Raw genomic sequence first — 144,179 nt, 5'->3', positions numbered from 1 at the left:
ACCTCCCCTTCAAAGAGGATTCGATAACTTTATAGTCATTAATAAAATCTGCAGCTATGCATGTTGTGATGATACGGGTAATTAAATCTGAAGCTTCTGGGAATCAAGCTGATAGCCTGAAAAGGTCAAAAAGAAAACTCTTGTACTTAATCACGTGAATAACTTTGCAAGCTGGATAGGTGCATTAATTGTCTAATACTGACCACTGCTTGACACACAACCCCACATGAAGTGAGCCTCCAGAAAGACCCAGCTTGACTCTCCAGGAACATGGCTGTGATTTCATGTTGGATGCACCTAGAGTGTCCTACAGTCCTCTTGGGCCTGCCTGAAACCAGTTCCTGCGTAGTTTCAGACAAAAGCACTATCAGTTGTTCTGAGACATTCAGCAGGGTGTTGGCAATATCATCTCATGAAAACCATTTACTCTCATCTCTGGGAGACTGGAACTGAGCTCAGTGCCTTGATGACAAGGCAAGAAGTTTTTATCCTTGTATTATCTTTCCTAAGAGAGAAGCGAATCTTTACAACGTCCTCACGAGCTGGGGTAATATCCTCCAAGAGAAGTGAGCCGCAGCAACATGCTACCTGGCTCAAGGTCACCTGTGATAAAGAAGAGAACAGAACGTGGCTCTTCTGATCCCTACACTTGTGCCCTGAATACCAGGGCACAGTGCTGCTGCCGCCACCTGTGGGGACGGCCTTTCAGCCTTCAAGGCTGTCAAAACCCAGCAGCTTTTATAAGCACTGAAATTCACTTTAAATAAACTTCAGCTTGAAAAAAAAAAAGTTACGGGAGAACAAGTGGACTCCTGCGACACCAGAATTCTTCAACGCACAAAGCATCTTTCATCTCACTGTTCTACACGGCACCTTTAAATATTCTTCCACATAAAAGCATGATATGCAAGAGCAAAAGAATAACTGAGAAACAGTAATCCCTAACAGATCAACTGTGCTTTATCTACACAGATTCCGCTTCCATAAAAGCGCAGAGGAAAGAAGGGGGGAAGGAAAGAAGAGTACATTCGTATTGTTTTCTGAAGCTTAAAATAACCACAAAGTGAGAAAAATCAAAGCTGTTCCATAGAACAACTAGAGGGAAGAAAAAAAAAAGTCTAACTGAGCATTTGAGAAAGACAGCAAATGGCAGAAGGTGGAATTAGAGATTTTGAGAGTGCTATGGTCACCGTGCTCAGATCCTAAATTTGGTCTGTGCTGAAACCAGTGTGGTTTAAACGGGAAGCATCTGCTAGAATGTATGCGTCCCATATATAATTATAGCTGTCATTGGCAGCAAAGGCTACAGTTATGGCTACCATTACATACTCCCTTCTCACTTGCTAACTTCCCTGAAAACTTTCTTTCTTCAAATATCATGCAACAGAATACATGCAGCTTCTGGAGGAACCTTATTAACTGAGAGACACAGTAAGCAAAGGGGTGGGGAGAACGAGACAGAAATCATACAGAAGGCAGGCAGGGTTGCCATCAATTTATTGTTGTAGTTGATTGATCATGGAGTTTCTCATTTTGCAGAAATAAGCAGAAAATGTTTAATCGGCTGTAGTTTGTGAACCAAGCAACAGTTATGCTCAGTCCAAACCCAGGGTCCAGCCTGACGCCAGGGGAAGTAGCATGGAAGTGGTGAAAATCTATCTAGCAGATTAAACCTTCACTGACTCTTCACATTCCCTCCTCTGCTCCCCAAAAAGCTACCTGCCACAGTACTGCTTCTTTCCTACAACCATTTCCACAAGCACTTTCTTGGAGGTGAACCCAGCTCCCTACCTCTTCACACACCCAGTCTCAAGGTATCCGCTTGCCCCGTTCCAAACAGGTCAGGCACCCACCAGCTCACACAAGAGCTCAAAAGGCATCAGCTCAGAGCAGAGTTCACTTGCCTTCAAAGCTGCTTCCATGCTGTTGCACAGCGATAACATGATGAACAGAAACAGCTGAAGAATTATTCCAGCCCTGACTTTCATTGTTTCTAGACATGTCTTTCTGTTTCTCTCTCTCCATGCTACAACCCATAAAGATCAGGGAAGAGTCTATAACTCACCATGCCAATTTCCAGAGGTTTCCTTTATTTATATTTAAATATTTTTATGTAAACAGACACGCAATGTATTTTAAACCTAAACTATACGGTGTCTGTTCACCTCATTCCATTCACTGCCACCACTCAAAACAAGAGATGCTGGAAAAAAACCAAACCCAGTATTCTCAGAGCTCCACACACGTGTGTAATTCAGGCATGAATTAAAGCTCAGGTGGTTACTGATTAAAAAAAGTCATAACAATTTCTGCTACAATTCTACCCTCCTCTATTGCCAGCTGTGGTACACATGATTATAGACTGGATCAATGGGCCAAGGTTAACTGCATGAGTTTCAGTAGGGCCGAGTGCCGGGTCCTGCATTTTGGTCACAACGACTCCAGGCAACCCTACAGGCTCGGGGAGGAGTGGCTGGAAAGCTGCCTGATGGAAAGGGACCTTGGTGTGCAGATGGGCAGTCGGCTGAGTAGGAGCCAGCAGTGTGCCCAGTGGCCAAGAAGGCCAATGGCATCCTGGCTTGGAGCAGGAATGGAGTGGTGAGCAGGACTGGGGAAGTGATCCTGCCCTGTACTCAGCATTGGTGAGGCCTCCCCTCCAGTGCTGTGTTCAGTTTTGGGCACTCAGGACAGAAAGGACACTGAGGTGCTGGAGCAGGTGCAAAGAGGGGCAACAAGGCTGGTGAAGGGCTTGGAGAATACGGCCTGTGAGGAGGGACTGAAGGAACTGGGGCTGTTCAGTCTGGGGAAAAGGAGGCTGAGGGGAGGCATTACTGCTCTCTTCCAATACCTGAAAGGTGCTTACAGCAGAGCGGGGCTGGTCTCTTCTCACTGGTGACAGGTGACAGGACGAGGGGAATGGCCTCAAGTTGTGCCAGGGTAAGTTTAGGCTGGATATCAGGAAACACTTCTTTACAGAAAGGGTTGTGAAGCCCTGCAATGGGCTGCCCAGGGAGGTGGTTGAGTCACCGTCCCTGGCTGTGTTTAAAATCTGTTTGGATGTGGTGCTCAGGGACATGATTTAGAGGAGGGCTGTTAGATTTAGGGTAGGATGGTTAGGTTGTGGTTAAACTCAATGATCTTTAAGGACTTTTCCAACTTGAGTGATTCTATGGTTCTATGATGAGGCAGAGGCCTCCCAAACATGCTTCAGGAGGCACAGTTTGGTCATCACAGGTGGGAACCTCACCATCCCCCTTCTGACCTGCTGCCTTCAGCAAAGGGCTGCTGCAACACAAATTGCTTGGCTGATTTCTAACAAATAAAAATTCAGAAAGGCCCTTGAGATGATTGACTGTGTGCTGGTTATACCAACAAAAGGTAATGCCAGCACTAAGTTGCTCTTTTAATTTAACCTGCAGTTTTAAGAACAGGAAAAGAAAAAAGGATTCTTAATGCATTATTTGGAATCTGATTTTGAGCTTTTAGATGGCCTTCCCTAAATGCACCTACGTTGCTCAAATGTAAATTCAATCCACACAGAGGTATATACACCAAAATCCAGAGGGGAATTCACATGAAGTCATTCGTGGAATCACAGAAGAGCCTGGGTTAAAAAGGAGCACAACGCTCATCCAGTTCCAACCCCTGCTGTGTGCAGGTCACCAACCAGCAGACCAGGCTGCCCAGAGCCACATCCAGCCTGGCCTTGAATGCCTGCAGGGATGGGGCATCCACAGCCTCCTTGGGCAACCTGTGCCACTGCCTCACCACCCTCTGGGGGAAAAACTTCCTCCTAACATCCAACCTAAACCTCCCCTGTCTCAGTTTAAAACCATTCCCCCTTGTCCTATCACCATCCACCCTCACAAACAGCCGTTCCCCCTCCTGTTTCTATGCTCCCTTCAAGTGCTGGAAGGCCACAATGAGGTCTCCTTGGAGCCTTCTCTTCTCCAAGCTAAACAAGCCTGGTTCCCTCACCCTTTGCTCATAGGAGAGCTGCTCCAGCCCTCTGCTCATCTCAGTGCCCTCCTCTGGACCCACTCCAAGAGCCCTGTGCCTTTCTTGCACTGGTGGCCCCAGGCGTGCACGCAGTGCTGCAGATGGGCCCTCACAAGAGACGAGGGCTATTGCTATGAAGGCTTTCAGGCCTCTCAGGCTCATCTCACCCTTCTGCACTGAGCTGCAACTGTAATATCTTCTCATCTAAGAACTGAAAGTTTGGAAACAAGTTACTCAACACAAGAATTCAAGCTTGGAAAATTGGACCTCCACCAGAGGACTGGAGGATACATAAATCAACACATCAGTCCTAAAATATAAAAGCTACTGTTTAATGCAACATGCCAAAAATAAAATGTGAGTTCCTCTAGACAGTCTGCAACAAGCAATTATCTAAAAAACAATTTTTCACAAAGTTCTGCACATTCTTGCTGACTAACAATTCTACTGCCAAGCACAGGAGACAGTAGGATGATTATTTTTTTTTTCTTAAACTTTTTACAGTTCTATATTCTAAGAATTCTAAGAATATATATATATATATAGAATATATATATATTCTAAGAGTTCTAAGAATATTATCCAAAATACCGGTTTATATAAGGGGGTACTTTTAACTTCCATTTTTTAAGCAAACCTTTATGATTCTTTACATCCAGTTGATAATGTATTGCAGACTTATCAGTTACATCAAAGTCTGTCTCTGTCTGCACAAGGATGCCATCTCTTAAGCCGGTTGAACCTCACACTTGAGCCTAGCCAACCGCTGTAAAGAGCTAGATTCCCATAACTGAGTTAGTCACATAATTGAAAGAACTCCTGGAAGGCTTTCCACTGTTCCAGCAGTAAGATGCTGCAAGATTCTCTAGAGAAGAAAACCAATCAGCAGCCTCTGAGACTGCTTGGAGACCATGAATTTATCCAACCCTTCTCTACTTTCCACTTTTCTTAACCCTTTTTGGAATGCAAATTCTCTCATTGCAGCAGCTATGAACTATCTGCCATCAAAAAGAACAGAAGTTCCTACATGCACTTTGTATTAAGAACAGCAAAGCAGCGAGCTTGGTGCATACCATGTCACACTGCACACACTGTGACAGCAGCTAAGATAACACCCATTTGGAAACCTCACAAAACTCTTTTAAGATCTTAGCAAGCAAATGGAGTGAGAGAAGTTATGGCCCAATATTACCTATGCCTCAAACTCGGGACTCCTTGCTCTAGAAAATTACATTATATTGTATTAGTATAACCTCCTCCCCTGTTACTTTATGGTAACATCAAGGTGCTTTTATTGCTACTCCTACAGAACCAGGAGAACAAGCATAGTGAAGTCAGAAATCCTTTTCTATGTCAACACTGTCTCCTGTGCAGTATAACCGTGTCAGCAGAAGCTGTCCTTCCCCTCCATCAGCACAGCTGACCGTATAAAGCCAGCCAGCCCAACAACCTGAGCCCAGAATTTGAAGACAACACTGTCACCTTGTCCCCACTTGGTGGACTGTGCTGTACATAACAAGTTCTATCAAAGCCCTGTGTAGCAAACTGCCTCCAGAAGTTTAAGGAGGCTGTGCTTTTTCCCTTCAGGGTCGATACCTGGATCACTGGAAGAGTTTAAGGCTGGTGAGAGCTGGTTGATTCCCTGCAGCTCACACCACGGACTTGTGACAACTGAACCATTTAAGGATGTGAAAAAGAGAAATGGAAGTGAGATAACTTTGACAGTTCGGAGTCTTTTAAAGTCTTTCTTTAGAAGCCAAATCAGAAAGTAAAACATCTTAGCAACTTTCTCAGTGTCCTCACAGTCAGAGTTAGCATTTGCTTTTCTCTAAGCTCTAGGTCCTAGAGTCAAATAATAGAGCAAAAGAAAAGCTGAGAAATGAAAAGTGAATAAATGTATCTCACAGCCTTAATACAGAATCAACTCCTTCCCTACAGTAAATCATGATTTAATATCTTTTTTTCTTTTGTATGTTAAGGATGTAAACAACAAACACCAGTTAGTTTCAAATGACTCCTCATGCCTCGTACATGCTAAAGTGGGACTTAGGAATTTAACTGTCTTGGCCACAAATGAACAAACCAAAAATACCAACCTGGGTAGGTATGGAGTCTGCTAACCCGTGAAGTGGAGTTTGGAGCCACTCTTAGCTACGACAGGCTGATCAGTCAAGAAGCTGCACGTGGCCTCGCTGAGAAGAGCAGACCAGCAGACGGGCTGCAGAAAGCAGGTTGGGCAAAGTAGGCTCAGAGAGAAAACTCAGACCAGAGAGAGATGTGGGCAGGGCAGAAATAGGACATCTAATGGCCTGAACTTTGTCAGCCGTGAGACATGAAGCTGAAGCCATGAGCAGGTTCTGCCTGCAGTATCAAATCCCCTTCAGCTGCAGGGAACGGGCTGAGTTTCTGCAAGCAGCACTGTTACGGTAATCAGAGATCGGATACCAGGCTGGTCTGACCATCAGTCTGACCCAGCAAGGATATAATGTTCTTAAATGGCCTGGGCACAATTTATGTACAGCCATTCCATGAGGCAGAGCACGTGAATGTATTATAAAACACGTTACAGCAGAACAGCCTCAGCTCTATGTCTGCAAGGAGAAAACTGACACCGTAAGTCAACATCCGGTTGGCTGAGGAAGAGAAGGGATGACACATGCATACATATAAATGGATTAGATCACAGCCTTATGGCTGCTCTAAAGCAATCGAGCAAGATTTACTTCTAATATTCTTAAAATGTTTTTATTTTTGAAATATAAGACATGAAAGTGCCCCATTTTTCACCAGCTGAAGTCAAACATGAAATAACAGAACAGTCTAAGTAGTTAACAGACTACAATGCTCACCGTGATTTCCAGTCAGGCTTACAGAGGCTTGCAGAGTAACACTGTGTACCCATTAACTCCAAGTCCACAATTTGGCCAGAATTTGTTTTGCTGCATTACAGCCAAATCACTTTTTGTGTCTGTCTTCCTCCTACGTGGGATTGCCTTAGCAGAACAGGATGCCAATGCTGAAAGCACTGACTGTCTCCGACTTTACCATCTTTGATTAAGAAGGCCCTTTTATTGCAGGATCACTTTGACTCACAGATAACTACTGCTGCATTGAGATGAAGCCACTGGCAGGAAAAGCCTACATCAACTCAGGGAAGAGCAACCAGAATATTAAACCTCTGCAAACGAGCTATTTCAAAACTCCAGCACGGCTAGAAATTACTTGCTTCTCATTCATTTGTTGCTGAAATTTAGCTCGACCACTTCTTGTAGTCCTTACAGTAAACACAGAAAACAAACTCCTTGCAGCAAACCGTCAGACAGGGTTTGAACATCTCTTGACAAGTTATTAAGGGTCTCACTTCAAATCCCTTCACCCCTTCCTTTCATTGCAACAATCCTCCCTCAACTCACATCACCTCCCCATCTTTTTAGTGCAGTATATTCAGCTTCTACCCTATCCTCACTTCCAGTTTTTTTCTCACCCCATTCTCATCCCACTTCTGCTTGCCTGTCCACCTAAGCAAGGGAAAGCATGTGCTACAGCTGGCCAAGGACCGTGCCCCCGCTGACTGATTAACAGCAGCCAAAGATTGCTAATCTGTTACTCCCATGGCCACATTTTTGAGGGATGAGCTCTGTAACACCACCAGCAATCAGGTGTTTCACAGAAACTGGAAAGAAACTCCTCTTCTATCCAAGCTGGCACACATCTTAAAGGATATCCTTTGTGCTTCATTTTACACCTGGTACTCCTTGTGTTATGGATAAGGTAAATAGCACTAATCAATTCACTTCTCTTTACCATTCAATATTTCTGTTCTGCCTCACATCACCTTTTTTTCTAAATGAATGCCCTAATATGCATAGACCAGCTCAGTACATCCCATCGGCCAGCAACTCACTTTGTATTCAGACATGTGCCCAGTTTTTGGGGGAAGATAAGAGAATTAAAATCTAATTCAAGACATGGAAGTGAAGTACCCAAGGATGCAGCAACAGATGTTTCCAGTTGATCCTAAAACCAGACATACTACTGCTTCCTCCTACCACTTCTACAGAACCAAACAGCAACAGCACTTTGGACTCGTGTAGTTTTTTCCACCAGAAACAGCAAATATTTTCTAACTTATTAAACAAAGCTTAACATGTAAGGAATGCCTGGTAAGGGTATCATTCTTTTCACTTCCAGCTGTAGTCACCTGAACGACGGAAGGTATTTATCACAGCATCACCAACAGCAGCAGATGAACAACCTGACAATGCAGAACTCAGGCGAAACTGAGTGACACGATGTTGTGACCTCACTTTTCTCTTTGATTTACAGTACAGCCAACTGAACAACAGAATGCAGCTAAATCAACACGGGAAGGCATTTTAAGGTGGTACCAAAGGAGAAAAGTGCATTTAGAGGAATGTATTTTTGCCAAAGAAAAAGCAAGGCCCTGCTCTGCAGCTTCAAACACAGAGCTGGTCCTTCAGCAGAGTATGAGTGCTGCTCTGGAAGAAGCATCAGAGCAGGCCTGGTGCTACAGAGGAAGAAGGGAAGGCTTTGGGAGCTTCGAACTGCTGTCTTTCTTCCTAGCCATGAATTTTATGCAGTGCCTGAAGAAGCAGTGCAATAAGCAAACAGTTAATTACCAAAGGAATTAAGGTGCTCTTTAGAACTGAGACCAAACTGTCATCATAACATCAATTTTAATGAAATAAGTATAATAGAATCTCTCATCTATTCTCATTTCATCTTCATTATAATTGCTCTCAGGCTTCAATAATAAGTCTTCTGACTTAGGGACAGAACACAGAAGTGTGAAAGCCTTCTGTTTTCAGTCACAGAGAGGACTAAGCTGCGTTTGCTTGCATCCTTCACCTTGTGAACATCAACAGTGACCAAAGCACTTGAGCTTCTCGCAGAATCTCACAGAATGGCCTGGGTTGCAAAGGCCCACAGTGCTCATCCAGTTCCAACCCCCTGCTGTGTGCAGGTCACCAACCAGCAGACCAGGCTGCCCAGAGCCACATCCAGCCTGGCCTTGAATGCCTGCAGGGATGGGGCATCCACAGCCTCCTTGGGCAACCTGTGCCAGTGCCTCACCACCCTCTGGGGGAAAAACTTCCTCCTAAGATCCAACCTAAACCTCCCCTGTCTCAGTTTAAAACCATTCCCCCTTGTCCTATCACTGCCCACGCTCACAAACAGCCGTTCCCCCTCCTGTTTCTACGCTCCCTTCAAGTGCTGGAAGGCCACCATGAGGTCTCCCTGGAGCCTTCTCTTCTCCAAGCTAAACAAGCCCAGTTCCCTCAGCCTTTCTTCATAGGAGAGGTGCTCCAGCCCTCTGCTCATCCTATTGCCCCTCCTCTGGACCCATTCCAAAAGCTCTGTGCCTTTCTTGTGCTGGGGGCCCCAGGCCCCCCCAGTGGACACAACTCTACATTATAAACAAAACAAACCCAACCCACAACAGCAAAAATAGAAAAGATCAAATCCTTCAGAGTGGGGAAAAAAAGAAGAAATTCAGTCTGTATTCCATGCTTAAAGCCAACTTCACACATCTTTCACCTCAGTTACCAAACTAGATTGCATTCGCCAATAAAAAATGCTCTGAAAATACCTGTATCCATATTGGACAGATTTCAGAAGGAAAGACAAAGCTGTTTTTGATTTGCTTTCTGAATTCTCTTCTTTCAGAGGTCTCTTAACATTTTGAGCTCCGATGCATCAGCTTAATGCAGCGTTGTTTAAAGTTGCATGTAAAATATTTAGCAGATAGCACTGATGTGGAGCAAGGGAAGCAAATGAGGCTCCTTAACTGGTGAAAGGTGCAGCACAAACACCGGGAGCAGAGCCACCACTGCTCAGACACCTTTGCCTGCTTTTGCACGTAAGCAGCATTTTGTTCAGTGCAGTTTATTCATCTAATTCATTTCAATGACTTTTCCACTGAAAAGCTGAAAAAACAACTGGGAGTGGGGAAAAAAAAATAAAAAAAATCCAGCAAGAAAGCTTGTTTTCTCCTCTTCTAATCTGTGATAAAACCGAGGTAAGAGAATAAAGATCTGCCAACTTTGAAACCTTGAAGGACACAGTATCCAGAAACAGCTCAGTTCATTAACTGCAGATAATGCTTTCTTTGTTTAACGAATCAATTTTAAAACATAAAACATTTTTAAGATGCTTTCCTCTGTTTTGTTTTTAACTGGCATTTTAAGGCAGCTACATTTAAACACAAATTGCAGAGCAGTGAGCTTTGGTTTTTCACTTTCAGCGCAATCCTTATCTACACAGAGCTTGTTTGCCATTTCTGGAAAATAAAAGCATTAGGAACTTAAATAAGGATTTGTTCAATTTGTTCCTGCCTAAAGACACGTTCCTGCCCTACTTACCCTGCTAGTCAAGCATTCCCCCTCCTGCCCAAAGCAAAAAATTAAGAAATTAACTTAAGAGCTCTGCTTGTTTGCAAATAAACACGCCTCAAATAGTTACCAGCCAATGAAAATCAACCTGTCTTTAGAAAAATAATGCAAGTACAATCCCAAAACAAGATTAAAATCAATGATTTAAATCAAAGCTCCCTCTTGCAGATGTAAATCAGTGATTTAAATCACCAGTTTTGATCAATTCACTCATTTGCATAACCTTGATCGTTTATCCCTTAAAACACCATCTTGGAGCCAAAGCCAGTTGGATGCTTCTTCAAATCTCAATTCACTCAGCATTAATAAGGGTGGCTTTTTGGTTGTTTTTATTAAAATATATATATATATATATATATATATATATATATATATATATATAAAATTTGCTGTCAACAAATTCATCTCATTACTGATGTCTAATCACACTGGAAATGCTCAAGTGGTGTAAACGACAAATAAAGGCACATCCTGCAGCCATCCCAAGTAAAACCAGAAATACGTTTGCAGCTGACAGTGGCTCTGTAGCTATCCTTACTGTCAAACACATAAGCAAACCTGCTGATGGGACAAACAAGTGTTTACAAGATCCCCTTAGCCCATCAATTATCTTTAATACAGTTGGGTAGCTAGGGGCTATCGATCTACAGTGGTAAATTTTCACAGCATGCTGTTTTCCTGCATTGATCACTGGAGCAAAGCATGGATTAACATAGCGTAGGCTCCGCTTCATTAAAGAAAAACTGCCTTTTCTAAAGGCAACTGAAACATTAGCCAGCACCTCCCAGTCCCTGTGCTCATGGAAAAAGGTTTCACCCTCCAGTTCAACCTGACTTTAGTTCAGCACTGCCTATACAAAGTACTTCTGATGTCACAGGATATCCTGAGATAGAAGAGACCCTCAAGGATCACTGAGTCCAACTGCTGGCTGCACACAGGACTGCCCAAAAATCAGTCTATGTCCGAGAGCTTTGTCCAAAATGCTCATAGATCACCGCCAGCTGCAGTCATTTGGCCTGGTTTCCCCATCCCCCAGTCTATGTGAACTTGGAGGTGATTCTGATACTGCCCAAATTCTCTTGCAAACAGCCCTTCAGAATACCTCCATTCCATGCTTTTGCCTTCTTCCTGCATCCTCTCATTCAGGAAAAGGAAACGTTGGAGAAACTGTTAGGAAATGAGTACATTAAGGGAACTTGGATCTCATGATCCAACTTCTTTACCTTGAGAGTGGTGAGGTGCTGGAACAGCTGCCCAGAGAGGCCGTGGATGCCCCGTCCATCCCTGGAGGTGTTCAGGTTGGATGGGGCCCTGGGCAGCCTGGGCTGCTATGAAATGTGGAGGTTGGTGGTCCTGCATGGCACAGGGGGGTTGGAGCTTCGTGATCTTTGAGGTCCCTTCCAACCTGGGCCAATCTGTGATTCTGTGATCATACAAATTCTGTTTAAAACTGATCAAGTACGCTGGGACAGCAGAGCAATCTGCAACCAAGAATTCAGAAGATGTTGTGCATGTGTAACGCTTCACACCACACATCTCTCAAAAATGAAGAGTAAACACTGAGCGCTTTTACCTTCTCACGTGTATGCAGAAAAACAAGATAATCTTTGGAGTATAAAGATTATTATTTTAAACCACAAACATTTTGAAGCCCAAAGCTAATACCTAGCGTGGTCATTTTGATCTGATTTCACTCTATGTCAGCTTAAAACATCACAGTACTTCAAAGATGGAACTTTGTAGTGAAGTACTACAACTTCTCTGCATCTGAGAATGCAAGGCCCCAGCTGGGCTCTCCCACTCAGCAGTCAGAGTGGATTTAGCAGGATTACCAGCACACTGAAGTGTTCTGGGGATCACTGCTCAAGTGATATCCCCAATACATATTCACTAACAGAGTTTTCCCTATATCTGTGTGCCCTCAAATCCCTGTAGATAGCAGACTACCATTTTTCTCCCTGAGCATTGCAAGAAGCAGACAAACCTTAATCATTTTAGGATGGAAAACAGTCCAGACACAGGAGTAGGAAAAGTTAATATTTTAAAAGGAGATAAAACGAAACTCTTATGGCACATAGACATTTCCTGCTGCAAGATTTCAGAACTTCATCTTCAATACACTCAGAAACTGAGAGCCGCCACAAACAGATACCTGCATTTGTTTCCCAACTTTGTTTTTTTTCCCCCCATTCCTCCCAATTTATTTTTAACTTCTGCACAGAAGTTGCATCTGTTAAGAATGCTTATTTTGCAAACTGAGCTCCTGCTCCAGCAATTGCAGGGCGACTTTCCTATCCTGCCTGCAGCGGAGCTCAAACCATTTCTTATTCTGTGCACTCGTTCCAATTTTAGCACTTCCTTGCTGCAGCTCCACCATCCACTCAAGACCCACTGCTTTGTCAGTAAAAGGATATACTGCTGCCATCTTAAATAGCCCACAAGAGTTAGAAAGAAGGAGTCAGTAGGAGGAGATGCTTTATGTTTACCTTGCATTTAAAGCCTTTAGAAGTTAAAGGAGTACTATGAATGATGCCAGGGCAAGCATTATCTGAAAAGATAAACAAGCTGAAAATAGCAGGCAGAGAAGAGAGCCCCCCTCCACGGCCAGCATCCTGCCCTGAACCTTCCACAGAGGCAAGTTAAGCCTTCCCTGAGACTCATCCTTATAATGTGCAGGGTAGGCACAAGAGAAGAAAACAAACAAAATTCTATCATTTAAGCAGCCTAAGGACTTCACACAGACGTTATCTTTAGAGCACGCTCCTCAGTGTGTTGCTTGCGGTGAGCTCTTTTATGCATCAACTTTCAGGACATAAATGTGAACTCTTGGGTGCAGTGCTTTCCCCAAAGCCCTGACAATGCCACAAAACAGGCGATGTATCCATCATGGAAACCCAGAACAGAGAATCACACAGAATCACAGAATGGCCAGGCTGAAAGGGAGCTCAAGGATCACCAAACTCCAACCCCCTGCCGCAGGCAGGGCCACCAACCTCCACATTTCATACCAGACCTGGCTGCCCAGAGCCCCATCCAACCTGGCCTTGAACACCTCCAGGGATGGACGGGGCATCCACAGTCTGAGTCAGAAGGGACTTCAAATCCAGCCCCTGCTGTGGGCAGGAACGGCTCCCCCAGCCCAGAGCCCATCCATGGCCTCGGGCACTGCTGACAATGGGGCACCCACGTTCTCCAGGTAGCTTCAGTCAGTGCCTCACTGCCCTCATAATTAACGGCTGCTTCTTAATAGCCAGTCTAAACCCAGCCTCAAAGCCGTCACCCCTTGTCCCAGACACCAGTGTCCCTCATGAAGATTCTCTCCCATGGATGCACAGCACTACGTGACCAAGGAGACCAATATTAAATACATCAACAAAGCGAGTAAGACAGATATTTTTGAAACATTTTACAAAGGAAAAGGAATATCAAGCCAGTGAACTGGTGGAAGTCACTTGGTAAGCACCAGAACTAGTGTTTGATTGAATGCCAGCCCATCTTTCAAGCAGTATCCTTGCCTGCAAGTACAAAAGAACAAACATTTTCTTTTTAACTTTGCTTATTTAACTCAGTTCAATGAGTACAGATTTCAAAGTTGAGATACCAGTTGGGAATTCAAAAAGCAGGAAAAACAGTTTCTCGTTTTATTTTTATTCCTCATTTAAAAGCAAGTTGATGAGCTCCACTAGTTCTACGTTTCTGAAGGGCAAGGTAACGAGAAATTAAGCGAAATTTACCTTTCAGTCAAAACTCACTGCATTTAATAAGTTTATTTTAAAAGAAAATCTGTACTTCGACACAACTGTAACAGCCATAAAGCCAAGTAAAACTGCACTGTCAGTTGAATCCCAATTTCCATCCAAATGTAACTTGACGTGATTTCGACATAAAAGCCAGCTGGGAAATATGACCAAACTAACTATTTTCTAATTCAGCATGTAATGTGTATGGGAAGTAATGCAATTGGGTAGGTTTCTGTAACACCTGTCAGGGAACTGAAAGATATCAACACAACTCTACTTTTCTTTTACAATAAGTAAGAAATACATGTGCAAAACTAAGTTCAGTTATTCAACCCAAAGTTTCCAGCCTGCTACTTAAGCCACTTTGATTTAAATCAATCCCTGTGCCACAGTGCTAACTCTGACAATTGACACGCTGATACACACAGCATACTTCAAAGCCATCCTTGGGTTAATACACACCTGTGTGACACACTTATGGGGCAGGAGAATGGCTGGGAGGTACCTAACGGATCAGACAAGCATGTTATGAATATTTACACCTACACACAACAGGTCTGCCACAATTAACTCTCCAGGCATTCCCACACAAACGCACTGCCTGCCTTATCTAGCGGCAATTCACAGAATCACAGAACGATTGGGTTAGAAGGGACCTCAAGGATCATGAAGCTCCAACCCCCTGCCACATGCAGGGCCACCAACCTCCCCATTTCATAGCAGCCAAGGCTGCCCAGGGCCCCATCCAACCTGGCCTTGAACACCTCCAGGGATGGACGGGGCATCCACAGCCTCTCTGGGCAGCTGTTCCAGCACCTCACCACTCTCATAGGAAAGAGCTTCCCCCTGACATCCAACCTAAATCTTCCCTCCTTAAAACCATTTTCCCTTGCCCCCTTGTCTCTTTCTACGATACTAAGAAGGGGGAAAAAAAATAATCACCTTAATTACCTGAAATTCAAACAAACAAAAGCACTCACCCTTTATGAAGGAACAAACAACGACGACACAAATACAGACTACATTCTTGTATTACACGGGTCATGGAGGAAATGCTCAGACAGTTCTAGTAAGTTGTTTCTAAGAATTAAACCAGGCTTTGATCAGGCAAAGTTGATTACTGCCATTCTAGGAAGCTGCAAATGCAGCATCAATAGTTTGAGGGAAACATTTACTCGGTGACGGGAAGTTTTAGCCTGAATAAGGAATGAGAAGGCAATTGATGGTATTTCATATCAGACCTTGAGCCCATTCAAGACACCGAGATAAGCCATCAACACCACTATGAGCCAATGTAGAGCATCAAAGCTATCGAGCACCCACATGGTCACACAGAGCAGGTGAATAACTTGAACTCTGGCCAATCAAAGAGCCACTTCCCTGAGTTTAGTTTAAAACAAATGACCAGTGATGTGCAACATCTTCATCCAGATCTGAATCCAGATCCATAGGAACCCACAGTTCCTGTGAGCTTACGTGACCACTGCTGTTCCACCACCCAAGCATCCAAGAGCACAGCAGCACAGCACGGGCTTCGCTACGCAAAGCCACACACGTGCACACTGCTCCACTGTTCTCCATTGGCCTTGTCTGCACCAATTAGAAGGATTAGATCAAACCTCAGAGAAATGTACGTAAATCTGCACAAGCTCAGTGTCACTCCACACATGCCTCACCCTGTTTCATCTGAAGTTGCTTCCCCACCAACTCAAACTTGTCTCTCCCCGTGCAGGAGCTCCCATGCACAGCGAGGTGCCACCCATGACCTGACCTCCAGCCACTACCATGCATATAAATAAGAGTGATTTACACCTGCCTGTAATTTTATACGTTGTAAGTTACCTATGTAGACAAGTATAAATCGTAAGTAGATGTAAATGCATTTGTATATGTAAATTTGAATATTTATATGCACAAATCACCAATTGTGCTCCACATCTAAAAGCTTCTCCCAGCCATTCAATAAACCTTGCAGCCAGAACCAGACACACTTTGTTTTTATAAAGTCTGCAACCAAACCTTAAAATAAATAATAAAAAGGTCATAATTCATCATCCTGACATCAAATCAGCAGATTGCTATTTCAGTATAACAGAGTGATGGATACAGACTTCTTTTAAGTACAGTTTAGTCTGCATTATTACCAGAGCATTTATTGTTGCCTTTAAGACAGTTTCTTTAAAATGCCACACATGATAAGAGAAACACTAACTGTTCCCCCTGCTGCCTGGAGCTGTGAGCCCCCTGTTCAGCAAAAAATATAGAAAAAGAAAAAAACTGTACCCCCAAAGTCATGACTGGGAAAGCAACAAGACAGTAGACGCTGGAAAAGCAGCTTTTTCCTTCTTACTTATCTTCCCTTGCTTACCAGTTGATCTCATAACCGCCTTTTATTGACCAGGAGTTAAATCCCTCTCAGCAGCCAAATTGTTCTGAACAAAGCCCCAAGCATTACCAAACAACTCCACCCACTGCTCCTCACCTTGCCATTCACTTCACCACATTCACTTCTGATGGGGTGAGATAAAAAAAGAAGCTATCTGTTTCCCTAAATGCAAGCTCTGATCTGGTATCAAACACTTTTCAATAAATGAACACACATTCTCAGCTATAAGTCACACATACATTATTCTAAGCAATAGAGCCCAGGGAAAGCTATCAATTCTCATTACAGCCCCACGTGGTGGCAAAACCCATCCCTTACAGATGGAGCTACCAAGGCAGTGGGCTGCACCCAGCGAGGTCTGCCAGCTGCCTATGAAGTGTTATAAAACCTGCCTGCTATCCACAGCCTTTCCTTTTGCCTGAAAAGGTTTAAGTTCATATTTCTTAACTCTAAGAAAAAAAAAAACAATCCAGCTTTCTCAGAGCAAACCCATGGGCCACCTTGTAGCCTGCTACCACTTGCATGAATTTGTGTTAGAGTAAAAAAGCCATTAACTCTTTCAGTAAAACTTATTCTTAATTCAAAATATTGATTAAGAAGAGCCGTACTTCTTCAGCTTCTAAGACGAGGCTGGGAAACACTGAAAGCAGTCAAGAACTAGCTCATATCCAGAGTCCAGAACATTTGATTTTGCTTAAACAAGGTTCCTTGGCTCCTGGGTTCTTTGTCTTTCTTCTGATAGCCCAGCTAGCCTGCACAGGAACAGAGAAGACCCCCAGCAGAGAGGGAAGATGAGGATGAGCAGCTGGTAGGAAATACTAGTGAAGCCCTTGCCAGGGGATTGACCTGCCTTAGGAAGTGCCCCTTCTTTACTCTATTCCTTGCCCATCCTCCAGGTTACCCACACAAGTTCTTTGGTTACTGCAAAAACTGAAGTTGTGCATACAAGCAGCAGCCCTCAGGCATAGCAGTATACACTCTAGCCAATGCTAGCCAGATAGGTAACTGCATCAACCCCAGGAAGGGACTTTGTCCTTTCTGTGAGAATACTACTGCATATTCTTCAGAATATTTACATGTAGGACTGTTCTTATCATCTACACAGGCCCGTGAGTTCCTGTCACTCTTTCGCTCAGCACGGAAGCTCATATGCAAGAGTAGAAGTTTGTAAATACACACACAGATGTGTAGAAACAGAGTAATAGATAAACAATTGTACCGTATAAGGCCATAATTCCACCCATCAGGAAAGAATGGGAGTAACTCCAGGTAATGAAACTGTTCATACATATTCACACAAATAACCTCAGCCTCCGTCCTGACATTAACACAAGAACAGACTTATGCAGCTTGAAATCTTCCCCTGGAGAAACAACATCGCAAGAGCAGAATGAAAGGAAACAATGCGTAGAAAAGAATGATTGTAGCCCTGCCTGCTATTTAAGCCAGGCTGATTAATCTTTAAGATCTAGCAGCTTTTCAGATTTTTGCCTCTCCTCCCTCCCCTTTCTTTTTATCAGTGGTTTAAAGTAACAGCATACTGGGCTCAACTACACCCAGGACGTACACACACAAATCCCACAGTCCAAAGGCAACAGAGCGCATAAAAACCAGCCCACCAGGGCATATTCAGAGTGGAATAAAACTTAAGGGAAAAGTGGCACGAATGGATCTCAAAGGGATACCTCAAGACGAGCAAGCACAGCCCTGCAGAAGCCATGGGACAGCAAGGAATTTTGCTGTTATTGAACCAGAGCAGTCGAGGTTCATGCCTACAGGCTTTTCTCTGCAAAAGTAAGATCTGTGTCCTGGCAAGGTGGGAAAGGAAGGGAAGGAAAACAACATATTATCCAATGACAGTTTGCTTTCTTTCATGTGCTCTGAAGTATGTGTGGCAAGGTGGGAAAGGAAGGCAAGAGGAAGTTATTCAGTGAAGAAATATGAATGAACAGAAGGCCCTTATCAGGATTGCTCCTGTAATACCTAGAGCAGGGCTGCTTTGTTCTCAGCAATGAGCAAACACACAGAGACAGACCATCCCCTTCCTGGAAACAGCCTCCAGCCTGAAGCCCCAACTACAAGGCTGGTTAGAATAGCCTCGGCCATGTTCTCAGGCCTAGCTGTAAGCACACAGCAGTGCTCCAGCAGACCAGTGGGACCCCATTTATGTGGAACACACACAGCAGAACCATGCAAAAAACCACCCCAAACTAAGCAAGAAATACGGATCACAGTGCTGAAGATTTCACTTAGGGAAGACAAAAGAGAAGCAGACCACCACCAGTGACTGGGATACAACCCCACACCTCAGCTCAAACACAACCTGAAGGCTGTCTGCCTCTGCTAGGAGAACAACACCTACATAAGACAAATTGGTGCCATGCACACGTTCCACAAAACCCCAGCTTACACAGTAAAGAGAACATATATTCGCTTTGATCTCAAGCTGCCCCATGAATTTTTAATACCACAGGTGTAAAGCAGAAATCTTTGGAGAGAAATCAGCAGAAGCAGTGGAACTCGAGCATGCTACTCATTTTGGGTTAAGAAATCCATTTCCAATACATTCCTGTTAGAACCATTAGCAGTTTCACACAAGGAGGAATGCAAATGTCATTCACAGCAGTGTAGCTGCAGATTATTCTCCTCAGCCCACCCCTCTCCCTTGCTCTCTCCAAAACAGAGCAAGTAAGGAACCATTCAATCTATTTTGCTGCCTTTTGCTCCTATTAGCAGAGATGACGCTCAGTTCAGATGCTGCTGTCCTCTCATTTTGCTTTTTGTTGGAAATAAGTCTCAATTTTTCTTCTCTTCCTCTCCCAGGAAGAACTTTAAACCAAAAGTGCTACAGAAAATAGGTCTCTACTAGGTACCACAAATAGGTTACAGTTTCAAGTGCAAAGGGACAAGGAAACCGAAATGTTTTTACATGCCTACATCAAAATAAAATCAGTAAAGATAAACATGTAGTAAAAGGTACTATAACCCTTGTGCTTCAAATGATGCAACTAATGGAAACAACATTGCAGTGATGTTTCTGGTTCCTTTTCCCTCAGTTTAAGAATTAGCACTGCTGTACCGCGTTAGAAATGGTGTTTGCACATATCCTGTACAAAAGTAATGCTTTAGGTAGACTGAGAGGCAGCCATGCTCCAAAACTCTGAGGCTGTCAAATACATGGGGGGGAGGGGGAGGTTGGGAAAAGAAAGGTGAGTGTCCTTACTGAAGACTGGAAACTCTCTTAGAGAGATCTCTGTAGCCACAAAAACAAGCTCACGTTGTGGCATTTTCATAGAAAAATGGGCATCAGAAAATACAGTATTGTGACAGAGAGCATGATCCAGTATGAGGGGACAGGAAAGAAGACATGATTGCAGTGCTAATGTGACGAGCAAGAGAACGGAAAGCCTACTGGGATCTAAAGGTGTCTAACTTATAAGGGAGGGAAATGACAAACAGCACTCACACCACACCAAAAAGCTACCAACAGCTCAGAAAACAAACTCAGTTTTCTAAAGGACAGCAGACTCAGTTCTTATGTACAAAGAGTACACAGAACAGGAGTTAAACAGTAACTGAGAGTCCTATAGATGTTTGCAGATAACCTAAAATGCAGACTTGCTGCTGTCGTTCTGTAACGCTACTTTGAACACAGAGATGCAGTTTGCCAGACTTGCACGTGTCAGTGAAAAGCTGGGCTGTGCACACCTGCCCACTGCCATCACCCCCCGGGAGGCCCTGCAGCCCAGGCAGCAGCTTGTGTGAGTGCTGCCCACCCACTGTAGGCAGAAACTGCCTGGGCCAGACCAGATGTGAAGCTGTGCACAGGTCTGTATTATCCCAGCCAACTTCGTGTGAGCCGAGTGTGCGACTGAACACGGACATCAGTGAGGATGGCAACTTCAGGAGGGGGGAATGGGGGAGAGACTGCTTACTGTCCAACAGAGGTGACTTAAATGACAGTATTTGTTCACACCTTAAGTGGTGGTATGAAACAGGACTGAATGGTGCTATCAGAAAGAAAAGAAAAAGAAAAAAAGTGACTTAAAGGCACTAAGAACTGAACTATGAACATCTCACTCCGCAAAGGGTACCCAGCCTCCAGGTATGCAACACTGAATAGGTGAACACTGCAATGGTCACAGCTGGGAACGGCAGCTTGTTTAGACAAAGGCTCTATTAAGGATTTAACTTGCATAGACCCCTCTTTGACTGGAATAGATGGGATACAAAAGCTATACTGAAAGCCTGAACCAGGCTGTGTGGATATCTTCAAGTACATACTGGTATCAGTGTTCACCCCGTTCTTAGAATCATTCCTCAGCATCCACAGCTGCACTGTGCTTTAGAGAAGGCAAACTTCTGACCTGCCCAGCACTGCCTTTCATTTATTAAACCTGATTTTAACACAACTTGAACTCCACATTGTGATGTGCACCTCTGAAGTAAATCTTACTAAGCTCATCTACCTATATTCAGCGAAGCGCTGTTGTTACTGTAGATCAGGGTCTTGCTTAAAGCTGTGTTTTCAAGACATGCACATACCCTTATTTGTAGGCACATTCACCAATGCAGCAAAGCAGGAACCTCGCTTAATTCACAGAAATCTGCCACATAAAACTCGTTAAACAACTGCCTTCTAACTCTCCCCTGTGCCAGTCACAGACAGCATTAAGTCCAGCAGAACAAATCCATCCCAAAGCTACTATCAAAGACTTTAGAAGGCCCACCTTTCAAAAACAGGAAAAGGGAAAGAATAAGGGACAGGATGAAAAATGCCAGGGTTTATCTATACAAAACAATTATTGCAGTTTCTCCATTTTACTGAGTTTCCCAACACACCACCGAATTGCTCAGGTTGCACTGCACCTCATTCCCTGACAATGCAATAAATAAATGTGCAAGCACACGATCCACACGGATCTTGTTGGTACTGGTGCAACACATGGACTACAAAGATATTTCTTCCCCTAAGAAGATGACCTTTCTAAGGACTGAGAGGCAAGCATTTTGATCTAGTGGCTTCAGGAACCTGAGAACATCACTAAATCAATTTTGTGGCTGACGAAAGCTTGAGTTAAAATGGGTTTTAAGCTTTGCCTGTAACTGGAAACTAACTGCAAAAACATAGGAACAAGTGTGAAAAAGATTATCCATAGGTGTTGAGAGAAGGAGTAAGAAAGAATCAAGATGCAATGGGAGAAGTATTAATTTCAGCTTAACTGGATTCTGTGAACACCAGGCATGGACAAGACTCCCAGTGCTCTGAATGCACACAGCTCAGCCTCAGCACATCCAAAGCAATGCAGAAGGGCTCAGGACTGCCCAAATCACATCTCCAACAATTGTACCTCAGAATTCACAGCTCCTCTCTTTAACATTTAAAAACTAAATTACATTTGCAGCCACGATGTGCTGATAACACTGCAGAGACAGCCCGGCCCTGAGCCTGCCGTCTTTTTTCAGAAGTAATTCTGAACAGAAGCCTGAAGGACCATTCTGTTCATACAGTTGTTTGCAGACATTTAACACATGCTGTTAATAAGAAGATCCATGCTACAGACTTGGATTTCTGGAGTGGGCAAGGAGGAAAAAACAGCATTTCAATTCCTGCACTGTGCAGTTTTCTATACCCAAGAGATAGCAACCATGGGAAGCAGCACCCAAGAGGGCACCAGAAGCAGATTTCCAAGCAGACTTTACTATGAAGGGCAGGGGGGAAGGCTGAAAAGTAAATTGTTTCATCAAATAATTGCAGGAAGAGCCAGTGTCTCCTTTGGAAAGTGAACAGTAAGCCCGTCAAAAGCAAAAAAACAATGGAGAATTAATTACGATTAAGTATGAAAGGTCTTAGAGCTCTGTGATCACTTGTTAATTAAAAAAGGAAATTTCCTTAATAGAGTTCCAGTTTAGTTGTTGCAAAACCCAGAGAGAACTTCCACTACCTGTAACATTTGTTATATCTTGTTTTAAAGGCTCACACACAAAAAAGCACTGAAGCTTCATGGAAATTAAAGATATTCTGCTCTAGTTTTATTCCACACTTAGATATCTGAACTCACATAGAACACAAGAGAGCCTTCCTCAACTCGTGTTGTTTTCACAGGTTTGACAAATCACAGAACAGTAAATGGCTTACTATCTAACCTTTGTTAGTGTAAAGGAGCTCCTTGAAGGAAGCTTTGGAGGGGCTCAAAGAGGAAGGTTTTGTTTTGTTACCCATTGGGTAAGAGGCAAGACACAGTTCTGATGTGCGAGAGGTACAAGCAGCAAGAGTACAGGCAGTCCCCCTTCATCTGCTGCTCCTCCCTTTCTGTGAAAATGTCGACATTGGAAACAGTAAACGCACCTTGAGCTCCATTTCTGCTCCCTCCTAACTGGTACATTCCGTGAGGGACAGAAGAAAATGAGGGCTTGCCCTGCCTACCTTTCCCACGCTGTTCTGCAAAACAGGGGATAGGAAAACCTTCCAGAAAAATGTGGATTTGTAGCACCCTATCATGGCTGGAAGATCCACGTCCTTTCAGAAAAAGTTTTCCTCACAGTGTGTACAAGCCACTGATAAAGGAATCCACAAAAACAGCATTTTGGACAGAGAACCATTTAAAGTAGAATAAATGAAAGATAAAGGAGACTTAAAGGCTTTAAATCCACCTTTCCACTGAAGTGGGGCATCCTTCTGTGGGCCTGAAAGTAGGCAGCTCCATCATATCACTGCTTTAAGGCTTATAACACCTTTGCTGGAGTGAGGTTCCAGGCAGCAAGTCCTTTAGGAACAGGAGAAGCCGAGAAGGCAGCCACAACTGCTTCACAGCCACAACTCCAAATCACAAGGCATATCTAAATAATCTGAGGCTTGAATCTGCCTCAAAGACACGCAGAGCTCCTGCATGCCCTATCCCATCCAAGATGCCATTTGTAGCAAAGCTTCTGGTCTTAAAACTCGCATTTTACACTGAATTGAAAAAGTTGGAGAGAACTTCATGTTGCAGCAACTGAAAATGGAGTAGCTGCACTATGGCTGGCACCCTCAGACATCAGCCACGTTGTCTAGAAAACAATTTTAAAACGTCACCCTTGTGTACTGAGTTTTAATAATTTTGAATGATACCTCGTATGCTAGATGCATAAAAAGGTTAAAGAAACACGGTTTGCATTTTAAAATGCTTTAGTGAAACCACATGAATTATCTTTATTAAATGAACTGAACCTTGTTGTGTCCTCTACTGAAAGATTTTTGTATTAATCAACCTCATTCCGCATTTTTTTCCACCTTATGTTATGAGAGGGAAACAAGCATTTTTGCATTTATAGCTCCTAAATGGTTTCTCAGTATGGAATGAAACAGCCTGTGATCTCAACTATCTGAATATGAAAACGAAGAAAATATTCTCTACGCACATGCAAGATAGCTACTACTGTCAAAAGGTGGCTTAGTCCTTCATCAGATTCTGGTTCCACGCGCTCAGCCAACAGGGATTCCCATCACTCCACTGCCTTCACTTCATCTCAAATAGCCAAAGTAAGACTACACTGCCTAGATGCTGTTCAAATCCACTGCAAGAAACAGAGGCATTACATTAGATGTCAATAATACATGTGGTTAAGAAAAGGTATTTAAATACATACGTATATCTTTTCTTTTTTAATTAAAAAGACAATTTTGAATCCAGGTTGTGAACACAAGTCTGTAAGAAAGCAAGCAAAATTACAGAGCGGAGATGCTGGGTTTTTTTTAGCTAACTGCAGTTCTATTAGCTAACTTAACCAACAACCTACTTTCATTCTTATCAAAGATACTTGCATCCACTGCTAGTAAATGGATCTGCTGTCTGCAAACTAGACAGTTTCAGCCTCCTGATAAGCAGTGAATTCGGCCCTTCAGGATCATGAAGTGTCCGAGCACTGGAATTTTAACACCTCCTTGGAGCAATATTTAAACCGATCATCAGTGTAAGCAAAGGCAATCTAAATGGAGTGCCTTGATGGGCACTAAGTCTTTACCTCCAGAGCTATCTCCTGTCTGCATACTTGTACAGTGCTTAGCACCTCAGGGCCCAGCTCCAGTAATGCTCTCAAACCGCAATCACGTCACTCTAATCTTCATCTTAAGTATTTTATCAGCAATTTATGAGCAAGCTTAACCCACCTAAGCAATCAAGTATGAAGACCAAAAAAAGAACTGGATCCCAGCTTTCCAGTTATACAAGCCTCAGAGCAGGGAAGATGGCACCTAGCAAGTTCCACATTCCAAAAACAAAATTCTGTGGAAGAAGGGGAGGTTGGAAAGAGAAAAAAAGAGGGATGAGCTTCTCATAGCACTGCAATGCCACAGGAAAGCGCCACGTTTAATGTAATCAAGCTCTACATTGCAGCCATATGGAAACAATTTCAGTCAATAAACAACTCCTGCAAGAAGACAGAGGAACAGAAAAATCAGATACCGAGCTAGTGAGGAGGCAGGAAAGCCGCTGTAAGAAATGTTTATGTCCCACAAAACACCACACGTTTCTGAGTCTCTCTTACTTGTCTTAAAAAACATCACTGGGCCGCACCTCAGACTTCAAGCAGTAAAACAGCACAGCTCTTTTAAAGTACCTTTTCCAGCCTCCAAACCGTGCCTCAGTCCGCCTCTCTTTTGTGCCCCCTTCCAAACCTTTTTTCAAAGCCTATCTCTCTGGCAGCTTTCCCACCAATCACCAGAGAGGAAGCAGACATCCCAAACTTCAGATATGCGCCCGACCCCTCTGCATTTTAGCTGACTGGACTGCAGGTTTCAAAACAGATGCTTTTCAATGGAGCAAGTCCTTTCACATACCTTTAAAGAAAAGGAAAAAAAAGAAAAAGGAAAGCCAACAACAACAAAGCTACCTACATCATTTCTTACTGACAATGGTAATGATTTAAACGGCATTTAAATCAGGTTTGGTTTCAGGATCCCCTATGATACACCGTCCTAAAAAGCAACAACATAAATACTGCCTCTCTACCAGAAAGAGACATTCAGTGCAGTACTGATTACAGCTGCAACACGGAGGGAGTAAAGGCTACATCAGTTTGGCATAGGAAGAGGCAATTCAAAGGAACAGCCAAGTGAAGGCAGCTGCGTTTTTAACAAAAAGTAACCAGGCACACTGCTACGAATAGAACAGAATTGACTTGAGTGTGACAAGGTGACACCAATATTTACCAGAATACTGCCTATGGAATGAACTGAGGGCTAACTCACAAGTGTCTCCCAACGTAGGTACCTGTAAGGGTTAGGAAGTTCTCTTCTCCCACCCAGCTGTGCAACCTGCCAGATGCACCATGGCATCCCCAAGAGCACTGTGCTTTTGTACTTGTGGACATTCAGGAATAAAACACCACAGCACGTTCCTCATAGCAATCAAATGTTTTTTAAATGAGGGACTCTCTGGAACCCACCATTCAGGATGGCTGCTCATGCTAAAGCTCAAAAAGGGGATGGAGCAAACCCAGAGCGCTGTGCAGTGGCCAGCAGCATGCCAGCCCAGGCAAGCCAACAGAGAAAAGATTATCCCACTAAGGAATTAAAGAACAGGGACAGCAGTAATGCCAGTCAGCATGTACTCGTGGAAAAAATGCCTTGATAAAAGGCTAACTTCACTCCTTGAGATTACAAATGTAGTCAAACAGAATGAATTATGCGCACAGAGTGTACTTGGGTTCCAGTGGAGATCCACATCAGCTGCTCCATATTGACTGGTGCTTTCTGAGAGCTGCCTGTTAGCGTTCTTCATGTGCTCTGGTACTGCACCATGTCAATTCTTTTTTGTCACTAAATTTCAAGTCTGATGCAGTTCAACGTTTTGCACTGCAGATAGAAATCTGTGACGGTCACCACGCCTGTGGGAGCAGTACATCACTGTGAGGAAAGGACAGCCAAAGAAAGAGGTCCGAATATCTGCTTCAACCGTGCCCAGAAAAGCAAAACGTATCTGAAAACAAAGGCAAATTCGTAAACTAAGAAATGCAAAATAAAACTGGTAAGTGGCAGACTTTATTAGGGAGAACCTCAGGGTCACAGCAGGATTTCCCTATGCAAAAGGGGTCCTACAAACCTTATAAACAGCTGCATAGTATAAAGGGTCACTGCACCTTGATAGTCTGCGTGGATAAGAGGCAGACTGGAACACTTACCATGTTTGGTTTCCACTATGTTAAAAATAAATGGAGACCATGAAGAATCACCGGATGATCTGAGTGCTGGAGAAAATGCCTCAGAGTGAGACTTAAAAGCTCAACTCTGTTTCCTTATCAATTGACTAACGTGATTACAGAGTGTAAGTACCTTCATGGCAAGAAAGCACTGGATACTAAAGGGCTCTAATCTTGTCAGGAAAGTCATAACAAGAACCAGCGGCAGAAGTTAGACAAATTCAAATTAGAAATCAGCCACTTACTTGCAGCAGTGAGATGGCACACACTACCAGAAGCGAGGAGTCAGAAATTACTGGAGATGGACATTCAAGGCTGGAAAGCTATCCAAGCTTTTTTTCTTTGGCAAACGTTGGTTACTGGTCTCAGTTTCAGAGTAAATGATTAAAATTTAAAGACTTGTGATATAAAACATATAAAACATATCAGACAAGGCAATTTAATTGTCTGTTCTCACCTTAACTTTTATGAATCTCCAATACGTTAACATCATTCTACTTCTACGGGTAGGGAAATTAAGGAGGGAGGGTAAGTTTCAAGTTCAATAAGTTCCTTCTTTTTCGGATCGTTGTCCATATCACTACACAGCACTGCTCCATCAAGCAGATGGAGCCCCTGTGAACGCAGTCAGAGCAAAAACCACCATGAGGTCTGAAAACAACGCACAACACAACTGGGCCGAGCAAACCGGTGATGAACTGCTTACCTCTCCCATCTGTGGCATGAAAAAAATCAGTATTAGCTTCAATAACTACTTCTTATTCTGTGTAAATACACTTATGTCATTCATGTTTATGTTACTGAGAGCAGCACGCACCACTACCCAGCCAAGAATCCTCAAATACTTTAGGAACATGCAAACATCTCAACAGCCCTGAAAGGATTGTATTCATACTACATGCCGGTACACAGGCGAGTCAAGAAGTTTGCCCTGGGTCATAAAGCAAGACTTACGGCAGAGCCTAGAAACGAGGGAGCCTGCTGACATCTCCCTGCCAGAAGAACTTTCCTTTTCAACCTTTGAGTACTACTACATGTCAGAGCTGTGCACACCCAGCTCCAACTCCAAAGCCCCGCCAGTGAAATCACAAAGGGACTTCTAGTGAAAGCTGACATTGTAACCAGAGAATCTGATCATGGCAGAGAAAGTGTCCAAAATAAAGGTCAGAATAAATACCCAAGTAGAAACAGCGCTTGTATTTTATGAACTAACTAAATGCTTTCTGCTTCCATCAGTATTGCAGTACTGCTGGAAGAACAAAAAGCAGATTCAGGGCTTGCTTCAGAGCGCATAAGAAATGGGCAGTTCTAAATGCAGGAAATGACTATATGCTACACTTCCTAATTGATACGACATAGCTTATCAGAAGAACAAAACCAGCTGCTCACAATGCTCACTGAAAGCACAGCCCACAGTATTGTTTCAGTGGGAGTTGTTTTATTGACAAACTTCAGAAAGTGAAAAGGAAAGAAGGTTTCTGAACTACTAAGTTCAAAAGGGAAGAGGAAACCAAAGCCAGGAATTCAAGGCAAGAGAGACTGAGATGGGGGCATTCAGAACCAAACATAATTAATATATTTTGCATGCCTGGCTCGCAAATTACTTCCTTACTCCAATATTAATACCTCATCTACAACCACAGCAGTGAATGGGATTTCTATAAATTTAATCTAACCTCCATAGATTCCTTACACGTACGGAGAACAAAAGAAGGCCCCTCCATCCATGGAGCACATAATAAAATCTGTTTTCCTCCGGCTGCAAAAAAACTCTTCCACAGATCTGAAAACAACACCCAACTCACAAGGCAAACAGCAGCTGGAAGAAAGCATTGCCAACATGCTGCAGACACACACACAAAGCCAGGTCCCTGTCCAGCCAGACTACAGAAGTCCTTTTGGTATATATATGTATATAAAACCTGATTAGCTACACCTGCTGATACGTTTCAGGACAGTAACTGCACTAAAACCACCATGAAACGAAATAAACGTTCCCATGGAAATTCTGTAGGAGAAAGAGTTAACTGACCTTTCATACACTGGGGCTGCATGGAAAGACGAAGCAGAATTCACTCTGTCACAAGCACTCCACTACAGCAGTTCCCCGTTTTAAGAGCAGTTTTTAACTTCAAACTCTGCACGCAGCTTTGATTAAAAACTGGGAAAATGAAATCTGCACACAGATGAGAAGAGTAACCAGTCCTACATTATTTAGTACATAAAGAAGCACATCAAACCAGCAACTGCTCAATATTTTGGTGTCCAGGTTAACACAGCGCTGAATCAAAACTGTAATAATCATGCATGTGCATTCTTAAAGATCTCAAGTCCAACACTGAAAAATTCCTATTAAGCAAATAAGAAAAGCAACACAAGAAAAAGGTGCATCCCTTATGGTCTTATAAGAAGACTTATCCCAGTGCTTCTTTTGGTCTGATAGAAAGGGAAAAAAAAAAATACCTAACATCTTTAAAAGCAATAAAATTAAGAGAATAAATGAGGAAGACAAGTGTCAAACCACAGAAGTCAATGGAAGACGGGAAATTCTCCCATTGCTGTAAAATAAATAAATAAACCTCATTGACTCGGGCATTTGTGCTGAGTGCATTACAAGATTAGCCAAGAAATGCCATGTATTGACAGCATATTAGTGTATCACAGGTGTAAATGTGCGGCAGCTGGGGAACTGAGGCAGCTGTGTACAACTGTCACGGACTCAACGTGTGGCTCTGAGTCACTCAGCCTCAGTTTCTCTACCTTTAAAATACCGAGAGCTTCATGAAGTACGTAAAGATTCGCAGGCAAAGGTACAAAGTATTGCTTTATCAGGGAGCAGTAAAGGAGGACAGTGGCTCAGCCATAATGAATCAAATCTGAACCATCAGAGTCCTGCTCCAGCAGTGCACCACACAAGTGGTGGCCATAAATCGATCACTTCTGATTAGGTTAGGCTTTACGACGCAGTAATTGTGATAGCAGCAGTTTCATAACTGTGAAACGAGCACTTTGCTCAGCAGCACATTATGCAGGAAGCCCGCATGAACAACGACCTCTTTGGTCAACCTGACTGCACCAGCACAGAACAGAAGCATCCCAAACACAATATATGATTTTTAAGGTTCTCTACCATAAAAGCTCCTCCGTTTGCTTTCACGGCTGCAGGCTAACCCAGTCGAGTGGGAGGAGAGGGGAAGGAAATCAAACAATGCAATTCTTAAGAAAGACCAGAATTCAAGCATTTCTATCTCTCTGCAGCAGGCACAGCACAGAAATAAACGCATTTCTCACAGTGGCAAGATGAAATTTTCACTTGGCCGGCAACTGCAGAGCCCATTCCCTGCTCTTCTCTGCGGACCACATGACCGCCTCAATGCATAAGAACATTTTTTGTGCCAGCTTGCAAAGAAGACCACATAGTTAATAGTTTGCAACCTCCTTTCCCCCAGAAGATCTTCAGTGTTGAGTAACAAAATTCCTCACATGATTTCAATGAGAGGGTTCACTTGTCAGAGGCTGCTCCGAGATAGTATCAGATGTCAGGGAGGTGCTGTTTAGACGAAGCTTTCCAACCCTTTCCTTGCAAGGCTCAACTGAAAAAGAAAAAAAACTTCAGGCTATACTGTTTGAAACTGGAAGAAAGGAAAGTAATCTCTAGACGTTATTTTTAAAACGTGGAAGTAAGCCAATTAACAAGGGGAGGAAGAAACACTGCAATTAAAACCTTGACAAACTGGAGATCGAGGACTGATTGCTGCCACAGACTCCATGCAGGACCCTGAGCATCTTAATCCCTCTACACCCTGGTTTGTCACCTGCGAAACCAAAAATAACACTTTCTTTTCATACCTTGTTATTCCTGCTTGCTCTGTTCCCCAATTTATAAGCACTTGTCCAAACATTCATCTTTAGCATGAACACTGGAAACGGCATTCACAGCTAACATACAATCAGTCTGCATGACTGACTGCTCAAATGTGAACTCTTAGTATACTTGGCTGCCCAGCTGCCCTCATCTCTGTACATGTCAGAAAGCAGTATTACTCAACTGAGGAACACTAGAATGCTAAAATACAATTTATTAATAACCTAATATATGAAAACAGCTCTCGGGATGGGAGTTGACCAAAAAAAATTCCATTTCTCCTATTACCTCCTAAAATCATGCCATTGGTCTCACTCCATTGATAATACACAAGATAATATTATCAGCATAGGTATAATTAAAGGGGCAATCCCACAAGGGCTTACACACAGATCCAACGCCTGCTCCATTAAAATCAGCATCAAGTGAAATCGACTTCAGCGACTTGAGAAATGTCAAAGCTGCAGAAAGGAAGGGGAGAAAGGATGATACGCTCCTCTGCAGCAGGAATCTCAAGTTGGCAGCAGCCCTTCAAGAGCTCCATTTCAAACCCTAAACTTTGCATGAGATGAGAACTGCTCGCCACAGATCCCAGTGCTGGAACGTGTGTTTCTGTAGCGCCCTTAAAAGCTCAGCACAGAAATCACAGTAAAACACAAGTTGCTTTTTTCAGATTCAATTGCGCAATTTGTTTGATGGAATCTGTTCATGTCCTCCTGCATACCACCAAACATCTTCAGAGGTGCCTTTATGAAGCGGACGGGGCCGGGTTTTTTTACTGCTCGTGCTTCTGTTTCATTCATTCTTCCAACTCCTCTCCCAAACACCGTATCCTAAACGCCCAAATCCCATCTCTGCCTCACTGACGTTCAACAAAGTGCAGTCCCAAACGTTAGTGACAGAAAACATCCGGAAATTCATGCTCAATGGAAATTAATTTTATTAAAAATAAAAACCATGTTCAAAACCAATGTCAGAAGCCCCCATTTTCCCAGCTCCAGACACCGAGGAAAACACACATCAAACACTTCCATGAACCACGGATCATCACTGTAAAGTAAACGCTTCATAATAAATTCAATTTACAAACACTGGACAGCTGTGAACTTCTAATATCGCCTTGAAAGAGACCCATAAGGCTCACACAGAAACTGCTCAGAAGTAGCAGTAAGCTTTCTGCAGCAGACACTGGCTCCTAGTTCTGTGGAATTACCGTATCACAGTACTGAAGGGATGCATATTTTCTAGAAAGGTCAACAAAACATAAAAGAATTGCTCAAGACCGCTTAGTGAAGTAGTTGTAGAGAGAAACAGGCCTCATTCACACAGTATTTCCTTGAAGATTTCCTTACCATTCTTTAAATACCCTGCAATTTCACCTCTGGTAGCATTCCTGTAACACAGCTGGCAGTCTGCATACCACAATGTCGTCTAGACCTGCTCTGAACAGAGTTGGATGACACAGGAGTAAAAATGCTGATGCCTGTTCGGGTGCCTGCGCTGTGCTGAAGGAACGATAGGAGGAAGAAGAGGCAGAGCTGAACGAGACACAAGTTCCTTGTTCCTCATCTCACGCCCAGGCTCGTCAGACAATCCCGTCAACCATACAGAAAAGTTGTGGCTGTCATGGGGCTAAGGAATAATCTTCACAGAAGGGAAAAAAGCATTCCCAAAGCACTGTTAGCTGATGCAGCATCAAGCACCGCTCTTTCACAGAGGTCTCACAATATGCAGCTAACAAACACATCCCTACACTGCTGTATCCCATCCATTTCTCACTTCTTTCCTACTTCCCACCCCCACCTGCGCCTCAGAAATGTTTTCTTAGCAATTTGGAAGAGAAATGGCAAAAAGGAAGATGCAAAACACAGAAATAAATTAAGTTTGTTCCCCGCTGCTGAACGATTTGGCCGTACCATGACAAGAGGAAAAAAAAAATGTTGAGAGTGATAAATCCATATATACCTACTCCAAACTACACCCGACATCCCGAGGGACCCGATGTAATGGTAAATAAATATAGATGCAGCTCCTACTAATGAGGTAGGGTACAGCAAGGCCAAAGCAAATGCAATCATCTCGGGGAAAAGAACTGCACAGGACTCCTCCTCTCCCATCCATGGAGGAAATCAAATACCAGCCGCACCATCCCAGGAAGAAAGCAGTGTACCTGATGAGCCCTGCAGCAACCAGGAGCTGCACGGGATGCAAGCAGGTACTTCAGGGCTCTGGGAGCCCACAGACCGTCTGCACAGCACCGAGCCTTTCTCCACCAGTTTTCCCTTCTCCAATACAGTGTCTTTTACATGCTGTCTTACAAGCAGATTGTAGTTTTTCCCCCAGTTTCCTTCCCCTCCATACCTATATAGTTGAATGGGGGGGGTGGGGGTGCACGCAGCTGGGGTCCATCAGATCGGCTCCCACGTTGCCAAGCCCTGGCCATCAGGTTAACACTTTCCTCCCTACAAAGTTTAAACCTTCCCAGCTTCAGCTCACGTGCGTTCTGTACTTAAAGCCACTTATCTGTAGTCCCAATGAGCACAAGAAGAAATTAAGATACAGCCGGCTCCGCAGCCGGCGTGCTTACAGTCTTTATTTTCCTCTTCCTTCTTCCCTCCCCATCCCCAAAAAAACATTTTGTCCCCTGCACAAGGGGGAACAACACTATGCATCCACAGCTATTTCCAGACCCACTGGAAAGAAAGGGGAATAAATAAATAACCATTCCAAAGAAGTACTCTGCAAAACAACCGAAAAACCCACCAGAGGTGGAAGAACTCAGCCCAACCCGCCTCGAATTTGCGATCTGAGTCGAAAAAACACAAGCAGAACAGTACAGAAGTCGGGTTGGCTGAGCCCGGGAGCGGGGCAGGTTGGGTGGGCAGCATCCCCTGTCCTTTCCCCGGCCACGCTGGGCTCAGGGCTCTGCTCAGCCCCGAACGAAGCCGGGCACCCACAACGCAGCACCGCAGCTGCTCTCCCCGAGAAGTAAGGAATAAACAAGCGGCTGACACCCCGCCCAAACCCTCCGCACGCGTTTTTAAGAACGATTTCTCGCCGGCTCCTTCTCCCCATCCCGCACAAACGAATCCATTCGGGTCGACGCCTTCGCCCTTCCCGAAGCCCTCCCGCAAAGCCCCGGCAGCGGTGTGCCCTTCCCCCCTCCCTCCCCCCCCCATATATCAGTAGGAAAGCAGCGGGGTTCACCCAGAATGGGTGATGGGTCCGTCGGGGGTCGGATCCCGAAAAGGAAAGAGGGGAAAAAGGGCTGAGAGAGAGAAAAGAGAGATGAAGGAGAGGGCCCCCCAGCCTCGCTCGGGGTTCGCAACCCCTCAGGCGGCCCCAGCCCGAAGTCGGCAGCCAACAACACCAAAACAAGCCGAAAAAAAAAAACCAACAAGAATAAAGAAATAAATGAAGGAGCCAGCACCCACCCAGCCTGAGGGGAGTCCGCCGCCGCGAGTTCGTCCTCCCCACGCCCGGGAGCGGAGATGGGGGGGGGGGGGGTTGGGGATATGGGGGGGGTGTTGGGGGGGTGAAACAAAACAGAATAAAAAGACGAAGCAGCAGCAGCGAGCTCCCGGAAAGCCGGGGGCACCTTCCTGCCCACCCCGCGCCGTCAGGAGCGGCGGAGCCGCGCGGCTGCAACTCGGAGCGCCCAGGGGGCTGCGCCCACCCCCGGCCCGCGTCCCCCTCCTCACGCACCCTCGGCTCTCCTCACGCCGCGAATCTCTCAGGCGGAGGGTGAGGAGGAGGAGGAGGAGGAGGAGAAGAGAACGGGGGGGCCCTTCCCCCTCCCACCCTCCCTCCTCGCAGCCCACCCACCCGCCCGCCCTCTCCCCTCGCTCAGCCGCCCCCCCCCCCCTTTTCCCCCCCGCACCCACACTCACCTCCGGGTGCCGGCGGCTCCTCCGCTTCACCATTGAACGGCCGCCCCCGGCGGGGAGCCCCCCCGGCGTGAGGGGAGATTAATGGGGGCGCAGCGGGAGGAGAACAATAGTGGGGCGGAAAGCTCTCGGCTGCCGGAGCCCCCCCCGAGGACGGGAACCCCCCTCCCCGTCTCGCTTTCCCTTCCTCTCTGTTGGGTGTTGTTGGGTTTTTTTTGTTGTTTTTTTTTTTTTTTTTTTTGGCTCGCTCACACCAGCCTGACTGTCTTTGTCTGTCTGACAAGCGCCATGTTGATATCAACATCCGAGCTCCCACCTGCTGCAGCTGTGAGACCCTGGGACTTGTAGTTCCCCCCTCCCCAGGGTGACGGGGAGCGCCGCCGATCGTGGACTTCAACTCCCAGCATGCCCGGCGGCGCGGCACGCCACGGGAGAGCGGGGAGAAGCGGGGCGCGGACTACGGCTCCCATCATGCCTCGGGAGGAGCAAGGTGAAACGGAGGGAGGGAGGGCCCGACCATGACGTCATCGCGGGCCGGGGGACTACGAATCCCGTGATGCTCCGGGGCGGGAAGGGGGAACGGGCAGGCAGGAAGGCGGGGGCAGGGTTGTCCCCGTAAATAGAGCCGGGTGAAGCATGAAGCTGGTGAGTGGTGGGAGCTGCTGAGCGCTGATCTCTGCGCTGATCTCTGCGCTGATCTCTGCGCTGATCTCTGCGCTGATCTCTGCTCTGGGTTCGCCCTCGGGCTGCGGTACCCGTGGGGTGAGGGCGCTTCCCGCCGAGTTAACGGCGCGCTGGGGGGGCGGTTGAACCGATCAGAACCGTCCTCCCGCCCCTCCTGGGGTTGGGTGAGGGGCAGGCGGGGGGGTTGGCACCTGGAGGTGTTTCTACGGCAGTACGCCGTCCTGCGAGCGTGGGGCTTCTGTGGGGCTGCCCCAGAGCCGCGTCGCCACGGAAGTTGTGCTGCTTTCCTGTGAACGGGATAGCTGAGGAGACGAGCAGCGTTTGCTGTGACATCAAGCGTCCGATGCGTTTAACCTGATGTTAAACATAACGTTGTGGGTTTGAGGCTAAGGAAGCTTTATGGAAGTGAACTTGGCTTCCGGGCTTGTTTTGAGACTTAAAGTTCATCGCGTTTGTGGTTTAATTGTAAAATTAGTTCAGCAGGTGGCAGAAAAGCTTGATCCCACGTGATGTGGGAGATGGAAGTCTGTGTGTGTGGATGAAGGTCCTGGAGCGTGTCCAGAGAAGAGCAAAAAGCTGATGGGTCAGCCTGGGGCAGGGGAGGCTCAGGGGAGAGAGACATCATCGCTCTATGCTGCACCCTGAGAGGAGGTTGCGGTGAGCTGGGGGCCAGCCTCTGTTCCAGCTCACAGCGATGAGATGAGAGGTGTCGGCCTCAAGTTGTGCCAGGAGAGATTCAGGTTGGGTATTAGGGAACATTTCCTCTCAGAAAGAGTGACCCTGTGCTGGCACAACCCGGGGAGGTGTTGTGGTCACTGTCCATGGAGGTGTTCCAGAACCGTGGGGATGTGGCACTGAGGGACGCAGTGGGCATGGTGGGGTGGGTTGGACTTGGAGACCTCAGAGGTCTTTTCCAACCGTAATGATTTAATGAATGCTTGTGGTTGGAGAAACTGGGAAAGCGTTTGTGGGCATGGCTGTGGAAGCTGATGTTGTAGTGTAGGGGGAAAAGCCAACTGAGAAATCTTTAAATGAAGACCAGTGGGAATGTGGGATTCCTTGTTGTTTGTAGAGTCTTGTACAAGGGTAGATTGAGGGGAAGGTTTGGTGGGGGATTACAGGCTGTCTGCCATCATTTCAGTGTTGTTTTTTTTTTTTTTTTTAGGCCTGTGTCCCACATTTGGGGACTGGTGATTGTAAGAGCAGATTCTTCACTTTGTATTTGGTCTGGAGATAGGACTGAATCAGGGGGTTGCAGAGAAAGGGAATTGAATGCTTTCATCCTCCATTCATGTACATTTGCTTTGAATTTGGAAGAACAAGGCAGAGGTAACAGCCTGCAGGCCTGACTCAGAATCCAGTGAAAAACTCAAACTTCAAATTCAGTGTGCTTGGGTCCGGGCAAATCCAGTTGAGAGAACTGGATCCATGGGTAACACCGGAACAAAGCGCTGCAGTATTTGTTGGCTTCAGTTCAACTTAAAAAACTTGGAATGTTTTGGAGCTGCTAGCTTGAGATGTCATCTCTTCTTTTTCTCTGTCACTTTGCCATATATGAGCTCACCAGCGACGTTCCAAGCTGGCGAGCCCTCAGCCTGAGCCAGATGTCTGCTGAGAGCCAGGCTGTGTGAGGGCTTCAGCCCCTCGCCTTCATCTCTGTGCCCTGCTCTGCCAAACTGCCATCCAGTTTAGAGAGCAAGTCAAGGGAGCTGTGCACTGAGATGGGCACGCTCATAGTCCTTTATGTTTTGTGTCACTCACAGAGTGACAGCCAACCAAATTCCTTGTTTTACATTCACTGTTTCACCAGCTTGGTTTATCAAGCTTTCTTAAACTTTGGTAAGAGCAGACAAAATGTAATGTTGCTGCTTAATAATTAAGACTTTGTGAACTTAAAACAGAGGACTGTGATGCTGTTAATTTAATATTTGAACGTTAGTGGGCTTTAATATTTAAATATAATTTAAAACAGCTTTCTGATGAATGTATGTAAACAGTCTCCTTGGGAGTCGTTAATTCAAACAGTTGCAGTCCTGTGTTAACATACTGTGAGTGGAGGCAGAGAAGGAAATGATTGATCTACCTTCTTTTCACTTGTGGAAAGCAAGCATAAGGAATAAATGCCTTAGAAAATGACAGTGTTTAGTGCAGTGCATGAACAACAAGTTGACTTGTCATCTTAATTGACCAAACCTCGAGTTTAAAAGCTGTTTGACCAGCTGAGAGTAGTTGTGCTAGGGGATGCCGGGACTTTGAGATGCAACATCTCTTATTCCTGTGGTCTTTGAAGAACCATTGAGTACCTATTGGTTGCTGTGCTGTACTCAGACATCTGTTTCTAATCTCACGTTTTAAAGGTAGCATTTTTATTCATCTCTCTTCTTATTCAAAGCTTCAGCTGCTCCTGTGCCTTGTTAAATGCTTGCCACTCTCTGTACTGGAGATGGCTGCATCTCAATGATGCTGAAGTGCCCAGCACATAACCTGCTTACTGGCTCATTAACCCTGCAAAGCGCTGGGGATTTCTCAGTACACAAACTGTTCCATTCAGGTATGGTGGTCCATTCCCTAGTGTTTCCTGCTTGAGTTTAGCAAGACAAAAAGCAGGTGAGAGCATGCCCTCGAGCTGCTGCACTGCACACTGCAGCTTCCTCGGCGTGCTCTGCACCTTGCTTCTTTGTTAATTCCTTAAGGAAATATGACTTGTGCTCCTACAGCAATTCTCTGTTTCCACGCCAAGTAATTCTCGAATTTGCACACCGATTTCAGCCGAGTTTTGCCAGTAGGACCGAGTTGTAAAGATTGTCCAGGATCTTTGTGAAAATGGGTGCTCATGGAAGAAAGGTTCTGTATGTGTCATAAATTAGAGAGAGCTGCTACTCTATCCGTTTGTCCTTTGTGAGCAGAAAACCTTGTGGGAAGAAAATCTGCATCTTAATACCCTGGCGTGGGGAAATTCCAACGAATGTCTAGTTTTGAGACAATAATTCAGGTGAAACCAAGAGTTTCATTCTGGCATGCATGAAACTGTGTGCTTAAAAATGAGGGAGGAAAAGTCCATTTTCAGGGGATTCGGTCTATTGGTAAAGGCCTTGAGGAACTCATTTCATATTCTACTTTCAGTACTGCCTGTCGGGACATCCCACCTTACCATGCAACGTGCTCAAGTTCAAGTCCACCACCATCATGCTGGACTGTGGACTGGATATGACATCTACCCTCAATTTCCTGCCGTTGCCGCTGGTTCAGAGGTATGTTCTGCAGCCTGTGAGCACTTAGTTTGTGTCTTCTTGGGTTGCAGTTTGAGTGCTCTGCATGAAATGGTATATTGGAAGGAGAGAGGGGATGAGTACAAATGAACTGCATCATCTGATATCATAAATAGACTTTGTTCACTTAAAAATTCTCTTTATCAAAATAACGTCCTTTGGCTCAGTAGACGGAAGACATTTTATGGATTTATTGATTGGTTTTTCTAGATAATTTATTCTAAGCTTCAGTAAGGTATTGCTGCAACTGCTCAGCACAAGTGAGGTCACATATCTGTCATCTTTCTGGCTTCTTCATGCAAGATGAGATAAATGGGTAACTGAGATGGAGTGCAGGGAGCCCGGCAAGTACTGTTTAACCACCATCTTCTCAGGCTTTTTGTCAGAGCGTGGGCTAATGCAAAGAAAAATAGCACTTAACCATCCTCCTTAGTTGACTTCATGGCATAATTGTTCCCTTTTAAAATTTAAATAAATAAAAGTGCAGTGCACACTGGAATGAAGCAGCAGCAAAGCAGAAGTAGTTCAGGAAGAGAATCCTGAGATCAAAACTCCTCCTTCCGTGCTCTGGCTCACAGGTAGTCTTTTCCTGGATTTGTGAATGGATTTGATGTTCAGAGTGATGCATGTCTTGCATTAAGTGGAACAGATTACAGTCCCACTGTTTGGGAAGGTGGGAATGAGCAGATCCTGGTGGTGTGAAGCTAGCAGGAGTTTTCATAAAAGGCTCTTAGTGACTTTGATCCATAAGGAAAGAAGTGAGATGCGTTCTGGGTTCAGGGGAGGCTGGGTTGAAAGGGCCAGATTGTGACAGGGAAGGGAGTTTTGTAAGTGACCTAATGAGGTTAAAGCAGATGATCAGCACTTTGTACAATTTGCTGTTTCTTGGAGAAGGGAAGCATAGACAACACAGGCATTATTCTGAAAGGACATGGAGTTCCAGGCTCTGTACAGTGAGCAACAGATGCCTAAAGGCAGATCTATGTGATAGTTTATTTTTGCTAACTTTAATATTCAGGAGCAGTAGTAAATTTAGGAATAATAAGAAAAAGAAAGGGTGAATCCAGCTGCAGACAATTCAGTTCAATGCAATTGCCTTGCATTAGCTTCTCCCCACTCCTGAAAGAAGAAAGAAATTGAAAGGGGAGCAAGTAGCAAAATTAGGTGATTGGACAAAGGCTTAGGAGGTTCTTAGAACTTCAGGCATCAGTGCTCCTCTGGGATATGCCAGCTTTGTCTCCTGATAGCAGACCCTGGGAATGAACAGCCAAATTGCAGGTCCCAACCTGGAATTCCCCAAGTACCTCCAGAATGTCTGCACTAAAATGACTCAAACTCAATAAGAAAGGATGTCAGATTTGACCCCTGATGGCCCAGAGGAATCCAAGCAAACAGTTGGATTTAAATCCAATCAATCATGTCGGTAAGGTGATTGAACACCCCCTACAGCAAGGATTGTCCTAAGTACATGGACTTGGGCAAGTAATTGATCTCTTCAGTATTCTGCAAAGCAGGTGTCCTGCAGGGAGCTGTGGAAACGAGCTGGAAACATCATATATCTGGTCTCTGTTACCAGGATGTCTAAATACCTCTGCAACTGAAATGTGTATTACCAACATAGTGTGGGTAGGTGATAGAAGCTGACATTGCCATCATTTTCCAGGTGACAGACTAAAAGAAGGCCTGACTGAGGTCCTTCATGATGCTTGTAGCAGAGCAAGAATTTGAAATATGTCTCAGACTTCAGGTTATTACCAGCTGTATTTCCTCTCATAATTAGGAGCGCTTCTTGCAACTAGGCTGAGACAGACCCACACAAAACCATGACCAGAGGGGAGCTACGCCTCTCTCTGCTGTCTTGAAGCCAGAGTAGGATCCGTGCATCTGTGGAAGTAGGATCCATGAACCACTTGGGCCCTGCAAGTGCTTGTATGCAATCTGCAACAGTGCCCTAATAGTTACCTCTGGTATTACAGCAGGTCTTTGCTATGCAGCTAGAGCCGCTGTCCTGCCTCACACAGGACCCTCCTTGAGCAAACATTTTGAGAGCCTGTCCTTTCATCTGTGAGAAAGGAAAGTGCTGTAGTGTTTGTCTCTTTAAAAGAACTGGACACTTTTTAGAATTCTTTGGTCTTCAGCCCATCAAAAGATATGTAATTGCACCCTGGAAATGGCAGTCCTTGTTCCCATCAGCGCATGGAGCGTGCACAAAGTGCAGCGGTTGCCAAACACTCCAAGCCAGTTCCTGTACTTTAAAGGAAGTTTGTCAACTGGAATTTTCTCCCCTGTACCAAAGTCAAATGCAAAACTGCAAGGTGAACATGTGGGAAGCTCTTAACCTTTCCTGTCTAGCCATGACACACTTGCTCATGTTATTTATGTGACAGTTCTAGCTATTTTGGATTAATCAATCACTCTATTACAATGTCAGAACTATGTCGGTAGGAATTGTGTTTCTTCTTGGCTTCAAGGTAAAAGTCCTTTCTGTCCTGCGTTGCATATTCCACTTTTCCTCCCCCCCCTCAGGAGCCATCTACTAATTTTGCCTCTCTTAACAACATTGTATTCTCTTCAGTGGATGCCAGGTTTAGTACTCACTCATTAATAAGGCAAAGCCACGTACAAGGCTAACTTAGGAGAGGCATGGCCAGCACATCAAGAGGAGTTTATTCCTCTTGGCTTCATGCTGGAGAAAGCACACATTGATCCCAGTTTGGACTCCCAGCTGAAGGAGGGTGCTGAGAGACTTGAGAGGGTCTTCCAAGGGGTCTGAGATGATTGGGGTTCAGAGCCCACGACTATACTGAGAGGTTGAAGAATTGATCTTATTTGATTCAGCAGATGGGAGGTTGAAGGAGGAGCTAATAGCACTCTGCATCTACCTGGAAGAACCATAGGAAGAATGGTTAAACTCTTCTCAGGTGACAGCGGTGGGGGGGCAAGTAGTCATGGATTGCTACTTGAGAGCCTCAGATTGGACATTAGCATCTCAATGATGAAGTTTCTCCTAGTTTCACACTTCTAACCATTCCCAGACTCTCTGGAATCTCATCCTTCAGGCATTTGCAAGTTGCAGTAAAAGAAAGCTGTGACTGACCCGGGTTGGCTCTGAGGGTGTACTACAGACCTGCCGACCTGCCCTTCCAACCAACGTTTTGGTCCTTTCCTCCTCCCCTCCTTCACCTGCTACATTTGCTGCTTAGCAGGGTGCTTTGTTGTTGCTCTTTCCCAGCTTTTCCCTTTACATCATCTGCTCTCCCTACAATTTTCCCCACCCATCTCTGAAATACAGTACTCAATCTGTGCTTTTGAGCACGTCCATTGGGAGTACACCTCCCAGTAGAGGAGACACCTCCTCTTTTATATCATTAGGCTTCTTCAGAATTGCTCTGTATCCTCAGAAGAGGGTCACGCTTCTCTGGTTTAGTTTCTCCTGCTGCTTCTTTATGACACCCTTCTGCTCTCACCTTCTGCCTTGAATCTTTATTTCCCCTTTTTTCTTGTGCCTTACCACAGTACCAGTTAGGATCAGTTCTTTTATACTGATCCTAGCTTAACCACAAGATTCCTCTGAGCCACTGAGTCACTTCCTATTTTCAAGAACTTAAATTCAAAAGCCCTTATAGTGCATAAGCATTCTTCTCTTCAGAGTTCAGTACTGACATGTTTCACTGCAACCAGGTTGTCAAGTTCTGTATCCGAATCTGAGGTCTTTACAGGCCTTGTTCCAGGCAGGTTTTAGTATCTCATTCTCTCAGCTTTTCTGGATTTCTGTACAGGTACTTGAATCTGGGTCAGCAGTAGTTTCAGAACTAAGTTATAGGCTCACACAAAAATCAGGTGTAACTGTGAAGCAGAGGTGCATGAAATGCTGAGGCAATTCGGACTGTAAGCTCAGGATTACACCTTGAAGTTACCTTATTAGCATTTAAAACAAAAAATATTAAACAAACAAACAAAAAGGTGGGGGGCAGGGACTGCTGTTGCTGTCTGGTTCCAGACCTGCCAACGTAAAGTGTGCAGTTACAGCAAAGTCTGCTTGCTCCCCTCCTTCCAACACAGCTGCATGCTGTACAGATGTTGGTGTGGGTCTTCAGGGCATGAAAGCGTGGTTTACAGGGCTATGAAATCACACCCTCTGTGTCCATCAGTGACTGAGGCCTCAGTGTCCATCTTTGCCTTGCATTGCTAGGGTGACTATTTGTCATCTTCTGCCCTGAAGCAGATTCAGTTTTACAGTGCTTTTGTGTTGTTTCAGACATAAAGTTTTCTGCTGCCTTAATCTTTCTTCCATTTACACAGCCATTTCACCTAAGGCAACTTAAATAGCACTGAGCCTTTTTGAAATTCTCATCGTAAAGGACTAAAATCAAACTCCCTGCATGTGTTGTCCTCTTTATTTTTTTAATGTGCAAGTGTCATAATGATGATTTGTGAAAGTCATTTCAGTGAACACTTAAAACACTGTGAAACTGTCCATTTTATTGAGATTGTTAGTTCCCCGAAACTGAGAAGGTGTTCTTTTCCTGTCTGACAACAAACAGAAGATCTGTGCTCAATGAGTGACAATGAAAGTATTCATATTTCAATATATTTTTTTCTCTCCTTCTGCAGCCCCAGGCTGTCCAAACTTCCTGGATTAGTTTTGAAAGATGGAAGCACATTTCTGGACAAGGTACTGTACTGATAGTTAGAATTTTCTTGCCATGCAAAAAGCCACCAGACAGATCAGGGGCTTGCACTACAGGAGCAATATTATCATGCTGACTCATCGCCAAGGTTTCTGTGTGTGCTGTTACCAGCCATGATGTAGAGCAGAACATTCTCAAACAAAATGTTAGCTGCAACTCTGAGGCTTTCAGTCTTCAGAAGTAGCCTGCTTTTTTAAAGTACCCTTTTAAAATGCAGAAATCATCAGTTTGCATGTTTTCCTGTTTCACTGAGCTACATAAATAACAGTACTTTAACTTGTAGAGTGTCTTTTAGTCAACAGCCTCGCTTTTATGACAGTAAAGCTCCATAGCTAACTTGTAAATGAGGTTGTTATCATCCCCCTTTCTTAGACAGGAAAACTACAGGTGAATGGTTTGGCCATGGGAGGTCTCTCATGGGAGGTCACAGAGGAAGAGCTTTGGCTTCACCTGCGTTCTGCCATTGGACATAGAAGGGAGGATTTCATCTCCAGCCTCCTAATTCTAAGACACAGGATCGACTCAAATATGAGAGATGGTTTTTTCCTTTTTTTTTCCTCCTCCTTTTCATGGCAGCAGTTTTATAATGAGAATTTTTCTGGGCTTCAACCGAAACTAGGCACTGCTGCATCCAGCTGGATCTGCCATAGGGGAACAATGAACACAAAAATATGTCAGATGCTGGTAAAATAGGCAGGCGCTTTTCATATGTGTGCAGCAATAGAGATTGGTAGAGAAAATACTGTTTTAATAGATTGTTCTCCAACTGCATGAACATTAAAGGAAAATGGTAATAATAGCCCCTTTTGTAGGGGACTTCTGGGCTGATCTGATTCCTGCAGGTGAGAAAGCTGAAGATCATAGATTTAAGACCTGAGTTTTCTTCTCATGGGAGACAAAAGAAACTATATAGGCAGTGCTTCTGTAAGTGAAACAGTATTAGCTCTCTTCAGAGCATATGCTGACTGAGAATCACAGTTATAGATGCTCTGTGGTGGGAATGGAGTTACCCACTTCAGATTTGCTTCTCCTAAACTCCATAGTCTCGGAGCCTTTGGGTTCTGTTCTGTCTGAAGGCTGTCAGTATATTTTGTAAGTGAGGTATTTACATTTCTTTGGTGCTCCTGCAGTGTGTGCTCTGGAGAATCAAACTTGCACAGTGTCAGTGGAAAACATGTGTTTAAAAATTCAAAGGCAGCATCTCTTACCTTCACCTTGACCATCGTAACTGCTTGGAATGGTAAATACTTTGACCCATGCTGGAAAAAGGCAAGGGAAGGAGTCAAAGGAGGATGTTTTATCATGTCAGGTGGACGTTCTGTTATAGCACTCTCCGGATGACAGTTATAAAACTTACGTCCTGGAGAGGCATTGAAATTTGCTGCGATCTAGTTTTAATCATTTTGAACTCCCTTGAGATGAGGTTAGGAGACTTCTGCCACTAGATGTAATTGCTCATTCGTTATTAGTTGGCAGGTGCACTGTAATTATTAAGAATTGGATTCAATTTTTAATTCTCTCAGTCTGGAGCTGGCTTAGACCACTAGCAGTGGGACGAGCAGAAGAAGCATCAGTGAGACAAAGAACAGTGTGGAAGGTTGCCTACCCCATGAGGGAGGCTGGGATTAGAGTTGAGAATGTTTCTGTTTGCTCTTTTCCATGTATAATGCTGAAGAATGTCACTTTTCGTTTGACAAAAGCTTCCCATGTCACCTCTGGAAAAAGAGAAAATAGAGGACTAGAGATCCAATAGAGATAAAGAGAACAGAAGTGCCATGTGAAACCTGGATCCCTGGTAGGTGGTTCATCAAGTGCCCTAAACAGGGATTCATCTTCCACAAAACCAACTGGAGAAGACTTGCTTACAAAGGATGATGTCTGGAAGGGGAACAAATACAGTGTAGGAAAGGGTTGGAAATTGCCTATGATAAAGAAAAGGTTTTGAAAGTGCAAAATTCACTGTACTAGAGTAACACTGTGTTGTATTTTTGTGTCTTTTCTGTTGATGTGCTTTTCTCCCAGGAGCTGAAGGAGTGCTCTGGCCATGTGTTTGTGGATTCTGTGCCAGAGTTCTGCTTGCCAGAGGTGAGTTAATTCAAAGCCTTACTTAAAAACCAGTCAGTGTGGGAGAAATTGGCTTAATTATTGTTATTAGCAGATTCCTGCTAATTTGTTGTTCTTTTGTAAATGATAATACTAAAACCCCTGTGGTCAAGTGAAGGTACCTCTATATTGAGCAGATCCACATCTCCCGAAAGAATAAGAAAGGCTTAACTGTCCTTTGTCATTTGCCCTTTAAAGACAGTATAACTGAGCCAGACTTGATTATGTCAGAAAACATGTGCTGGTCTGGATAAGGGCAGGGGATGAAGAGGAGGAAAGTCTCTGACCAGAGAGGCACGGCCTGCCTTCTGGAGCTCCCCTGAGGAGCCTGTGGTTAAGCTGCTGCGTGAAGCTGCTGGGCTGCAGTCAGTCCTGCTGTCCTCCTTCAGCAAAAGTTTCACTGCATTTTGTGCTACTCATCAGTGGCACTTTGAGCAAAGAACTGTACCTTCGTGTCCACGTAGACATAGCTGTGCAAGCTGCTGCTGCTTTAGTTGGTTTGGCCAAGAATATGTGCCATTTTACAAAAACAAAACAAAAAGGAAAGGAAAGGAAAGCAAGGCTATTGAAATTAACTGGGTTTACCTCTCTGTAGGAGAGCTGAAAAAAAGAGAAAGGTGAGCAGAGAGTGGGGAGGATGAATGATTGTGAATAGTCTGAGAACAGTATCCTCTTTCCTCAGCTGTGTTCAGGCTGTGATAGCATCAGTTCTTTCATTTCATGTTGGGATTGCTTTTGGGCAGGGATTTTTTTTTATTTTTTTTTCTCCTTTCTGCCTGGTCTTGTTGATGAACTGCAAATCTGTTTTAGAAGATTGCTGTCAGCTTGCTGGGTTACTAGCAATGGTGTTTATGCCTGTTGACACCATGAAACCCACCTCACAGCTCCTGAGTCTTGTAATCTTGATTCTTGAAAGTAAGGTGGCAGCTCTGATGCTGGTTTTGGGGAACAGTATCAGCAGGTCTCTGTGCAATTGCTGTTTTTCCCCAACAGGAGGAAACATAATTCACTCACCAAAACAACCCAAAATGATACAAATGGGGGGGGGGGGGGAGGGTCCTGGAGAAGAGCAGGGATCTAGAAAGCATCTGTGTGGCAGAAAGTGCCATTATGTTCCAGATCTTGGGAAGATAGAGTGCAGTTTGAATTCCCTTTGGAATTGAGGCCATACATAGGAATGATTCCCTGCTGGGATTTAAAGTGCTTCAGCTCACCTTTCTGATTACTTTATTTGGCTGGAAAATACCCCCATCTCCAAAATGGCTGTTGGGGAGCTGCAGCTCTACTATGCCAGCGCCATCACTGCATGTAACCATTTTCCAGCAGTCCGTGTAACAAAAAGATGGCAACCAGCTGCACATGTCAACATTTTAGGGGCTGTACAAATACCCTCTCAGATGCTTCAGCTCCTCAGGTTCCCAGCAGATGCCAAGTGCTTGAAGGGAAAACTAGGATAGTGACACACAGCACTCTTCTCTAGCTTTACTGCTGCCTTGTCTGCAGGAGCATGGCCTGCAGGCACATCAGAAAGTAGAAATGTTGCTGGTGCTTGGCAGCATAGGGTAAGAAGGAGCTTGTGTGAAAAAGGCTTTGTCCTCTTCTCGTTCCACACCGCTACTTTTGAAGGAAGTTGTCTGCAAAAGCAGTTAGTTTCAGAATCACACTATCACTTCCAGGAACACCATTGCCAAAGAAAGCCGAATTTTGAACGTAGTCCAGAAGCCACAAGGTGATAAGAGGCTGTCTCAGCAGCAGAGTACGCTTCCACATGTCAGAGCGCTGCCCTTTCTTTGCTTGGCAACCTTCTGATCTCTCTCACTTCACATTCAAGAAACATTTTTAAATCTCTTCTCCTCATAGGCACTTTCACTGAGATTGCTGTGAATCCCAGGGAAGATTCTACTTTGTTTTGGTTTTGACACCCTTTTCATCCTATTAGTAAATGCTTCTAGGATGCTGAGATATGGGACACTTAAGCTTGGAAAATGGTAGTCTGTATCTTCCATCCCCCCATGGCTTGCTGGGCTGGGATTCAGCTCAGGCCTGGAGTGACTCCCCATTTGATTCTCTGTAATCTAGACACAGCTGAAAACCAAACCATGAAGGAGCAGCTTGGTAGGAGCAGGCATCAGCAGACTCTTTGATACCATGCAGTGTATTTTTGCCTGGCAAGCACTGTAAAATAAAAGGTGTCCTGTCATGAATTGGAGGACGGTGTTCATTTACTGTGCTTAGATTGGAGATTGTGCTCTAAAATCAGCTGTGATCATGGATTGAAACCTTGAATGCTTAGTTGTGAGTTAAGCAGCTTGTCACCAGAACACCATGTCAGCCCCCTGAAAAGACAAGTGACCTACTTTCCTGCCATTTTTATTCAAATTGCTGGACCAAGCCTTGTAATCAGATAATATGTGCTTGATGAGTGTTGAATTCCATTAGCTGCTCTATAATAACTGAGTTAAGGTCATATATCTTGTAAATTTCTGGCTTGACACCATTTGTGTTATAGCATTACCAGTAAATATTTCTAATTAAAATTCCTTTAACAATGTGTGAAATCTTCTCCTTTCACTCTCTGAACTGCTGTCTTAACTGTCGCATCAAAACAAATTAGACCCACCCATCTGTTTTGTAGGATCATCTGAGTGAGCTTAATCTCTAGCTGTAGAAAATGTGGATGATGAAGATGTCAAGCATTTAGTCTGGGAAAATGTATAGAAATTATTGTAAGCATATGAATAAATACACTGTACATTCATCTCTCTCCTGGGTTGCTGTACCACATGCAGCATAGAAAGTATGAGACCCACTGATAAATTGTTAGTGAGGAAGTGGCAGTGGTTGGACAGCCATCATTCCTCAGTAAGGAGGTGCAGCCATCAGTTCTTTGCTAAGTGTAATCATGCTTCTCCTAGCAGCAGCCATTTTGTTACATGAAAGGCAAACGCAGGACCCGCTTTCCTTTTTAGATCAGAAAAGGGAGTAATTATAGAGAGACTTTTAATAAATCCAGGTTTTCCTGTCATTGCTTAAACTGTGTGAAGGCGTTACATGTCGCTTATCTCTTTCCTCTGTTTTCAGACTGAGCTGCTTGACCTCTCCACGGTGGATGTAATCTTGATCTCAAACTATCACTGCATGATGGCATTGCCCTATATCACAGAGTACACAGGATTCACTGGAACGGTGTATGCCACTGAGCCCACTGTTCAAATTGGCAGGTAAAAAGCCCCTTGATATCCTCTGCTCCTCTTTCATCACTGCTAAGGGAAAGGTGTAAAGGATAATATGGGTAAAGGAGCAGTGTCTAAAGTTCCAAAGAGGCTCTTAGGCAGTAGCTGAATACCAGCCAAGTCCTTAGTGCTGAAAATGTGTTAACTCAGTGTTTCCCAAACTCTGGAACTGCCTGTCATTTACAGCAGATGTTTTGTGTTGAGTCCAGGCAGATGTGGAATAGCAGATCTTGGGTGGACGGAGATACCTTGAGCAGCAGTTACCGTATAGCCTGCTTCAAACCTTCAAGAACCACCATCGAAGATCTTTCTTGTCCTCTCTGTTCCCCTTAAACAAAAGAGAAGTCACCAATGTTTTAATAAATGCCATTAAGATTACTGCCTTGTAGTTTTTCAGCATTTGAGATTCATACCAGTCTCCACTCCGTGGAAGGGAATTCAAGCAGGCTTCATTTCAAATGACAGTTGAGATTCTCTCATAAGCTCCTAACTCTAAAGAGAAGCAGAGAGAAAAGCAGCAGAAGTATGAGACAAGTAGAAAATCCAGGGTGTTCCAATGCTGTCAAAAAGTTAGCATTTGATTGTCTAATTTGGTAGTACTTTCTTCCAAAGTTTGTTGATCAAATAGGTCAATCCCAGCAAGTAAAGGCTGCAGCTTTTTTCCTGGACGTTGTAACTGCAGTTGTGCTGTGTGCATTTCTCATGCAGAGCAGCTGCCATGTTCAATAGTTAGAAATCAGATTAGACTGTGATTTCTGAGCTTCTGCTGTAAGCACTTCGGGGCAGGAGCCTTTGTCTATTAACTTTCCACACCAAAGTACAAACTTTCCACACCAGAATAATTCTCCCTTTGTTTAAAAACAAAAGCTAAAGGCTCTTGACAGAGAAAGGAATTACGTAAATATGAACTAGTAGTAGATCTCTGGGCTCTTGCTGGCCCATAGCTGAAGATAACAAGCATAGGCTTGTTGGAGGGTAGACTCTGGTATGGTTCTCACCATCCCAAGTAAATCAGGATACTGTTCTGCGGTTAAATCTGCCATTTCCTGCCTTCAAAGGAAAGCGTGCGTACAACTGCAAATGCTGCTTAGTTTTGGGCAGTGAAATCCATAGTAACAGTTTGTAATGACTGATGTTTTTCTGTGTCAAATACTGAACTGTGCATTTGTAGATGAGGAGGGTTCCCTCTGATGATGTGCTTGACTTCTCAAAGTGGTGAACAGACAGACATCAGCTGATATGTTTTCTTAATATATTTTGTCTCATTCCCTGTGGCAAGCAGGCAGTAATGTAGAAGTCATCTTGTATAGCAGGAGAGATTTGGGAGTTCCTCTTGCCCTTCTCCCTTCCCAATAACCCCTAACCCAGTAGGCCAGATCCTTTTACTGTCATAATCAGTCAGATAGAATTGGACTAGCTGAAATTTGGTGTACACAGCAGCAAAACAGGTGTAGCATTGATAATTGCTGCGATGCCTCAGGGGAAAAAGCCTTCTTTAAAACCGTTTGACGGTGTTACAATTCTTGTGATATCTTGGAGTGATTTGGGACAAATCAGGGTATGTCTTACCTGAAAGGCTGCAGTTCCAATAACTTCGTTACCGTTTTCAGACTTCTCATGGAAGAACTGGTGAATTCCATTGAACGTGTGCCAAAGGCTCAGTCTGCCTCCATGTGGAAGAACAAGGAGGTACAGAGGTAAGGAACAAGCCATCTGGGAAGGGTGATTGTCCTAAAACACTAAAACTCTAACCAAACTTTAGCATTAAGTGTAAAGATTGGTCAGCTCCCACCATTCGAGGTTTGATTTGCTGATGCCACTAAGCAGCAAGAACAATTAGGTGGTGTACAGGAACTCCACAAGCTTGATTCTTGGTAGAAGACTTGGTAAGGCACATGCCTCCCCTGTCTCCCGTCACGTATGATGGTAGATAAAAATGGAGGATTTTTGTGTTAGCAACATAAGAAGTTGATGAAATTAGCAAGCTGTTTAAACTTATTAATGTTGTGTTGGAGTGGTTTTAATTTAAAATGATATTTGTGCTCGTGTTTGCCAAAATGCTAAGAAAGTAGACAGTGAACTGTTGGAAGTGACTGGGAGCAAAGCACAGTGCAGTGCCATCTTTCCTCCCAGGTTGCAGCCTCTTTCACACTTGAACAACAAAAAGATTTTGTTTTTTTTCCACTGTTCTAGAGTTCAGAAACAAATTGAAGAAACAGATTGGAAACTCAAGCCCTGTTACTCCATCTATATAAAAAACCAGTATGCTCAAAATTGAGACTTGAGGTGTTCAAAATTCTACCTCCAGAATTTTGGGAGTGTCTGTTATCTGAAAGTTTTCCTAATAGTTTACTAATAGCAGCCAATGCTTTCTTTGGAAGTGAAGATAACTTTAGGTGCACAACATGTTCTACAGAGGAAATAGTTTTGTTGCTAGCACATCTTAAATACAGATTTGGTTAAAGAAAGTTATTTTTAAACGCTGCTTTGTGCATTTTAAATGATCTCTCATTTTCTATTCTTAATTCTTAATGCGGCGTGATTTAAGAGTTTACTAAAAATGAATTATTTCCCAAGTTGTAAAAGTAGCATTTCAATATCACAAAGCAAGGAAATTAAAAATCCAAATTAACATATGCTTGGCTGTATAGTACACTCCCCTGCTGAGCATGGGAGCAGTCTTATCTCAGCAGAGTAACTCACATTTCTGAAGGAGGCAAGCAAAACAACAGTGTAAAACAAAACCAAAGATAAGGTTGACAAGGATTTTGTCCTGCTTGAGGTACACTCTTGTTAGAGTGGTGTCTTTTAATTCTGAAGTCTGCTGGCCTGAGTAGAATGACTCCTGAGGCTCGCAGTTGTGTGATGAAAGAGGGCTGGAGCCATTATTCTCGTCACACCAGTGCCTGTGTTTTGTATGCATGGTTTAAAGGAGGATCATATATCTTAGAGCTCATTTCATGTCACTTTCCTGGTGGTTGTATTTTAGAAAAAGTGCTGGCTAGCATTTTACACACTGTTGACTATTCCAGAAGTGCACTCGGAGATGTGATCTTTGTTCTGATTCAGCTGCCACAGGAAAAGTATTTTTTTGTCTCCCATTGCTCAGGAAGTGCCCTAACATCCACACTTCCTCCTTTCTGCTGTCAAGTAGCTGTTACAAAGAGGTAGAGCTGTTACAAAAAGAGGTAGCAGTGGAGGTGGGAGAGCAAGAGCCCACCCCTAGGAGAGACTGGACCAACCCTTCTTTGCCACTTACAGGATCTCTGCTGACCCCATAGCACTGCCACAGCACGATGTCTTGCAGGGAACCTCAATCAGACATCAGGTTCCCCAACTTTTAGAGATAAAATATACGCTTCTTCCAAATACAAGCCAGAGGCAGAGCAAAGAAATGGTATAAGGAAGATAACCAAGTGTAACTGGCAGCCCTGCAGCTGTTAAAAATCTTCCTATTCTAAACTCAGCCTTGAGGCTGGTAGGAGCCAGTGGTTTCTATGAGCTAGAACAAGATAGATCTAAATTCTCTTTCCAATCGAGCCTGCCTGTACTACGAGTTTCCCTTCTTCACCTCCCTATGCCTCTGTTAAGTAGAACTCCTACCCACCATAATGGCTAACAGGGGCTTAATTAATGTTTGCAAGATGTTTTGAGATTCCTGATCGTGAGTGTTGTGCAAGCATGAATAGAACTGATTATTATAGCATGTGAGCAAACATCCACAGAACCACAAAATAATACCTGGCTAATTGTACATGCAGGGTTAGACTGACATCCATTATTTAAGAAAATATGATCCTTGGTGTTTTGTTTTGTTTTAAAAAAAAAACAAACCAACAACTCTTGGCTGTTGCTTGAAGGGAGTACTTATGACTTCTGAGTCTAATTTTTCAGGCTGATCAATCAAACTGCTTTACAGTTCAGCTAGTTCTACTCTGAACAATTAGAATAAAACACAGAGTATTATCATCTTCATTAGATTAAGCATTGAAGCATTTTAAATGCAAATGCTGTGTAAAATATAATAAATTCATTATTGCAACTTACATTTTGCCATTATCTGATCCAGTCCAAACTAATTGCCCAGCCAGTTCTATTGCTGTTGGTTTTTGTTTGAAATGAGCAGTCTGGTGGAAGCTCTCTACACGCTCAGGCAGGTTATTTGTCCTGCTGATTTAGGATTCAAGGGGCTAAGCAGGAAGTTTGCCTTATGAAAGACATTTTGGTGACTACTTACTACTTCTCTTACATCTTTCTAAAAGTGTCTGAAACAGAGTATTCCTGAAAGAGGGTAGCAGACCACAAGGGCGCTCTTCTGATCTGTGCAGATGCCCAGTTAAGAATACAAGGCCCTGAGCTACTTAGGCATGATTTTTTTTTTATACTAAGGACCAGATCATGCTGCTTCACAGTACCTCCCTGTTCATGGCTGTAGGTTGTCTGTTCCTGGATCTACCCATGTACATCTGGTTGTTACAAGGTGATCTGAACAGGATGTTACTGCAGTGCATGGTGGAAGGAAGGGATGCCATTCAGAGGGACCTCAGCAGGCTGGAAAGGTGGGCCTGGATGAACCTGATGAGGTTCAACACAGCAAAGTGCAGAGTTTGGCACTTGGGCTGGAGGAATCCCAGGCATCCGTACAGACTGGAAGGAGCGGTCCTTGAGAGCAGCCCTGTGGAGAAGGAGCTGGGGGTCCTGATGGATGAAAAGCTGAACATGAGCCAGCAGTGTGCTCTTGCTGCTCGGAAAGCAAATGGTGTCCTGGGCTCCATAGCAGAGGGGTGGCCAGCAGGGACAGGAGGTGATTGTCCCCCTCTACTCTGCTCTTGTGAGTCCCCATCTTGCGTCCAGGTCTGGAGATTCCTGATCCTTGAGATTCCTCCCAATCCTGGCCATTCCGTGATTCTGTAGTGTTAATAGCTTCACTCACAGCTTTAAAATATCCTCCAGGAATGGGTACAGATTTTAGAAATGAGGTGACAGGTTGAATGCAAGCAGGGGCACATCTGAAGAACCAGGAAAGAATGAAACAGCTTGGAGACTGGTCCCACTGGCTCTGTTAGGAGTCAGAGCATATTTACAATGGAGCCACAGAGTCAAGGCTAATAGGAACTTGCTTCTATCAGCAAGGACAATTCCTCACTTTTCTCCATTACCTGGAGATACATTCTCCCCTTCCCAGAAGAGAAGCTCCTGAAAGCATCCAGCACTAAATGCTTCTTATGGTAGGTTAAAGGCTTTTACAGGCAATTTGCTTCAGTGCAGTGGTGGACAACTATCCACGTTGTTTGGCCTTCTGTTGCTTATGACTTCCCAAAAAAGACCTTGAACGCTTTGTTTGTTTCCTTAAGCACAGCATGCTTTCAGCCAGCAAGTGCTGGAATTACACTTATCACACTAGACCTATACAGCAGGCTTGGCAAGAGCTGGTCTTAATCCTTTCTTCACTATCTTAAATTATGGAGGAGTTCAGTGACCTGGTAGATATAACAATAAATTAAATTCTTTTAAACAAATTGATCAAAGAAACTTCACCAATTTCCATAAATCTTTGGAAATTGGTTTGAATTAGCCTTTGATTTAGCATTGGTTTAATATACAAAAAAAAAGATTCCTATTCTTCTTATGCATTTGGCAGCTGTGCTGCTTCCTGCCTCAGTTCACGTTGCTGAGGAAGATTTATTTCCCAGAAGTTAGCCATCTCTCTTACAGCCTGTGACATTTCAGTTCACTTCTTCCCTTGACAATGCTGTCCAGCTAACTTGCAGTGTCTGTGAATAGCAGGATGGATGGATTTTTTTCTTTGGTGTAAAACATCTTGAATACTTCCGTGTGGGGGATCTCAAAGTGCTCTGCAGTGTCAGCTGATGTATTGTTGCCAGTACGCTCTGAGGGTGAGCAGGGTATCTGAGTTGAAGGCAAAGAATCTGAAGTGCAGGGATACATGTTCCTACAGGACAGTGGTGTCAAAACTGAGAGCAGAGCCAGTGTTGGTTCATGTTCTGGTGCTGGTATTTGAATCACAAGTTTGGAGCTTTTGATTTTCAAATTCTTAGTTTTAGAACTGGGTTATGCAGAGCAGACACTGATGGAAGTCATCTCTACCAATTCTAGTAGTGCATTTCATGTTGACATCCTTCATTGGTGGCAAAAACAACACTGGAGTTGTTATAGCACCTTCACCACGGCTACTTTGAAGAAGGCTGGATAGGATTGATAATGAGAAAGCTGAAGGTGAGGTAAAATGGACAGCATGATTCTACCTCTCAACGTGCAGGAAGTCTTGCTCCTCCCTTTGAAGCACTGCACACATTTAAAAGAAAAAGGAGGAAGGGAAAAGAGAAAATTGAATCTGTAAGGATATGGATGTGAATAGTGATCCATCAGGATGCCCAGACCCTTTTGACCTTTGCAGATTGCTACCAGCCCCTCTGAAAGATGCAGTGGAGGTGTCAATGTGGAGGAAGTGCTACACCATGCCTGAAGTGAATGCTGCTCTCAGTAAGATCCAGCTGGTGGGATATTCCCAGAAAATTGTGAGTATCAGCAGAGCTTTCCTCAGGTCAATATTAACAGCTTGTTGCTTTCCAGCTTTCTCCCTGCAAAAGCCTGAGAAATGCCCTTCTTTCTCTATTTTTCTTGTAGATCCTGTTAAAGATCTAGTTACTCTGACCTGAGAAAGTAAGGCAAGATTGTATATTATTGAAATGCACCCTGGTCTGTCTCCCAGGAAGGGTTGTTGTTTGTTGAAAATTAAGAGTATCCATTTGTCTCTCCTGTTCCTCAGGGGAGGCCAATTTTAAGGCATACCTGTGAATTTAGAATTGATGTCTGGCCCACTGAGAGCTTGGAGGATGTACCAAATGAATGTATCCTCTCTGTCTGTAAGCCACATCCCCTTCTGAGTTACTGTATCTCACTTCTGGGAATCTTTTTGAGTGCTTTAGCCTCTGCTTTCTTTTACAGAGCAAATTAGGGATTGTAAACAAAACCTAATGGTTCAACCTGAACTTCAAGCACTCCTTTCCCAAGGTTCTCAGCTAAGGTTTGTTGTATCTGATGCTGTTAACTGTAATCCAGTGTAGTTTGTAGAATGAACTGGGCCAACAGTTCAGTAGTCTGCAGTTCACTTTTAGGGGCAGCGTGTGCACTGTGATGCCTGCTATTGTTGCACACCAACATGAGGTAAAAAGGTGGATTATAGCAAATTGTATACCCAGATTTTTTGTTTGCTCCTTTTTCTTTACCGAAGGGACACTGAAGTTCAGAAACCGTTTGCATGTAAGACAGTCTGAAGCAATGACCAGTTCAGCTAGGAACTAAATTGGATGGGTTTGTGTGGTGCTGCATTACAGCTGGTGAGAAAAGACCTTGAGCCATCACTGACCTGGGTGCTGATGTAAATAACAGCTGCATTTTTGTCTAGCCACCAGACAGGTTGAGTGTACTTGGAATTCCTCAGTGTTAATGGGTAATTACTCTTCACTTTTGACTGTCCTCACAGTGTGAATGAATCTCACCAAGTTTTAGATCTGTACCTCTCAGCCAATCATTCTTTTCTAGTTCCTGGGACAGGGGGAAGAAACGTTCCTAGAGCATCTTTTCTCTTCCCAAAGATGACGTTTAAAACAGTGAAAGCCTAATTAGTCAGCTAACCCCAAATGTGGCAACAGCAAGAATGGTTTGTTGTCCATTACAAAGTCAGAGGAATGGAGACCTTGTTTTGAGAGGCCAAATACGTATTGGGATACTAGAAAAATCATTAGTATTGCATGAGTGCTTGTTCTATTATTCAGTAACCAGAAAGTACAACACATCAGTGAGGAATACATGGAGGCTTATTTTCCTTTCTCCAAACAATTCTAACACATTGCTGTGTACAGAAAGCAATAAGCTTTCTAATAACACCTGGAAATGAGACAATTGACAGGTTGCTTGTGCTCAGAGCTGAAGCTGAAATTTGGACTGAGTTTGAAGAGAGTTCTTAAATCACCAGTAGATAGCATTTAAAAAAAAAAAAGTGATTGGTAAAATTGTAAAGTGACTTTGTCTTTAAATATACACTTCATACAGCAAAATCTGTGAGTCAAACAGACTTTTATATCAGTACATAACAAGTTATGATGCCCTTCCTTCTCTCCTGCTGGTCTGTATTGATAAAATTAGCCCAAGGGAGCATAAAGTTTTCAAAGATCTAAAGCTCCTACAAAGTTCCTCAGTACATCAAAGCCAGATGGACCACAATTAGTTCCTCCGGTGAGAATTATGTTGCAGTGTGAACTCAGTTACTGGAGAATTAACATGGAAGAGAGACCTGATGAAGACTACCTCAGGAGAAGTTTTTCTCAGAGCTTGTGTTCTGTTAGACCTGGGGAAATTAAAACAGCAGACATAAGACAAATACCAGCTTCATAAAGGCCTTGAAAGCAGAACTAGTTTGAGTTGTTATCACTGATGATAAAATAACCTGTTCTCATTTCTCTCGGGCTCTCTCAAGTTAATTTCTCTTCCTGTGTGTTTCAGGAGTTGTTTGGTGCTGTGCAGGTCACCCCTCTCAGCTCAGGCTACGCGCTTGGAAGTTCCAATTGGATTATCCAGTCGCACTATGAAAAGGTTTCCTATGTTTCAGGATCTTCTCTGCTTACAACACATCCTCAGGTACAACCACTTTAGAAACCAACCAACATAGAAAAACCAAGAGAAGGGCTCACTCTGCTGAGATCAGGCATAGTGTGGAAACTGTGCAGATGTACCTCTGTTAATAATTGGCTGTACTTTGGTCGTTAGGAAGACATACCACCCAGGTAAGGAGGCATTTAGTAGAGAAGGACAGCTAAAATTCTGTATCTTTGATTTGGTGCTAACCTACTTTCCGCTATGAAATTCTCCATCACCTTAAGTAGGAAAATTTCAGCAGAGTTAAACAACAGACCATTAGTGACTCTCAGTAAAATATGGATTATTTTTTTTTAGGAGTCTTTACAGACAGTTCGCAGACTGCTTCTATATCACTTCTGAAACATCCTTCCTTGGGAGAAATGATAGCTTACTGGCTGCCAACATTTCCACCCTGCTCTGCTGAGGGCAAAGTCTTTATAGTGCTGTAGATGTAATTTCCAGTAAATTAATTCTCTCTAGATCCATAAATTCTTCGTGCAAAGAATAGCTTGAAGTTTGCAGTACTGCGTGCTTCAGAAGTTGTCAAAATAGTTGAAAGCAATATTAGCATGAGGTATTTAAAAATAATTTAGAAAATGTGTCAGGTTTATGATCAGTAAGTAATTTCCCCCAAGGTGAGTATCTTCTAAAGAGTGTTGCTTCTGAGCACCCTTCCTTTAAAAGCTTGATCTCAAGAACTGAACAACTACAATACATAGTGTGTCTGTACTTACCTGCGCACAGTGCATCAGGGTCTCTCTTTTTTCATCATCTGCCTCATCCTGGCCTGGGCAATGTTCTTTTGAGACCTTCTGCTGAAGGAACACAAGCAGTATTTAACAAAGCATACATGTAAAACTTCTGTGAGGAGAAACTTTGATCTATGAGGGCCAACCAGGGGATCCGGCTTAGTTAGCATGGGTTCATGAAGGGCAAGTCTTACTTGACCAACCTCATCTCCTTCTATGATTGGGTGCCCCACCTGGCAGATGAGGGAAAGGCTGTTGATGTTGTCTTCCTAGACTTCAGCAAAGCCTTTGACACTGTCTCCCATAGTGCTGGAGAAAGAGCAGCTCATGGCTTGGGCAGGTACACTCTTTGCTGGGTAAAGAACTGCAGGGACAGGCCCAGAAAGTGGTGGTGAATGGAGTCAAATCCAGTTGGTGGCTGGTCACAAGTGGTGCTCCCCAGGGTTTGGTATTGAGGCCTGTGTTGTTCAATGTATTTGATGATGACTTGGATGAGGGCATTGAGTAAATTTTCAGGTGAGGAGGTTGGGAAGAAGTGTCAATGTGCCTGGGGGTAGGAAGGCCCTACAGAGGGATCTGGAAGGGCTGGATAGCTGCACGGAGGGTTGAAGTTGAACAAGACCAAGTGCTGGGACGTGCACTTTGACTACAACAACCCCAGGCACCACTACAGGCTACAGGAGTGTGTTTAGTGGGAAATATTGGTGATAGGTGGATGGTTGGACTGGGTGATCTTAGAGGTCTTTTCCAACCTTGGTGATTCTGTGATTCCATGGTTCTATAGGAAGTGGTTTGGACTGGACTGTTCATTCTATGTTCTATCCTATACCAACACTATTTCTTAGACCAAATGGTGGATGAGATCCTCATTTTATTCTATGTTTTTAGCATACAGTCCATTGCACTTTGCATTATTTTTTCCCTAACTCGTAATTTGAAGGAGTAGCTTATGAAGTAATTGAGAATGCGTTCAGATTGTCCTTTTCTTGTTTTTCACCACATCACAAATGTTACAAGGAATCAGATCACTTTTGTACCCAGAAAGGGTACTGTTGGTCAATGGCTCGATGCCCAGATGGAGATCAGTGACAAGTGATGTCCCTCAGGGGTCAGTACTGGGACAGGTGCTCTTTAACATCTTCATCAATGACATTGACAGCCACACCAAGTGCACTCTCAGCGAGTTTGCAGGTGACACAAAGCTGAGTGGTGTGGTGGACATCTCGAGGGACGGGATGTGCCATTCAGACACGCCTAGACTAGCTGAGCAGTGGGCCCAGGTGAATCTCATGAGGCTCAATAAATCCAAGTGATCAGTTGCAACTGAGTCTTGGCAACTCATGCATCAGTGCAGTGCGGTGATTGTAAGGACAGAGCGCAGCCCTGCCGAAAAGGACCTGGGTGTACAGGTGGAGGGCAGCTGAATGTGAGCCAGCACTGTGCCCTCGCATCCCAGAAAGCCAACTGTATCCTGGGCTGCATCGAGAGCAGCGTGGCCAGCAGGGTGAGGGAGAGGGATCGTGTCTCTTTACTCTGCACTGGTGAGATCTCACCTGGAGTACTGCATCCAAATGTGGAGTCCTCACTACATGGATGTGTTGGAGCACGTCCAGAGGGGGGCACAAAAATGATCCCAGGAACGGAAGGCCTCTCGTATTAGAACAGGCTGAAAGAGCAGAGGCTGTGCGGCTTGGAAAAAAGAAGGCTGCAGGGAGACAGAGCAGCCTTTCAGTAGCTAAAGGGAGGCTTTAAGAAAAGAGGAGAGCAGACTTTTTAGCAGGATCTATTGTCATAGGACAAAGAGGAAGAGTTTCAAATTAAAAGAGAGAAGATTTATTCCTCTCTTCCTTCCAGTTTAATTTCTTTACAGTAAGAGAGGTGGGGCGCTGGCACAGATTGCACAGAGAGGTGGTGGGTGCCCTGTCCTTGGAGACACTCATGGTCAGGCTGGATGGGGCTCTGAGCAATCTGATCTAGCAGATTTCCCTATTAATTGCAGGACAGTTGGGCTAGATAACCTTGAAACATTCCTTCCAACTCAAACTATTCTGTGATTCTATGATCATTTGCATTTCAGGTATCATTGTTATGTATGTTCTTCCAGATGGCTGTTGAAGACAGCAGATAGATTTTGACTTAATATTAATCCTCATATACACCACTATGAGCACCTAGAACATGATAATTCTGTAATGGCTAGTAGTTTTTGAGACCCACCAACCAACTATTCATCTGTTTGACACATTTGACAGATAATATATAGTAATAACAATATCTTTGTTGGCACAAAGCCTAAATTTTGTTCAATAATCCAACGGTTTTTCATCAAAATGAAAAGTTGTTTTTCTGACCTCTATAGAATCATGGTGAGCAGTCAGTGAAACTCCAGTGTACGAATGCAGTCACTGCATTTTGTTGTCAGTTTTTTTTTTTTTAAAGACACCCTGTTAATCAACATGCTTATGTAAAAACATATCCTGGCTTTTGGAGTCACATTGAAGTCTTAGCACGTTTCCAGTCATTTGGAACTCCCTTCGTAGTTATTAAAAAACAGGGTAATGTGACCAGGCTTTCATGAGTGATTTGTTTAGGATGAGAGGACACAGCTTATTTGGGCATACTAATGGGACAAAGCTGCTTCCTCTTTACACCTTCTCTATTATACGCAGTAGTAGCCTTGGAAGCATTTCCTTCTCTCAGTATGCAGATGAGGATAATCTCACTTGAAGGAAACACTGGACCCCACCATCCTTCCCTTGTGTCCTCCCTCCTGCCAGCACTGGGATTTAAGAGCTGTCATGTAGGAGTTAGCAGCGCAAGTAGGAATTAGACGCCATGGGGAGGGAACAGGATTGCTTTTTTGGTATAAATTACAGCTTAGAGTTTTCTTGAAGTTTTAAGTTACATATAGATTATATCTGTAATCTACAGAGTTATGTTACGTCTGAGAGTTAGCTCTGACACCATTAATTGTTCCCTTTATTTCTGTGTTCTGGCAAATGGTCTCTATTGGAAGTGTTGCCTCACCGTCTGCTGAGTCTAGAATTGACACCATTGCCTGCTGGCACCAAAGTGGAGAACTGGAGTTGACAGCACAGGTTCAGACGTGTCACTAAAAGCCTTTTAAGGCGTATTCTTTACATTAACCCACAAAAATCGATGCAAGCCCTTTCAGTGCAATAGCAGCTGGAATTATGTGTATCTAATACGGCATAATCGTTATGTACGTTATCACAAGCAGATTCAATATTATTTTTTATTGCATTATTGGCATTTCATTTTTGTGGACACGCTATGGAGTGTCAAAGATTGTGATAAATCTAATGTAGTTGGTCTGGTCCAGCAAGGTGGTGCACAGTGTAAACTTCTATTGAAATTGGTATGAAACTCCCCTGCATGTTCATGGGAGCAAGATCTTAACTAATTAGGAATGGTGTTGAGGGACAGTGAGCAAGGCAACTAACTGTGCAGTGGTCTTCGGAGTTCAGCAGAGGAGAGATCTTTGTCAGTCTCTTCTGGTAGAAGGATAGAAATCTTTCCTGGTGGGTGAGAACAGAGAGAGTCCATCAAGAATAAGTAACCATATAATACCATGCAGGTGGCTGCAGTTGCCTTCCTTTGTTTGAGTGGTAGCTGAGGGAGATGTATCCCAGCCCAGAGTGAGGCTAAAATTTAACTTTTCCCCATAGTCATACTTTGCCTGCAAGTGGTTTTTGTCTCTTCAGGATTGAATTATGCTGAATGTTGAGTATCAAGAATAGATATAGTTCAGTATAAGGTCACACAAAAATAATTTCTGAATTTTTAGTGTATATTTTCTAATAGACAAAAGTGGGCATGCATTTTACATCCCCCTTTAATGAAATGCTGCTATAAAAGAAGTCATATGATCAGCCTTGGTGAAGAAGTGTGCACCTCTATGCACAGTCAAAGTAGAAACAATGTTTGCTTGAACATACACCTGCCAGTGGCCAAATCAGTACAGTATTTCTTTGGGCTATCAAATCATTGATACTTCTGCTACATCTGAGGGCCACAGGATTGGCAGTGCAGGAGTAACTTGTCTGTCCTCAGGAAAAAGGCATGGCATGGATAGAAAGTGTGCAGCGTGATATTTGTGATAACCACCCTCAGTGCTTCAACCACAGCATGGGATTGTATCTGTGACCATAGGCAATCAGCACAACACGCACAGCAAAGCCAGTGGTCGTTGCCCAGTGAAGATATGAATCTCAGTTGACATAGGTTAGCCTCTAGCACAGTCTTCGAAGAGAGATACAGGATAAAGCTGCAGTGCTAGTGCAGTTCATGTGTGGAAAGTGATAAGGCGAGTCATGTTTTCCACTGACTTTAGAAAATACTTGTATGTTTGGCTTGATTTTTATAGCTACAGTAAAAAGTTAGGATATATCAGGAAATATTTATTAAATAAAATTTATCAGTGTTAAGGAACCAATGTATTGTTTCTACCAGCAGTAGCTATTTCCAATTTCACCAAAGCCATCTTCTGACAAGGCTTGCACAAACAGTCTTAAATGAGCATTTGGAAGTCATTATTGTAATGCTATAAGTAGAAAAGCAGGATTCGGAAGTCAAGGGAGGACCCTGTGCTGAACTGAGATTCATGAGCAAAACGGAGAGCTTCGAGCCTAAAGTCCTTTGCATTTCACTTCTTTCAAAGAAAACCCACTGAATTGTTGGGGAAAATTCAGCCGTACCCAACCAGACAGTGAGCACTGGGAATCAAAGCTGACACTATGATTTGCAAAAGGAAGCTGACTGGAAGCTAGTGCAGCCAAAATATGAACACAAGAATGAAACCCTTCCTGATTGCAGTGCCACATCCTCAACGGATGATTGTCTTCTCAATTGTTCGACTCATAAGGCCATGAAATGATTAGTCTATAGAGAATACCACTTTGAATCCAGTCACAGTTCCATTGCTTGTTTTGTACTGTACATATGCAGGTAAACAGTGGTTTTATTAACTTAACAGATAAAGGGATTACTGGTATAAAGTGTTCAGTGTGTTTTCCTTGTTGATCACTGTATCTGTCATGCAGTACTCTTGGTGCAATGCAGAGAAACCTATGTGATGACTGTCACGTAACTTATTTTATTTCACTGTACTCTGTTTCAGCCCATGGACCAGGCTTCTCTTAAAAACAGTGATGTCCTCATCCTGACGGGTCTTACGCAGATCCCTACTGCTAACCCAGATGGCATGGTAGGAGAGTTCTGCAGCAACTTGGGTAGGTCACTGAGCGAAGCCTTGTGTGTATTTTATCATCTTACTCATTGCTTTGGGTGGGAAGTAATTCTGAGATTCCTGGAATTGAATAACTTGTCCAGCCATATCTTCTGGCATAAAACTAGCTGTTTAGATTTTACGATGTGCTCCTGATGTCATTAATACAGTAAGTGCTTAGAGAGACACAAGTTGTACCTAAAATGTTTTGGAATGGAACAGGTATTACAAGATTTAATCATTTGCTGCTCTTGGTTTGCTAAGTATGTCACTTAGCTGCCAACAGACTGCAAGTTGCATAGGTACTGCAGATTGTTCCCATCTGAAATACTGCTATTTCCTTCCTCTATATCAGATAGTATAAAATCTTTACACTCTTTTTTATGACATTCAGTTTTGAAAACAAGCACATCTGCTTCTCTTCTTACACCTGATTTTTAAATATATCAAAAGCAAATAGCACAATCTCTGCTTAAAAAAATATATCAAGATGTATTTATAGACTCCAGAAATACAAAACCTAATCAGACGCTTTCACAGCTGGAAAAGCTGATAATTGCAAAGCTGTGATATCAGTGTGAATGGCAGCATTTTCCAGCCTGATCAGAATGTCACATCCAGTTCAGTTCTTTTCTCCCCTTCCCCCACCTCAGTTCTTCTGTGCTATCACCCTTTGTCTGCCTTGCCACGCATTGCCTTTCTCAAGAGAACTGCAACACTCACTACAGGAGAACTACTAAAAAGATTATTAAAAGGCATTAGAAGTCTAAATCAGGGGATCTTTGCTGCAAGCGTTCTGTTCCCATTGCACAACTGAGAGAAATTTGAGCTACTGCATTTAGATGACTTACCCAAGGTTGCAGAATAAAGATGAGAATGAACTGAAGTGTAAATAGTTCTTAATCTTACTTTTAAAAACTAAATGTACCCTTGGAGAATTTAAAAACAAAAAACCAAAACAAAACCACATTACTTTGCTTTTTCTGTTTTTTAAATCCTTGTGCATATTCACAGATGCTGAATATAATCATAATATTTCAGAATCTCAGTATGGGACTGCCACAGCAATGGAAGGGAAATAATAAAAGGGATGTGGTAGATTGCTCCATCACCGACCTTCTCCAAATCAAAATTGAATATCCCTAATTAGGTTGTGTTTCAGTTCAAACAGAAGCCATAGGTCCTAGTGTGAGAAGTGCAAGGTAAAATTGTGGGGTCCTGTTTATGTGGAAAAGTGAATTATGGGGTCAGGATGGCTACTTGTGATATAAATACCTATTGCTGGGGTGCATTTGGGCACTTTATAAAGATGATGATCTCGTTATACCAAAGATCCTATCTGTCAACATCCTGGCTCCAGCAGGGACTATAAGCAGGTACGTAGAGAATAGTAGAAGACTGGGGTGAGACTGTATGATATTTTCCCCTCATGATCTCTTAGCCTTGAACTATTTTTGTTTCAGGAATTTCCTCAATCAGACATGGCTTTTTGTACAGTTAGTAATGCTCAGTGGATTTCATTTCCAGGAATTTGTTCAACCTCCTCCTGGAACTCTGTAAATTCTTAACACCTGTGACTTCCTTTCCTAAGTGATGCCTATGTTTACATGTGCGCGTGTGTGCATTAGAAGCTGTTTTCATTGTTTATAAGCTTTGTTAATTTTATTACAAGCTGTGGCAGATAGGCTTTGGTGACCTGCATGCAGATGTGCTGCCCTTCTCTGTCTTTTCTGGGCCTTTATGGGGGCTGCTGTCCCCTGGGCAGATGGCAGCATGATCACTTCTATCATCCTGAACCACCAAGGAGAGGCTGAGCAGCAGTGTTGGTCTTCCTACAGGAGAGGCTGAGGAGTGTTTGCCTTACTGCCATCTCTTCTGCAAGATATCCACCACATCATGTGTTTTAGCAAGCAGCTTGGTGGTCACTAGTGCCTTAAACTGCAGCAGCTGTTTGCTACGTAAACAATAGTGAGGTTGTTGTTAATTAAAATGCTTTGAAAATATTAAAGCTGTAGTTGGGGTCAAAGCAAAATCCAAAAGATGAATGCATGTAAGTGTGTTACATATGTAGATACAGGTGGGTGTTTATCTGAGCAAGTTGTTCTGGTTTACAGAAACATTCTGAACTATTTTGAGGATTTTGCAGTATATCTTTGAGCCAAATTCTATCTTGAAAGAGATAAATGCAGAGAAATTAGAAAACAGTTGAACATGGAAGGAAGGTAGCTTAAATTATGTAAGAATCCAGAATTTGTGTAGCAAAAAAAAATGCATTGACCTGAGGAAGTCATAGAAATCATAGAATGACTTGGGTTGGAATGGACCTCAAGGATCATCAGGTTCCACCCCCCACTGCCACAGGCAGGTTGCCAGTTGCTAGATCAGGTACTAGACCAGGTTACCCAGGGCTCCATAATCTGGCCTTAAATGCCTCCAGGGACAGAACATCCACAGCATATGTAGGCAAGCTGTTCCAGCACCTCAGCTCTCTCTCAGTAAAAAAAACTCTAAACATCTAACCTAAATCTTCTCTCCTTTAATTTAAATCCATCTCCTCTTGTCCTGTTTCTGTTTCCTCTTGTAAGAAGTTGATCATATTCATAAACTCCATTTAAATATTGGAAAGACACAAAGAAGTCTTCCCACAGTCTTCACTTTTCCAAGCTGCACAAGCCCAGTTTCTTCAGCCTGTCTGGACTTGACCACAACTCTGTGACCTTCCAACCAATTCCTTATCCACCAAATAGTCAAATCCATCTCTCTCTAATTTAGAAATAAAGATGTGGTGGGGGACCATGTCAAAGATCTTGCAGCAATCTGCGTAGTAATTCTGTGAAGAATGCAGTGATAGAGCAGTCTCTTCCCAGTACTACTTACACATATACCCAACATCAAGAGAAGAAAGCAGATCCATTTTCTTATAGATGAGTAAAGAATTAAGATTGGACAAAATCTCTTGAAGATTGTCTAGTCCAACCATCCAAGAAGTGCAAAACCAATCGGTTGCTGTGAAAAGCAGTAATGTAGGAAAGCTGAGCACCATAGATTTCATGTTTTCTCATTCCCAAAATGTTTGACAACTTCACAAGAAGCTCAAAATACACTTGGTGAAAAGTTAGTCATTGGAAATATATCAAAATAGTGTATCATAAGGTAATGCCAGTTTGTGACTAAGTGTGAAAAATTTCACCTTGGTCTCTGTTTTCATCCCAGCACGTAGGGTTGTAGATGCTGAATCCCATTGTTACTGAGTCACCTGCATGATCTGCTCTCCATGTTGTGTGTGCTGCACTGAAACACGCTTTGCCTTCTCGCTGAGTTTAGCGCTGACACTTTCTGTGCTACAGCACTGCCATACCAGCACTCTGCAGCTTCAGAAAAGCAGTTATATTTTTACATTGCTTTGGGCATCATCAGCAAAATTACCAGACTATTGGCAAGGACAGTTTTGGGATATTTTGCGTGCATGTTCGGTCATGCTTTTCTGTGTGCACATGTTTATATAAAGCATAAAAGAGCACAGTTTGCTTTTTAGGTGCCAACTTGACCTTGCAGTGGCAGCTGTTTGAAAAGCGAGTATGTCATTGTAAGCTGTAAATTGAACAACTTGTTATGGAGCTACTGAAGGAGACTAAATTTGAAATGCTAAGATTATTATATAACTTCTTTCAAGAGACTGCATCCATCAGTCACAGAGATAAATTGGGCTTTAAACAGCTTTCAAATATACGTGTCCTCTTACTGACAACTGTAGGAAGTTGTACGGAGGGCCAGATTGGACCTGCTGCTTGCATGGAAAGCAGTGTGCTTGTACAGGTGTTCATCTCTGTTTTGGAGAAGCTGGGAGGTAGCCCTTCTCCCTGCACGTAACCACAAGGAGCACCCTCAAGAATTAGTGCCCACTGTCAGTGGTGAACGAGGACAAATAACGTTGCACCAAGGAACTGACTAGTATATGAAGGCAAAAGGTTGATACACAACCTTGCCAGGGGTGGGAGAGTTGTGTTGCTGTCTTCCTCTGTCCAGAGGGCTAGGAGGTGCACTGCTATGTGGCCAGGTATATGGGATTCAAGGGGCTATCTAGCATGGGTTGTTGGGCTGATCTGTGGGTGGAAGAGTATTCCACTCCTTGGGTTGTGATTTTATTTAGTGTAAAATGCTAACCAGCTCTGTAATTTTTCTGGGAATTGAAGTTTGAGTTGGCATCTGCTCAAAGGCCTTACCCTCTATTATTTTCTCTTTGGCCCCAGGAATCTTGAATGTCTGGTTTTCAGCAGAAAAAAAAGCTTGAGTTTCCCATAACAAACCAGTGGCTGCAGGGAAGGGAGAGTTGAAAATTCAAACTCTAAGGCTTAATAATGAAACCCACATTTTTAATAGCCTACACAAATTCCTTAACCAGTCCATTATTGGATGAAATCTTCCTTCTGCCTCTTGAAATTGAGGAGTTCAATATTTGTCTTAACTGGGTGAATTGATGTCTGAGTGAAAGAAGAAGGTTCCTTTTCCAAGGATCATCACAGAATCACTTAGGTCAGAAAGGACCTTAAAGATCATTGATCTCCAGTCCCCCTGCTGTGAGTTGTTTACCCCATCACAAAATCAGGCTTCCTGTGCAGCACCTCCAGGGATGGGGCATCCACAGCTCCTTTGAGCAGCCCGTGCCAGTGCCTCCCCAGGAGACACGTATCTTGCTGTTTAAGGCAGTACCCCTCATTCAGGGCAGAAGTGCAAACACACCTTTCCTTGGCATTTTCTACTGATCGCTTCTCCACTCTGCATCCCCCTCTCTGTCTGTGCTGCATTCTTACTACTGTGGATACAGGTATTTATCTTTCCTTTCTGTGGATTTTTGGGTGCATAATGAAGCAATGTAAATTCTGCTTCTGGAGCCAGAGGCTTAACTTTCAGCCCCCAGATGGCTTTGAAAATCTTGTTCTTAATCTCCTCATTCCTCTCTTCACATCCTGTTTATAGATGGGATCGTTTAGACTTGCCTATGCAAGAGGGATAATGTAACACATTGCTGGGATGTTTTGTAACTTTCCAAGTTCTAGGAAAATGTAAAGCATTGCTTTTCAGATCCACGGTTATTTTGATGGTAGGGTTTGTATGTGGCTCGGAGAAGAATAAACCCACTACTCTGCAGAGAATGTTGTATAATACATCTTCGATAGAGGAGATGTCTTTGGCCACTGTTGTTGAGAGCAACGTGTAATAGGCACTGGCTCCTAAAAGAAGTTAAGCACCTAAATGCATGTAAAAAATCTCACTTTGGAGTCTGCATTTCCCTAGACTCCATAAAACCTTCAAACATTCAGCCATAAAAATCTTCTTTGAACATGTAGGTGGTGCAAAAAGACCCTTAATGTGCTAGATCCATACCCCAGCAAAGCTTGTCAATAAGGAAATCAAGGAAGTGATTACGGTGAGATTTAATATGTGCATTTTCAGGCTCTTTCACAGCTTTTTGTGTAATGCCTTGACGCATAATGTTCCTGCTGCTGCAATGCAATTAACATCAGTAGATGGTTTTACCCCATGACCACAGATGAAATCTTAGTGAGGCAGCTATTGCTGGACCAAGTATTTCCTCTTTCCCATAAGGTACAGCACTTTTGTAATTCATTTTGCTAAAGCCCAAAATATTTGCTCTGTACTTGCATTTATACTCAGATGAATCTCGATTACAGAGATTTTCTTTTCCTCATCTTTTTCTCTTGTCCAATGCTGTCTACAGCTTACTGGGGTTTTAAATTGCTCTTGTTATGTTGAAAAATATTTACAACTTTTAGAAAGGTGAAGCGCTCCCCTCACCCACTGCTAGCTCTGAGGGCTGTTTGTTTGTAATACCCGTACCTTCAGCCACTCATCTAGCACAGTAAAAACTGAACACAGAACGGTTTACCATCTGTAGTGCTTTCAGGTGAGCCCTGTGAACTGTTGTCCTTTCTGTCTGGTGCACAGGTAATAGATGGAGCAGGGTTTATTTTGATGGTGGGAGTTTCGTGTCACGCTGGCCATTTGTCTTCGTGTGCCAAGACTGCCCTCTCGTGTCAGGAGTTTTACATCTGCTTAGTTTGGTGCGTGCCCTCCAGCTAACAGTGTTATACTCGTTCACTCTGCTAAGCCTGGAGAAGGCAGTAAAGAAATGCATTTAACAATCAGAAGTGTTCCCCTGGTTCATATGCATAACATGTTCTGTTAATTTGTACAGTACTTTCTGTTTTTTTTTCTATACCTTATGCTAAAGGTACTTTTTCTGTACATTGTACTAAAGGAACTCAAAGTTTAAATTTGAACTCTGTTAATTGTTTTTTCTTTCTCCTTTAGCTATGACTGTCCGGAATGGAGGAAATGTGTTGGTTCCTTGTTACCCCTCTGGAGTAATATACGATCTGCTGGAGTGCCTGTATCAGTATATTGACTCTGCTGGACTCTCCAACGTCCCTTTTTATTTCATCTCACCTGTTGCCAACAGCTCACTTGAGTTCTCCCAGATCTTTGCTGAGTGGTAGGTGTTAAAGGGCTGCTTTATCAGGCTCAGTTCACACGCTTGACTATGCATGTCAACCTAGATACATGTAGGTTGTGTCTACTTGAGACTTCATTAGAATTGTGAGCATGTTTACAAAGGTGTATGTGCTCATGTAAATAGGTCTTCTATAATTAGGGAAGCCTTGTTTCCTACAGAGCATGCAAACTCAAATAGTGTGTGCTTTTTAGTATTTGCACTAGTGATTAAATGATATACATGGCTTGAGTGACTTTTAAGTGTGCCTGTTTGCAAGTCTCATCCAGTACCCCCAAGATGGTACCATGGCCTCTCTACATAAGGAGAACAGATTTTTCCAACTTAATTTTGTTGTGCCAACTTAATTTTTCTTTGCAAAAAAGGCCAATATCCTGTGCTGCATTATGCAGAGCATTGCCAGCAGGTCAGGAGAAGTGATACTTCTGTGCTCAGCTCCCATGAGGATACTTATGGAATGCTGTGTTTAGTTCTGAGTTCCTCGCTACAGAAAAGATCTGGTTGTACTGGACTGAGTCCAGTTCTGGGTAACAAAGGTGTTCTTTCATGTATGTAGAGGCTGAGAGAGCTGGGACTCTTCAGTCTGGAGAACAGAAGGCTCAGAGGAATATTTTCAGTGAGTAGAAATACCTGATGGGAGGAAGTTAAGATGAAGGAGCCATACTCTTCTCAGTAGTGCCCAATGAGAGAAGAGGTACTGGACACAAATTAAAGCACATGAAATTCCATCTGAACAAAAGAAACACACTTTCTTTTAACTGTGCAGTGGGTGGTTAAACACTGGAACTGACTGCTCAGAGAGCTCGTGCAATCTCCATTTATGGAGATATCCAAATCTTGCTGGATGCAATCCTGGACAAGTAGCTGAACATAGTTGAACAGAAGGTTGGAATGGATGATCTTAAAGTGATCCCCACCAACCTCAGTTAGTGAAGAAGAGATCCCAACCACTTGAGATTGCTCCCCGTTTTTTAACAAACTAAAGAGGAACTTTCCTTTCTTCCTCTGGTGGATTGTAAGGCAGCTCAGAGTGCAGTGCACCTTTGAAGCTCTTCCTCTGCATGCTGTGTCTAGCTGGGACGTAATTCAGCCACCCAAGTGTTCAAATCATTTATTTAAATTCTCCTTGGCTGTAGAGGCTGATCTTCAAAAGTCAGCACCAAAATTATAGCTGTTTTCCAAATACTTGTGTGTAGGGTAAACTTTTTACTTAGGTGGAAATGAAGACAAATGTTGTAACACCCGTAACATAGCCATTTGAGGTCAGAACTGGGGCTGATTTTCAGGGATTCCAGCCTTTCAGTTCTACTATTTAGTCATTTAAAAGAAATTTCCCATTCTTAATCTCTCTTAGTCATGATTAAATTGAGTCTATAATAAATTGAAGAATATATGAGAAAAGGGTTGTGTTTCCTAGAGAAAGCCTCCAGGACATTACCACTACAGATAACTGTAACATCACACAGACCTCTGACAAAAATCTTTGTTTATCTTCTGTAATAGGATGAATCAGGGCTAGAGCTGATCAACAACTTTCAATATTTACTATTTAAAAACAAAAGATCGATGGAAAATAGCAAGGAGCAGTGAGCATTATGCCAGAATGAAGGGCAGTTTGCCAGCGTTAAATCTGCAATAATAAAATGCATAGGGGAATTAGATTATAATGAATGAAAGAACTAAATTGTTGCTGAGACGTAGGATGAGGCAAGTGGAATGTCTCTGTTGAAGGATAATTGGGCTTTGGAAAGCTTGCTGGATGTTAGTTACACGTTTGTTTTCAACAGTAGCTGGGCTCTGTTCCGTAATACTTTCAGCTCCTTGCACCTTGTCCAAGTGATCTGGCTGTGTCTGAGTCATTGTGTCCAGTAGGTGTTGGCCATGTAAACAGAAAGACAGAAGCAGCAGAGCAAGTTAGTGACTTTGCTCCTGATGGCACAGGCAGGAGATAGCTTTCCCCAGGAGAAGTTAAACAGTAGGTGGCAGCAGATACTGCAGGATGTTTGCAGCTCTCTAACCCTACTTGTTTTCCTTTTCTTGTAAAGGTTGTGTCATAACAAACAAACAAAGGTGTATCTTCCAGAACCTCCTTTTCCTCACGCTGAGGTAAGCAAACCATAGTCTTGCTGTTTGTTAAGATCTGAGAGTGAGTATGTTCCAGGAATGCAGTTTCCTGTGGCTGTTGTTTTTCTGAGCAGCGCTATTTCTGAGCTTTGTGTCATTATTCATCCAAGTTTTTTTCCCCTCTTCTTTCTGTGATTAATTTAGGAGCGTGGGAACAGATTGAATGATGGTGTTCCCTCAACTCAGAAATTACCATGATATTTATTTCAGCATATAACTTACGTGTGCTTGCCTGTATTTCTTCTCCGCCCGCAGAAGGCTATTTGGTGTGCACATGGATCGATGTTTGCTCTTATCACACTGCAACCACCAATATTCCCTTTGTCCACGCAGTTTATTTCTGAGTCTGTAAAACTGAGAGCTTGTTATCAGAGACAGCTTAGTCATCCCAGCTCCTACCCCTTTAGCTGAAGCAGGCACCATGATGTCTGCTGCAGGAGAAATGATATCTTGAAATAGGGAGCTGATGTAAGAAAGTTGAAGCTTGCAGCACCAAGCAGTGCTGTTACTGGCAATTTTTATGTGAAATTACTTGAGCTAGCATCTTAGTGAAGCAAAGAGAAGTAAGATCCCTGTCTTTAAAGAGGATCTTCCCTGCACTGCACTGTGGGAGCATCATTTCTGCATCAAAATACATAGTTTGAGGGCCACTTAAATAAACACAGCATAACTTATGCTTTCAGTTATCTCACCTGTCAAGGAAGGAAATCTCCTGTTTCCTCCACTGGGAGCAAGTAGATTTGTGACTGAAGTAAATGAGAGGCAACTGGGAGAGAAGGAGATAGGACTGAGAAGGGATTTTAGGTAACTCCTACCTGCTCCTGGGAGACAGCGAACCCTTTGGGGTGTGTGATCTCAGAAAACTCCTTTAGTTTGTGAGATCAAAACTTTCTGGTGGGATGTGGAGAGAGTAGCTTTTGCAGGTGTAAGAGACAAAATGCTTTTTTCCCTGTGAGGCAACTTGTGCAGGGGCTTCATCTGGAAATTGCCTCTACCTGTCATACTTATCATGTGGGTGCTTCAGAAGCACTGTTAAAAATAGGATCTGACCAGAAGCCCTTGCTCTTTCCAGATGCTTGAATATATTTCAAGGATGATGCACAATGAATGATGAATACTCTGTTACCAAGAATAATGCAGATTGTAAGGCACCCCTTTCTTGTAATCAAAAATCTCATTCACACCAGTAAATCAGTCCCAAAGCTTGATCTCTGAGTAGGAGTTTCTGTAGCCCTGCTGCTGGCTATGTTTTGTAATTTCCCTTGCATTTTCTGTTGTTCAGGGTATCCTTGCTGATCCACAGAGTCTTTGGCTCACTGACTCCTACATTTTTCTTAAGACATTGCTTCAAAATTTTAATTCACTGGAACGGGCAGATTTGAGTGAAAACCCTTCCACAAATGAGAAGCCCTAAGCCATCTTAAATGATGGGTCTTTGTCTTTATAGAGTGATAACTATGTCCTCTAATTTTTAGGACATTTTATGTGCTCCTGAGGCTTTTTGATAATGAGATTTTGCCAAATGATTGTTTAGCTGTTGAATGCTCAGTGCTAGGTGTATATTGAGGTAATTATCTAGGAAAGGACTCACAGCAGTGGATAATGGATCAGTTTCCTCCTGACAAAATGAAGTGCACAGAGGGAATGATGTGACTATCGCAGGTACAGGCTTTGCTTGACAAGGCCAAATCATGCTATGACCCACAAGGCTGGGGACATTTTACCATGTGATGCACAGATAGCTTTATTTAACCCATGGGTGTAATTGACAGGAAGCCAGCCTAAGGCTTCCTAAATTTTTGCCTAAATGACACAATAGTGTGCATCCACACCCTTGTGGCTCCCAAACGATTAAATGACTGTTTAATGCCTTTAAATTATTAAACTATTAAACACCCTTTGGCATTTCAGTGCTCAGCTGCTGTCTGAAGTATTGCACATTTCACAGCAAGTCATGTAACACATCTGAGATTATCATTTTGAGCGGTTGCTTACATCTGCTGTATAAACACTTGAAAGTGAAGCAACCTGCACTGACCCCCTCCTGCCCTGTGATGATCAACGTGACCTAACAGTTCTCATTTTTTGTTCCTGATACATATTGCCTGTTTTGCAAAACCAGTTTGTGTGGTGGTGGGCAGTGGCCCTAGGCACACAGCAACACTTTGAAAAGCTTGCCTAGCAGCAAAACCAAAGGAAGCTAATACCCAGGCAAAGGAGGACTGAGCCTGCTATTTCATTTTGAGGTCATAAATCACTGGAGTTTAGACACGCTTGAGAGTACCAGATCAGATTGCTGCTTTCTGTTTTGTGAGATGCACGGCTTGGTTTTAAGCAGTCAAAACATACTGAGATTTCTGTAGATGACTGATACCTGACACAGCCCCACTCATCAACGCAGCACCAAGATGGCCATGTCAGGTAAGCAGGGCTCACCTGATGCTTATGATTCCTTGTTGCTGCCCTGCAGGGGACAGCTACCATCAACCTTTTCCTCTGGTGATTGTCAAGTGCTTTAGGTTGCATTACAGTGAGACCCACAGCTGCTAGTGGTTAATGCTGTTCTACTGCTTCCAAGGAGAGGAGCTGGGTTTCTCCTGTGAAATATAGAGATAGAGCAAACGATGTAAAGAGGGGGGAAGGCCATGCAAAATCTTGCAGCTAATGCTGTGTATGTAACTTCCATAATGTGAAACTTCTGTATAACCTTTTCTCAGCACAATCTTTAACAAATTTATTTTTCCCCTGCCATGTCCATGCACACCAGACTCAGCTGCAGTGCTGTATTTGGTGTAATTTTACCAAGCACAGTGGTATTCACATAAGGCCTGGCCTCAATAGCATGGCCGTGGTCATACCATCAGTCTAGGAGGAAGCAAGAGCTTGGGCTCATGGCTTCCTGTTACTAGGCTGGAGCCTGAACCAGCAGTCAGCCCTTTTTGTCGTAGGTAAATACTGTTTCAAAATGTGTGACTCTGCAACCTCAGAGTGATCAGCTTTGGTTTCTAATGCTCAAGGAAATTTTTAATGAGGACCAGAAACAGACAGTGAGTGATCATGTCTCTTGGATAGGTTGTTAGTGGAGAATTGCCTTACATTTTTCAAATTAATGGTGAGCTTGTGCTGTGTAAACTCTGTGGAAATTGTCCATCATGAAAAGATTTGCTTAGCTGCTCACTTGTTGGAAGAAAATAAGGAATTACTCAAACGTGCCTTTCAGTTACTAGCAAGCATTAATAACGTGTCTGGCATGATGCATCAGAGAAGGACAGGCCAGGAAATAGGCTTCTAATTATCCACGGAACAGGTCCAGCCCAGCATGCTGTCTAGTCCTGAAATTTGATGTTCTTATTAGATGTACAAACAAAATTTAAAAGCAAACAAGGAAGAAAATCCTCCGAGCTGCTGACAGTCTTTTGCAGCAATGAGTTCCAGTGGTGCCTCATGCATGGCATGAAAGAGCATCTTATTCTTTTCTCTGTACTAAGCCTTCTAAAGCTTTTCATTCCCTTTGCATGGAAGATTTCCAGGTTTGTGATTTATGTTACCTGCTCTGAACTCATTCCTTGTTCTGCTGTAGTGAACGAAACCAGACACACTGTTCAACTCTGCAGAGACCCCAAAACACTTCTATTCCCTTCAGGTTACTTGCTCTTTAATGGAGTAGTAGATGTTCAACATGTCTCCTCCCACACAATCACAGTGCAGAATTTATGACTCTTTGGGGTGGCAATTTGTTTCCAAGCATCCAGTCTGAGTGTACAGGGAATATGTTTTCCCTCTGCAGTGAGCAAGGAATGTGGGCTTAAGTGCTTCAGAGATGTAGGTGGAATTTGAACATCAATTCTTATTAAAGTTAATATGAATGGGGTGTCCAAATTCTCACACAAGCTTTTGAAGTCTCAGCTGCAGCCAGTTTAGCTGGTGCACTGCTAAAAGGACTGCTTTATAAAGGCATTTCTCTGTGCTCCGCTGTTGGAGGGAATTTAGGATCTGAGTCAAACTACATTCCAGCCAGTGATTTCTCAGAAGAAAAACTGGAGAAATATAATGGAGAAACAGACAGGGAAGGGATGGATCTCTGTGGATGGTTCACCTCTATGCTTACAATACTGGCAGTTCAGTTTTTTGCCAGTAATTAATTATCATAGATGGGGATTATCATATGATGGGGAAGAGGACCTCCAAGCTTAAGGTTCCACTAACTGGAGTGCAGTGGAACATAAGTCAGCAATTTATTTTTTTAGGAATGCTGTTATGTTATTCCAGTATTCACAAACCAATTCATGGTGAATCATAGAATCGCAAGGTTGGAAAGGACCTACAACAAGATCATTCAGCCGCCCTCCCATCACCATTGCTACCACAGGCACTAAACCATATCTCTCAGCTCCTCATCCAGGCACCTCTTGAACGCTGCCAGGGACGGCGACTCCACCACCTCCCTGGGCAGCCATTCCAGTGCCTGACCACTCTCTGAGAGAAATAGTTCTTCCTTATCTCTAACCTAAACCTCCTCTGGCACAACTTTCAGCCATTTCCTTGGGTCCTGTTTGTTGCCTGGGGGAAGAGGTCCCTTTCTTCGTCACACTCATCCAGCCACTCATCCCCAAGCCTGTAACGCTGCATGGGGTTGTTGTGGCCAAAGTTCAGGACCCGACACTTGGCCTTGTTGAACCTCATCCCATTCACCTCAGCCCAGCGATCCAGCTTATCTAGATTCCTCTGTAGGGCTTTGCTACCTTCAGGCAGATCGACACAACCTCCCAGCTTGGTGTCATCTGTGGTGCTTCACTGCATCCCAGGAGGGCATGGGAATATCCCATCCTAACACAGCCACAGCTAAGGAATTAGAATCATGGAATTGACAGAGGAGGTTTAGGTTGGATATTAGGAGGAAGTTTTTCAACCACAGGGTGGTGAGGCACTGGAACAGGTTGCCCAGGGAGGCTGTGGATGCCCCATCCCTGCAGGCATTCAAGGCCAGGCTGGATGTGGCTCTGGGCAGCCTGGGCTGCTGGTTGGTGACCCTGCACATAGCAGGGGGTTGGAACTGGATGAGCATTGTGCTCCTTTTCAATCCAAGCCATTCTATGATTCTATGATCATTAAGGTTGGAAAAGACCACTAAGATCAGCTAGATCATCAACCTGCCACCACCGTGCCCATTGAATTAGCCACATCCCTGACCATTTTAACAGGAGCCATAGATGCATGGATTTTACATTCTGCACCAGCCCTTTTGTGAAAGCAGAGACTATACAAGTGAATAGCAGGGTTGTTCTCACAAGGCACAATGAGAAGCTTTCACTCGTTTTCCTTTCTGCTCAATGTTTACATAGCTGATTCCAAACTATGTGGTAAGTGAATCCTGACTTTACAATACTTCTCTAAGTAGCTGCAACAGAAATATTTGCAAGGTGATTTATATTGATCAGAATTTGCTGGTGGAGGAAGAGTTTGAGTTTACTTGTCCTCTTACTTAGTGTCTGTTAGCAACATCAAGGAGAAATGGCTATGAAAAGCCTGTTTTTCTGACAGAAAGTAGCTAGGAAGGGAGTAATATTGATTCTGTGGTCTTAAATACTAGCATTTATCTTCTTTGTCTTTGCTTCCTTCTTCCATATACCAGTTCCTGCATATCACATTCAAAGCAATAAATACCTGGAACTAAGTGATCATATTTTTGTTCAGCACTGTACAGAATTTGGCCCTTTTTAGCACTGGCCTTATGAAGGGAGCGAGGGAGAGAAAGTCATCCACACATCCCTCATTCATTGATAACAACCACATCTGTTCAAAATTCTGGATACAGAACACACTCACAAAAACACACGGAGTAAATAGCAGTGTATTTTGGCTGACTTCAGTAAAGGTACATGAAGGCTTTAGAGATTTATCCTGTTTATAGCAGCAGTTGCTGACCCTGTAAATCAAGTGTACTGCTTTAAAGGGAATAATAACCATTTGGGATTTAAAAAAACACAGCAGTCCTTTGTCTCAGTTCAGTGCTTTACCATCCCCTATCTCAGCTTTCAGTCAATAAATGTTCTCTATGTACAAAAAAATGTTCAGAATGTTGTTAACAGAAATCAGTCCCGTTTTGAAAGTACGGACTGACTAAATGCCAGATATTGGCCTTGGCCCAGGCTTGGTTGGAGTTCTGAACGGGGCACAGTAATGACAGTTGTGCTTATAAAACCCTTCTCATCTGTAGGTATAAAAGACCCTTCTCATCTGCAGGTATAAAAGACCCATGCAGATCATAACAGATTCAGTCCCCTTAATGATTTGTGAAATTTTGTTGGACTTGTTTTGCAAGTTCAGCTCCATATATTTTTGATGGGGTAATTAGAAGAGATTTTGCTCTAGATAATAAAATCTACCAGCTGCTTTATCACTGGAATGAGTAGAACGTCTCTAAACTTATGTAGCCTTTCACCCCTGCTGTGTCCAACTGTGAGAAGTGGAGATTGTGGGCTACAGTATGGAGCTTCTGGGGGTTTACCTCTCAAGATCTTCTACTATTAAAAACCAAAAAAAGTTGAAAAGTCCCTACAGCTCAGGAGATGATGCTAAGGATCCAACATAGCCGTTTTTCCTCTTGACTTAGCACTCCAGTTAGAAGCAGGGCACCACAACATTATGCTCAGTGATTTGTTGCTGAAACTTAAAAAACTTCAATGCTCACAAAACTCAAACTCATGAAAACTGAGTTGGTGGTCCTGTGTCTGTCTCTTCAAGTATCAGGAAGGAGCTTGAGGCTGCCATAATGCTTCGATGACAGTGCAGCATTTTGTGTTCATGAACATACAGTGGACATTCGTATGGGTGCAGTGAAGTAGGTGTCACATGTAGCAAAATCTGAGTGCTGCTGTATGCAAATATGTGTAATGTTGAGGAAGCTGAGGATCAGGATGCTGGAGGAACAGTTTGAGACTTTCAGAAGCATATAAATGGCAGCTGTGAAGATGTCTTTCATGTAGATGCTGACTTTAAGTTTAGACTTGTAGTGTCACAAATCCCATTTGGTCTTTGGAATAGAAATTGCACTCTTCTCCATCCAATTGAAAGTGCTTTTGCAACTTTGATTTGGCACTTTTGACTTCCCGTTTTGGCAAAAGACAAAATTCATGGGTCCATTTCCTTCCTGTTCTTCTAAATGCCAGTGATTTTTTTGTGGCATCAAAGTTGTTTTGCCCATTGTCTGCCGACCTGCAGCTTTTGTTGCTGGAGCTAAGTTTAGATTCTAAATATTGCACTCCAGATGTGTTAATCGGAAATCTTTACCAGCCTTAATTGCAAGAATGTTTGCAAGATTGAGTGCAAATTAACTGCCAGAGCAGTTATTGGGTGTGTTTTCAATTTTCCCTTTTGAAGACTAAATAGCAATCTGATGTTACTACTAAGCTGCAGAGTGTAGGGGCCCAGCTTCCTCCTTTGTGACCCAAGGATCCGCATGGTAAGAACAGACTGCATCCACCTGCAGTTTCCAACCTGTGTCAAACCCCAGAAGGAATGATACCAGTCTTGTTCAATCCCAGTCATCCAGGTAGTGCGTGGCAGTTTTAAACAGAATGAATGGGAAGCAAAATCACAGCAGAATATTTGCTGCTAGTAATTTAAAATAGATCAAGCTCAAAAGAGAAAGGTACAAATATTTGCACCTGCGTGCAACCAGCTTTCAATTACTGAGAGGTCACTGAGGGTAAGTTTGTACGTTATCTGTTCTAGCACCAAAGCATACTTTTAGGTAGTGCCAGCTAGAAGTTGAGCGTAATAGGGTTGATATTCTACATTCAATTAAGAACCTATTGTGTAATAACCTTACATTCTAAAGTGCTTTGTTGTGCATTTGTTGCCTAAATACTTAAAGATATACCAGTTTTCAGTTTTCTTTTCATACCCATGTATGCATGTAGGTGCACAATCTGAGTGAGATCTACCGTGGCAAAATATAACAAGTAGAGGAGAATCTGAAAAGATGAGATGCAGTTTTGAGAGACCAGAAAAGTTGCTTGTTTTAATGTTCATTTTTAGCTCCTATTTTGGAAATCAAATATGCTACAGTGAAGGGAAACATCTTGAGTGACAGAGTTTCAGCTAGAAAGTGATGATGCACCCATCATGTTATGACGCGTAATGAAGAGCATGCTGTTTGCTAATTAGTGATACTGTCTGGGGTTTCAGTGCACAACTGTTGCTGGAATGTGTCGCTGAACCTTGCATATGTGAATTCTGTAGTTTGGGCAGTGTTGTGATGCATGGCAGGAGGCAGCAATGTACGGAGAGATCTTTGAGAAAGAGTTTCTCCTCCTATAAAAACTGGCTGGCGGAGAAAGTCTTGCTCCTGGTGTTTTCTTAGTTGTTCAGCATATGATTTCATTGCTTTAAATCGCATACTTTAAAAAAAAACAACATGTTTAAGGTTATTTGTTTTCATGGTGGGGTAGGGAACATGTATCTGCCAAGGAAATACTTGCATGATATTACATGGAGGTGCACAACACACTAGCCAACTGTACTGCTTCTATGTTAAAACTTGCTTTACAGATCAGAAAACAGAGGCAGGTGATATAAAGCAAAATTCTCCTTCGAATAGTGCCTGGGTAACTAAACTTCCTTATCTTAGTAAAGAAATCTGTTCTGCATGCATAGGGCATGATGTATGTTATACTCTGTTTGCCACCTCCAGTGACAAGTACTCCTTATTGTTCATTGTTATTACTCATTTCAGTGATAGGAGGAGACAGTCTGTTCTTTCTTGTGCTTTTCCAGAGGATTTGGCTCTGTTTGAACCCGTTACATGGATGAAATTCACAGCAACGTACTGCTGAGGGCAAAATCGCCTGGTATTGCTGGGATGCAAGAAAACCAGGTTAAATGTCTATACCCAGAGCTTGTGGCAAATAGGAAAAAGTAGCTTGTTTTGAGTTTGGCAGCTGAGCTCTCTGTTCACTCCAGGAAACTCTAAGAAGGGAGTGTTTGCAGTTTCCTCTCAGTTTCTTTACTGGTACCAAAGAAATGAGAGCAAAGACTTGGAGGCACCTGGCCCCATGCTCCGACTTCCTTTTCACAACATTTAGGACAGTAATGACTAAATGTACTGAAAAATCTAAGGAATATGCAGGAAGGGGCTCTGTGATGAAATACGAATAACCTGTAGAATATCTGTAATCACATGTAAATAAACACTTGGAATTACAGGGCACAAAGGCATGAGAAGTTCGTAATGTCTGAATTTTTGTTTTTGTTTCAGCTGATTCAGACAAACAAATTAAAACATTACCCCAGCATCCATGGAGACTTCAGCAATGACTTCAAGCAGCCATGTGTCATTTTTACTGGGCATCCCTCTCTAAGATTTGGGGATGTGGTTCATTTCATGGAGTTATGGGGAAAATCTAGCTTGAACACTGTTATATTCACAGGTAAGTAAAATGTGGTTATCATTATGAAATTAGCAAGAAGTTGTGCTCTGGTGAAGTGTGGCTACATCCTGGGAGCTTTACTCATTTGTTCTGGAGCAGAAGTTTCTGACTCCAGTAAGAGCTCTTTTAAATTAAGACCCCAGAGTTGAGTGTAGTGACAAGTGTAATTATTGTGCCATTTAATTCATTTTAGCCCTGCAGAGCCAACCTTTGCCATGCAGAGTCAATCCTTGCCATTTTTAAGCAAAACCTTTGTTGTGCACAGCAGTAAAATGCCTACAGGAAATTAATTTTTGGATTAGAAGCAGCTGGCTGCAAGTTAAGCTCAGGCAAGACCTGTCTCCATATTCCATTGGAATCACCAGCCTTTCCTCACACCTTCTCTTGCCCTTTCGTCACAACCTCAGACTGCTGCTCGACTCCTTAGTAACCTTGTACAACCAGTCTGCTTCTAAAGGTATTTCTGTACTGTCTGCTGGTCAGTAAGTGTTCACCTCATGCAGAATTAGCAGCAGTGGGTTATGCCATTGCTGCCTTCTGGTCGAACTTTGTTTTTCAGACTCCTTTTAGCTGATGGACACATCTGTATCTGAAGCTGAAGGTACAGCTCAACTCAAAACGTGGGGAGCTATTTCTCAATGACTCAGGCTGCCAGGGGCACAACAGCTCCATCTTTGAAGTTCCTCCGCTTGTCCCAGTATGTTTCTAATTTTAATGGATTTAATGATTCGAGTGCTGTCCACCTCAGAGAGAGCTGTGATCTCTGATCCTAAGGACAGCTGCAGCCCAGGACCGTGCCAGTTGTTAACAGCAAGACAAAATATTTAAAAGAGAACATGAAGCTTCAGGGAGATCTGGCAAAAGGGATGCCTTCTGCAGTTTGATCTTCTTTAGAAACGCTTCAGCACCTTCCCTGGAACTGACGTTCTGTCTGAGTGCCTCTCTTTATTCCCTGTGTGTCATCCAGACAGAACCCTACAGTGGGCACTGTTCAGACATGATCATTAAAGCCATTGCTACAGGTTTTATGTGGAAAGAACTCTATTATAAATAGGAGAAGTGTTGAATAAATTCTCAGTCAGATAAAAATGTTGTGAATTTTGGACTAGGACAAAAATAATTAGAAATGGGAGGAGAACACTGAGTAATTGATCAAACCTATTCCCACAGCAAGTGCATGATGGAGTCCCACTGTTAAGCTTGTTTTCCCCCTCTTCTTAGTGAATAGGATTTGCTGGGAGGCACGAAACCTCCTAATGCAAATAGATTTGGAAAAGGGTTCATTCTTTCCTTTTTCTTCTCTTAACTAGTGATTGGCAAATCCTTTTGACTCTTTTACAATATTGGTATGAAAACACATCAGAGTATTGTGACACTGTTATACTGGTTTGGAAAAGGAAAGGTTATTGGTAGATTTAAAGCAGTATGTAATTAGTACATACTTCCCTCCTGCAAGGGGAGAGAAGATACAAGAGAGTTCCTGCTGAGCAGATTAGAAACTTTAGTCTCAAAACTGTATTTGTGCTGGGGAGTGATCCACAATGCCACAGTACTAACTTCATAGATGTTATGGTGCCCACCACTCCTGTCCTCTGGGGTAATGTCAGGAAATAGGCCCTAATTAGGGTAAGCAGTAAAAAAGCAGTACAGATATAAATTATTTTGGAAATAGTGATTCCTACTCCATTTAGGGACTTCAGTTAAAACCAGAGCATGTACACCCTCTGCTGGGTTGTGTATTTTGTGAACTTTCAGGAAATCAGTGGCATTAATCATGTTGTGCAAGTGCTACCCACCATCAGTGAGGATGTCAGAAACTGGTCTTTAATGGCAAAACATCTCATTCTGTGCCTGTGTAGAAGAGAGAATTGATCTTTCCATATCAAGCTAATCCTTCCATGAAATGAGGAAATAGAACAGGCTACTGTTAGAGCTTTGCTCTGGCCAGTTGTTAAGGTGTCCAAATGGAGAGCATAACGACTCATGGATTCTTCAGGTTATGGTCTTTGACATTCATTCCCAGTCTGTACTTCAGATAAATGTTGGCTGTAGGGACCTTGGAGTGCCCAGTGATTCCAGGCACTTCTTGTGGTTTGTTACTTAAAGCTGTCTGTGTCTTTTTGTCTTCAGTGCCTATCTCTGTCCATAGGCAGGATGTTCCTACTTCCTTATGGCTGTCTCAGCTGGAACAAAGACTTATTTGTCTGCAGAAATTCCTAGCAGATTAAATTCTTAGTATCTCCAGTGGAAATCTGGAGCACTTCATTGAGATCTAGGATTTTTATTATTAAATTACCTAGCTTCTCCTGTTTTGAGATAAAATTGCCTGGAGTAATGGGAGAAATACGGTCCATTGAAGGAGTGTGTGACAGCACATCATGTTCTAATTTCTCCTGTTGAAGGCTCATTGTTTCTAGTAGTTAGGACCTTTGAATTACAAGGCAGTCATACTTACTAGTTATGATAGTGCTTCTCTAGTCCACAGGAGCTAGCTAGTCTCCACCTTTTCAGTTTGTATTGTAAGAAACAACTTCAAGAGAATACAGACTAGCACAGCAGCTGCAGCCAAGGCAGAACACCAGCTGTGAGTGAGGTGTGGAGCTGCTCTGCTTGCTTGTGTCATCTGCATATGTTACCCCTGAAGCAGCATTGAATGGATTATTGATTAAACATATTGAATTCCATTGAGCCATAAAGAAGTTCTAGAAGAAAACATGATAGAAATAGTCCACTTTTTGCTCTCGCTCTGATAACAGCAGCGCGTTAACAACTGACTCCCTGGGAGATCTTAAAACAGCTCATGCATGCCACGTTAGTGCTGTACAGTGGAAGATTTTATAACTGTGTCACACAGTTGTAAATCAGATGTCTTAGGGAAAAAGCTAAAGACCTGTAATTCTCTCAGAAAACGCGTCCTTGACGAGTGCTGCCTCCCATCATGCAATTCAATTCTGCTTTTTTACTATCTTCCAAGTAGCAATTGCATTATATCACAAGTTCATGTGAAGACTATCTCCAGTTATGTTTTCACATGTTTTGAATGTTGGAAGTCCTGTGTTAGAGTTACAATTGCAACCTTAGAATTTGGGTATTGGCATTTCTCACTTTTCCAAGCCTACTTATGTCCTCATTAGTTGCTCAGAGAGATTGTAGATTTGGTGCCATTTTAGATAGTTAGAGCAAGAAATACATGTGTAGATTATCTGAACCTATTGGCTCAAAAATATGTATTTTCAGTAGTTGCAGCCTCATGACATTTTCAGAAAGCCGAATCTGTGTCATCCACACTGCCAGATGGGATGGATTCTCTTCTAATAACTTTTTAATTTACTATGTGTGGTTTCATTCTACATCTCTAGCAGAGTGGTTGACTTAAGTTTTCTTTTTTATTCCCCAGCGTATTTTAAAATGTCCTCTGGTTTAATCCTATCTGACTATAGTTCTTCAACTGGCTACTTTCTCAGTATTCCTATTATGCACTGCTATTTATTGCCTCTTTTTGCATGTTTTTGGGCTTTGATTCATTGGCACTAACACATGTGCTTTTAACTAGCATGGCTGTTTGCCCAGTATAAGTTCCGTTTCGTGTTTGGCAATTCATGGCTTTTGAGGCATCCAATAAGATATTTTTGTACAAGTATCATTTTTTGTTAATATTTTTCACTTAGATGTTCCCAGGCAGCTACACTGATGCTTGCTTTAAGTTAAATTGCCCCTTTGAATTTGCCCCAGTTCCAGACATGCATATCATTGACTGATACTATTTTCTGTTCTCATAAGGTAAATATTATCACATCATGACCACTGATACTTAGATGTATCAGATTTTTAGGCTAGCAATTATCTTTATCAGTCGAATGAGCTCCAGCATTGAATGTTGGATACCATGATGGACGCTCTACTTCCATTATAAAATGTTGGGGTCATTATTTTTTGCTGTCTGCATGACAAATCTGGTCAGCCCTTCTCTGATTACCCCCTGCCCCAGCCAGGCCACCCAGAGCAGGGTGCCCATGTGCAGGGGCTTTGGAAGATCCCCAAGGCAGAGACCCCACAGCCTCTCTGGTCCTTGTGCCACAGCTCCACACCCAGCACAGAAGAACTTCCTGATCCATGGATCCTCACCACGTCATTTATCAGACCTTGCATTTTTGATCCACGCACCAAAAAAATAGTAAAAACAGTATTCTGTGTTGTATTACTCTGTGTGAGTAAAAGTACATTCAGTGCATGGCTTTTTCCTGGCACACCACCAGTCTCATTTTTCAAAGTCAGTGCTAAAAGTACAAGGGGAAATTGAGACTTACTAGATCTAGTAAAGGTATCAACTAAAAACACAATCATAGCCCATCTCAGCTTCTGGGTAGCCCCTAATGTAAACAGCCTGCAGTTCACACTGACCTGTCTCTGCTGACATAACTGGAAGGCCCAATTTTCTGCCATTTCAGTAAGAGAGCACCTTGCAGATTCTCTCTGGTTGCATTAAAATGTAGACCCTTGTTTTTCCACCTAGCACTGAGATAGAAAAAAAAGATGCTGGAGAGAAAAAGGGTTGCAAGGCAATGTGTTTGCAGGAAGGGACATTTGCACAGGTTTAGCCAAGATGCAGTCTTTATGCTGCCTTCCTGCCACAGTGAAAAACAGGCTGACATTTGGGTTACCTTATGATACCAAAACTTAGACATCTTGCCTTCTTTTACAGGATCTGATTAAAAATAAGAGATAATGGTTTTGCCTTGATTAAATTTGTTATAAAAGTCATGCAGTAATGTGTTCAGATGAAATAGTATTGCTCTGTAGCTTGATTAAGGTAAGTCTAATTGGGGGGTTAATTTTCATCAGATTAACTGAAAATATTGGATGGGGGAAGGAAGGAGGGAAAAGAAAGTATAGCAGAATTAGCTTTGCTATTAAACAGCTTGTCTGGACTGGAATGTGGAATGAGAGATGAGCCAGGCCCACTTTGTTCTCAGTAGGCATTCCATATTTTCAACATTTCTCTTTTCAGAACCAGATTTCTCTTACCTGGATGCTCTGGCTCCTTATCAACCTTTGGCCATGAAATGTGTTTACTGCCCCATTGATACGAGACTGAATTTTATCCAGGTGTCTAAATTGCTCAAAGAAGTCCAGGTAATGAATTGTTATTGCCTTTTCTTATGTTTCTTCACACATTCATCTGGAATAAATAAGTTGGTTGTGACTGTTATGTTAAATAATGGCAAAACGAGATAACACACAGGTTTTTTCTCTATCAGAGAGCACAGCGAATGACACTTTTCCATTATTCTTTCTCCTGCTTGTTTAAATTAGCCTCTGTGTCTGATACAGTCCTAACGTAAGGTGTACCAAGAGCAGATCATCCTCTGTGCCCTCAGCTTTAACCATCTCCTCCATGCCTGTAACTTAATCCTGCACTTGATCCTTGCCATGATTCTGGCATTGCTGCTTTGGAGTCTCACTCACATATTACTTCCAAATTGACTGCTGTTCTCCTTCCATTTGCACAGTCTGTCCTTCTTTGTCTAGGAAGAAGGGCAGAGCTTCCAGGTAGTCTCTGCTTCTCCCCCTTGGCTTTTTTTGCTTTTCGTGGCCTCTCCTTATCCATCCTATTTGTTTCTGCTAAAATTTGGTTTCTGACTCATGATATCATTAAATTAACACAAAAATGCATGTTCTTCCAAATCTCTTAATGTCTCGATCATCTTACCTGTTCATTCTGTGACCTGGCTTGTCACTGGTGGAAATTACATTGCCTGTTTTTCTTCCTCCCTGTAACTACTGAAGTATGCTGTTCCCAAAGCAGCTGGCAGAAACTCTGTCATATCCTTTGGCTTCCTTAAATCCTGTGGTGATCCCTGTGGTAATCAGCTTGCTTATGCATTTGTTAATGCATTGCTGACAGGTCGTGAAAACTCAGTTGCCTATTTTGCTAATGTTTTTGTAGTCTTGTGTTTTGATGTGTTTGCCTCACTCCATGCCATTTTGTGATGGTCTGCACCACTGCTGTATTTGCTTCCAATTTAGATGACAAGCATTTGGATGAGAATGCTGTTGAACATTTTGATTTTTTTCTCTCCTTATGGCAGCTAACATGACTACTGATATTGATGTACTGCTTAAAGATACAAATTTTGGCCTTGTTACTCTGGGCAATGTCAATATACAAAGTAAATACTGCTTGTTCCTTGGACAGTTTGTTTCAATCCTGATTGGATCTTCTGGTTTTCATCTTTGTGATGTTTTCACAGAGTTAAGTTAGCTTGCTAATGTCAATCTGCAGACCTCCTTATGGCAACGATTACTGATGTAGGGCAGTGCGCAGCACCAACCAGGCATTTCTGTAAGTTCACCACAGTCCTCTTTTCCAGCCTCTCCATGTAGTTTGCCCGGAGCAGTACACCCAGCCACCTCCCTCCCAGTCTCACCGTACAGATTTGATGGTAGACTGTCAGCCTCCACCAATGTCCTACCGCAGAGCAGAGGTCCTGACTCTTCCCTATAAACGACGCTATGAGAAGATCGAAATCATGCCAGAAGTAAGTAACAAAAGGTGGGGAAAAGATGTGGCTTCTGCTCGTACTTCGAGCTGCATTTCAGTAGCCAATTTGACTAGACATACCCTGCGTCTGTGATTTACTGTTGACTCTGAACACACAAAGCATTTTTTGTCAAGTAGAGTGTTAAGAAAGCATTTTTTGTAGGGAATTTCATTCTGTAAGTTAAGAAGAATTGGAGAAAAATGAAACATGATGGGCAAGTAAAAGGTATCTTCAGGTTAATTGTCCTTTGCAGGGACACATCACGTCTCCAACTGCAGAACAAAAGGCAATCTCTGCTAGCCAGCTGTGAAGAAAACCAGTCATTGCCTGCTTACGTATGGGTAAGCAGAGACACTGCAGTTTGAATTAGTAGTACAGGGCCATGAAAGGGATTGAAAGAGATTGGGAGTTAGTAATCAGGACTTGTTTTTCTCCTTCCCCAGCTGTACCTGCTGTGAGAAATACCCTTTCCTTTCAGTAGTAGTATTCAGCTGAATGTTAAAGACACTGCAGTAAAATGGTTCATTTGTGTTAGAACAGTTTCGATAACTGGTTAATTCCTATGGACTCCCAAAATCCAACAGGTAAGGAGTTGTTTGTGGCCATCTATAATGTGGACTGCTTATGGCTGCACCATCTATTAATAATTTATTACACCCATAAATTTTATACAAACATGCTTGTAATACAGAAGGTGATCCATATTCTAGCAGATATGATATTAAATATTTTTTTAACAATTCAGTCAACACAAAGGTGTCCTTGGACCAGAGATGACAGTGACATTTTACAAGAAGGTTTACTGCCCTCTGGATATTGAATATACAAGTCTGCTTTTCATCAGAGAGCCAGCATGCAGCCTACCTGCTGTTTTGATTCCTCTGAAGCCATGGGTTTTTCCTTAAACTCTGAGGTTGCAAGTGAGGCTTTATATGTGAGCCTATCCCTTGTCAGCCCTGTGAAATGGGTGGGCATCAGCTTCTCTTGCAAACAGAATGCAAATCAGCACATATGCTAGAAATTTGCCAACCCTCGTGCATTGTGAAGTTCCTATTAGAGGAGAGGGTGTATAAATCATAGCTATGCTGGTGCATGGGTTTTGTGCTCTGTCAGAGTCCTCCTGGATGATTTGCACAAGTCCAAATATAAAGTGCAACTGAAAGCAGAAAGAGTGAACACAAAGGCACTAAGTACTGCAGAGTTTCCTGGCAGAATTTATTAGTCCAAAGGCACTGCTATGCTCATGGAGCTATAAAGCATCAGAAAACAAGTCAGTGGTTCTTCTGCTGGGCTGGCTGTTTGCAGCAAGTTCCCTTGCACTTGAGGCTCAGCAGGCTTTGTGGATTCGGCACCAGTAAGAACACGCCTTCTATTTCTCAACTGCAGATCTCCTTTTTGTGTCATGTCTCTAAAGTGAAAGGATTCTTTCTACAGATTGTAGTAAAAATGGGACATGGAAATAATAGTGCTTCCCAAAACTGCTGGGATGTCGGAGGAAGGGTGTGCATGATAGACAGTGTGGTATTCACCAGGCTGGGGCTGGTTATCAAAAAAGCATGCAAAAAAGAAAAACAGGTTTCTATTGCACTGGCTTTAACTCAGAGTTATATGAGATGCATATATAAGAATACTGACAGAATCTGCCTGTTTTCTCCTCTGTCAAATATGTCAAATTGCTTTCACGCAGGAGTCCTAGCTTCAAAGCTGTCTGTCTGCTCAGGGAGTAGAAACATCTCTTGTGATTTTTCACATCCAGGTATTCCCCCTAGGTTCCAAAGCTGTTCTTCTCAACTCGATGCAACAAGCTACTTGGTGTATAACGGCTCTCCTAAAAAGGTTAAGGTGATAAAAAGTAGATCAGAAGGCTGTTGTCCCGCCACACTGGGGCACAGTGGAGGGAGAGCAGTACTTTCTTCCCTTGGGGTGTTCTTTGAGAGTTAGAATGTTTTTGATGAGAGCCAGGCAGTGATTCAGGGCTTTTAATAGGATACCATTCCCCGGCACTGAGGTATGCAAATCATCCTCAAAAAGAGATCTTGATCATTTTTTTCCAAGGGAACTTGTTAGAGGAGTAGTCATGCCAAATTTGTAGTAATCACAGACTGTCTCCCTGAACAGTCTCTTTTTCAGCAGGTGTTCATGGCGTCACTGTTTGAGGCTGATTTTTGCTTCCAGCTTGACCTGCAATGAGGTGATAAGGCAGAGGAGGGTTGGGATGCTGTCTCCCCCCCTTTCTTGCTTTGGTCTCAATCTCAGCAGCATAGCTGAAAACTGCTGAGAAGTGTAACTATGTAATCTCTCCTATTCTGTACAACAGACAGTCCTGAAGGATTGGTGATTTTCAAGTAAATAAGAGAAGGATGTCTGTTTTCATTCCCCGTGTTATCTTTAATGCTTACTACCTAAATAAACAGTGGTACATTTTGCCCTCCTGAATAATTTTGTTTGTGCTAGGCTTGCCTCATTTTCTCTCCCAGCAGAAGAGCCCTGTTTGTCTGTCCCTTTGTGCAGTGGGATCATTAGGACATTGGCTTTTAGAGGCTGATGTGGGTAGGCTGCTGCTTTCAGGCAGTTTACATAGTGGTAGCAAAAAAAGGTAGCTGTGTCTCCCCTATCTGCTGGGCTGGTTGTGCAAGACAGGATTGCAAATATGATCAATGAAGTTCCCCAGTGGAGACCATTTACTGCTGTATGTTCCTTTTTATATAGTTTCATCCAGGAAAACTTCTATAAGGATGTCTGAATACATAGATTTTCTGTACTGCAAGGAAAGGGCATTTGTTTCACGTGGGCTCCCACCAGCTCTGATGTTGTGAAGGCTTAGGTGGCAGCTGGACATGACATGTCAGGGCTCCTGGCAAATCTTGTGAAGGCTTATTACCTGTCAATAACATGTTAGCCAAAAATGACAGGGCCCTCTGCTAACATCCACCGTCCTTTTTCAGAAGTGGGGATGTGTTCAAGCCTCTGACTCAGTTTTTAGAGCTTCTGCAAACCAAACAGTTGGCTCAGCACGGTTTCAGTCACTGCAGACTGACAGCACGGTAGTGTGAAATTTCCTTACAGAACTATTTCAGTGCCTGCCAGACTCCTGTAAATGTCCTGATGGGGCTGGAGCTTGTCTGCATTTCGATCACTTCTCCAAAGAGCAGTCAGGTCAAAGCAGGGCTGTTGTATGATAATGAGATTTACTTTCAGAGCAGCTTTTGTTTAGAGAGAGGTTTTAACAGTCCCGAGGCACCAGGCTGAAATGGCTCTCAGAGGTATTGCTGAAGCCTTTATGCTTCAACTAATTTGTTCTTCTTAGCATTTGCTTTTCACTTTGAAAAATAATTTTTTAAAAAGACTGCTTCCTGGAAATTGGTAGGTATTGTCTGTTCACAGGAGAACGATGGGAAAATAGAAAACACCTTCTGGAGCAAACAGATAAATTAAACAGTAGTGTCTGAGCAAATAATGTGCCTGCAGTTTAATTAGAGCCGAACAGTGGTGCGGATCACTTGATTTCAGTAGCGGACTGACTTCAGTGAGGGCTGTGTTTTTAAAACATCCTATTTGCAAGTTCTTCAGGACACAGGCCAGTACTGGAGAGTGTGAATGTGCACTGCACATTCCAACATGAAGTGAAATTACGGGGAACTGTTGCAGAGAAAACAGACACGTGGCAGCTCATGGCGGTTCTGTAGCTTTCATTCTGTCCTCCTCCTGTCCTGACTTCTCTTTCCACACACGACTTTGCCAATTCTTATTTAACAGTGGTGAAAAATGGCTTCCATCTTACCTCTCCAACTTCCAGGCACTAAAGAGTTTGATTTCTGTCTTTCTGCAAACCCTCGACTTATTTTGGTGATCTCACTTTATCCATTCTCCTGGCCTCTCTCTTCCTTTCCCCCCAGGTTTTCCTACTTGTATAGGGATGCTGTAGTCTCATTTATACAGTAAATGAGCTTGCTTTCTTTCTTTTTTTTGCTGCATCTTTTCCTTGGTTAGCCTCATCCACAGACTGTTCTATTTAGATCAAATGAAACTCAAATCTGCTTTTCTACTCCCGACCTGGTTTTGCCTGCCCACATTAATATCTGGGTTTGTTTCTTCATTGTTGATGTCTGGCTGTAAGGTAACAGTCATTTTTAATGAGGTACTCACCTCTTTTTTTCCAATAAGCTTCAACAATGTCTCATTCTGACCCACAAGCTGGTTACTTATATTGTACATGTTTTGATTGATGATCTTTTATATCTTTCAGATGACTCATCTTTTGCATCTATAAGCTAGTTGCCTTTGCTTTGAAGATATTTTGCATCCTTGCTTGCCCTGCATGTCATTTTTCATTCAGGTTTGGGGCTAATTACTTCTTCTGATGATTCCAGCTTCTATTGTCCTCTTCCTAGTGCCTCAGACAATTGTTTCCTGCCTGCTTCCAGGCTACGCAGCATACTGATGAAGAGCTTCATTAAACAGCCATAAATCTACTTCATTATACTTTTTTAATGGCTCTTTAAAACTGTCTCTATGCACAGTATAAGCAAAAAGCTAGAGGTTAGCTTTTATGCGCTGATATTTCATGCCTACAATCCCACCCAGCATTGTTTCCTGTTGGTTGCTCTATGTCTTTCTGGTTTTGTCTCTGTGGTTTGGGATAAAGCTCATCATGTTGATCTGGAGCCCTGGTCCATTAGTGGGACTTTCCAGCAGTGCATAAGTGCAAGCAGCAGAGATAGAGATGAGAGCTGCCTGCTCTGTGTACATGGAAAAGAAGAGGTTTGTTTGATTGTTCAGAAACACAGGAATACCCCTTCAGCCTCCACTTTATTTCTCCACCATATTTTGACTCTACAGAAGACTGAATTTAAGATAGAGACTTGTGCAAACAATTTCGACAGCTTCATGTATTTATGGCATGATCCTTCATTCGCTGAGCTTAATGAGACTTTACAGTGTGCTGCAGAGATCTGTCGCAGACCCACAGGGAAGGAAAGGGTTCAGGTTATTTAACAACCCAATCATCTCATTTAAAGCACTTGAATTGCATAAAATCTGAGGCAGAAACCCCAACAAGACATTGATGCTGATAACCCACTAATTATTACATAGAAGTGCTCTTAGTTCTGGGATGTTTGCTCTTCTCTGTTGGAAATGCCCTTGTTCCATTAAGGCTTGTTAGAAAAATTCCCCAGGTAATTTCTGTTCTGCTGCCCCATGGCTTACAAGATGCTTGTTACTTTGTTCAGTATGCTAGTTGGTTCACAGGCATGTTTGTATCTCCAGACCTTGCCCATTTTGGTGTAAGTGTACAACCACGTATCTTTTTGTTTCCTCTGCAGGATCAAATACTTGCAGACTTCCTGCACTCAGACTCTGCCTGGTTTAGCAGATGGTACAAAGCCAAGGCTGAGTCTGTGTGATGTGCTGCCCCACAGTGTAATCTCTTGTGCATTTCTCTGTCTGGTTTTGACTGATTTGACAGCAGAGCTTCTGGCACTTCAGTGGTGAAGGGATAAGAAAAGGCAGAGAGGTAGGAGGTGAGGTAGATTGTCTTCCTTTCCTGACACTGCCTTCCAAATAAAACTGAGTGACAACAACATGAAGACAATGTTTTTTTCTATTTTCTTCTTCTTCTTCCCCCCCCCCAACAGACTATATAGGTCCACTGCCTGTAAACAAAAGGGTATTATACAGATTTTAAGCATGTGGAGTATTTCTGTTTCTACTGAAGTTATACTGGGAGAGTGCTTTCTGGTGTGTAATGGATATCAGAAACTGGGTCTGAGGTGTGAGGGGCAAGGCAAGTGGAAGGGTGGAGGCTGAGGCTGGTTGTCCTTTGTTCATGCTTTGCTGAGGACAACTTATTCTAAAAACTTCTGTGAAGCTGTTATCGCTCAGCTCAAATGGACTCCCTCCAAAGACAGGAAGGTTTTACAATCTTTGCTTTTCTTTAATCCTTGAGACAGGATATTTTTCTCTCGTGTGTGAATTGCATTCTTTTTAGGGACTGTAATCTAGGTGGGAATCTCTTCACACCTGGCAAGCTCCAGGACTGTAAGCAACCGTTTCCACCTAGAAGTACCCTCATGGGTTACATGGCCAGAGCCCATGAGCTGCAGTTCCTAGTAGTGTTTAAGATGTGCCTCCTAAAAAGACAGGCAACAGCTTCCAATTGTGAAGACTTGTGCCCCTGCTATTCCCACTAGAATGCTATTCAGAACTCCACAGTCTCTGCTGGCTAGAAACATTCTAATTTCTAGCCTACGCATATTCATGGCTGATCTGCACATACTTACTCTCAACATCGTGTTTTAGCATAAATAGATTTTCTCTTTTGTTGGTGTTTTTCCTGTAGTGTTTGTGTTCAATAATCAAATTCTGCTTTTAGATTTCTTTTGGATTTTCTTTTTACTAAGCTAAACAAGCTGAGATGATTTAGTTTTCTTCTTACAAAGCAGTTTCTCCTGCCCTAATCTACCCTTCAGTACATCCTGCTTAAACATCAATTACCCAAAATTTACAAGTAGTTCAGATGAGATCTTGCTGAGCCCTAGAGAATAACAAAAGCTCATCCTTGCTTGAACTACCTGATATTTTCTAGAGATGCATTTTGCTTTTTCATGACTGTGTCACCTTTGTGACTCTGTTCTCATGGGGTGGACTAATAAATGTGGACCCTTCACCTCTGGCATTTCCAGCAGCTGACAGCTCACGACCAAAGTTCTGTATTAGCCCTGTCCATGGCCTTGCATTGCATGCTACTGAGTTTCATCTTGGTTTTCCAATTCAAATTCTTGAGGTCATCTAACTCTTCCTCTGTGATAGCCTGATCTTTCTTTCCAGTTAAGGGTGCCTCTGCAAAGAACTGAACACTCTTTGTTCTGTACTGAGGTCATAAGTAAAAACTGGATGCTGGTAGGCTCCAGGCTGAGCCTTGTGAAGTTGCAGCAGCAGCCCACTAGTTGATACCTTTCTTTTCCCTTTCCCCATCTTAGGGCTGCTGTAGAAATCCCCAGTTCCCATGTAGTGCCTTGCCCAGTGCATTGTGAGGTGCAAACTGTGGCCGAGGAAGGTATGACAATTTTATTCTTTTATAAGATGAAAGTCTAAGGATTTGCAAGGTGCTGAGTTTATAATGCGTCTGTCCCACCCAGGGGAATCACAGTTCTATTCCATGTCTTTAATTTCTCTGTTTTGATCCAGAGTTGCAACTCTTGGTGCTGCTTCTGACGCAGTGATGGTATACATTTATGTACATTTGCAGAGCTGGTAAATAGCACCTTTAGTGCTGATGCAAAAAAAATCAGCTGTGCGCCTTTCTAAATGTGCGTGCTGTGATCTATTGTTCACATCAGTGCATTTCGAGTCTTAAAACTTCCAGGGATTCTAATTACTGGTAACGGGGTTCCTGCTGATTTCCCTTCACTGTAGGCCTGGAGCGTGAAGATCCAGCTCATCTCTCTCAGCTATTCAGCCTCAATTTGTTTTTAACAGTAGGAGCTTCGGATCCTGTCATCAGTCATCGTTAGCTCTTCATTGCCATTGGGAGACTTTCTTGCTGCTGACCGAAGGCAGTGCCTGAAGAGCAGTCCAGGGGGAGTTGTCCTTGAGGAAGGCTTTAGTTGAGACTGCAGAGTGTGACCTGGTCTGCGTGCGTTGTCCTGCTGTATGAACAGCCGTACTTTGGCCAGCTGCAGTCTTCAGGCTCATGTGATACGCGTCAGATCTCGTTTCCCTGTGGGAAATGTAATCCGTCAGGAAAGTTTCAGGTGCAGTTTGTGGTAAGAATGTTTTTTTCCTGTTGGATGTAGGTGGGGAGCTCTGGTCGTAGAGAACTTCCTTTGGCTGTCCAAGGCTCACATGGCTGCACTCGTGACCAACCCTTGCAGTTTCTTACAAGTGAGAGTTGATGACTTGTGCTTTTTGGTTAGTCACTGTTTTAATCTTTGCTTAACAGGAGATAATTTAAAAATTGGAATACACAATACACAGAACACACAGGTTTATCTGAAGGCAGTCCGAGTGCTCATCCATATTCATGGACTGATTAATGTGCTGTTAGTGCTCAGTGCCGTGCGGCTCTGCTTTCGTGGCTTTCCCAGTGCCATTATGTGGCATCTCACTAGTGATAATGACTGCAACGAAGAAGCACTTATTCTTGCATAGTGGGGGGCTTTGTCTTAAAGACAAAGACATAACAAGATCCAGATACTGAAAGTTAGACAAATTCAACCTTGAAATAAGACATGGTTTCCTAGCTGCGAGGAAAATTAAAGTTTGGAACAGCTTGCAAGAGGAAATGGTGGAGCTGCCACTGCTTGGAATGCAGACAAAATTTGCTATCTCTCTGAAAAAGGTTTCTTTAATCCAGCATTTTGGAAGAGTTCTGTGACTCGAGATCAGTTGAAAGGAGTACAGCAGCACTGTCTGGTGTTAGTAGGTGAATGGCTAGGTGTGATTAAATGACCTTTTTGGTTTGGGTCAGTGAATGTCTATAACGAAGGGATTGGCCACAACATGGAGAGGGCTGTGAGGTGAGGCAGTGGCTTAGAGGAGATAAAACTGGACATCTGTCTGACTGTCTTTTTGACTGTTAGTAATTAAAGTGTTGCTGCTTACTGTGTGGTTCAAATGTGCATAGATGTTAATACCGAAGTATTTCAGAGGCAAAAGAGGACTTTGATTCTAAGCAGCTTTTTGCTTCTTAAGGGTCTTTGTCCTTACAGTGTTTATCATTTTACCGTATGCTCTTCTTCATTAGAACCTATTTTCTATCAATCCTCCTCTGGAACGTGGTGGGAATGGAGAGTGCCTTTGACCACACCGAGTGCAGCATGGCACCTGCTGCAACTTTTACTGGTTTGAGTTCCTAGGAGAAATCCAAAGCAATGATTATCGTATTTTTTTTGCATTCTCTCAACCTTCAGTAACAGACTGTGAAGGCTATATTCAGATTTCCTGCTTTAAAGGTTTTAAACAGAATCCCAGAGAGAGAGCTGTGTGAGTTGCTCCATGAAACTTTGATTTCAAAGATTCAGTAAGTCCAAATACGTGCAAAATTCAGGAGATTTGAATGCAGCCTTAAAATGTCAGTGTTTTTCCAACACAAACACCTATCCAATTGTTTTATTTCAGGGAGGTGCTCTCAAAATGTAGGCTGCACCTTTAATAGGGGTAGGTAAGATTTTCAGACGTTGTTAGAAGTTGAACGGTGCTCTGCTGAAGCTAGCAGAAAAGCCTTCTCCATGTTTTGATAGCCAGTAGGAGAGCTCTTGGACATGATGTTCACTTTTTTCCCTGTCCACTGGGATTAGTGCTTTGTAGTAATGCAGTAATTACCTACAGGATTGGAATTTACATCAGGCACGAGTGCTTGCAGTCAGGTACTGCTCCCTGTAGTTTCTTGGGAAGTGGAACGATTCCGTTCTGCTCTGTCACTTGCCTGTTTTGGATCCTGATGAAAATGTACTGGATGTCCTTTGGTGAAGAATTCAATCTTCCATTGCCTCAAGAACACTTTTCTCTGAAATGAGAATATACCACGCTTTTCTAAAACCCATTCAATCTCTCTTCCTGCTTCATGCATCTGGCAATTTAAAGAGAGCTGGCGTTGCCTTGCTGCCAGGGCAGTGGTGGTAGCTGGGACTCCAGAGCTGTGCAGCATTGGTGCATGACAGTAAGTAGATGAAGTTTTCAGAGGGCTCCTTTACCTTAAAGCAGAGCTCTTCTCATCTGGCTCCAACTGGAGATGCCATGTGCTTGAAGCTGAAGGGCAGTGGAGTTCAGATGAACGTTGTCTTGTAGAGGCACTTTCTACTTGAGAGAGGGTGATGGACTGGGGGGTTTGGGAAGAATAGCCAACACTCTTTCTTCTTAACTGTCTTCACAACTGAAAAGTCCTTCCACCCATGTGGTGTAAAGTGTGAGCCAGCCTAACCATTTTTGTTTTGTGAGGTACCTGCAGTGTTTCCTCACAGACACAGAGCACACTTCAATTGTCTTTGCCTTTAAGTCTGCAGATAATAGGACCATGCTTTACTGGGAGTGATGTTGGAAACTGCTTGGGCTGCTGGCCCTGCATATTGATAGCTGCTCCTTTAGATCTAGATCCTGTCTGCAGTCACAGACAGCACTCCAGGGCACCTGGTGTCCAGTAAGTTGTCAACTAGAATGCCTTCCAAGAAAAGAACATCATTTTCCGTGTTCATGAACACCCTTTTTGCAGAGTTCCTTTGGAAGAATGACTGGAAGAGATGCTTCCCAGCTGCCCAACTTCTGCAAGTCCCAGCAGGTGCTGTCCTGCCCACTCCACATGTACTGCCAACCCCCTCAGTGCTGAGGATCTTGGAAGGTTGCCACTGAAACTTAAAATTGCAGCCAAGCCTAAATTTTATTTTTTTCAAAGGAGAGTTATATAGAAGGCAGTGGAAGAGTTCTTATGCAGTGTTGTAGGGGAAAATGTCAAACCAGTCAATAGAGCCAGTGTGTTTTTAGGACAGACTCTTCTTCCAACTGTTCTGCAGCCTGAATGCTGCAGCACTAAGGAGCTGAAAAGAAACTACTCTGATTAATGTTGTATATCAAGGTAACAAAATAACAAATGCTGCTGAGTTAGACTGAGTTTTACTGACGAGAATTATTAATAAAGCAGTTGATGCCCTTTTAAATGAGATTTCTCCCTAATTGCCTTGTTTTGGAAGACTTGCCCTAGTTGCTGAGAACCTTTCATTGCCCTGATAACATAAGGTTCAGTAACTTGAGATCCAGAAGGAGGGATAACCAGGTAAGAGGAGCACTCCGTCATTGTGCCATGGGTTTGTGTTTACAGTTCATTAGTCCATGTTTAAAAATATCCTCCTGCCAATTTAAATCACAGCTGGATTCGTACAAGTTTTGAGATTATCACTTGCTGAATAAAATCCTTTTGCTTTAGCTTGCAGATTCACTTGTGCCCTTGGAGATTAAGCCTGGCATTTCCTTAGCAACAGTTTCTGCCATGTTGCATACTAAAGACAACAAGCATGTTCTGCAGGTACAGTATAATGGGAGAGGGAGAAAAATATCCTTGCACAGGGTTTCCTGCCATCTGGGACCCCAGCTGTTCTCATGAGGCAACCCTTCTAACAACTCTTTCCCCACCAGAGCAGCATTCCTGTCAGATGCTTTGTCCTGGCATGTGCAAGTGAGGAATTACACTTGGAGGAGAGAGTGTGGTGCATATAAATCTCTCTACCCTATTTTCATTGGCCGTGTGCCCAGCTAAGATAAAAGGGAAAGCGAGATTATTCATGAAGAGAGGCTGCACATCATGGCTGTTGTCTTCCATAACCTGTACACCAGGATCAGCATCACCTGGCTTCTCACAGACTCAGAATTGAGGGTCAGATGGGAAGGATGATGTGAAAGATTGGACACCTGGAAGGCCTGTGTTCTTTAAGTTGCTCTGCTCCCCAGGAATCAGCACGTCCTTTGGAATGAACTCCAAAGATTAAGTGAGGAGAAAATCCCTCTTTTTCTGCTATCTCCTTTAACTGCCATTGCAGTTCCTGGCATTAGTGCTGTATGTGGAGATGATGCCTGGTGGAGCTGTTGAGCAGGAGATGCCTGGTCACCTTTCTCTGTTGATGCATGAAAGTACAGAGAACTCAGTGAAGCCACACGTTTCATGATGCTGCCTGTCCCCCTGGGCAGCAGAGCTGGGCTGAGCCCACAACACTTGAGAAGAGAGCCTGCTATGGTCCTTGTGCTGTTAGTGCAGGGACATAAGGAGTGGTTAAAGATTGACGTCAGTACACAGCAAAGCAGATACCTAATTTCTTCAGGTCGGTTCCCTAGATAACACTAGGCAGCTAGAAAAATCAAAGTGTGAAAATGTGACTGGTCTGAGTCTGCTTTCTCCTTTATGTTTGGTTCATTTGCCCAGGGAGGTGGTTGAGTCACCATCCCTGAATGTGTTCAAAACCAGGTTGGATGTGGTGCTCAGGGACATGATTTAGCAGAGGGCTGTTAGAGTTAGGGTAGGATGGTTAGGTTGCGGTTGGACTGGATGATTTTGAAGGTCTTTTCCAACCTGAGCAATTCTGTGATTCTCTACTCTGATTCCTGATGCCTAATTAACTTAGAGGTAGGCATAAACTTCAGGTAAGCAGCATCTGGGCCTGAGAGCTCTAGGAGCTACCGAACCTGTGCAGATAAGCTCCAAAAACCTCGACCAATCAGCACAGAGCCGTGCAGTGATCCATGCATAAATAGCATCCTGCATGCACCTTGGTTCATCAGACTTCAGGATAAGTGGTTGTTTATGTGAAGTGACACCCTGCCTGTGGAACCAGAGCCCGAGCAGGCGGCGTTTCTTTCCCAGGGATGAAAAACACCCTTCTTTTCCTGTTGTAAGAAACAGATGGATATCACAACAGCAGGTTCAGGCATGGTGCTGCACACTGCGAGAGAAGTGGAGTTGAGAGGAGCCCAGTCTGTCACCTGAAGTGTACAGAGCACAGCACAAGGCATCAGGACTGCCTCAGGCAGATCCACTGTGGTATACAGACACATCTTTGGCAAATGGTCTTGCCAGCATTATGGAGAAGTTTTTTCCATTGCCTTTTTCCCAAGGACTGAGTTGCTAGGTCACTGGGAAAGTCAAGTGCTGGTACATCCTCAACATAACTGACTTGGCACAAGGCACCTGGACTTCTTTTACAAAATAATTTCCTCACTGCTCTTATTAAGGAATCTATTTCTCATCTCCATGAAATGATCAGTACTCAGTTAAGAATACACCATGCCTGCGTGCACAGCATCAAGCAGTGCCAGGTTAGCTCCCCCTTCCCCCCCACCTCCCTGCTAACAGAGGAGTCTCTCAGGGATGAGTTAAAGCAGATAGCTTCCTGAAGAACCTCAAAGTTATACCCAGATCACACTGCAGTGATTTTTCTGGCATTGCAGCATCTCTCGTGCCTGTCTGGATTCAGTTTTTTTCCTAATGTCTCATTTTTCTGAGAATTAACCATTTTCCTTTTTCTCCAGGTAGCTGCTTTGCTCTGAATTTGCCTGTTTCCCAGCACAGCATTTTTTTAGGCTGTGATTATCATAGAATCACAGAAAGGCTTGGGTAAGAAGGGACCTCGCAGATCATCTAGTTCCACCCCTCCTGCCACAGACTGGGTTTCTAAACACTACATCAGGCACCAGATCAGGGCCCCATCCAACCTGGCCTCCAGCACCTCCCTTGATGGGGCATCCACATCTTCTCTGGGCAGCTGCAAGGCATTGACTTCTTCAGGGCTTGTTTCATGGAAAATATTTCAGAGTACTCAAATGCAGAAAGCTTCAGCTCTGAAATGAGTCAGGCAAAGCTTTATAGATGCCAGAACTTTGAACTACTGCTGCTAATTTATTTCTGTTAATGCTGTGCCTGCAGAGCAGCAGTGTAGGCCATTGCTAGGGTCTCGCTTCCCCTTCAGCACTGCTGTGTTTCCCTTTGGTCACTGGAAACAATATCAGCGTTCCTTTTCTCTCTCATGTACCTGTTACTCCATCTAAATGATAATAAGCTGATGTGATACACTGCATTACTGTGCACCTTTTTGTCCATTAGCTCCCTCCCAAACCACCGCAACCCCCCACCAGCAAGAAGAGAAAACGAGTGAGTGATGACGTGCCAGAGTGCAAGCCTCTGAAGCCGTTGCTGAGTGGCTCCATTCCTGTGGACCAGTTTGTGCAGACACTCGAGAAGGTAATAAGCCTTTAGTGGCAAGCAAGGTTCAAGGGGTTCTCTGCAGAGCTGAGAAATCTGCTGCTTTGCTAGGAGAGAGGGAAATAATTTTCGTGTGGCTTGAAATCGAGGGAGGCCATTGAGCTGTCAAAGTATTGCCAGAGTATGTATCCCTGCAATGAGAACAGAGGAAATATTTCCCCATGGAGATGTCTTGGCGAAAGTGCTTGGTGTCATTTATTTCCTCCTGGTTTCCTACAGAAGCTGGGCTTTAGGGTCACTGCATATGTGAATTTCCCATGTTTATCAGCTGATTTCCAGTACGTTTGAACAGTGGAGAGGAGTTTTAAATGCTTAAATTCCTGAAGTTCTTAAGTTCCTAAATTCGAAGTTGTTGATTTTAAGTTTTGTGAAAGTGAGGAGACTGACTGAAGGATGATAGAATCATAGAATGGCTTGGGTTGGGAGAACCTCATCCACTCCCAAGGCCCCTGCTGTGCACCCACCAGATCAAGCAATTTAGGGCTGCATCCAGCCTGACCTAAGAATCGTAGACTCATAGAATGGCTTGAGTTGGAAGAGACCCCAAGGATTATCAGGTTCAAAGCCCCTTTTCACAGGCAGGGCCTCCAACCAATGATGAAAAACTTCCTGCAGAGCTTCAGGACAGGGTTCTGATGGCTGAACTCCCAGGCATTGCGTGTTACTGCCCTGTAGAGCCCAGCTTTCCCCTGCTTGGCCTCTTAAAGGAAATGGATAGGAAAAATGGTAGAATTGTTTGTGAGGAAGTTTGCAGTGGGATTCGGTGGCTCTCCGTATCTTCTAGAGGCAGTAATGTCAGCAGATGTTCACTTCTGTACTTAAAGGAGTTTTTCGTCCTCTTTGCCTCACAAGATTTTGAAGTTGGTGATTGCTATGAATTGGTATAGTGGAAAACTTTAGCCTCCCTATGCTGCAGCAAATCCATCTGTATAGTGAGGGTCATATTTTGCTTATCCTGTGAGGGTTTCCTCTCTTGATCCCAGAGATGTCGAATATCTGCAGTGCCACTGTATTTTGCAGCTGTTCTTTCCCTCTCCTCCTCCCTCAGCTTACATCTCTCCCTGTTACTTATGTTGCTGTAACATCTCTCTCTATTCCTTCCTCCCCATTGCTGTATCCAGCATGGCTTCAGTGACGTGAAGGTAGAAGACACAGCCAAGGGCCACATTGTGCTCCTCCAGGAGGCAGAAACCCTCATTCAGATTGAGGAGGACTCCACACACATCATCTGTGACAACGATGAACCTCTTAGGGTGAAGCTGCGTGACTTGGTTCTCAAATTCCTGCAGAAATTTTAACCCATGGACACCACACTGCTGTGCAGGGAGAGCCCTCAGAGCACCAGAGCAAAGAGCTTTTAGAGGGTGATCCCAAAGAGAGAATATCTGCATTCAGAGACCAGAAACCACCTCTTCTTCATGCAGAGGCAACTTAGTATTTTTTAATATCTCTATATGTTTTTTATTTAATTTTTAGCCAGTTTTGGAATACTTCAGAGGGGATTCCTGTGCTGTAAAATTCCTTTCTGGAATCTTAAAGGAGGTACAGATTGCAGAGTAAATAAATAGAGTGTACATTTAGAAAGTCAGGGTGAAACCATATATGCAAGTGCAGATATCTGTGTGATGCAGTCCATCAGCATTGTGTGCCCCAGCCCTTCATCCAACAAAACTCTGCAAGAATATTCGAACATTGGCCTCAGATATTAGGAGATGATTGGTTTTTCTTCTACCCACTGTGCCTTCACTGCATCCAGTTTCCTGTCTGTGTGTATGTTTCCCTGGATACGGTGCGAAGAGGAGCGTGGCAGAGAACATAAAAGCACAAACAGAAAATGGGGACTATGCTGGGCATGGCCAATAGCTTCAGAGTGCCCAGAGCACCTTCATTCTCCTAGAGCAGGGGGGTTTGGGTAAAGCTTTAGCACTTCAAAGCCTTCACTGATGTTCACCTCACCTCTTAGGACCAAATCTGTCCCCTGAGATGTTGGGTCCCTCCCTCACCAGTGGCAGAGGTGCCAGCAGGAGGGATTGCAGTTGCAGGCAGGATGGTTGGTTGCCTTTCTGTGCCCTATTCATCTGTTGGCTGTTGGGGCTGAGATAGCTCCATTCCCATCTCACTGCTTCCACTGGGTGCATGAGGATAAGCAACATCAATCTGGGACCCAGAAACCCAGCTGGGAAGGGAGGCATTCTCATGTATGTTACAGCAGTTAAACTCCCCCTGCTCTCCAAAAACCTGTGAGATTTAAGTGCCTCTCATTTCTACCTTCCCAAAATCTTTCAGCCCCCACATTCCAAAGTCCTGGTTGAAATTCTGATAGCCCTTTATACAAAGCCATCTGTACTGCAGGCTGGGGGGGCTTTTCCCTTTCAAAGTTGTGTGTTTGGAGCCTAAACTTAGTTAATAGTATTGCTTTTAAAAGTAGCTAAGTAGCTGATTGATGTCTTGGATTTACAGCTGTTTTCTCTTTTTTTTTAATGGGATTGTTTTGTATTTATTTGGTGTTAAAAATAAAAAGCATAGTAAGAATGCTGAGGAGAAACCACATCCAGTGGTTTATAGAAGCATCTGCTTGCCTGGTCCACATCCACAGGTGTGTAAATGTACATATTTATAAAATAAAACATCTCCAGTTTACAGCCTTGGGGAGATTAAGGCGGTGGGAGAACAGCTCTGTAATAAAAACTGTTTGCTGTTGCAGTTTGCACATCATATTTCCTACACATTAAGGGTTCCTGCTTGATTGGTCGTCCAGGCTCTGGCATCTGTGCCTTGGCTTTCTGTGTGTGTCGGGGCACGAGAGCAATGGTCTCATTAGGGCGATAAAAGCCTGGTTGCAGAAGCATGAATCCCAGTGAGAGTTTACAACATCTGTGGTGGTTCAGCTCCTTTATCATCAGTAGGAAATAGAATAAAAGAACTGGGCACATCTCACGATGAAATCTGCATAAGGACTGTTCTGAACGCATGAAGGCCACTGCATGCAGGCAGGGTGGGAAGGAGAGGGACGCACACGCCTTGTAACATGTGAGTCCTTGAAGTGCCTCTCCTTGTTACCCACTGGCCCCAATGCTCCAGAGACTTCATTTTGTGACTGTGCTAATTTGCATTTATAATTACAGAGGATTTAAATCCACCGGAAGGTCCCAGTGCCACCATCAGATGGTGTGACAGCTCAGCAGACGGCGCAGGGCTGTGTGTTCACCAACGTGAGCTGTAACCACACTGTTTCTCTGACTGCAGGTGCGTGAGGGCAGGAAGGTGAAGCTTTGCTGTCTTTGCTGCAGCGATGCAGTCTGATCAGCTGTGCGTGTGAGGGGAGAAAAGCTTCCTCATGTCCCATCCAGCAGAACCCCGCTGCACAGCAGGTCAGGTTAGACAAAGAAGCATTCTAGCTCTCAAGATACTCAAGAAATCTTTAAATAGGCACCATGAGACAGCTTGTGTCAGCTGCAGTGGCTACTCCACTGGTGTACAATTGGGCCAAACCAACCCCGCTGCTCTGAGCCCCATGGAAGTCTCTCAGTGCTGCCTAAATTGACAGAACCAGAGAGCTCCAGCCTGCTCCTGCCCCAATGGATGATTCTGGACGTGTTTCTGGCTTGCTACACACCGGTCCTAAAACATTTTGCTGGGTTCACCACTTCTGTGACTGGGGCTGTCGCACCAAATGCTGTAATTTGGGGCACAAAGCCACGACTCCTATCAGCCATGCTGATACTTGATCACATCACTGGCAGCTGGTGGATTTCCAAAGGCCTCGCCACCCCTCCTGGGGAAAGCAATCAATGGGAAAGTTCACGTTTTTCCTCTTGTTGTTTTGGGCAGAACGTCTCACTGCTCCAGTCCAGCAGCTGAAAACCAGTTTGTTTCTTTCTCAGGGACAGCTTGTGCCTGCTGGAAAAATAAACATACTGGGGGGATCCTGTAGTGAAAAATGTTAATTAATCTCACAAAATAAGCTCTTGTTCGTTCTGCACAGAGGAAGAAAAATAAATGGCATTTCTTCTGGCTGGGTCAGTGCTGCAGAGGTAACCATGGCAGCCTGGGAGGGATGCGAGTGGAGGGGGTGGAATTAGATGGACGCCAAATACATTTTAACCAGACGTGTTTAGTGGACAGACAGCAGCAAAGGCACTTGGGTTTGGCATCATCTTCCTTCCAGAAGGAAAACGTCCTGGCCACAGTGTGATGTTTGTGCTGCCACGGCCTGTGCACGTGTGACTTTAATGCAGATAGCATTCGCAGCTGGTAGCAGATACTCCTAGGTGGAAAGAAGTATCTTATGTTTTTATGCTGTTAATGAGAGCCTTAATAAAAACAACTGGAGCAAGTCATTACATTCCAGGCTTGCTGTCTCCCACACCGTGCCCAGGTGCACGGGCCAGCCCCGAGGCCACATCAGTGTCCCTTCCTAGGGGACATGAGCACGATGAACCAAGGGCAGCCTGCATCTGTGCCCTGTGGGCAGCTCACATCTTTAGGAGGAATGGGGCTGGGGCTTCATGCCTTTGTGTTGGTCTGGGTGGGCTCACCCTGGGGAGCTCAGCCATGTGGAGTGGTCCCTATTTACCTGTCACATGCAGCCCAGCATCTGAGTCCATCTGCGAGCCCATTCCTTGAGCCTCGCGTGCTTTTACTAGCAGGGCTAAGGCTGCAGCTGGAAGCTCTTTGCCTTAACACAAGAAATTATTCCCCCAGTTTTTCTCCTTTACTGCACCCAGCACTCGTTCCTCACCTTGCCCAGAGCCCATTGGGCTGATGCCTCCACCCTGAGCCCAACCCCACTGAATGATGCTGCCACTGTGACTGATTTTTGTCATTGTCATCGTGTTGGCAGCCCAGCAAAAGAGCTTAAAAACTGCTATGCGTGAGAGCCCAGCCTGTGCCAAGCAGCGCCTGCATGAGGAGCAGCCAAAAGCCTTCAACAACCATGGCAGCAGGAACTCATCTCACTTGGAGTTTTGTAAGGTGAGGAAAGCATTGTTCCGAGCTGTGCTGCACCTTGGGCAGAGCAGGGCTCCAGGCACACGGAGGTGGCTTTGCTCTACCTTAAGTTACTGAGCAGCTTAAATGGAACTGTGACAATAATCCTCCCCTGGCAGCATAACAAGGGGCTTTCATCCATTGTCTGCCTCGTAGCTCCCTGCTCTCTTCCCTCAGATGCTCTCAGTGTTTACCTGCACCCCCACCCACTGCTCCTTCTGTGCAGAGTGAGGCAGAGCCCCGGCAGGCTGTGAGCAGCCGCTCTGTGGGCACTGCATCCCTCACCTGGATTCTAACAGGAGCTGGTTGCTTTCATGGCGTTGCCAGGCAGGATGAAAACAAAGGGAACGATTCCACGTTGGGGGATTTTGGTTTTTTGTTTTGTTTTTTAATGGAGGAACGCATCCTCTGAAGTGGAAAACTGAGGGCCCTTTTGCTGTGGCTGTTGGTGATATTCAGTCCCAAGCCAGGCTGCGGCCAGGTCACTGCTTTTCAGATGACTTCAGGAGTCATTACGCTGCTGTTTCCCTGCCTTGGTCAGTACTTTGGTGGCGGAAAGGAATATAGGATGGCTTGGGTTGGAAGGAACCCCAAAGACCATCCAGTTCCGACCCCCTGCCACGGGCAGGGCTGCCAACCACTAAGTCGGGCACCAGATCAGGGCCCCATCCAACACAGCATGGAGCACATCCAGGTCCTGGGCACAGCATCCATTTCCTCTCTTCTGGAACCAGAACCTGGGTCTTTTTTCTGGAAATAATAGCAAGAACAAATGCTCCCAGCAGGGACGAGCCTTTACCCCAGGGCAGTTTGCTGAAATGGACACAGCTGCCCTGAAGGTGTTCTGCTGGACCGGAGCAGCTCATGGCTCTGCCAGGGAAAAGGCAGGGCTGGGAGATGTTGGTTTTGGGGTGCCCCAAAAGGAAGCTGCTGCGCATCCCATCCCAGTCCCAAACCCTTTCTCACAGCCCGCAGCAAAGCACGGAGCCACGCTCAAGTTAAACTCTCCATTTATTGGATCCTTTTACAAAAAAAAAATCAACATATGAATATTGTGCTCGTGTTGAAGGAGTGTTCCTTTTAGCCTCCATTTTTCTTTGAACCCGGTGCCCCCGGGGCAGTTGGCACAGGGCAGGGCGGCACCACTGGCGATGCTATTTACAGTGAACGGGAGAGAACCTCACTCCACACCCAGCTGCAGCCCCAGTCCTGGGAAGAAGCAGCAGAAACATCCAAAAAGGGAAAAGGCCTTCCTTTGGGAAAGGGACCCTCACCGGGATGAACCCCACAACCTGACCTGAGCTTCAGCATTGCCCCGGGACCATCACAAAACCCACGGCAGAGATGCTGGTCACCAGGATGATGGGGACAGTGGCAAGGGCTGTTCTCAGGGATGCCTCTCTCCTCCCCGACAATGAGGGAAGCCTGCAGGATGCCACCGGAGCAGAAAGTTGGGCATGAATCACAGATCCGTGCTCTGGAAGGGTTCTGGTGTCTGTTGGGGCAGAGCGGGGCAATCTTCCTAGCAACAGAAGACTGAGGGTGGAGATGGAGACAGCCCTGCACGGCCCCATGTCCCCTTCCCTCCTGCCACCAGCACATCGCAGCACCCACCCACCCTCACCCCAAATCCCTTTGGGGTTCAGCAAACAGGAAACCATCCTGCAACTCAACCCCACCCCGCAGGCACCCCATCACAACCGTGGTGCCAGGCATGTCCGAAAAACCAACAGGCTGGGCAAGGGATGAGAGAGCTGAGAGCCTGGAAGAACAACGCGACTTTCCACCACTGTTTCTACTGGCCTGTGAATGAGAAGCCATGATGGAAAGGAAGAGCCACCCAGCCTTGGGACTGAGGGCCGACGCGGGTTTAGGTTTTGGGGTACAGGAGGTGGGTGTCTGACAGCTGCCATGCACAGAGGCTCAGCAACCAGACCTTGCAATGCAAATGGCAACACAAACACTTCATGGTACATCCGCATCTTCCGAGCTCCCTATATTACAGTCTCACCAAAATAAGGACATTTCCCCCTAAGACTTCTGAAAATAAGCTGATGGGAAGTGTGTATCTCTATTTATATAAAGTGCAATCCACAGCTGCCCCCACCCTGGCTGCCGCCCATGCTCCATTTAATGCTCCTCTATTTAAAGAGACTGAACCTTCACACTCTGTTTCCAGCGCCTGATGTAAAAACAAAAAAGAGAAACAGTACACAAAGGGAGAACCAGGCGTCACTCCTCGTTTCCCTGCACTCTGTGGTGCTGCTGAAGGTACGTGCAGGAGAGCAGCCATGTCCTTCCTCCTCCCATGGGACCACGGCCAAGCAGAGCAGTGCGTCGAGCTGACGGCACCCGCTGGGTAGGGGAGGAACCAGCTCCAAACCCGGCTCCACGACCACCATCGCAGTTACGTCCCCCAGCCCACTTGAATGGAAGGTCTTTGTGGGATTAACCTTCAAACGCAGCCCAGAGCCACACGTGTGTGCAGGCAGGACGAGGGTTTAAGGCAGGTAAATCCACCCTGGGCACACGTGTGGCTTTGCGATGGGGACGAGGCAGTGTGGGATCCCAGCAATCGCTGGCGCTTCACTTTGGCGCTGCTTGGCTGGCACAAAGGAGGACGCCCATCTCTTTTCCCCACCCTCTGAAGCATTACATGATCTCGAAAGGACCGATACCTCACCTTCCATCCCAGCAACACCAGCAGGCCAGCTAGGAGCACACGGGGCAGCTTGGTTTCTCTATGGCTGCAGCACAGGGCATCAGGAATAAGACCACAGTGACTGCGGCACAGGGCCTGCTGCTGGGAGCTGGGCAAAGACCCACTGGGACCAACTTCTTCCTCACTCACCCCTCTTGGGTGGGCCCTGCGTGCTGCCCAGCAGCAAAGTGCTCCCGGATGGACGAAAGCTGGAGCCCTCAGTTGCGGCTGTGAGGCCGACGGTGTGTGAGAGGGGCAGGGAAGGGATGGGGCCGGCACGGTCAGCAGAGCTGCCTCGATGCTGGGAGAAACCTCTGCAGCCCAGCTCCTCCAAGCTGGCCTCGCTGTGGTGGGTCAAGAGGGGAAAACGGGGTGGGTAGGGAAAAAAAAAAAAGCCTCACGCGGCAAATCTAAAACACTTTCATTTTAAATAACAATAATTATAATTAAAAAGAATGGTCGCCCTCGGCCAGGAAAGGGGCAGATCCACTAGCCAGCGCACCATTCCTCAGTGTACGATCGCAGGGAGCATCCTGACAGAACCGCCAGGTCCCCGACGTCCCTCGTGCTCCGTGGGAGGAGACCGGAGTCCGTGGCAGGAGGCGTCAAGCATCGAAGCCCAGCTGAAGAGCCCCCCTCTGCCCCCCCCACCTCCAGATGGAGTTCGGAAGCCGGGGTGCCCTGCTCCCTCCTGCTTTCAGATGAATTTGAAGCATTTCGTCTTGTCATGGGGCAGGCGGGTCTTGAAGAGGACCGAGTCCACGCGGAACTGGGTGTAGAGCAGAGGCATGTACCCGTACACCTTGACAAAGAAATTGATGCACTTGTGCCGCTCGTGGAAGTGAGAGTCATCGTGTGAAAGCGCCTGGGGGCAGCCAGGGCAGCGGAAAGTCCAGCGGGAGGTCACCTGTGAAGGGAGGGACAGAGCCTTAGGGGGCACAGTGAGCGGCTCCTGCTGACTCTCATTGCTTGGGGTTTAAGAAGCTGTGTCAGAGGGAAAGACCTTAAAAATGAATTTGTTCCAGTGCTACAGAACATGTTTTTAAAATAGAAACTTGCCTCATGCTTTAGGCACACAGAGTGAGATGTTTTGAGGGGGCTCCAGCTTTCAGGAGCTGCCCGACAGGTATCCTATCCCCCCTCACTGTTCTGGATGTGGCCATCCCATTGCAGCGCCCTCTGATTTGGGTCAGATGCTCTCAGATTGGGCACTGAGCTCCACAACCTCCCCTTTACAGTGGTTCCAGATGGAAGAACACCATGCAGAAGAGCCCTCCTGTCACATTCATGGCCCAGGCCCATCTCCAAGGCAGCTGGCCTGTGACAGCGAGACATATGTGGGGCTGTAAGAGCACTCTGCCAGCAGCCATAAAAAGAAGACTGATCTGAAATTCATGCTCAGAATTGTGACAGTCATTTGTCACGACGGGGCAGAGAGACTTCAGCTGGGCCACAGTGTTTGCACCAACAGCCTTCCACACACCCGTGAGCCCAAATGCCTCCACAACGCTATACAAAAACAGCGAGGAAATAATTCCTACTTGTGCTGTACACCACCAAAGTAGGACATGTGGCTTTCAGGATTCAGCTGCCCTGCAGGGCCTCTGCTCACCCAGAAACCCTCTGCTGTAAGCCAGGGTGAGTCGAACCCCTCCTCATCCTGCTTGTCACAGTGGCTGCTTCTAAGAGCCGTGCTGAGCTTTCACACCTTTTTGAGCACACACTGCACCTCCTTGGGATGGAGGGGACACGTCAGCAGCTCCCAGCAGGTCACGCTCACACCGCAGCCGTTTGGAGAAGCACTGCAGTCAGAGCACGGTGACGGAGGGCAGCAGCTGCATTTCCCCAAGTCAAGCAGCCTCCAAGCCGCACTCCGCACGGCGCTGCACGTTTCAGACATCCATCAAATCATCCAAGCCCTGCCTGGTGCCTTACCTTGATGGGAGGTTTCCTTGTGAGGTGTGACACCAGGAAGTTCATGGCGATGTCCTCGCAGTTGATGTACTCATCCACCATGTCGCGGATGGCCTGCGGCATCACGTAGGAGTACAGGTAGGCGTAGTACTGGTGAGGAAAAAAAGTTCTAACAATGCTCAAGGGGCCGCAGGCAGCGAGTGCTGCCCCAGCCCCCTCAGCTCCTGCTGTCTTTGTTGCTGCACAGCACTTGTCCAGCAGCGGGTGGATAACCTTCCCACCTTGCTAAGACAGCTCAGGACAACCCCTGTAGGAAAACAGCCTGTTGGTTTTTAAGGCCCATTTGCCACCTATCGGTTCTCCCATAGACAGAACACGTGCCACAGAGCTGCATTCTGCACTGCTCCCTCCCAGCACAAACCACCCACAAGCTCTGCACACCAGGCAGCTACAGAAAACCATGACTTCCCCTGAAAGTGCAATTTGCAGTGCTTGGACTCTGTAAGATTAAAGGCACTACATCAACTCCCACACAAGAGCTCTGGGAGACTCAGCTGTAAATATGACACAGGGAATCTGAATCACACCTCCCATTCATAGACACATTAAGGTTGGAAAGACCACTAAGATCATCCAACCCAACCATCAGCCCATCCCTGTGACTGCAAACGAGGGAGCATCTGGGTGTTCCTAGCTTGCAGAATCTGTGTGTTGCCTGTGATGTGCCTCTGGGCACTGGATATGTTTGTTAGTGTTTCTGTTTGGAAGGAGCCGGGGAAAAGGAGCAGTGTGCTGCAGAGTTTCTTCTTTGAAAAGAAAAGCCCCACAACCACATGAACTCCAGTTAGTCTGGGAAGGAAGGGAAAGCACCAGGTTGACCATGGAAGAGCAACTGTGGACCTGATGATCCTTACGGCTTCCTTCCAAGTTGGGATATTCTGTGATTCTGCAATATCTCACCTTATGGAAGAAGGCAGCACCAGTGAGCACCATCGAGAGCTCACAAGAGTAGTTGGAGTTGTAGAGCCAGGACTGATGGGGGATGTCCCACGCATGGTAGCGCCCCGGGAAGCCGACGATGCGGTCCCTCGCCTCCCTCCAGACCCTGCAAACAGAAACACCGAGGTTTCCCATCAGACACCAACCTGGGCAGCACCTCTGGAGGCGAGCACAGCTCCAGCTGAGCCAGGAGCTCAGGGCAGGACTGTGCCCTCAATACCAACAGAGCAGCTCCCAAGGAAGGGCTGCACGTGATGGAAATGCGTGCATTTAAGCTTGGCGATGGCTGGTTGCTTGGACAAGAATTACAATCATTGTGAAAACGTGTAATTACTTTGCTTTAAAGTTCATTTATTTTATTTTTTTTTTACAAAAGCATGAAAACATCACATGAAAAGGTGCCTGTGTACATAGACTGCAGTGCAAGTTCGCCCACTGCCCCAGCACCATCACAAGGAGCAACCAAGTGACTCATGGATCCCTCCCTGATCTCATGGAGTTGTGCCATACTGTACTGCAGGAAGGGGCTAGATGTAGAAATCGTGGCTTTGACAGGAATACAGAATTTGTTGAGCTTATCTTGTTCTAAATGTTGAGTGTGAAGCAGAGCATCCTGTACTCAGCTCTGCCACACACAGCTGCGAGTGCAGAGCAGCACAGCTGGGTTTCTCATGTTGGTTCTCTTCCAGAGGCGCCTTTGAGTCGCTTTTTCTAACTAAAAGGGTTGTGCTGCAAGTTTAAAAGAAAACTGAGAATAGAGGCTGATAGCCCATCATTCATTTCTGAATTACACAGAGCATGGAAAGCTATGATCTCAGGTGAAAAGGCAGAGAAAGAGGCTGGGAAAGCCAGTGTGATGGAAACTGCTGCCAGCTTCACACAGCATGTGCAGGCACATCACTGCAAGACACATGCACCAGTGCTGCTCCTATTTCTTCTATACCCCAGAGCAGCCTGGGGTAATCCAGCCTCTTCCCAAGCTCCCTGGGACGTGGTATCTCCCAGCAGCTCTGTTTCTTCCTCCGTACAGCAAAGACAATCAAAGCTCCCTTTAGGAAAGCTGCAGAGATGCTCAAGATGGGGTCTCCATGACGGAAGGCACCAAGCTCCACTACCTGTCCCTACTTACAGACATGCAGTGGTTACCTGCCCACTTCCATCCCAACCTGCACCCAGCAGCCTCCCCAGCATCCTTCACCCCTACACACGCTCGCAGTTGTTGCACAGGGAATTAATTCTGGGGTTCACATGTGAGAGTGTGGGCTCACTTAACATTCTGCTCTCATCTGAAGCTCGCTCTCCTCCAGAGAAATCCCACAGGATAGCTGCAATGCTGTCAGGAGTGATTAAGAAAAACATCAGTGCTAAATGTCTAACCTGGGAACTAAATGCATCTTCCACATCGGGCTGATGGCTTCCTTCGGATGCACTGATCTGACCTCAGTGACTCAGTGGCTACGAGGAACGAGCCCCAGGTGGGAGCCTGGAAGGGTTTTCCCCTTTCCCCAGACACTCCATCAGGCAGCAGGTGCCCTTCTCCTATTTTCCTAGCACACATGGAGCTCCTGCTTCCTCCTCCCTAGGTTCTTTCCTGCTGAGCTTCACAAGCAATGGCTGCGGGGCAACTGTGGGCTGCTGACAAAACAAAGTTCCTGAGGGCTCTGGGCCTTCATTAGGCTACTTAACACAGCAAACAGCAAAGACTGGTTTGTTGTTACATCGTCAGTCAAATTAAGGAAACTCCAATACAACCTGGTAATGAAAACTGAGCAATTAACACTGCCCGCAGCTTCCCTGCCACCATCCTCCCAGCAAGCATTTGTGTGCTGAGGGATTCTATCAATCCAATATGACTGTTTTGAAAAGCTGCAGCAGAAGCCACTCACCCCCTTTCACTTCTCCCACATCCACATGAATGTGACATTTCTTTCCCAGCTCAGCAGCAAAACCCAGAGTTCCTCCAGCAGAGCATTTTGGTTGCACTCCTTGGTAAGGTTTGCTCCCAGCAAACAATCTCCATGCAAGGTGCTCCGGGCCTGATCAGTGCAGCCTCAGCCAGGCACTGCAGATGGGAAAAGGCAAATGGAGACCAAAGAGGTGCAGAAAATGGCCAAGTCCAGATAAAGAGCCCACAGTGGGGCAAGGAAGGGAGCCAGGAGTCCCAATGCCTGCTGTAATCACTTAACATAATCACTTAACACCACATTTCTCACCCTTCAGAGAGAGTGCTTTCCAGGCGTTTTGTGCCTTTCTGTCTTCCTCTGAAGCAAGAGCCAACCCATGTGGGAGGGAGAGGAGAGCTGCTGCCTGCCTCCACCCCCTGACAGCCGTCAGGAGCCCTTGGATTTGCAGTCAGCCCCACACCAGGCTGACAAGCTGCAGCCAAGCGAGGGTGAGCAGCAGCAGCCTGGGGAAACCTCCTATGGAACCACTTTCTTCCCTGGGCTCATCAACAGGGAGCTGTGTGCCAGGGCAAGGTTGAAGGAAAATGCAGGTGTTGGAGCAGAAGAGTAGGAACGAGAGCAACCAGCACTCTTTGTGCAACATCTCTTTTCTTCATGCTCTGGAGAGAGCGATGCTAAAACAGCTGTCACATCCCAGCACCACACAGATCTCAGAGGAGGGATGACAGCCCGCTGTGAGCACACGAGCAATGAATCCCTGCAGTGAATGTCGTGGCCTCACTGATGGCACACAAAGCACGGAGTGCGAAAGCCTTGCGTTCGTTTTCCAGTTTTCTTCCTCAACAGGCAAGGAAAGCACACACTGCCAACAGCACGAAGGGAACGCTGTCAGAATCGCAAAAGCCAAAGAGCTGAGGTTAAGACATGTGAGAATCAGGTTGCCCGGACAACCTGGAATCAGCCCACCTGCCTGCAACTCATTAACATGTAGTGAATTAAACAATTCATTAACACACGCTATTCCTGCACCGTGAAGCCACGGGAAGGGATGCGCTCACCCTTGGTCAGGCCCTCGTTTTAACCACGACGGCCACACTGCACAGAAAAGCTGCACCCTGTGCCACTCACCGGAACCCAAACATGATCTCGTCGTGGCGAAGGTGAGCGTCGTCGTCGATGGACAGGATGGCTTCTGTCTCGATCTCATCCCACGGCAGGAAGCGGTTGTTCAGGCTGTTCTTCTCTGTGCGGACAACCTACAGACAAACAACACTGCAGTCACGGCGTCTGTAAGGTGACAGGGAGATTTAGGGGCAGGCGACACGCTCCAGCTGCAGTCCTTTGGCCGTCGCATTCTGGCCGTTGCGTTTTGGCATTGCTTCGCAGCCCCTGTGACAGATAAACGGTTTCTAAGCAAAGGCACCGGCTCGCTCCAGCCTTCTACCTGCTGCCTGCCTCGCAGACCTGCCAGCAGCCACACACCAGGTACCAGCTGCAAGTGCTGCCTTTGTGACGTGGCTCTGCACAGCCATGCGACAGCCAGAGGGGAAACATGGCAGCCGCCAGCACAGCAGCCCTGGTAGCACTGCTCCAGCTCACTCCAAACAGAGCTGTTCCACCAAGTATCCCTGCTTTGTCCCTCGGATGTGAGCCATTTGCAGTATCTCCCTCTGAGCACATCTCAGCCCAGCTTCCCGCCCCGCTCGGTCCTGTTTCTCTGTCTCTCTGCTGAACAATCAACTCTTGCTTTAAAAATAAAGTCCAGCCCGGTGAAAAGAAACAGGCGTCACGGCAATAAAACGCCATTAAATAAGATTACATTTGATCACATAAAAAAGCTCGCACTGAAACCATTAAAAGCAGAAAATATTTGTATTGGGGATCTGCATGACAGCTGGTACCATTAAATTCCCATGTAAAGCCAGTGTTAGTGCTTTCATCTGTCAGTAGCTACTGGGGGACAAAAAAATGGAATGTTTGACAAGAATGCATTAAAATATCCCATGGAAGAGCCATCAAAAGCACGGATACTATTGTAGGGAGGTGACAAATTCCACAGCTCCGAACCACAGTGGATCAGGGTGGGAACGGCAATGAGGAGGCACATGGGAGAGCAATTTAGGAGAGGCAGGAATCCAAAATCCAGGAGGTCTGGAGCACTTTCATGCCTGCTGACATGGGCAGGGGTCCCTCCAGCAAACTGCAGCCCACATGCAGGCTTGGCCATCGCTCTGCAGCGTGGTGACAATGTGGGTCTCAGTCCTGCCCGGGTGTCACAGCACTGCTGGAAGCTCCTCCTGCTGAAGTCTGTGACCAACAATTCCTGAACGACCACTTTCATCATCCTTGCCCTCTAGTAGGTTTGGAAATGTAGTAAGGCCAGCACTGATGCACCATTTATCCTTCTGTTTAAGAGCACACAAGGCGCTGTGTCTGCTGTTACAATGAGATTTCCTCAACAAGCCTGATCTCACTGAAACCTGTGGGTGGCTGACTCATTAGGATTAGCAGAAGCTGGACCCAGTCCATTGCAAAGTGATTTAATGCTTTCCAGGCAAGGTTTTGCCCGCAGATCACACCCAGCCAGCCGAAGATACACGGACACAGAACTGGGGCTGGGCAGCACAGGAGTTTTGCCAGCAACACCTCCTGGATTCTGTGCCCAGGCCACCTTTGAGCTCTCTGTGAGCAGCCACAACCACAGGGCCAGACCTGCGCTCTGGCTGCCATTCACTCTCAAAGGAGAGGTAAAGATGCAAAGCTCAGCTGAGAAGTCCTACGACCTCTGTTTTTCACCCCAGACATTGCATCTTCTTGGGCTGCAAAGATCTGGACAGGAAGTAAAAGTGGCCCCAGCTGCCAGGGGTGCATTTCGGGAAGCTCTGCAGATCTGCACTACCAGCGCCTGCTTTGTGCTCTGCACAGAAAATAGGTGTGCTCCTGCTAAACAAGGTGCTGCCTTTCAACGGGGAGCATTTAAGATTAAAGCAGCTTGTAAACTGATGGATCCCAGGAAACACCTGGGAAACCTTATTGACTGATTTCTTGTTTTCCTGTAACTCGCTGACCATGATGCAAGTGAGAAAGTGAAGCAGATCCATCCTGAAACGTCTGAAGTTGGGACCCCAGAGGGGAGAGAAAGATCAGAGCATCAGCATGAAACTCTTCCCTAAAGAGACACAAGCTACAGAGAAGTCAAGTGCGTCCAGGACACGATGAGCACATTCAAATCATCACATTAGCACAAGCAGAAGTTAGAAGCAATGTAAAGCTAACGCCTTTGATGGCTTCTTTTCAGAGCACCTGTCCTGTCTTACAGCATTTTTAGGATGCAGCTGAGTGCCATCCAACTTCTATTCAGTTGTAAAGTCCTCCTCTCACCCCTGGGCAGCTGCTCCAGGGAAGCAGCTGGGGACCTGCAGGCAGGTAACTGAGAGATGATGATGATGATGATGATGATGAAGAAGATGCCTGAGACTCCAGGGATCTTCATCGTCCTCATCATCATCATCCTCCCTCCCATCCCCAGGCGCTCAGTGCAGAGCCTGCTGCTGCTCCCCAGGCAGAATTGGGATGCACAACCTGCACCTGAGCCACAGAAATAGGGGCATCACATCATTAGAAAGGAAATGTAATTCTTGAGAAAGACAGAAGTGAATCTGTCTTTAACTTCTTTAATGCAAGCAGCTGATCTTGTAGAAACAGCTTAGGGGCAATGGGGAGAGTCTTTGAATCAAGGACTTGAACCATTCGTATCTCCTCTCAAGGTTTTATATTTCAATGGGCCTCAGAAAACAGCAGATTCGTCAGGCATGAAATGGACTTTATGGACACAAATGCACTCTGTAGCTTACTAGGCTGGGTGAAAAAGGAAGGGTTATTACACCAGCCAAGTGTAAAGGATGTTCAACTCTCTCCTTCATACAGCATTAAGTGAGATTTAGCAATTTTTCCATGACTTTATCACAAAGTTAAGACGCAGCCGAGATGCAGGGATGCCATGCACCTCTACATGCACACAAGAGATGCTCTGATCTCCGGGATCTGCAGGCCACAGGAGGCACCTGCACATCCCATGTGAGCTCTGCTTATGGCTGAGAGAGAGCAGGGCTGGTCTCTTCTCACTGGTGACAGGTGACAGGACGAGGGGAATGGCCTCAAGTTGTGCCAGGGTAAGTTTAGGCTGGATATCAGGAAACACTTCTTTACAGAAAGGGTTGTGAAGCCCTGCAATGGGCTGCCCAGGGAGATGGTTGAGTCACCATCCCTGGATGTGTTTAAAATCTGTTTGGATGTGGTGCTCAGGGATGTGATTTAGCGGAGGCTTGCTAGAGTTAGGGTAGGGTAGGATGGTTAGGTCGTGGTTGGACTCAGTGATCCTTAAGGTCTTTTCTAACCTGAGCAGTTCTATGATTCTCTCATTCTGTACTTGTCTCTGGGAGATTCTCATCACAAGGCACACCATGAGCCTGCTCAGAGAACGAGGCACAGCTTTGAGATCAGACATCATGGCACCAGTTGGTCTGCAAATGCTTTATGAAGAACTACTGGTAGGTGGCTGGTGGGGTTGGTGGCTTTAAAGTTAAACCAAAAGGGCTTTCCAAGTCACCTCCATTAACCATCCTCTCTGCTGGCTCTCTTTGAAACAGGCCGAGCTCTCCATTTCTCACTCAGGGCTGTTTCTCCTGCCCCTCCATCATGTTAATGGCAGCTCCTGACACAAATCTTATTTCTAACAGCTGTGAGCTGAGTGAAAACCCAACAGAAGGTGCTCTGTTGGCAAAGCGTGATGTGTGCACTGCAGTGCTGTGCTCCTGCAAACAGATTCAGCAGTGACCTTTACCCAAGGGGTTTCTAATAGCCAGAAGGACACCAAATCCACTGGTGAGTTGAAAGACACAAAGGAATTTAGCAGAGAGCCACCTTGCCCTGTAGGCAACACGGGAGCTCCCTGATCAAACACACCACCAAAGCCAGGACCTGCATGCAAACCCCAGCCCCTCCAGACTCAAACCTGTCCCCATATTTTGGTTACTTTTGGCTTTTCCTTGGGAGTGTTTTGTTAAACCCCCTTTGCCACCAGCAAAATTACCACGTGCAGCACTGTACAAAAAGACTACCATCATCCTCAGCTCCAAGTTCTGAATCCCCTCAAAGTTTGTAAACTTTTAAAACAAACTGCAAGACATGAAACACTTCTCACTGTGTTGGAAATGTCTTCTCCTTTCAGCAAATCAAGGTGATTCAGTTCCACAAGTTTGCTTTGGCTCAAAGAGCACGAAACCCCAAAATTCAGTGCAAAGCTGTTCATTACACCCATTTGCTCTTGGTGTTGTTCACAGTCATGTTGGCCAAACAGATCTTAGAAACATTAGAATTAAAATAAAGCATAAATCGATGGCCTGCCCAGAAATAATGCCCTGACCAACAGCAAGATTTTGCATCGGTTTTATATGCAAATACAAACATGCAGTAAAATCAATATCTTCTAGCAATCTCTCTACTAGTGAGGCTTTATGTTTAAGCTTTAAATTAAGTGTCACATATAATTTGACAATGAAAACATGAAGAACGTTGATGGCGCTGGAGAAATTCCAACGGCTCGACAACTGGACTGATCTCTGGGCAAAGAGCAAACTCAGCACAGAACTGGGAAGCTCATTGCTCATGTCAGGCCTTCATCAGAAAAAAAAAGCCCACAGAAAAACAACTCACAAAAGAATGGCCTTAGGGGGGATGCAATAATTTGGGGAGACAAAGAAGAAGCTTGCAGAAAAAGGATTCTCTTCCTTATTCCCAAATCTGGGCCAATTCAACTGGGGAAAAATATCAACATAGCCAGAGGCAGGCTGAGGACACCACGAGCTCCCATGCGCTGCACGGTTGAAAATTATGGTGCTGAAGACACTGGATCCCAAAGCATCTCCCTCCTCTGCCCAAAGACTCGACCTCAATCTATACTTGGAAGGAAAACAGAGGCTGCCAGCACAGCCTCTGGGGACAATGCAGTACAGTGCTATCAATCCCTCTTTCTTGGCACCATCTCCTGCAGTTCCTAGTAGGACCCAGAGAAGCAAGTCACTGGTTTGCAGGAAGGAGGGCCCTAGCTCAACATCAGGCCCTCTGCCTTCCTGCTGCTCCAGGGGCCACAGCAAACCTCCACAAAGTGCACTTTATCTTGATGGTGCCATCTGGGGACACAGACCCAAGGACACAACTTTGAACACCTCCAGGGAATCACAGAATGACCACGGTTGGAAAAGACCTGCAAGCTCATCCAGTGCAACCACCCGCCGTAATTCCCCACCAACCAAGTCCCTCAGTACCACATCTAAATGATTCCTCAACTCCTCCATGGGTGGTGACTCCACCTCTCCCTGGACACGCAGGAGCCATAGGGAGTTGGCAAGGTCAGAACCTCACTGCAAAGAAAAAGGACCAAAGCATCTCCCAAGCTGTGGATAAGCAGTGCTGCTTGGTCCTGCTGGCTGACAAGGTAGGGGAAGCAATTAAAAATCAGTCACATTACGCCTGATAGAGAGTACTCTATCAGTGGACTTTGGGAGATCCAAACTCCAGCAGAGAGGGAACAACAAGCAGTAGCTGGAACCCCTCTGTCCTTACCTGAGATCATTCTGTAATCAGGACACGTATTTTCAGTTCATAAGTTGGACAAAATCCAGATAGCCCAGTAAAGCAACGTGTCCAGCTCAGTCCTTCAGACCTGCTGGCCACTGGATGGACCGAGTCACAAATTCTGAGTCAGAAGGTGATTTACAAAGCAGAAAGGGCTTCCTTATCATGGGTGTTGTGTGTGTGCAAGGATTTGTAACCACAAAAGCAGGATACATCTGAGCTATTTACCAGGGCTGGCTCCATCCCCTGCCCCTGATGCAGCCAACATGACAGATCAGACTGGCATTTGCTTCTCTGCATTTGCAAAGCTGAGCAATTTTTTGCGAGTGCAGCCATCACAACAGGTTTGCACTGACCAGCCACAGAAACCAAGAGGTTCGGGATGGCGGAGGGAGATACAGCATGCTGCAAATAGCCCTGGCTACAGCACAGAGCTCAGATCCACCTGACTGCCCTTACCAGGGACAGCCACGATGGTGCTTAGTGAAGACCATGCTCTGCCTCCTGAAGGCACAGCACCACACCTCCCTGCCTGCCAGCACTGTCCTCCCCGTGCAGAACCATCTCCTCCTTCTGAGCTCAACTCCCTCCATGAGAACACGCTCCTACTTTGCAGAGAACAGAAATTCATCTCATTTCTACTGGCCAGCATCCTGCTTTCCACAGCCAAAACCACTCTGAAAAGCCCAGATCTAAGCCTGAAGCTCAGCCAGCAATTCTTCACTTAATGAGAAAGAAATCCATGCTATGCTCTGCAAGTTATGCTCACTCCTGCGCACGGACAGGCTGTGGGGCACAGGCAGAGGATGGAATGCAAGTGTGCCATTCCTGTCACAAGGAAAGGCTTGAGGACATCCCCCAAAACTGTGGGTGCATCTGCCAGCCCCCAGCTGGTTGTAATTCCAGGGGAAACTGCAGCTTTGCAATGTGTAAATATGGTGTTAAAAGCACCTTCCAGCAACGCTGCCAAACACCCTAAGATCTCAGCAGCCTGGCATTTCGTAAAGAAATAGATGCTGTTGTGATTGCCTTTAGGATAACTGATGTTTAACGAACTTTGGGATGCAGTTTGCAACAGCTTCTCTCCAGTGCAGCAGAACAAAGCAGCTGCTCCTCCACACCGGCTCCCACTGACCTCCTGTGCATTCACCTGCTCTGCTGCTCGATTCAGAGGCATTCACACCAGACACCAGCTCTGCAGAGATGCTCAGCAATGGGATTCTTCTTCAGTAGTCTTCATCTTTTTTTTTTCTTTTTCTTCCCTTTAATCTTCTCTTGTAAAGATGGATTTCAAAGTGACCGTCATCCCCTTTCTCATGTATTAATTATTTTGCTGCTCCAGCCTCACTGCTTTCTTCTACACCCCGAAGCAGTCGCACTCCCTCTGTGCCCCACACCCAGCCAGGCTCCAGGCACCAATGCTCTGCTGCCTTTCCTTTGGAGTAGCTTTCAAAATTGGAATGAAAAGGATTTAGAGGCTATTTACAAACTCATCTCCAAAGGTACGAGAGCCTCACTGGAAGGGTACGGAGATGTGAAGCTCTCTGTCTCACTGTCACTTGTGATCAGGGCTTTCAGCTACCTCATAAGTATTCTCCCCTGGTTTCACCTTGCTTCTTTCTCAGCTTTCTGAAGCTCTGATCTGTATTCCGCATTAAGAACTGTGGGGCACAGGACAGCAAAGCTCCACACCTGACTGCCATGTAGGATTGCAGGTTGTAGGACTTGTAGGACTGCAGGTTAACAGATCGCTGCCCTGCGCTGAGATGAAGCCATGGGAGCAGGGAAGCACTGCCTCGCTGGGTTTCCAAACTGATCATCCCAAGTTTTTACACTTAAATCAACAATATCTGAAGGCGTGAAGTTCCCACATGCAGGTGAGTGGTTTCTTCATCAGCACTCTTCTAAGCAAGGCAAACATCAGCAACTTGCACTCGCTTGGAAAATCCTGTAATGATACAGTGCACCAAACCAAGCTGTGTTTCAATAAGCCAGCACCATCTATCTTTTCCTAATCTCACAGGGCAGCTGTGATCAACGGACATTTGATAACAACTCAAAGATCTCTGGGTGGAAATAAGTTATTAAGAGGATTTTCAAAGGTCAGCCCTATATAATGGGAATACTGCCCTTTCAGGCTCTGAGCAATGAAAATTCACAAAGCTCACCAAATGCCTGGCAGCACAGCACCAGTTAAGTGAAGAAACAACTGACTCCCAGACATTTTGGGGATCACAGGGACCCTGGCACTGATCTGTGCAGCACAGCGATGCATGAGGCAGGGGTGTTACCAGCAGTCAGAGCTGCTGCACACTGTTTGGACTCATTTGTTTCTAGAGCAGAAACACAAAATTTAGAGCAGAAGTGTTAGAACAGCCAGGAGAGAGACCACAGCAGCTACCCTGAACCAACCACTGGAACACTGAAATGCAGATGAAGAAGAAAAACCAACCAGCTCGCAAAGGAACCAACCGGGAAAGCCTGACCTGACTTTGGTAAGAGTATTCCATGCTCCAGCCCTGCACTCCCAGCTGCGTCACATCACAGGTGTGCCAGGAGATGTGCTGGGCCAGGTAAGAGTACAATCTCAGTATGGAAGAGCCATACCAGAGCCAAAGAAAAACACACAACAAGCCAAACTGAAAACTTCATAAGTATGGAAGTCCAGATCTCTCTCAGTTCCTCATTCTTAAGGAAACTCTGCTAGCTCGCTCACCTACTCCTGCACTCTTGGAACAGACACATTGCTAGTCCCTTGGCCTGCACTGAGAAGTTTGGCAGCAAATGGCTTGAGAGCTCAGGGCTGGGTTTGAGAGAGACTGTCACACTTCATCTGCAAGACCAGAGAGCTTGTGAAAAATCAGCATGGTGGGCTGGGAGCACCCTTGAGGGATCTTCTTCTTGCCAAGCCACAGCTGCCATGCAGCACCAGGTCACCAGCACTGAAGGGAAGGAAACACAAAAACAGCCATTGTAAGGATACAGAAATACACAACAGAGTCAGAGCGTCTCCAGTGGAAGAAGAAAGTGCTGGAAACCCAAAGGAGGATAACTGGAAATATCTTGTTTCTCTTCACCAAGTGAGGCAGCGCTTATCTTTCCACACTCTGCTCTTCAGCTGATAGCTCAGCTGCTTTAATTAACTTTCTTCAGTGCAAATCCTCAGTGTTGTGCAGATACTTCTTCAGCAGGTTCCTTCTCTTTCTATGAGCTATCTATCAAGCAGGATTTCCATTACAACTGTATATTTAAAAAAAAAAAAAAAAAAAAAAAAAAAGGCCCAGAAGACAAAGTGCAATTATTTTTTGATTTGGTAAAATCTGTATGTCTTGCCAGCTTGAATAAATGATGTTTAATGATGCCTGACAACGCCATTCAGCATTTAGAAGTGGATGTGTCCCATCCTTGAAGGCTTCTAATATAGACATTCACATCTGGGGCCTCAAAGTGAACATTATATCTCAATTAATGGAGGAAGGAATGTGGACACACTACTCACAACTTAGAGAGCAGTTATTAAAACGCTGGTATATGAACTTGGTATACAAGCAAAGCCACGATGCCATCAAGTTGCAGGTAGGTTATTTTTAGTGAGGGGAGGACAGAGGATGTATGAATGCTTATGTTGCTGGGAGCAAGGAGCATGAAGAGCGCTCAGTCACGCACCTCCACTTCTGGCTTCCAGGTATGCTGAGGATGAGAAGTTTTCTGTGGAGATTATAAAGTTGAGATCTCACTGAGAAAGATCTGACGGCTTGTGGATGAGATAAAGACAGCTTTCTGCCGGCAAGTGTCCTCAAATCCATTCCCCAGAGATGAGAGCTCTTCTGTATAATGCCAGAAGAAAAGAACCAGCAAATCCATACCGCGATTCCTTCATCAGCATTTTTATCTCTCATTTTTCTCTGGAATGAGCACAGATCACGGACAAAAGCAATTTCCATCAGCTCAAATATCATACAATCACAGAATGGCCTGGGTTGCAAAGGCCCACAGTGCTCATCCAGTTCCAACCCCCTGCTGTGTGCAGGTCACCAACCAGCAGCCCAGGCTGCCCAGAGCCACATCCAGCCTGGCCTTGAATGCCTGCAGGGATGGGGCATCCACAGCCTCCTTGGGCAACCTGTGCCAGTGCCTCACCACCCTCTGGGGGAAAAACTTCCTCCTCATATCCAACCTCAACCTCCCCTGTCTCAGTTTAAAACCATTCCCCCTTGTCCTATCACCATCCACCCTCACAAACAGCCGTTCCCCCTCCTGTTTCTACGCTCCCTTCAAGTGCTGGAAGGCCACAATGAGGTCTCCCTGGAGCCTTCTCTTCTCCAAGCTAAACAAGCCCAGTTCCTTCAACCTTTCCACACAGCAGAGCTGCTCCAGCCCTCTGCTCATCTCAGTGCCTCCTCTGGACCCGCTCCATGAGCTCCACGTCCTTCCTGTGCTGGTGGCCCCAGGCCTGGACGCAGTGCTGCAGATGGGGCCCCACAAGAGCTGAGTAGAGGGGGACGATCACCTCCTCTCCCTGCTGGCCACCCCTTTTTAATGCAGCCCAGAACACAGCTCGCCTTCTGGGCTGCAGGCACACACTGCTGGCTCATGTCCAGCTTCTCATCCACCAGCACCCCCCAGGTCCTTCTTCACAGGGCTGCTCTCAAGAAGACCTTCCTGCAGTTCATATAAATACCCATAAAATGTGAGAGAATAGAGTCAGGATATCACATATATATTTGATATTAATAATTTGAATTATATGAAATAATTTGAATTAATAATCACATATATATTTGTTTGACCACCCTGACGGTGGTCAAACAACGAGGAAAGGAAGTTTCAGCAGACAGGCCATCGCTGAGATAAATGCCGTCTCACTGATGCGGCAGGGCCAGCTGTCACCAACAGGATTCCAGCCCTGTGTTGGTTTCTGAAGGTTCCCCTCTTGCTCATCCGCAGGGCTGGATGCTCATTTTCCAGGTACACGCTGCTGTGCAGACAAGCAGAGGGTGGCAGCAGCACCATCCCTTCTTTCCTAAACTTCAATTAAAGCATGAAAGGAAATCAGGGGGAAACAAAGGCTTTCATCAAGAGGCTGTGAATGCATTACTTAGAAATAGATGGTTGGGGTAAATGCAGGCAACCATAACCACCAACAACCCACAGTAAGGAATTAAGGACCTCTTTGTGTTAGAAATTACAAAGTTCACATTAATTAGATATAATTAAAAACAATTCCTTTTTAAAATTCCCATAAATTCAACTTAATTATCACCGGAGTTTTGAAGCCACTGTACTTTGTCATCTGCATTCACAATAAGAGGAAAATGAGCATTCTTACAGTGTTATCTAGCTTACAGCTGCTACACTTGCAGAAAAATGCTTTTGTTTTGTTCCCTGTAAGGTCTCTTCCATAGTAAAAGATGGTACTGCAGACACTCCGAACTCAAGGCAGTCTGGGAAACCCAAAATTTAGATGTTCAACGTCAAACTTTTTTCACTGGGCTAACACAGATCTGTAGTGAAACAAGATACAGCGGTCAGGCAAATAAATTGCAGCCCCTGGTTCAGAACTCAGTTCCTCCATCACCTTTCTGCTTACTGAATGGTTTCACAAGATGGGCTTCTTCCTCCAGCACTGCTGGAAGGAGCCAGATGCTGCTTTCTGGGAGGTGACACCACAAGAGTATTCACAGCACAGAAAGGAGAGCCATCATGCTTCATCACTAACTACAGAGTTGGCTTGCAAGAAAACTGAAGAAAAAGCAACCATCAGACAGAGAAGGGAGAACAGCGTCAGATTTCTTGTGGGGAGAGGACTACAATGTCCAGAAGATGAACAGTACTGCAGCTGCTGTGCCTCTGCCAGCCCATGGTAAATTTGGGAATAAGGAACCATTTCCTGGGAATAAGGAACCATCTCCTGGTTGAAGGCTGGAACACCGTGGGGTTGGACTCTGAAGACGTTTACAAGCTTTCACGTGTAACAAGCATCTGATTACACACACATTCGTCTTCAGCAATTATTCCCTTCCTTAGTTTTCCTTCCTGATGCTCCACAGCAGCTCCTTTCTCCTGGTTACCGACCCCATTTGCTGCATCCTAAGCCAAGGGAATCCCAAGGCAGGCTGCTGTACCATTTTGTCTACGGAAATGCTCCTGGCACACGGGAGAACTAAGCACTGGGTTGAGGCAGTAGCAGTGGTGTACTGCAAGGCTGCCTAGTTAATATTCAGTGTGCAAATCCCCGAGAGGCCGGAGCTGCTTGTTACATTATCAGCACACAGTCACGCCTCGCTGCACCCCTGCTTCGGCCCCAGAGTGACAAGCATCTGGGTTTTAGCAGCACAGGTAAACTAAGCAGCCAATTTGTTGCTGGGATATGGTGAAAGTATAGAGAGAGACAGCGAACTCCTGGGGATGTGAAGGCTCACCGGGCTCCTCAGGCAGGCAGCAGGTGGTGCTACACGCCTGGCAGCAGCACCAACACAGCCAGCAAACACACAGCTGCCGTGCAAGTCCGCGCTTTGCAAGAGCCACAGCATGTCCCCAGTAGGAAGGGACCCACAGGGATCACTGAGTCCGAGCCCTGGCTCTGCACAGCACCACCCAAACCCTACGGCTGAGTGAGGTGTCCCAGTGTTCCCTGAGCTCCAGCACTGGGGCCGGGCTCACTGCCCTAGGAGCTGTACCATGCCCACTGCCCTCACTCCTCCTTGTGAGGCTGCCATTAGGAGCTGCAGGCTGCCACGAGGCCTCCCCTCAGTCTCTTCTGGGCCAAACAAAGCTGCTCCTCATCCATCTTGCCCTCTAGACACTTCACAGTACTTGCAGCCTTGTTGCAAAGCTCCAACAAAGCAAAAGGACATGGTAGCATTTCCCCCTGGCTCCTGATTCACTGGGGCAACTCAAGGGCCAGCACAACCCAACAGGTCTGCAAGGCATCAATGCTTTTGGATTTGAATTCTTCCCAAGATCATTCCTTCTTAAACAAGCTGCTAAATTGAATAAGCTTGCCCAGGCCGCCACCAAGCCAGCAGAAAAGGACATGACGCCACTGGGACAGGCTGCAGAGATCAAAGCTTGCTGCTTATTCTGCAACAAAACTCTAAGGAAAGGATTAGTCACTGCCGACAGCCACAGTAGCCGGCCTTGGCAGTGAACCCAGTCAAATTGCTCATAAATGCCTTCCAGCAAACACCTCCTAACCCTGAGGAAAAGGAGAAAGCGAGCAGCTGCAGGGCTTCTCCAGCCTTGACTCCATCGCTGAAGGACCACAGGAATGGGAGTCAGAGACTCAGGCTATGAGTTCTTACAACGCGAGCACAGGTTATGGATACACCACTGTGGGATGAATAAGCTTTAGACTATGGATTCGTTGGTGTTCCATGCACAATGCCAGCACCCCTCTGTGAAGGCTTCCAAAACAAAGTTTATCAAACATTGCCGGGACACAGGCAGAGCTGCTGCAGCACCTCAAAACAAAGTAAAACCACAACACACCTGGGTAACCCTGATCCAAAACGCCCTCCTGGCAACACTCCCAACTTCAGGTCAGTACCAAAACCTTGCCTAGCAGCTCATCTCACTCTTCTTCAAGTCTTCTGCCTCCAGCACACCCAATCTCCAGTGAAACCGGATGGTTCTGTAAGTTTGCATGCAGGTTAGTGATGGTCCCCAAGCTTTCAGGCGTTGCCACTTCTCCCATCTACGCATCCAAACCAACGGATATGAGAATGGGAATGTCAGCACTGAGCCAAGAGCAAAAAAGGATAAGACAAATAACAGGCAATGCAGCCTGAAAATGGCAGTGCGTGGCAGACGCACTACTGTAAATGATGCATGAAGCACTCATCCTCATGAAGTCTTTCATCTTCTGTCTTTTCTGGGGTTGCTCAGAGCCCTTTGGCAAGCAGGGATGTGTGTGGCTGCACTAAGCACTGCCCCCGGAGCCCAAAATCTCTCCCTTGGGCTGGGAAACTTAAAAATTAAGAGATCTTCTCATGAACTGAAGACAGAACATAAGTGCTAAGAATGCATCTTTGCTCAGTTTGAGAGACACACAGACCTGAAGATGGATGGAAGTGCACAGCTGGGGCCCAAATCTTCTTTGTTTGTTTGTTTAAAATTGAGATTAAAACCAAATTTAGGGTCCTTCTGAGCTGAGTCCTCTCTTTCCCAATCTCCTCCAGACACAATGAGAAACTCAAGGAGGTAAAGTGTGCATCGAAGAGGGAAGGGAGCTCTGATTGCTTCCCTGCCTCAGGCTGCAGTCCTGGGGGGCTTTTAGGCAAGTTTCTGAATGGGAAATGGAGAATTTAATTGCTGCATTGGAGGATCCGTGGCTATTTTGAGTGCAAGCTGCTGCAGAGTTTAATCACCTCGCTGTTTGGGGCTTTGTGTTTTCTCTGCTGAACACCTGCAGCACTGGTAGCCTTCTGAAATACATACTAAGTATGTTAAAATAAATTCCCTTCAAGTACCTCTGGCTGTCCAAACTCAACTCTTTGCTTTAGGGTTGTAGGATTAAAATGAGACCAGAAATAAGAATTCTGCCCCCTACCACAACCCATGTCCTGCTCAGAGCCACATGAAGACAGGCAGTGAGCTGCCTCCGGAGGATCTAAGAGCTGCTAAAACCATGTACTGGCTTCATTAAGCATCAGGACTGGGCAAACTGCTACACAGCAGTTCTGAAGAGGAAGCACATGCATATGCCCTGCAGCCAGCAAAACCAGCACATCAGCACCAGAGCAGAATGCAGCAAGGTCTGAATCTTCTTGGGTGCACCTTACTACCATTTGTGTGGGCTGGATGTGTGGTTTACTTGGTGTTTTGCTTCGTTTGCTTCCTCTCACTTTTATTCACATGGGTGAAAAAGCTGCCAGGGAATTGCACAGTAACAAGTGAGGTTCTGTTGTCATCACCTGGATGTCATTCAGAAACCCTGAATGTGGAGATGCTGAAAGAGGAGGCTGAAGTCTCCATCCCACGCCTGAACCATGTCTTCTCCTTCATGACTTGTTCTTTGTCCTGCTGCTGGAAATCCTTCTGAGATGAATGTGTGCACACCATCTCACTCAAACCCCAGTGCAGTCTTTCCACCCGTTCAGAGCAGAAATATAATGCAAGTCCCTTTTTCCCTCTTACCTCACTCCAGGAGCACAGCTCCCAGGCAAGGTGCACAACAGCATCTTCAGCACTGCCATCCCACTTAGCAGATGACATGGGCAGGCTTTCATTCCTTGAAAATATGTGCAGACATCTCAAGGGACAAGCAAACCACCAAGGTTACACAGCACGAGGTCACTGCAGTGTCACTGCTGCCAGGAGGGGCAAGCAAGGCTGAGATGTGGCTGTGGGCACGGCAGTGGTGATACTCTGCAGGTTCTTCTGTTTGCCTAAGTTCTCCCAATGAAGTGCTACAGATGCAAACACTTGCAGAAAGGAAGCTTTTAAACATGCACAAACAGAATACTCACTTGGAATCTTTGTGTTTTTCTGCTGCGGTGCTATTTAATGTGAGATAGGAACAACTTGCATAGCACAAAGGCACTTCAAATTCGAGGGCAATCTACCTACATCTGTTCCAAGGGCAACCTTGAATGACTACACACACATCTTTACATTAAATTATATTTGCACCCAGTCACTTCAAGCCCAGTACAGAGCCAGAATCTTTTAATCGCAGGATCCCATGCAGCTAAGGAATCTTACCCAGAAATTGATGTGGTCAGAAGAAAACTATACCTAAATAAAAGATAAAACTGAAGAGAACAGATATATTCTGTAGCCCTGATAATCTCATTTTTTACCCAGAGGGTGGTGAGGCACTGGCACAGGTTGCCCAAGGAGGCTGTGGATGCCCCATCCCTGCAGGCATTCAAGGCCAGGCTGGATGTGGCTCTGGGCAGCCTGGGCTGCTGGTTGGTGACCTGCACACAGCAGGGGGTTGGAACTGGATGAGCACTGTGGGCCTTTGCAACCCAGGCCATTCTATGGTTCTATGATTACCCATGAAAGTGTCAGAGATCAAACAGCCCCACTCATTGCTCTTGCCAGCCCAGCAAGGAAACCATATAATGGTGATTCTTTACACCCAAGCACAACCAAGTACTTTCAAGCATCAACCAAGCCTGCTGCTAGAGCCAAATGGTAACTTTGTGATTAAACTCAGAGCAATTCCTTGCACCCAGAAATCTCTAGTGCATAGTTGTTATACAAGAACAAAAGCATTGATTCAAGATCTGAGAGAACTGGATGTTTCCCCATCAAAAGACACTTTTTCCCTGCAACAAAATGAAAGCCATTTCAGCATCAGCAGCCTGGTCTATTGGAGGTGTCCCTGTGGCAGGGGTTGGGGCTGGGTGGGCTCTAAGCTCCCTGCCAATCCAAGCCACCCTATGATTCTATGATTCTACACCACCACACAGAAGAGTACTTACAGGCTCCTAGCATGATTTCTGCAGCCAGGAGGCAGATATACAGGTTAGTGAGATGGATGTCTGGAAACTGCAACGGGTTAAGGCTCTTATCAGGGACCCGGAAAACATGGCACTGGAGAAAAAACACACCTGTCATCAGAGCAATATTGCTCATTCTATAAAGACCTGACCGAAGCTTGCTGTGCTCCAGCCAAGTCCCAGAACTTGGCAACAAGCACACAGTTACCATCCAAAACCCCCAAATAGACATTTCTGGAGACATCTTCTTCTCTTGAGCCAAACGGTGCTGAACCATCCCAGGCTGCATACAAACCCCAGCACGCAGCCACTCCGTGTGTCTACGTCCCTGAAAATCAAGCGAGACACCAACACTATATTTGTACAAATGAGAGCAGAGGGGGAAAAAAAAAAAAGCATTAATGTCCATCACCAAAGATATTTTTCTTTCACTAATAACACCCATTAGCTCCTCCAAAGAGAACAATCCCTGTGCTTCGGCTCTGAAGGAACAGAGTTTTTAAGCAGGCACAACGGAAAGATTTTACAGAATTCAAGCATTCAACAGGACTAATGTGAAAGATTACTTTGCAATTATCCAAGTAATTTTCTCTCCTCATTGTCCCTGGACCATAAGGGTTTTTTAAATGCAAGCAGAAGGATTTATTCACCACAACAATAATAAAACAAAATATGAAATCAGTGAATCTCTTTGCATGAAGCATAAAGCTCACGTTGCTATTAAGTTTAGCAGCATCGTGTCACATAAAGCACACGCAGTTTGTGTACTTAAATACCATCTTCCCCTTTTATTTTTCCCTTTCCTAATTCCTAACACATTATCCTTCCATTTGTCCTCTAAACACGACTGGATTCAAACAACACAGCATTGCTTCTTATTAGAAGCTTTATGCTTGTGCTCTAAGAGTGCAGTTGGAGATTTACATATAACACTGACCAATAACAGTGCCGAGATAACAGAGGAGCCCTAAAATAAAGAAATTAATAGTAATTTGGGGAGAAGGAATTTCCTAAAAGTAACAGAGCCAATATGCAAGTGAATAGTTGGGCACCAGAAGGGACATCAGTCTTTGAAGCTCTTGCTTCTTCAGTGTGGCTGGGGAAGAAATCAGCCCACACACAGCCCAAACCCACTGCAGCCTCCAGAGCACAGACACTCACAGTCACACTGGCCTTGGCTTACATGTTCCCCCATCCCATGTAATACAAAGTGATAGATGTCTTTTGAGGCCCTTAACACCTGCACAGCACAGCTTCAGTTGGTCCCTCTCTTGTTTTCATGAAAGATTTATCAGGAAAAGCAGAGAAACAGTCCCTATTTAGCTATTTATAAGGTGCCACCTGTCCTCACCGTGTGACACTTCAACGCCTAAGCAAAGATTTTCAATAAAAAGGAACCCCTAGCTTTAAGCCCTGAGATTCCTATCAGGCTCCATACACTTATTGCTTCAAGAGCACCACATTCCCAGCACCTGCAAAGACCCCAGTTTTTTACCATTTAGACTCCTACCTATCAGCTTCTGAATTGCACAAGCAGAAGGCTGCAGACTGATTTCTCATGACAGCAGTTCATTTCACCTGAATTTCAAACCAGCATTTGGAGAAGACAAGCCAAAGCATTCTCATGCAAACACCTAAATGGGCCAGATGAGTCATGCCTTTCATCTCCCTCTATTTCGCCACAGATAAAGAGGCCAGATCAGGTACAGACATCTCCAAGGCTGCAAGATGAACGCTGTCCCGGATGACTAAGCTGCACTGACGCACTCCAGAGCTGCCACAGCCAGCTTGAATGCGCAAACCCCACCAGGAAGCGAGCCCATAATATCAATATCTTTCTTACCATGATTGGAACACCAATGTCTGGCCACAAGAGATCCTCAGAGGGAAGCTTGGGAGAGTTCCACACTACCACAACTTTATTTAAGTACGGGAGACCATTGAGCCTTTCTAGGGAGTTCATCAAAACTTCCTCCCGCTCGTAAGTTAGCATCACCACTGTGAACTGCTCCCGGGGGACGTTGCCACCCAAAGCAGCCTGGAACTCCTTCCCAGAGCCGCCTGCTCCTCCACCTATTGGTCGAAATCCAGTCCCAGACCCTAAAAACTTTGCTTCCGATGGCAAAACAGGGTCAAAGGGAGTATAGGGAAAGAGGTGAAAAGGCCCCGGAGCGGAATTCCAATTCCTGTAGATGTCCATTGCAGTGAGGGTGAAGTTGCGGAGATATTTGGGAGATGCATAGGGTGGTTCTGTTTCCACAGGCCCTAAGTCCAGGTCACCGTTGTCTGCCATGTTGGGGTCTGTACCAGCAGCTTTGCCAGATCGGTGGGGAATCTCCACTGCAGTTTCTTCTCGGATAGGAGCAGCCGGGATTTGGATTCGAGTCCTTATGATAGCTAAGACTGTGCTGAACACGTTATCAGAGGTGGAGAAGTAAGTCTCCCACAAGAAGCGGCCCTGCCTCCTCATGGCAAGCAGATCGTTGTCAGAAATGCTTCTCAGAAGAAAGTGCACTTCTGTGATACGTGGCTTTGGTATGATTAAGGCTGCCTCGTTCCACCGGATCACGTCGTTGTAGGGTAGCTGGACTTGCTCTCCAAGAACCACCGGGATGGCTCCGACTTCCAGAGCCTCAAACAGTCTCATGGCACACCCAGCGGAGATCACTAACCGGGTGTCCCCGGGGGTGATTATCAGTGCAAAAGTAGATAGCTTCAGTAGCTCTAGTCTGTCGTCCCTTTCTCCACACAGAGCCCACTCAGTGGGCAGACTCGCCTTAGGCTGGTTCTTACACGTGAACTCCACCAAAACAAAGTCCAGCTTGCTGTCCTGAACAGCCTTCAAGGTGGTGATAATGCGATCATCGTAGTCAGCCGGGGCGTTGCCTTCTATCTCCTCTTCAAAAGAGCGAACTTCTTGCAAGCTAGATCTGAGAGACTCGATCTTCTCCCCCTGGAAACTAAACAGGTATTTACGCTTGACTGGCACCTGGGGTGGGATCTCTAGGAAGTTAGGTTCAGACATAGCATGGACCAGAGGTGACACCACAATATCAAAGCCCGGTCGATACTGCACATCATAAAACGTAGACTGGGCAAGCATGGCACGCCCCGTGCTGATGTTGTAAAGAAAGTTCTGAGTTTCTGATTTCCTGGACAAATTGATGATGAGATGGTTATGTCCATCAGTCCTCCAATATGGCAAAGAGTGCAACTGTTGCTCTAGTTCAGTAGGTTTTGGCATTACGGGCTCTTGCATTTCCCCCACTAAAATTATATACACACAAGCAATATTTGCATTCTCAGTAACATAAACATTAGTTCTGACAGTCACCTCAAAGGCTTGTTTAATTAAAGGGTCTAAGGAACTACCAAAAGGGTAATCGTCACTGTTGTAGACATAGACTGGAAAGCCAGATGTCAGCGGGCATCGCGAGTAGTCAAAACAATTGTGCAGCCTGCAGTTCCGATTGGATTTTGGCAGGGGAAAGGTCGCATCGTCTTTGTCTGGCAGCAGCCGGATTGGCAAGGAGAGCTTTGGCTGGTTCTGAGCCATCAGTTCTTTGTAGGAATGCTCAGTCTGGCTGATGACATTCTTCAGCTGCAGCAGGTCCTGCTTGGCATTCTCGATGCTCTTTTTGCAAGCCTCAATCTTCAAGTTGAGCTTGGCAATCTCACTGTTGAGCTCTTGCCGCTTGGCCTCCAGCTGCAGCAGCTCCTCGCTGACCGACTCGCGGATGCGGCACAGGTCCTGCACGTGCTTCACCTCGCACAGCTCATTGCCAGTCCGAGGGCCAAAGATGCGCTTGCCGGCATCATCTGCGTCATCGATGGTCGTCAGGTAGTAGTGCCCGATAAGGGGAAAAAAGACTAGGATGACAAAGAGGATGAAACTCAGCCAGGTAAGCCGGATCCGACTGGACCACCTCAACAACCACGGCTGGCCTCCGTTCCCCACTCCCCCATTCCGCAACATCGTATATCCAGTCATGAGTTCAGCAGTCACCGCATGCCCAGTCACGTTGGATCAGTAGCCATAACCAAAAGAGTTTGTATAGCAAGTCTACAAAGAAACGTTACTGTGCCTGCTTAATGAGAAGCCAATAGAACGGGAATTTCATCTTGTTGTGACGATGGCTCTTCGGTTGGACTTGACCTTGCCCACGCTCTGCCCACCCGTGGTCTGCAGGTAACCTGCTGGAAGTGTCACAGCGTTCTCATGGCGACTCAAAGACTCCACCAGCAGAGGAGAAGCACGATGGGACCAAGGCAAACTCTACCGCTGCTCCCGACATCCTGCATTATCATCATCCAATGAATGTGCAGGGGCACCAGCCATTGAGGAGAACGAGCCAGAAGAGACTCGTACCAGCGCCAGGCTCATCGCTGCTGTGTGGCTGATGCTCTGCTGTTCCTACAAGAGAACAATCACATATTCAGACAGTGCAAACAAAATGACCCCGCAGCGACCTGAGACACTGCTAGTTTTTAAAACCAGCTGTTCTCTCTACAAAAGAGCAACCTCTGTGCATGTTTAGCACCTCTGGGGCTAACAGCAGTAAACCTGAGAAAGCGATGGGATTCATTAGATCCGGACACGTGGCCTTCTCTGAGCACTCTGTTTTTCATTAGGGTTGCACGCTTCAGTGGCCAGATCAGAAAATCACAGCCCCTGGATCTGGTTTCCTACTTTACCCACTGTCTTGCTGTGAAGTCTTAGAGAAGCTGCCTAACATCTGCAGGTCTCTGCCCCCTTCTGTACTAAGTGGGGATATCAATGTACCCCTGCTCTCTCTGCCCCCCTCTTAATGGCATGTTGAGATTCTGAGACACAGCAGAGCTGTAAATTCATGCTGCATAACTGAGCATAATCGCTCTTGTTCTGCTCTAATGACTAGAGCTGATAAGGAATTTTTAGACCAATTGTTTTCCTTTCCCTTCCTGCAGGAAAATTTTGATTCATTGCAACAGAAGTTTAAAGACCACCTACTCAGTGTTGGCTATGACATCTCTGCAGGTTCACTGCACACGGGAGAAAACTTCTGGCCAAAACTGGAAAAAGGTGCCTGTATACAGTGCCTGGCTAAGGCTCTGAACTAGCAGCAAGGGCATAAAACCCACCAAGGCCTTAAAACACTGGGATGTGACACATTCAGCACTCGGCCACATGCACATGCTGCTATAAGAAACTCTCCCTGCCTTTTAATTAGCATCAAGGTACCCACGTTTCTCGGATATTCCTTCATACATGGGAATTCCCATATCACTGATGAATACAGTGCTGGGCTGCACAGCACTGTCCTGTCCAGCCTCGTGAGAAGCTTATTCATTTCCACTTCAATTTTTAATTAGAGGAAAGTCATCTACATTGCTGATGGTCATTTTTCACTAAACCTGTTCATATTCCTTTCCTTCACTCATTTGAGGATTGGCAGAAAGAAGACAGGGAAGCAAACTGCAGCTAGAAGAGGGCCAAAGCAAACAGAAGTTCACCTTAAAGAAGCAGAGAATGAATAAATTTCAGTGTAGTACACAAATGTATCGGAAAAATGAAGTGAACACTTGATTCTAAGCAGAAAAAAATTGCAACTAAAGGGAAGCAAGTGGGCTAACAGTGCACAGCTCCTAGGTCTGTTTTGTTACAAGGCGATTTGTCTGTGGTAACGTAATGCTGTAGACTAAATGAGAATCCTCCCCCAAATTGGACCTGCAACTGGGAGACGCACAGTAGTTAAAAATTAAAGCAGCTTTTAAACTCATAACACTGCCTGGCAAACAACACTGGTGTAAATCTCAGAAAGCCAGGAGGATAAAAGGACTAAAAAGTCAGGAAAAGGCAAAATCAGCTTTCTCAGACCTTGGCAGTGCTGTCAGTGAAGGCAGATGGGGGAGGCTCAGGCTCTCTTGGCAGAACATTTTAATGCTCTTCTCTGTACAGCAGCCTCCATTTGCCTGGGCTGAGAGTGGCTGGTGATGAATGTAAATCCCCAGCTCTTCTGCACGAGGCTGTCAGTCAGACATGGGAAGCCCTGGCAGCAGCAGCGTGCTTGCATTGTGCCGCTGGGACCACTGCTATACAACAGAAGGGTTTTAGCATGCACCAGTGTACAAAGCAGCTGACTGAGTGAGGCAAAAAAAAAAAAAAAAGCTTTTAAAGCCTGTATTTTATTTTTAAGCTCTCCCCAGGAAAGGAAGCTCTTGCTGGTACTGTCCGTGCATGCACAGTCTGTCAGTCCCTGCAATTTCAACGCTGTCTCAAAGGGTCCGCAAAGATCCTAGAATTGCAAACACTTGTCTGCAAACAGCTGGACGGGAGATGAGAGTTGCTCTATTAATGCTTCTGAGAGAAAAGCCAAAGCACATGCTCACTGGAACACCTGCAAAGCTAAGAAACAGCTCAACTTCAAGATATGCACGGGAAAAACAAGGTCTGCTGTTTCTGCTTTAGGGATAACACTGGGGTGAACACAGTTAAATCCTGCAAGAAGCTGAGACAATACAGGAACACAAATGTGACCAAAAAATGGCAGAGGAGGTTTGTGCATGTGCTTCTTCTGACTGGCCAGAGAAAAACGTGGCCCCACAGGCAATGAAGGCAGCCCCACAGACCATCAGGTTAGACTGCATCTAAACCTTGTTCCATTTTAGCAGTGCTGCCTATTTACAAGCTCCAAACAGCAATGAAGTAGCAAAGCGGACTCTCTAAAATGGCATCTGGTGTCCTTGGAAAGCTAAATCCAGGCCATCACCCCACACATGATCCTCTACAGCTGTTCCGCCATCTAATCCTTCCAGTGGCTCCTCTGTTCCTGCTCCTTCAGTAGGCACATAACAAACTTTATCCTCCTGGCCTAAAAACGAGGGCTGTGAATTAAAACAATCTGCGTGCTCAGAAACCTGAAGCTGACAAATGAACTCTGCTGTTAGCTCAGAAAAAACCACACAGGAGAGAGCGGAGGAGGCTGCAGGGGGATATGAAATGCAACATGCATGGCTTGGGATCAGTTAGAAGTATTGACTATCAGTATGAAATACGTGCTGGTGACAAAGAAAGCACTTTAGACGCTCTTTCTGACTCTTCTTCATTACAAAGAGTTCATTCCTCATCAACTAGATAGAGCCTGAGGTTGTAACAAAGCGCTTTTATTTTTTTTTAAGTCCTAATAATGAAGTAAAAACTCAATCAGCTGTTTTACTAAGGGAGACTTCAGTGTTTTATTTAAAAGGAATAAGCTGCCCTGGTGAAAAAGATTGGTGATTTCTGTAGTTCCCAAAAAGAAGTTAGGGAGGAAGAGAAAGATAGCAGTTGCTGGGTTCTCCCTCCCAAGCACTATTTAATCCCAACTGAGTCCCGCACTGAGAAACTCCTGTTGACATTTTAACACAACATTGCTGCCTTATAGAGCTAATTACATACACACAAAAAGAGGCAAAGAAGAGCTCTTGGGAAATCAGAAGCTCAATAATTACCACAGCCTCTTCCCAAATGCCAATCTGACCGACTTCTTTGGCACGACATGTTTGCACGCTGCAGTTCCTTCTCCCACAGCACAGGGCTGCAAAACTAAATTGCTGTTCATGCATGCTGCCACATCTTTGTTCAAATCCAGGGATATTTTCCCAGTGGGTGTTCTCTGTGCCGATGTAGTTACAGGAATATTTGGGGTTCTCCTGCTTTTTGCATTTCTAGCAGAAAGCACCAGGCTGGGTGCTAGTGAAAGTCACTGCCCCCATGGCTCTGCAAGTGTTCAGTAACAAAAGCCCCTCTGCAGACACATGAGCAATCCTGTCCCTCATACTTGTCCCTCCTACTTGTCCCTCCTTCTGTCCATCTCCCCATATAATATGAAATATTGTCTTCTTATCAGCATACCTGAGAGTGGAAACTTTAAACTCGCATAGCAGAGCATACCTAAAGGTAAATCACCATGCAGAGTATGGTGACACAGGTACAAATGACTGCAACAAGCAACCCAAGTGGAAAACCTATAGGGATCCTACATCAGAGCTCCCAGACTCTGTGTGCACCTCTATCCATCCTCAGTCTCCTCCTGTCCTGCTGATAAGCCTGCAGAGTTATCACTGCAATGCTGTCATCAGAAACAGCCCCCCGTGCTGGGGCTCTCTTCGAAGAGAACCTCGGTACCCACCTCTGTCACGCAGGTTTCCCTCCTGATGAACTGTGAAAGTCAGGGCGCTGTGTTAGTGGCTTCTTTGCTTCTCTCCTCTGACTCGAACAGACAGTTCCTATTGCCAAATCCCTTTTTCACCAGCACTAAAAATGAAATCAAATAAAAATCACATTTTTTTTACAGCAGTAAAAAGGGTAAACCGTTATCTTTCTGCTAAAGCAAGAAGATCCAGCACACTGCCACCCTCCTTCTTGGCAACAAGGAAGAGCGTTTCCAGTGAAACGGAAAAGAAATGAACACAAAACAGCCCTCCAGCAACGATAACTTTCAACTTCCTAATTCTCATAAAGAATAGGATTACACTCCAAATCTCCAATCACTTTTGGAACAGGAGCATTTAGAGGATTTTCCTCCTGCAATTGAACAAGGAAAGTAAATCTATTAGGTGCATGTTTGAGAGCTGATCTTTAAAAGCAGCAGATGGAAAATTCACTCTGAAATGCTTTGCGTGCTGCAGCCTAAAGGATCATCACTGGGGATTTTTTGCATCTCAGGAGCTCACAGGTACAGAGAAATACTCCTAGGCAAAGATCAGAGCTGCAACACATAAGCAGCAAAAGATCTTGTAATCTCTACACTTAGGGGATAAACTGCACCCTCTGCTTTATAAAGCTTTTCTCCCAACCAAGAAAAGTTCCTGCCTCTGTGTGGAGCCAAACCTGCTTCCAGCCATGTTCCCTGCACACAGCAAAGTGGTTCTGGGCAAATACTCCCAGAGAACCCTTCAGTGTCCTTTCCAGGAAGTAATCCATAATAACTTGCTGTATTCCCCTTATATTCACAAAAGGGAAGCCAGACCACAAGCACAGGGCTCCAGGACGCTGGATTTTAGCTCAGCCACTTCACCAGGCTCTTACATGGTGTTTGGAGGCGTTGTAGTGTCTGGAGGCAGAAAGAGACCCTGCAGCTGATCTGGATAAAGGAAAGAAATGCAACCTAAACAGAAAACATAGGGATTTAGATAGAGGTATTTGGAGTAGTTCAGAAGTGGCACTAAAGGACAAAAATCCCTGGAGAGCAGCTTTCTAAGCTTGTGTAGAACTCCTTGAAGCTGGTTGTGGAGCCCCAGGTTCAAGATCAGACTTCCCCACAAGCAATTTCCACTTCTGAAGGGCAAGAAAATCTGGAAGAAGAATCAACAGCCAACTAACCCCAACAGGCAAGTCCCCACAAAGTAGCTTGGCTTGTACTTCAGCTGATGCTTTTGAGAGCTTATGACTGATGAACGGGGAAAACAAACCCCAGAAGAGAACCAAGACATGTAAGTGAAACCAAGTTTTGCTTTCTCAAGGTCATCATCACAGGAAGGAAATGAAGAAAACGAGAGGGAGAGCTGGGATAAGTGTGGCGGACAGCTGGGGAAGGAAAGAAGGACCAAAAGGGTCACAGCTCCTCCTAATGATTCCTTACAATCCCAAATCCCTCCCGAATCAAACCTTCCAGGGCTCCAGCATCAGCAGAAGGAAAAAGTACACGGCCACTACCTGCTTCAACAAAGCTAGTCCCTTTGATAGGGGGCAAAAAGACATCCACAACCCAGGTTCAGAGACTTCCAGGAGGTCCTCTCCAACCAAACCTACTGCATGACAACTTGTCCCAGGTCAGTAAGAGACTGTAGAGAGTACGAGACCCCCAGTCAGTAGAGCCTGTGGCAGCTCAGGATTCAATACATATCTAACTGCCTGCCTGCAAAACAGTCCACCTTCCAGCCTGCCTTCTTCCACTGCTTTCCTTCTCCAGTACCTTCCTGCTTTTTGCATAATGCATTGTGCAATCTACTTTACATATAGAGCTTTTAGTTCTTAAATTTATTATTTAGTGCTGTTTTCCGGTAATAAAGCAGGAGTATTGTTTTATTTACTCTTGCAGCCTGCACACGAGCACTTCTCTCTACAAAGAAGTACACAGCTTACAAGTGAATCCTTTTATGTTCTGCAGCACTGAACGGCAGAACAACCTGAACACAAAGCTCTTCAACTTCCTAGTCTCTGAGCAAGAAATCACAGAGCAGAGCTTTACAAGGAACCTGGTAAATACAGACAGTCAGAGTGGCTGGTGTGGTACTGCTCTCTGTGCTCCCATTTATAAAGTTCTAAAAGATTTTTGGGCACTTGGGAAGCAAATTGAGGAAGCAGCTACCTTGCTCCATCACGTGCACAACCTGCATGAGGAGTAGGTTCATGACTGCTATCTTGTTTGTTGCTGAAAGGGATAAATCAGGTGTAGGAGGAGGAGAAGGCTATTTCTACTTTTACCTTGAAGCAATGAATGAACAGGAACTGTCTGGAGGTAAAACCATAGCGAAGAGCCGGGCGCTTCAGAGAGAAGCACACAGAGGTGAGCTGCAGGCAGGAGGAAGGGGCAGCTGTTCCCAATGCTGACTGTGAGACAGCTCCAGCACTCAGGATTCACTGTGGCTTTGAGCCCCAGATAGCTGCGGCACTTTATTTTCCCCAGGGCTAAAATACAAACCTCTCTCACCTCCCTGAACACCACCAGCACTGCCTCCTTGGCAGCAAACAAGCACACAGAGGAATTCAGGCTCCTGATCTCAGACAGATGCTTCAAGTTGTAATTAAGCACAATTTTCAACTTCTTCATCCCGATTAAGTTATAAGAAAAAGGCGATATTGCCTAAAAAGCACAGAAACACAGTGTTTAACATCACCTCACTCAGCAGGAAGGGCCACATCCCATCCCAAAGGGAATTTTGTAAAGTTGTCCCATTTTTTTGCATGCAGGATGGAGGCAGCATCTCCACGGAAGGGCTCTGAAGGAGGTCTTCCCACTTCTATCCGTGCTGCCACACACATCTCTCAGCAACCCTTTCCCTCATCCCAGAGAGGCCTCTGATGCACGGGGCGGGCAGCCCAGCAGCGAGCTGATGGCCTACTGCACTTTTTGGAGAACGTTTCATTGCCACGGAAGTGGAGGCCGCTCTGTTTCAGACAGCCTGATCAATCATGCCAAATAACTCAATTACCCGACGCGCTGTAATCACCCATATTTATACAGCAGGCGGATTCTTATCCGACACAGTTCATTACGAGGCAAACGAGAAATTCAGATGCACAAACACAACTATTGCCAGCACTCTATTAATTTCAGCTCGATTCAAATAGGGTCCCTGTGGGTAACAAACCCGTTTCTCAATACCAGACACTCCAGTCACACATTCCCAATTAGGCAAGGGACATTAAATGCCTTTCTACTGCACTCGCAGGTGGATAACGCAGCAGGAACAGTGGTCCAAGGAGTGAAGCATCTTTGCTGCCTGCAGAGGTTTCAGGAGAAAGATGTCACCAAATAATTGTGCCACCACCTCCACCGGGCTCATTGGAACTCTGCCAGCATCCCAGCCATGCTGCCTTAGAATCACAGAATGGTTGGGTTGGAAGCGATCCTAAGGATGAAGCTCCAACCCCCTGCCACATGCAGGGCCACCAACCTCCCCATTTCATAGCAGCCCAGGCTGCCCAGGGCCCCATCTAACCTGGCCTTCAACACCTCCAGGGATGGACGGGGCATCCACAGCCTCTCTGGGCAGCTGTTCCAGGTTCTCATCACTCCCATAGTAAAGAACTTCCCCCAGACATCAAATTTAAGCCTTTCCTCCTTGAACTGCCTTTGTCACACTGGTGGCACTTCTGCATGGGTAGACCTGGAACCACATATACCCACATACATTTGTCCAGATATGAGAATGGAAATGAACTGTTCAGAGAAACTGAACCGGAGAAGTCACACGGCCAACAAAACCCACCATCAGAGCAGGACTGGCTGGGGAGCAGCCATCCTGTCCTCATCACAGGGCAGAAGTATTACTGAACGTAAGTGCAGCTATGGAACAAAAATAGATCTAATCGTGGAATATCCTGAGTTGGAAGGGACCAACAAAGATATTCTGCCCTTTCCTCTGCTCAATCTGAGAGCTCCCCAGAGCACAGCCCAGCCATGCCACTGGTGCACAGTGCCCAAGTGCTGGCTGAAAGCAATGCATCCCACAGCTTCCTACTGTAAAGACACTGCCATGCCATGCATATCCAGGGTAGGATGTGCAGATGTGGAAGTTAAAAATAAGCAAAGAACAAAACATGGTGCCTGAAGCTTGTGGGAGTGCATAACGAGGTTATTAACAACACAAAAGTGTACGATGGAAGATAAGCACTAGCAGAATGCACTATAATTAAATTTTTACAGAACGGAGTTGTTGCCTGGGTTTGAAATGCTGGCTAATTTAACGCCTGCTGCATGCTGGTTTGTCGGTGGTGCCCATTGCTTTGCCTGCAAGAAACACAAGCAGCAAGCCTAGTCTCTAATGAAGCTGTGTGTTTGGAGAATGCTACCACCCAGACCCCAAAAGGGGAAGGATGGAAGACATGCCACTCTGCCACGCATTCAGGGAAAAGCAAGGACTGCTGCCATAACAGACAGGAGAAAAAGTGGTCAGGAATGAAAAGATAAGGAACACTGGGGGACATGTGCAGTAAGAAAAAGCAGTTGCAGTCCAGTTGTGCAGCTTTTCTGCCTAATGAAGCCTAAGAAAGATCAGGGGAAGAAGGATGGAAGGAACTTGGCCATCGCTGGAGGTGAAGGAAGGAATTAACTTTACACCTGCACAAGCGAGGCTCCATCACTGAACAAGATTAGATGGGCTTTGGCAAGCCACAGGTCATAAAAGTGGAGCTAAGGGTCAAATAGAATCTGCCTAGAAATAAATTGCTAAATCAAATCTAACTAACTCACCACCTTTTCAATAATGTGGCTCTGTATCAGTGCACCTTGCAGCCCGTGCTGATGTTCCCAGTGAGGTTCCCCTCCCCTGCAGCTTCACCACTGCCCTTTAAGCTTTCCTGCATATCTGAAACTGGAAAGTTTTTGGTCTTGGTGAGAAAAAGAAAAAACAACTCCTTAAT

General features: G+C 44.9%; 3 protein-coding genes across 4 annotated transcripts in view; 1 reads left to right on the top strand and 2 right to left on the bottom strand.

Annotated features, from left to right (window-relative positions):
• HMBOX1 (homeobox containing 1) overlaps nucleotides 1-34,773 on the bottom strand; it is a gene marked incomplete at both ends in the record, with an annotated part of 108,583 nt that extends 73,810 nt beyond the window's left edge. The window contains one exon of the mRNA XM_079550494.1: nucleotides 34,733-34,773. Coding sequence (XP_079406620.1) covers nucleotides 34,733-34,773 — 41 coding nt within the window. The remainder of the gene's footprint in view (nucleotides 1-34,732) is intronic.
• Nucleotides 34,774-38,282: 3,509 nt separating this feature from the next.
• INTS9 (integrator complex subunit 9) lies at nucleotides 38,283-102,775 on the top strand (the record flags this gene model as incomplete). 2 transcript variants are annotated; one of them, XM_079550108.1, is made up of 16 exons in its annotated part: nucleotides 38,283-38,404; nucleotides 43,037-43,097; nucleotides 45,136-45,198; nucleotides 48,298-48,437; nucleotides 50,060-50,146; nucleotides 54,868-54,988; nucleotides 56,976-57,110; nucleotides 63,000-63,111; nucleotides 69,441-69,621; nucleotides 71,685-71,745; nucleotides 81,023-81,194; nucleotides 86,203-86,327; nucleotides 87,566-87,733; nucleotides 98,655-98,753; nucleotides 101,319-101,456; nucleotides 102,599-102,775. In XM_079550108.1, exons 1-16 carry the CDS (start codon nucleotides 38,340-38,342, stop codon nucleotides 102,773-102,775), a joined length of 1,905 nt encoding a protein of 634 aa, XP_079406234.1. In that variant the 5' UTR covers nucleotides 38,283-38,339. The 2 variants fall into 2 exon arrangements, with proteins under 2 accessions (XP_079406234.1, XP_079406235.1); XM_079550109.1 differs by lacking the exon at nucleotides 45,136-45,198.
• Nucleotides 102,776-109,864: 7,089 nt separating this feature from the next.
• On the bottom strand, nucleotides 109,865-135,062 carry EXTL3 (exostosin like glycosyltransferase 3; the record flags this gene model as incomplete). Its single annotated transcript, XM_079550750.1, has 5 exons — nucleotides 109,865-110,074; nucleotides 111,103-111,231; nucleotides 112,042-112,186; nucleotides 115,113-115,240; nucleotides 132,915-135,062. 5 exons carry the CDS (start codon nucleotides 135,060-135,062, stop codon nucleotides 109,865-109,867), a joined length of 2,760 nt encoding a protein of 919 aa, XP_079406876.1.
• Between the last annotated feature and the right edge of the window lie 9,117 nt (nucleotides 135,063-144,179).

Source organism: Tetrao urogallus (genome assembly GCF_951394365.1).
Source record: "Tetrao urogallus genome assembly, chromosome: 2".
In the NCBI taxonomy this organism is placed as follows: Eukaryota; Metazoa; Chordata; class Aves; order Galliformes; family Phasianidae; genus Tetrao; species Tetrao urogallus.
The sequence above is the reverse complement of the archived record's forward strand: the minus strand, read 5'-3'. Positions and strand labels throughout refer to the sequence as shown.